General features: G+C 42.6%; 5 protein-coding genes across 6 annotated transcripts; 3 read left to right on the forward strand and 2 right to left on the reverse strand.

Moving 5' to 3' along the window:
• Positions 1-24,216: 24,216 nt before the first annotated feature.
• SERINC2 (serine incorporator 2) lies at positions 24,217-60,910 on the reverse strand. The gene is made up of 10 exons (XM_070949294.1): positions 60,774-60,910; positions 50,328-50,489; positions 47,671-47,852; positions 44,095-44,174; positions 42,338-42,475; positions 39,550-39,719; positions 38,075-38,165; positions 37,048-37,192; positions 32,099-32,311; positions 24,217-25,363 (listed from the first exon to the last, which is right to left on the reverse strand). Exons 1-10 carry the CDS (start codon positions 60,810-60,812, stop codon positions 25,225-25,227), a joined length of 1,359 nt encoding a protein of 452 aa, XP_070805395.1. The 5' UTR covers positions 60,813-60,910; the 3' UTR covers positions 24,217-25,224.
• A 14,323-nt stretch (positions 60,911-75,233) lies between these two features.
• On the forward strand, positions 75,234-77,510 carry LOC139321261 (cAMP-dependent protein kinase inhibitor beta-like). The gene is made up of 2 exons (XM_070949924.1): positions 75,234-75,378; positions 77,428-77,510. Exons 1-2 carry the CDS (start codon positions 75,234-75,236, stop codon positions 77,508-77,510), a joined length of 228 nt encoding a protein of 75 aa, XP_070806025.1.
• Positions 77,511-88,897: 11,387 nt separating this feature from the next.
• FABP3 (fatty acid binding protein 3) lies at positions 88,898-100,220 on the forward strand. The gene is made up of 4 exons (XM_070949731.1): positions 88,898-89,088; positions 96,091-96,263; positions 98,675-98,776; positions 99,924-100,220. The coding sequence occupies exons 1-4, from the start codon at positions 89,016-89,018 to the stop codon at positions 99,975-99,977; spliced, it is 402 nt and encodes a 133-aa protein (XP_070805832.1). The 5' UTR covers positions 88,898-89,015; the 3' UTR covers positions 99,978-100,220.
• A 4,429-nt stretch (positions 100,221-104,649) lies between these two features.
• Positions 104,650-111,168, reverse strand: ZCCHC17 (zinc finger CCHC-type containing 17). Of its 2 annotated transcripts, XM_070949563.1 has the most exons (8): positions 111,095-111,168; positions 110,599-110,724; positions 109,664-109,721; positions 108,935-109,035; positions 108,168-108,259; positions 107,012-107,112; positions 106,597-106,721; positions 104,650-105,446 (listed from the first exon to the last, which is right to left on the reverse strand). In XM_070949563.1, exons 2-8 carry the CDS (start codon positions 110,638-110,640, stop codon positions 105,279-105,281), a joined length of 687 nt encoding a protein of 228 aa, XP_070805664.1. In that variant the 5' UTR covers positions 110,641-110,724; positions 111,095-111,168; the 3' UTR covers positions 104,650-105,278. The 2 variants fall into 2 exon arrangements, with proteins under 2 accessions (XP_070805664.1, XP_070805665.1); XM_070949564.1 differs by lacking the exon at positions 109,664-109,721.
• A 234-nt stretch (positions 111,169-111,402) lies between these two features.
• On the forward strand, positions 111,403-126,489 carry SNRNP40 (small nuclear ribonucleoprotein U5 subunit 40). The gene is made up of 10 exons (XM_070949505.1): positions 111,403-111,580; positions 113,935-114,064; positions 115,313-115,406; positions 117,600-117,765; positions 119,598-119,720; positions 121,235-121,355; positions 123,668-123,750; positions 124,187-124,248; positions 125,179-125,282; positions 125,797-126,489. The coding sequence occupies exons 1-10, from the start codon at positions 111,434-111,436 to the stop codon at positions 125,844-125,846; spliced, it is 1,080 nt and encodes a 359-aa protein (XP_070805606.1). The 5' UTR covers positions 111,403-111,433; the 3' UTR covers positions 125,847-126,489.
• Positions 126,490-144,179: the final 17,690 nt, after the last annotated feature.

Consider the following 144,179-nt stretch of genomic DNA (forward strand, 5'->3'; position numbering starts at 1 on the left):
GCCTCCGGGCGTGTGCAGAGTGCCACCCCTTGCAGGGCTCGAACTCCCACAGCGCTGCAGGGCGAAAGCCCCGCCCCTTTGGAACGCCGAGCCAAGCCCAGCTGCTCAAGGGCTGCGCCGCGCTCGCTTTGGCTGGGGCTGCCAAGCCGGGCGAGGGGAGGGGAGGGGAGGGGGGGGAATGGAGCGGCTCCGGCTCAGTCCTGGCTCTCCCGCCTCCTACAAGGGAAGAGAAAGCGGTGGGGGGGGGGGGGGAAGAGAGAGAGAGAGAGATTATCCTATTTTGCGTCTCGTTGCTCCGGCGAGCCCGGCTGCGAGCACCAATTGGCTGGCCGCTTGCAAACCGGAAATGTCACCAGCTCTGGGCTCGGCTGCTGCCCAGAGCGCCCTGAGCTCAGCAAAATTTTGGCACCGGCGCTCCGCCTCTGGCTCTCACACGGCACCCCCCCCCCTCCTCCTCTTCTCCATACACACTGGGTGGCGATGGGAGAGAGAGAGAGAGAGAGAGAATGAGAGAGAGAGAGGGAGAGAGGGAGGGAGTTTCACTTGTCTTTCGCTCAGGGTCAGCTTGGCTGGCTGGCTGGCTGGCTTAGTCCAAACAAGGAAGAAGCTTATCCAAGCGGAGAGGTGGCCACAGCTGCGGGGGAGACAAGGGGGGAGGCTTTGAAAGAGGAGAGGGGGGGGGCAATCGAGACCCTTCCAACAGCAGCACCCCCTCCCTCCTTTGCAAGGACTGTGTTTGGGCTTTGGCCCTGATCCAGGAATCGCCAGTGAATAAAGGACTACCATCCTGAGGGGCAAAACTTGGGAAGTTGGATTTGTTCCCGGTTTAGGTGAATGCTGCTTTTACTTTTAGTTTAGTTTAGTTGTTTAGTTTAGTTTAGTTTAGTTTAGTTTAGTTTAGTTTAGTTTAGGGAATAGGAATTAATAGAATAGAATAGAATAGAATAGAATAGAATAGAATAGAATAGAATAGAATAGAATAGAATAGAATAGAATAGAATAGAATAGGAGAAGGGATAGAATAGAACAGAACAGAACAGAACAGAACAGAACAGAACAGAACAGAACAGAATAGAATAGAATAGAATAGAATTCTTTATTGGCCAAGTGTGATTGGACATACAAGGAACTCTGCTTTAGTTTAGATAAGACCACACCTGGAATACTGCATCCAGTTTAGGTCACCACATTACAAAAAAGATGTTGAGACTCTGGAAGAAGTACAGAGAAGTGCGACTAAGATGATTAAAGGCCTGGAGGCTAAAACATATGAAGAACGATTGCAGGAATTGGGTTTGGCTAGTCTAGAGAAAAGAAGGACTAGGGGGTGTGACATGATCGCAGTATGCCAGTATTTGGGGGGAGGGGGTTGCCACAAAGAAAAGGGGGTCAACTTATTTTCCAAAGCACCCAAGGGCAGAACAGGAAAAAAACGGATGAAAACTAATCAAGGAGAGAAGCAACCTGGAATTGAGGAGAAACTTCCTAACAGTGAGGACAATTAACCAATGGAACAGGTTGCCTTCAGACATTGTGGGTGCTTCATCACTGGAGGTTTTTAAGAAGAGACTGGACAGTCACTTGTCTGAAATGATATAGGATCTCCTGCTTGAACAGGGGGCTGGACTAGAAGATCTCCAAGGTCCCTTCCAGCCTGATTTTGATTCTGATTCTGCATTCACTAAGCCAAGGGTGTCCAGCCTTGTAAAGACCTGTGAACTTCAACTCCCAGCATTCCCCAGGCAGGCAGCCAGCCATAAAGTTGCCAAAGTTGGATACCCCTGGCTTAAACCATGATATGAGTTGGGTTGGGCTGAATGTGTTGAGAAACCCCCTCCCCACACACCAAAGTGAGCACACTAAAGCTTAGCTTCAGAGATAAGAGGTAGTATTAATAGGGGGGAGAACTTAACTGATCTCAAAAGTCTGAGGAGTGTGAAGCCCAGTTGGTACTTGAACTGGAGAATAATGATTGATGGTGCAATCAAACTTCCACCTGTTTTCAGTTGCATTATTGTGGGTGCTAGTTTGACTTTTTTTTTCTTTTAATACACCTGGTAGACACCTCAGAATGTTTGAAAGATCCTGCAGTTTGCACCTTGGACCATGATTGGAGGAAAACATTTCAGGTCTTTTGCTAAAAACACCCATTAACTAAGTAACTTCCTTACAGGCTTCTGAAACTGGGAAAGGCAGCTCTATTAAGGTATGAGATCTTAGAGGGAAATGAGGATGTTATAACTGGTAAAAGAAGAGAGACGCAAAAGAGAGACACAACTGGCAACAGAATGAATGCAGCCAGTGGTGAAATCCAATTTTTTTTTTTACTACCGGTTCTGTGGGTGTGGCTTGGTGGGCATGGTGTGGCTTGGTGGGCATGGCAGGGGAAGGATATTGCAAAATCTCCATTCCCACCCCACTCCAGGGGAAGGATACTGCACAATCCCCATTCCCTCCCCACTCCTGGGGGAAGGACATTGCATAATCTCCATTCCCACCCCACTCGGGGGCCAGCCAGAGGTGGTATTTGCCAGTTCTCCGAACTACTCAAAATTTCCGCTACCGGTTTTCCAGAACCTGTCAGAACCTGCTGGATTTCACCCCTGAATGCAGCCTTCCAAATTCTCACCCAAGTTGAGGCAAAAAAAAAAATTGAAATAAAACAATTAACTTGAAGAAAGTCTAATAAATCCCAAGGGAAAACCATGCACAAAAGCATCTTGCTTAATGAACACATTCCATAGGTCAGTCAGATTTAATTTTGGAGTCTTTGGTGAAATCTACCCTATTATTAACATTGGTTTGTGAAACGTTGAGCAAGTTCCTGAAATGGACATGAAGCAATCTGTGAACCTAATCCTAATTTGCACCATAGGTTTGGATTCTCATTTCTGAGTCCATCCTGGGTTTCACAACCAGCCTTTCCCACTGCTTCATTTCCCTAAGTCCGTGATGGTGAACCTATGGCACACGGGCCACAGGTGGCATGCGGAGCCATATCTACGGGCACACGAGCAATTGCCCTAGCTCAACTCCAGCGTGCATGCGTGCGCCAGCCAACTGATTTTTGGCTGGCCCCACCCACGGCACCCCTCCCCTCCCAGGAGTCTCAACATGGCCCGTTTTGGATGCCAGGTAAGTACAGGGCTCGCACAGAGGCCCTGGGAGGGCGTTTTTGACCTCTGGGGAGGTGGGGGGGCATTTTCGCCCTCCCCAGGCACCAAGACAGCCTCTGGAACCATGGGGAGGGCCTAAAATGGGGTGCAGCGGGGGGTCGCGCACGCATGCACAGGGGATGGGGCATTGAATTATGGTGTGGGCACACATGCACATGACCCCCCCCACGTTCCCCCCCACACACTTTTGGCATGTGACAGCAAAAAGGTTAGCCTTCACTGCCCTAAGTCATTTTACAAAAACCAAATGCCTGATTCTTGGCAGACCTGAGAGTAACAAGAAAGAGAATCTGGGGCAGAAGACTCCAAACAGTGATACTGTTGAAGAGGGACCTTCCAGCCTACAACAGCCTGGATACACACCACACAGAAAACCAAAACACAGGTTGGGACTTATGGAGCAGCCTGCTATGTGAACTCAACAATTGTGGATTTCACAGCCTACTTATGGCCAACTGCTGTAAATCCAGCCAGTTGTGATTTAATGCATATATCAAGGACATGTGATCAGGGGTGGGCTGCTGGGGGTTCGCAAGGGTTCGGGAGAACCTCTAGCTAAGATTCTGTACAGTTCAGAGAAACCCCAAATCCCACTCCTGGCTGGCCCGCCCACTCTGTCACTGCGTTTTTTTGTATTTGCCAGCTGTGCTTGAACTCTAAGACTTACCGTAGCTGATCAGAGCTCTTATCTCTAAGCTAACTGCACATGTCCACATTCTTTCACTTTCTTTCTAACTTTCTTTGTTCGCCTGCCAAGAGGTACGGCAGGAACGCTGCCAAGATGTAATTAATTAGCTAGTAAAATGTTTTTACTTCTTTATAATAAAATGTGTTTATTAGAATATATCTCGGTTTTATTTTCTTAAAGTATACTTCAAGGAAAGGCCACGATCCATTCTCTAATCAAGGTGCAATTACCCAAAAGCAGAATGGGATTAATTGCCACTCTGACACACCCCACCCCTCCCTATCAAAGCCTTCCAGAAGCTTGAAAAAACTTGGTTTTCCAGAAGACTTTGTGGTCTAAATCTTGCAATGCTGCCGGTGCCAAGAATGGAACTCCCATTATATGTTACTTTTTTTTTTTCATATCATAGATATTTTTATTTACTATTTATTTTACTGTGTTGCACTGGTTTGTTTATACCACTTTGTGCTAAACTAGAATTTTGGGTTGCTTTTAACAATGCCTAATTGACTTCAGGCCCCGTACAGATGGATTCATACATGCTACTAAGACATGAGCCAGATTTAGAAACAATTTGGATAAAACTTATCCAGATGAGCAGTAATTCCAGGAGCTGATAGCTAATTCCAGATAGTTTCTGGAAGAAAAGATATGACTCCATCAGAGTTTTATTGTTCTGAAAGGTTACCTATGAAATAGTCCTTGGACAATTCCACTGTTTTGGGTGGACACAATCCAACATCGTACATGGAAATACACTCCCTAAAGTCTGTGTGCCTGCACAGATACACTCCCATTTCCTGAGTTTTTGGATGCTTGATTAACAAAGCACAAACACTTGAGAGATGATATGTAAGGCAGTGGTGGGATTCAAAAAATTTTATTACCGGTTCTGTGGGTGTGGCTTGGTGGGCGTGGCAGGGGAAGGATACTGTAAAATCTCCATTTCCACCCCACTCCAGGGGAAGGATACTGTAAAATCCCCATTTCCTCCCGATCAGATGGGACTCAGGAGGCAGAGAATAGATGGGGGCAAGGCCAGTCAGAGGTGGTATATACCAGTTTTCCGAACTACTCATAATTTCCTCTACCGGTTCTCTAGAACTGGTCAGAACCTGCTGAAACCCACCTCTGATGTAAGGCCAGGGCAGTGAGCAGCTTCTCCAGGAGTTTCAGCTATTTAGAGCAGAGGTCAAAAAGAGCTTGAATATTCTCTGCCTTGCCAGTCCAGTAGACGTTATCAGATTCCACAATACAAGAAGCTGCTTGATAAATGTCAGTGCATTTAGCTTATTGGTCTCAGCTATGAGAATTCTCTTCCAAATCGACAAAGCAGCTGCCAGAGATCTTTTACCTGGAAGTACCAAGGTTTGTGCTTGGGAGTGTTTGCATCTGCAAACAAATCTGCCTTCCTGGGAAGTTGGCGCCTTCTGCAAACAGCTGCTGATCATCTGATCCCTTTAACTGCTTTTGTTCACATGATCCACTGTTTGAAATTCTCCACCCCCTCCCCCCAAGCCAAAAAGAAGGTACAGGTTTCGGGTCTGTCTCTTCTAGGAAGATCAGGCATGCCTTGGCCAGGAACCTGTGGCTCTTGGCCAAGTGTGATTCTGTTTTGATTTATGAATAGAATAGAATAGAATAGAATAGAATAGAATAGAATAGAATAGAATAGAATAGAACAGAACAGAACAGAACAGAACAGAACAGAACAGAACAGAATTCTTTATTGGCCAAACAAATTGGACATACAAGGAATTTGTCTTTGGTCTCAGTGTACATAAAATGACAAGATACATTCATCAAGAATCATAAGGTACAACACAGTGATAGTCAAGATTACTAAAAAGCTATCAAATACTACTAGGAAACATAAAAACAATATAAATTGAAAGATACAAGCAACATGGTTATAGTAGTAAATGGGAAGAAATAGATACTAGTAAGGAAGAGAAGAATAATAGTAATACAGTCTTAGTAAGTTATTTGACAGTGTTGTGAGAATTAGTTGTTTAGCAGAATGATGATGTTCGGGGGAAAACTGTCCTTGTGTCTAGTTGTTCTGGTGTGCAGTGCTCTATAGCGTCGTTTTGAGGGTAGGAGTTGAAACAGTTTATGTCCAGGATGCGAGGGGTCTGTAAATATTTTCACAGCCCTCTTTTTGACTCGTGCAGTCTACAGGTCCTCAATGGAAGGCAGGTTGGTAGCAATTTGTTTTTTTCTGCAGTTCTAATTATCCATTGATAATAGTAGAAATTAATAAAACTTTATTTAAAAAAGAAAGAAAGTTGACACTGAAGCTTCTTTCAGTTTGAACTTGGTCTGACAAGTGCCAACGCTCAGCAGACCTGGGTAGGTGTAAATGGTCTAATTCTTTTTTGATTCTTCTAAAATTGCCAAAAGTAGGTAATTACTGAGATTAAATTAACAAAGAGTTGCCACTTTCCTCCCCTGGGTACCCACTAAAGAAAGTTTGTTCAACATAACGGTAGGGATCTTTTCAAACTCCTCTCTGAAGTCTGCAAAATCTCAAGCCGCTAGGATGCAATTTAACCACCATAATTCACCATGGAACTCCGTCCCCCTGACACACTCTGAGGTTCGTGTTTGCAACTGAGCTATAACAAGCAAAATGCTTCAAGGCCTGTAATCAGTTACAAGAAAAACAACACTAAAAATTAAAAGCAAAACTACTTTAGCATCCAGGGAGGCAATAAGGCATTGTGATTAAATAGTACAGGGCACAAGCCAGATCAAGCTAGAAATAAAATGTTATTACAGAATATAGAAACCGTTTTTTTTTCCACTAGGAGGTCTGAGCGACCGCATTCTCATTTTCTTAGGGCAATTCTTGAGAAGCCTCAAGGAGAAAATTTCAGCCTTAAGAAGTTTGTCAATTGATCTTTATTTATTGATTAGCCCTTGGGCCATATCAAAGTACGGCGCTCCAGAAACAATTATTACAAAAGTTTGGTAGAAACAATTGAAATTGGAATTGGAATAGGAACGCAACACGATTTAAAATGAAACTAGAGTAAAATACGATCTAGAATAAAATCAGAATAAAACACAATAATTTGAGATATAAATTAAATATAATTAAAATTATATTACAATGTCACCCCTGCATCTACCCAATCAGTCTTAAAACCACTATTAGAATTACATTATTAAGTCAAATGATCTTTCCTGCAATCTACCACATTCTGCTGCAAAGAAGTTTGTCAGATGTGTCAAATCAGGTAACAATGTTGCTAAGGGTAGAAAGTTTCAAAAATTATAAACTTTCTTTCCAAAAGAAATTCAAATGAATTTAGGGGGAAAAAAATACTTCAATATAATGAAGGAAGAATGTTACCCTTCCTTCCCTGTAATATAAAGATTGTAAAATATATTTGGGACTAAAATGGTTTTCCTAGAACTATACTGATTTCTGAATAATTGTGCAATATTCTGGTGTGCCTTCAGTCTATTTTTTAAAGATTACAATACTTACATACTGTAGAGATTCTCAGTCATCCAGGTCATGGTTGAATCAAAGGTGCTTTTTCAGGCAGCAATTGGACTTTCTTGTTTTTTTCTTTTGAAGATGTTCCACTTCTCATTCAAGAAGCTTCTTCAGCTCTGACAGATAGTGGGGAATGGAAGGATTTATATTCCTTGCAGATAGCTGGTACAGTATTTTTCGGAGTATAAGATGCACCTTTTTCCCCAAAAAAAGAGGGTGAAAATCTGGGTGCGTCTTATACTCCGAATGTAGCCCCATCCAGCTTCTCAAATGGAGATTTAAGAGGCTGAAAAAAGCATCAGAAACAAAGCTTCAGAAAAAAAAAAAACCCTCCAAACAGAGCTTCAGAGGCTTTTTTTTCTGAAACACTGTTTCGGAGGCTTTCAGAGGCAGGAAAAAAAGTTTTCCCTGAAATGGAGTTTCAGAAGTTTCAGAGGCAGGAAAAGAAGCAAGGCACAGAGCTCACAACCAACGAACCTGTTGCTAAAATTCATCTCTGGAAACAGCTGATTGGGGATATTCCAGGAGGCCGATCCACCCGCCAATCAACCTTTTTCTTATTTTCCTCTCCAAAAACTAAGGTGCATCTTATACTCGGAAAAATACTGTAATTTCTTTGAGAGGGTTGTTGAAGCACTTGAAGGTTTATCTGTGTCCTCAGGGTCACCTGAGTAGTGCTCCTGATTCCTGTAGTGTGCAATTTTTCTTTCCTCTGGAAATCCATTCCTACTCCCACACCATTCAAGGTGTTCACCCCAAATTGTATAGCTAAGAGTCTGTAGAGATTCTCAGCCATCCAGGTCATCTTTGGGACAACCATGAATATAAATCCTTCCATTCCCCACTATTTTGTTAGAGTTGAAGAAGCTTCTTGGATGAGATGCGAAACGTCTTCAAAACAAAAAACAAGTCTGGTTGCCTCCTGAATAAGCACCTTTGGTGTTAGGAAATGGTTATTGCCTAATTGGTTGGCCAGGAAATATATAAGCCAACATTGTATGTTTGTATTATGTGAATGTATTTTGTAGCTTTAAGAACTGTGCTGAGTCATTCTACATCCTGATTGGCTGAGCTCTGTAGCCAACGTATTTAAGGAGAGCTAAATTATGGTTAGTGTGGACACTACACCATTTTTACCTGCTGCTACTCTGTAACTCTTTTTGATCTCTCTATATGGTCACTTGTTTGATCATGATTATTTATTTACTGCTTTCTGATATTTATTGAACTGTTTTTATATTGTTCCTTGTATTTTTCTGCAAACTGGTAAGCAGATTTTATATCCCTGGATTGATCTTATATTGCACTTTATATGGCTAAGACTTGGATTGTTAAAGGACTATGATTTTGCTTTTCCCTAAAAGTAAAATACTATAAAACCCAGTTTGTCTGTATGTTATTCACAATTACTCTCAAAACATTTCTGTGCGTAAAACTCTAACGGTACTCTGCTTTATAAACCACAACTTCGGGTGTAACTCAACAATATCCTTAACATTTGGGATACATACATACATATAAGCGCACACACATGTATGCACACACGCACACAAACACACATATATACATATCATTTTAGCCATCGTCTATCCACTGCAGGCTAAAGGCCTCGTCCGCATGTTTCCAACCCATACGGTCCTGAGTTTTCTTTTGCCAATTGGGCCCACAAAATTTGCTGATGTTATCAATCCATCTTGTTTTAGGTCTCTTTCATGGACCCTTTTTATCAAGTGGGATCCATTCTACGACTGCCTTGGTCCACCTGCCACCAGTTCTTGCTATGTGACCAGCCCATTTCCATTTCAATTATTTTCTTCTCTTGATGGTATCATATATTTTTGTTTGTTCTCTAATCTATGTGGAGGTCTTTCTAGATTGTCTTTTAAGGCCGAGCATGTATCTTTCCACATATATACATATATAACACACAAACAAAAATTCAACTTCCAGTCATTCCATATAAACATATATTTCTGATTATTATTATTATTATTATTATTATTATTATTATTATTATTATTTTATTTATATACCGCCCATTCTCCCGAAGGACTCAGGGCGGTGTACAGCCAGAATTAAAATACAAATATACAAATATACAATATCTAATTAAAATTAATTAAAATCATTAAATAGTTTGGCCGAATTTTAAAACCCAAAATTAAAACCCAATTTAAAATCATTCAATTTGACAGCCCCGCCTGTCGGAACAGTAGGGTCTTGAGGGCACAGCGAAAGACCAGGAGGTCAGAGATGTTACGAATATCCGGGGGCAATTCATTCCAGAGGGCAGGAGCTCCCACAGAGAAGGCTCTCCTCCTGGGTGTCGCCAGCCGACATAACTTGGCTGACAGCACTCTGAGGAGTCCCTCTCTGTGGGAGCGAACTGGTCGGTGGGAGGCTGTTGGTGGCAGAAGGCGGTCCCGTAGATATCCTGGTCCTATGTCATGGAGCGCTTTAAAGGTGGTGACCAACACCTTGAATTGCACTCGGCTGTTGCCATCAGCCTTCTTCAATTCAGCAGTATAACTTGGGGTAGAGGTGGCTGGTGCTGAAGGGATAAAATACTTGAGATCATATCTTGCATTAAGCTGTAACTTTTCACATTGACCACAGCTGATGGGGGTTTCACCATAAAACAAACCATTAAAGTTGGTTTGATGTATAGATTCATGCCCTACATGGAGCCAAAACCCATTTAGCCATGTTAGTGGCCCAAAGCTAAGATCAAACTAAAGAAGCTAAATTATAAATTAGTGCAAGATAAATAGCAAGCTGCAGTTTAGTGAATGGGGATTTTATTTTTATTCATCTAAGGCAGGAGTGGGCTTCAAAAATTTTAGCAAGGGATTGTCTGCCTGGTTGCTGATGGGTGTGACCATGGTGGGTGTGGCCTAGTTGGCCTCTTGCACCATGGCAGGGGAGGGATTTGCCCTCCCTGGGCTTCGGAGGCTTTCTTCGAGCATCTGGGAGGGCAAAAAACGGCCTCCCCAGGCTCCAGGGAGCATCCTGGGAGCAAAAATGGGCTGTACTGCCCTCCCCACTGCACCCTGTTTTGGGCCTAGGAGGCCTCCCTGCACTTACCTGGGAACCAAAATGGAGCATGTTGGGACTCCTGGAAGGGGCAGGGAGGGGAGGGGCCAGGCAGCAATTTAACTACTGGTTCGCCCGAACCGACTGAATCCCACCATTGCACGTGAGGTTTCATTGCCCCTCTTTTATTCAAAAATTTTTTACACAAGCAGAATGCAATATTGCAACTGTAATCTTCTCCCTGCTTCTTGCTTTCTCCTTCTCCTCCTCTTCCTCCTCTTCTTCTCCTCCTCCTCCTCCTTTTTCTCCTCCTCCTCCTCCTTCTTCTCCTTTTCCAGGAAAAGACAGTGACTGGAAAGGGAACGCCAAAACCTTTGCACATATTTGGATTGGAAGACCCTGGAGACCCCAATCTGGAAACACCTCCAGAAAAGCTGGCCCAAGTTCTTCTCAGGCATATTTCAAAGAGGGCTCGTGTTCCTTTCCTTTTGTCTCCCTCACCCACCCGCACCACAGGGCAGGACTCCAGCACAGAGCAAAGAAAGACCAAAACATGTCTTGGCGTGGGAATCCCGTTTTCCCTTCCTGCATTTGAAACAGCCTTGTGGGATTTTCCCGCAGGAACCCCTGAATGGGGTGCTTTGCTTGTAGAATGCAAAATAAGCCTTTGGCATCTGCATTCGACATTCCTGCTTTCTAAAGTCGTATTATTTGGCTTTATCTCTGGGCCATACTTGCAAAGAGAGAAAGAAGAGAGAAGTGAGGCGGGGGAGAGGGAGTGTGTGAGAGAGAGAGAGGGAGGGAGGGAGAGAGAGAGAGAGAGAGAGAGAGAGAGAGAGAGAGAGAGAGAGAGAGAGAGAGAGAGAGAGAGAGAGAGAGAGAGAGCAACCAAAGCTGGAAGTAGTAGAAGTACATATATTTTCCTCTTTTACCATTTCCTCTTTTTTTCTCTTCTTTTTTTTAAAATCAAAACCTCACTCCTATTCCACCCTCGTGCAATCTTTTGGCTGGATCAGGAGCTGCAGATGTGAGTTCCACATATATCCAAATAAGAAAGAAGACACAAGAAGAGGAACCCAGCTGAGTCAGACCAAAGACTTCTTCTCTCCAGCATCCTGTTTCACACAGTGGCCAGAGAAAACCCAAAAGCAGGATGTGAAAGTCATCATCTACTTGGGAGTATTTGCTCTCCAGCAACTGGTATTTAAAAAACATCCTGCACCGTGCAGCCTCCTCTTGACCCTGGAAATTCCTTTACTAAACAGTAGCTCACTATCCTAGGTAAGTATCCTGCTTGAGCTAGGTTTGTTAACTATACCACATGCAATTAGGTAAGGTCACACATGAATGGCTAGTCTTAAACCAGATGTGTTCGGTTTTCCTTTCAGGCAGGAAAGACACTGGATGATGGTTCGAAAAGGGATGATAGGAAAAGATAAATCAGTTTCCGCTGACAGTTTGTATTGAATTAAAATGAAATGTAATTAATTGAATGCAACTGATATGTTCATTTCCTCTCTGGATGACGTGAAGAGTTGCACTTCGATAGTGATTATGGAAGTGACTCTGAGGGGTTGTATCCAAGGTTTTTGAGGGCCACATGCCTTAAATTAAGGGTCTGAACCGCAAACCTGAAGATACAGGGAGCCTGGATAGCTCTGCAGACTAAAGCACTGTAATTTAACACCAGCTGTCTGCAATTAAAGTAAGTTCGAATCTTGCCAGGCTCAAGGTTGACTCAACTTTCCATCCTTTCTAAGGTAGGTAAATTGAGGACCCAGTTTGTGGGGGCAATAAGCTGACTTTGTATAAAATATACAAAAGTATGAAGGCTATTGCTTAACGCACTGTAAGCCGCCCTGAGTCTTCGGAGAAGGGCGGCATATAAATCAAATTAAAAAACAAAAAACCATGATTTCCAAATAATTGCCTACTACATCCAATATGCTAAATAGGAAAGTCACATTATGAACCTAGTGGTCTCTTCCTTGTTTAAAGGTGTAATTTTAAGTAACAAAAAATGGGATTCAATTTTTTTATTGTTCCCTTTTCAAACAATTTTTTTTTACTACCAGTTCTGTGGGCGTGGTGTGGCTTGGTGGGCATGGCAGGGGAAGGACATTACAAAATCTCCATTTCCACCCCACTCTAGGGGAAGGATACTACAAAATCCCCATTCCCTCTCCACTCCTGGGGAAAAGATATTGCAAAATCTCCATTCCCACTCCACTCTGGAACCAGCCAGAGGTGGCATTTGCCGGTTCTCTGAACTACTCAAAATTTCCACTACCAGTTCTCCAGAACCTGTCAGAACCTGCTGTATTTCACCCCTGCTATGGCTTCATTATGTGCTGCTGAAACAATAAAGCAGGGATGGGCAACCTACTGTACACACCTGTTCTTGGCCCTTTAAGCTATCTCTGACTGTTCCCAAAAATTGGTAGAAGAGTTTCCTGCCACTTTGAGATACAGAGCACATGAGAATGATAAGGTAAACCTTAAAATAGGCTTAGCATGGTTTTTTAAAAAAATACTCAGCCTCATGGACCATTTCAAGACTTTTGTGCTCCACGTGTCCACTACTGTATCTGAATATGTGTCATTAATCACCATCTCTTGCTAGTCTGAAGATCCCAAATATATTTATCTTGGCTCTGATTTGATGAGGCTTTCAAAACCACACCAGCCATGTTTCACTTCTCCCTCGTGATATTAATGCCATACAATTCTTCCTATGTTGCTCTCTTTTTGACTAGCAAGTTATTAAAGTCATGCTCTTATTTATTGACATCGAAGATAGAGGCGCTCTACTTGCCATGACTCACCCAGATTTCCTCCAGTCAATCAACGGATTTTTATATACCATCAAAGGCTGTGGGATAGGGCGACAGAAAGATTGCAATGACTATGGAAAAGCTATGCCAAGAGTGATTCTGTTTTTGTGGGGCCTTTTGTGGGGTCTTCTTGATCAGCAATGGGCAGTTGGCAGAGTTTGTTTAGTTTCAAGAAGAGTCAGATCTATTTGAGGCAACGTCTACGTCTATCTCTTTGAGGTTAACCAACTTGCTCAATTAATTCAGTGGGGAACTAGAATGGTATGCTAAATCCTTGGAATTGGTTTAAACAGCTCATGGAATCAGCACCCAGGCAGAAATCAGAAAAGACAGGGATTTGGGGGCCCTGAAGAGGAAGAAGGTGTTAGCTAGCGAAGAGTGATATTGTAGTTGGTTGATGATAACTACCAATTTGGAGTGTTTTATAAGCTGTTTTGACAAGTTCATGAAGGAGAAGATTAATATATGGCTAGATTATATATAGCTACTCACTCGGTTTAGAAGCAGAGACCTGATTTGTACAAGATGCATGACTGAGTCAAGGATAATCCTAGGACATCCTGCAAACCAGACACTCCGGCATTACCCCTCCAAATCCCCTGAGTACCAAGATTAATTATGGGATAATTCACCTTACCTAGGCTTCCTGGTATTATCTGCAGTCAGGGGGGAAAAAAGAAAGTTAACTCTAGGTTAATACTCCCAGCCTCTAAATAATTGCAGCCTTAAAACAAAATCTGTGATAAACGAAGAAGAGGAAGAAATCCAAAACTTAGCTTCCAAATTTGATGCTGCTGGGATGGGAGAACCAACAGATCCGGGAGGATGCTGGTGGAAAGCCCAAAGAGGCAAAGACAAGTCAAGAGTTCCACAGTTTCTGTCTTCTCATAAATATGACAATCTTAACATAATCTGTCAAACAACAATATGTTACATGAAGGACTGAAAAATGATAAGACGCGATAACCCTTAATGGATTTTGCTGATTAAAATGGAGTGATAAAGCCTTAAAGATTTGATTAGAGAGAATGAGGTGAGATATTGGATGAAGAGGTGATGGGTTTTTTTTTTAAGAGAGCTGTTAATTAAACTGTTAGTGTTGATTATATTTTCTGGAGAAGAATGGAAGTTTCTTTGTTCTTTTGCACTTGTTTGTTTGTTTTTAAATCATATTTTTACCTTATATAGCATGTATTACAGTAGTGGGTTTCACTTACCTTCGCTACCGGTTCGGAACTGTGAGCATGTGCAAATCCTCCCACGGCCGCCACTACCAATTCACCCAAACCAGGGTAAACCAGTAGAAATCCACCACTGCTGTATTACTTTTATTTGTGTAACAATCTTTAACAAAATTATTACCCCCAAAAAATTGATAAGGACAAAATCCATCTATGCATGGCTGAGCAATATTTTGGTGGCTAAGGATCGTGCAGCATTTTCCAGCTGAACTTCTGCCTGTCCCACTTGATAGACATAGAGATAAACTACATTCATGCTTCTCCAGCTCAAAACAGAAGAAAATCATGCTTTTCATTTTCAGCAATTATTCCTAAAGGGTGCTCTCCCGGGTACAAAAATGGGTAAAGATAATCCATGGCCCTTTAGCTTCAGCTTCTCCTTCTCTCCTTCATTCAGTCACCATCCACACAATTGCAGTTTGTTTGTTTTTTTTGTTTTTTTTTTTGCATACAAGCAACTAAAGGGAAAGGAGCACAGAGAAAATGGTGTCCTCACACCTGATTTCCACCACCAAATCACCACCATTTAAATACACATTAAGCCACAATCAGCTTTAGCACACTAAGGTCCATTTCATTCCTCCTCTAAATTTCAGAAAACCTTGTGACACAGGAACAGCATTTCAGTTGCAAAGGCAGAACCATTTTTAGCAATAGCAACAGCATTTAAGACTTATATGCCGCTTCACATTGCTTTACAGCCCTCTCTAAGCGGTTTACAGAGGCAGCATATTTCCCTCAACAATCTGGCTCCTCGTTTTACCAACCTCGGAAGGATGGAAGGCTGAGTCAACCTTGAGCCGGTCAGGATCGAACTCCTGGCGATCAGCAGAATTAGCCTGCAATACTGCATTCTAACCACTGTGCTACCACGGTTCAGAGAATTTAGAGGCAGAGGATGCCATAAATCAGTGAATTCAGCCAAAACATCATCATCATCATCATCATCATAGCCTTTATTGTCATTGTACATAATCTATACGATGAAATTGGTTTAGCCTGTACTGGTACAATCCATAACAGAAAATACAAGACAACGTGAATAGTATAGAGAGTTATCCTTATACAAGTAATTGGGAGGAAAAAACTAGTCATATGTTTTCATATGTACGTGGAATGATTGTGATTGTTAGGAGCCCATGGGTAGAAGCTGTTTTTACACCTGTTTGTCCAGCTGGCTATACTTCGGTGTATTCTGCCCGATGGTAAATGTGAAAAAAGACACTGGCCGGAGCATGAATCATTCCTAATTAATTAAAATAAACTAAAATTAAACTATCATCAACAGTATAGCACCAGTTGTTATTGGCATATGATCCAAAAGGGATCGGTCCTGGATGGGATTCCCAAGTGTGGAAATGAGTTCCAAGTACTATTCTCGCTGTCTCATGTTGCTTCTTTAAACAAAGCAAAACTAAGAGATAAAATTATGCTGCAAACAAAGGAACACCAAGTTCACTTTCTAACAGTATACAAATATTACCTAGCTATTTTGAATTAGTAATCTGATCAACAGCCCAGCTATGAAATAGCATAGAATGACAATTTCAATCAGAGACAAAACACCTCCACAAAACATGAATAAATAATTCATTTTGGCTACACAACTGATAAACCCAAGAGTCAAATTGACCTTGGGAATAAAACAAAAAAAGTTAAAAAAAAAAAGTAACATCCACCTCCTTCATTTATCATCACGTTAACATTAGTCTCTCATCATTTCACCAATTATAGTATGATCTGATTAGTTTCCAGCGTAATCTGATTGAAGTCTAGTCTATACTGTAGGTGAAATTAAAAACACAAATCAGGAGAGCAAGAGTATTACCAGCAAGGCTAGATTTTTCAGGCCAAAAGCTGCATGGATTCATGCAACGCACTAAGCCATTCTTAGCTGACCAAAGGTTACTGAAGGAACTGCAAGTGGCTAGCTTCACACACAGTAGATATTAAACCATGATCTGAGTAAGAACAAACAAAAACTCTCCCAATCTAGACCCATCTCATTTACTTGACCAATATTTGGAGCTGCCATCCACCATATATTTCTGTCTCCAGTGAAGAGTAACTCAACTGTAGGATTATGCCTGTAGGGTAAATAGGATGTTATGAACCTGCTACCCTCCTGCAACATGATCCTGTCACTCATTTAACTCTGTCTAAATGTTGTAATTCCTTCAGTGTCACTGGACTGAATTCTTGTGCTTCTCAGTCTTAGCAACTTTAATACAGTAGTGGCCAAAATTGTGGAAACCTTTTGGGAAAAGAGTATTTTCTAAAACTAGCTAATAACACCACTTTTTTTTTGGAGTAGTACCATAAAATTATATCTCAAAGGAAAGATAATTTAATCAAGAACGTAATGCAATAACTTTTATGAAGGATTTGTTATTAGAATAGCAATTACAGTATAAAGAAGAAAAGTAAAACACGTACAAAAAAATGAGATATACAAAAATGATCACCATAGAAAAAACGAGATATACAAAAATTATCACGTCAGTTAATACTTAGTTGGGTAACCTTTAGCATGAATTATGGCCTTACAACGTCTTCCCATGGAGTGAACCAAGTCTTTTAGTTCTGCAGCTGTTATAATGTGAAACCAAGATTGAATGATGGCTTCTACTAACTGGGTTTTATTGCTGGGTCGCTTTTGACTAACAAGTTTCTTTAGTCGGCTCCAGTGGTGGGTTGCCTCCGGTTCAGACCGGTTCGCATGAACCGGTAGTAAAACTGGCAGGAGGCCCCGCCCACCACTCCAGATGTCATCATCAGCATTCTGTGTATGCGCAGAAGCTTCTGTGTATGCGCAGAAGGCGCGTGCACGCACGATCCTGTTGCGAACTGGTAGTAAACATAAATAGAACCCACCCCTGGTTGGCTCCATAGATTTTCCATTGGGTGAAGGTCTGGGCTATTCCCAGGCCATTCCAGCAGTGGAATATGATTATCTTGAAACTCCAAAAAAAAAAAAAAAAGTGATGTTATTAGCCATCAAACCTCAAAAATACACTTTTCCGAAAAGATTTCCACAATTTTGGCCACTACTGTATGTGTGGACTTCAACTCCCAGAATTCATTAAACCAAGCACCGGAAAAACATACTGACTAAACTGTAGTGTCTCTTTGGTTTAATCAATTAAAAGTGTCTATGATCCAAAGTATCTTTCAGGATCTATAATAACAATTACTGCAGCAATAGGGGGGAAAAAAAGAGTGGCTGTCATTTTTGTGGGTTACTTTTTCTCAATGCTTTTTTTCCCCTTGTAAGTCAATAGGTATTGATGTATCTTCGGTGCTACAAATTAGTACCTTGTTGAAGGTAGTAAGTAAATCTCTCCAGCACTTTTTTCTGACAATACTTAACTCAATTTGACCAAAAAAAAGAGGTCCTTTTGAAATGTCTTTCAATGGAGAAGACAATTTCAGTGTACTGGAAAAAAAAAAAGAAAGAAATGTTTCCGTTTAATATTACTGCAAATACAAAAGCACCTGGGAGAGCTGCAACCTGGAAAATGGTCAGGATAAAAGGATTCAGACAACCCATTCCAAGCTCTGATCAAATCAGAGTTATCATACTAGCAGCTGCAAATCGAGAGCCAGTTTGGTCTAGTCTAGTAGTTTAATACCTCAAGCTAGAAACCAGGAGACTGTGAGTTCTAGTACCGCCTCAGGCATGAAAGCCAGCTGGGTGTATTTGGGCCAGTTGGTCAATTCCTGTTGCAACCAATTGATCGACACTCACTTGGGGGTCGGGGTGGGGGTGGGAAAGGCACCAGAGGTAGGTTTCAGCAGGTTCTGACCAGTTCTGGAGAACCGGTAGCAGAAATTTTGAGTAGTTCAGAGAACCGGTAGTAAAAATTCTGACTGGCCCCACCCCCATCTATTCTCTGCCTCCCCGAGTCCCAGCTGATTGGGAGGAAATGGGGATTTTGCAGTAACCTTCCCCTGGATTGGGGAGGGAATGGAGATTTTATAGTATCCTCCCCCTGCCACACCCACCAAGCCACGCCCACCAAGCCACACCCACAGAACTGGTAGTAAAAAAAAATTGAAACACACCACTGAAAGGCATACCTTGAAATTGTAGAAAAACACTAGGAAGAAAATTCTAGCAGCTGCAAAAAAGAAAACCAACAATCAACACTGTCTTGTATCTTTGACCAGTTTGACTTTGAAACCTATTTGTTGAGGAGTTAAAGAGTTTCATGGCAGAAAAAGAACATTCTAACTTGGGTAACATTTCGAAGTATTTTATTTTAATGGCAGTTGTGGGCTGGGTGACTGCCAAGACTTGGCAAGCAAAGTTAAAATAACAAAAATTACAGATCAAGTGTATCAAAATTACAGATCAAAACACCTAGCCAGTACTCCAAACACTGGCATCAAGTTTTGCAAACAAATGCCAAGGGGAAAAAAATTATACCCCCCTGGTACTTAATATTAGTTGGCTGTCAGAAGACCAACTGGTAACAACGCACAGATCTTCCGCGTCTAACATCTTAAATGCTCAATGCAGGCCCCCATTACTATGGAAGAGACAGGCAGGAAATGGTATATCGTCCTCCTTTGGGCTCTACCAGCCAAGATACCTATTTTGAATGTTTCTCCCATTATCAAAACAAGCAAGCAAAAAGTCCACAACACAAAAAGACATCAGGGAGACAGCTAGGACAAACATTAGATGCTCCCATTCTTCCTGATACATTATGTATCCTTGGACAAACAATATTTTACTTGTCAAATTTGCAAAGAGACGGCAACAATAGAGAATTTAGTTATATCACAACTTCCCCATCAAATTAGTTATATATGTGTGTGTGTGCCAGTGGTGAAATTCAAATCTTTTTACTACCAGTTCTGTAGGCGTGGCTTGGTGGGCGTGGGGTGGCGTGGTAGGCATGGCTTGGTGGGTGTGGCAGGAGGAGGATACCGCAAAATCTCCATTCCTACCCAACTCCAGGGGGAAAGATACTGCAAAATCTCCACTCCAAGCCCACTCCAGGAGGAAGAATACTGCAAAATCTCCATTCCCACCCCACTCCAGGGGGAAGGATATTGCAAAATCTCCATTCCCTCCCCACTATGGGACCAGCCAGAGGTGGTATTTGCCGAACTATTCAAAATTTCCGCTACCGGTTCTCCAGAACCTGTCAGAACCTGCTGAGTAGCACCCCTGATGTGTCTGTGTACACGTATCTAATGTTATATGTACCTACCCAGACATACCTTCCCCTTACTTTAATGGGATTTTCCCCAAACAAACTCTTTCTGCCTGGCCTTTCACTCAGGTGGAGGCAGATGTGAGGTCCAGCTGTTTGGCAGAAGACATTCTAAAATAAGCCTGGAGCACGAAATCCAAGCTCCCAATTTGTTTACTGAAATTGGCAAACAAACCATTGAGTGCGGGGGGGGGCGGGGGGGTCAGAATCGGTTTGGTGATGTCATATCGTCACCGCTACCAGCTCAGGAGAACCGGGCCGAACCGGGAGGAACCCCCCACTGCTCTGAATGCACAAGTGAGAATATGATGGCCAGAGAAACCAAGAATCAGACTTGGGGATTAGAGAATAATAAGTAAGATTGATCTCGCCTGCACATTTTGATGAGAAAGTCAGTTAGAGAATGGAGAGAGAGAGAAGTTTTTGAAATCCAAAGTTACTGTGGTTGTCTGCATTTTGGATCGATGCCCATGCAAGCAATGGGATTTGTCCAAAGCTCCAAAAACAGGAGGAAAAAAAATATTGGCAGCAGAGTTTGTTTCTTCTCTTTCAACCAAGAGCTTGCACTGCGGGAAAAAAAGTGGCAAGACTTTCTATTTAAGTCTATATTTTAAAGTATCCATTGTCAACAGTACCTTTAAACCCCCCCTTTTTAAAAAAACACCTCTGGTGCTTGTTACTAAATATAATAATTTACTCAAATCCTTATCTTCATTCCTTTTACAAAGCATTTACACATTTTGTAAAAAAAAAAACAAAAAAAAAAACAACCCTGGGAATACACAAAAGCGCACTTTTGCACTTGCCAAGCGACCACATGAATGTAAAGACTTTAATTTGCAAAGGGACACGTTTCGATTTTCCAACTTTCTTGATGCCAAAAGTTTCAAATGACTTCTCTGCCTCTTTGCTTCCTGGGTTGATAATGGCTGTTGGGCCTCTTCAAAAACATGTTCTCGTTTAAGCCAGAGGTCTCCAATCGTGGCAACTTTATGACTTGTGGACTTCAACTCCCAGAATTCCTCAGCCAGCTTCGCTGGGAGTTGAAGTCCACAAGTCTTAAAGTTGCCAAGGTTGGAGACCCCTGCAATAGAAGGTACAAGGCAGGCAGGAAGGCAGGCAGGCAGATAGAGCTGCTCACCTATGAGCTTGATTGCAGGCAGGGAGATTCAGTTGCTTGCTGATGCAATGGATTGCAGGTATTACAGCAAGCAAAGCAAGGCAGGCATTGCGACCAGCAGCTAAGGTAAGGAAGCTGGAGACTGGGGGGGCGGGGGGAGAGATTTTTGCTACCGGTTAGCGGGCAACTCAGCTGGGATCGTCAGAGCTTGGATTGTCAGAGCCATTTAAAAGAAAAAAAAAGGCTCTGATGATCACGCAGCTCAGCTGGGCATGGGGGGGCGGGGGCAGGGATTTTTGCTACCGGTTCTCCGAACTGCCCGCCACCATCGCTACCTACTTGCCCGAGCCGATCCGAACCGGGAGCATTTCACCCCTGGGATACCCTATATTATTCCAGACAAATGGCTGTCCAGCCTCTTCTTAAAAGCCTCCAGTGATGGAGCACCCACGACGTCTGAAGGCAAGCTGTTCCTCTTGTTGTTCCTTGAGAACAATTAACCATCTCAAGCAATTAAGTCATCTCGAGCAAGCAGAGGGTCCTTTTCCAAATCTAAAGAGTAGCAAGTGACCAAGCAACTGGGCCCCCCTCCACTCTAGAATGTCTTTCCCATGGTGTCTTCTTCAGTATCTTTACATAGCTAGACAATGACACTGGTTTCCTCCTAAGCATTTTAATCAATCAATGAGTTAATGTTGATTTGATTTTAATTATCTGAGCTGCTGTATTTGTTCGTTGACTGGAAATGTGCTTTTATTATTGAGTGTGGTTTTTTTTTTTTAAATAAGCAGTTTAATGGACTAGGGATCATACTGCTTGGGTCTGCAGAACAGCTACACATTTTTAAAAGTTAAACATGAAACAAAACAAGGAACAAGGGAAAAAAAATAAGTCATCCTATAAGGTGTGAACAGTTAACACTGCAACCACACATTACACTAAGGCCCAATGGGCCACAGTTTGTTGCATAAACCACTCTTAGCTATTTCAGTGTGTTAAGCCATAAACTACATTTATAATAGCAATAATAGATGGGTTCACCATAGGGTTACAAGAAGTGGGCTGCACAAATCCAGAGGTTTTCGGCAGCTCTTCAATTGCCCTCTGGTGGGCATCTGGGATTCTTGCAGCACAGATCAACAGCCCTAATTCACACATTATTCTATCTAAGCCATTGCCAAATGCATTGTGGCTTAGATTGATGGGTGAACACAGCAATTGCAGCAAAGTCAATATGAATGCAATTAAATCCTGACAGTCTTGTTTCAAAATAGCTGTGAAGGAGTCAAACAGCCTTAACTCAGCAAAGGCTAGAGAAGCAGAGGTTAACCTGGCCTTCTATATCATTTTCAAGAGTACCACGCATTTATTTTATTTCCCAAATTTCCCCATGTTTTCTTCCAATTAAAAAAAGAAAAAGCACTTATTTCTCTACCTTATTCTTAAACTGTTTGATTTATTTAGCTCCCAGTCTCTCAGAGGGGCAATTTAAAGGTAGATCTCAGGTCGTAACTCTGAAATACGTTCAGAATAATAATCAAAGCACTAGACGTTAGCAGACAATGCTTCTGCAAACTTCTTCCTTTTCAGATATGGAGAACTGTCTTCTGCTCCAGCTAAAAGGAGATTTATAGTAAGGCACTCACCCCCGCAATTACAGATACTTGTCAACTTATAACCACAATTGAGCCCAACATTTCTGTTGCTAAGCAAGACAGTTGGGCTATTCTGCACCCTTCCCTCAAACGTTCTTTAAAATACAGAGTTTCCCAGCATTCCTTTAGGAACCTCCAACATGCAAATTGTGGTTACTCATCCTAAAATGAATCCTCTTTACCTGGAGCTTTAAAATTTGCTGTTTGCTGGGGAGGCGTGTAGCTAAACGTCAGTCTACATTTAGTGTACATCTGACTTTGGGGATATATTTCATTCTTCTAGGAGAGGGGTGGGTTCTGACCAGTTCTGGAGAACCGGTAGCAGAAATTTTAAGTAGTTCGGAGAACCGGTATAAGTATAAGTATAATTTTATTTCTATACCGCCCTTCTCCCGAAGGACTCAGGGCGATGTACAGCCTATTTAAAAACACAAGACAAACATCAATAAAAAATTTAAAATTATTAAATAAATTCGGCTCAATTTAAAATGTTGATTGCCTGGCCTGGTGGAACAACAGGGTCTTCAGTGCACAGCGAAATACCCGGAGGTTGGAGATCTTACGTATTTCCGGGGGCAGTTCATTCCACAGGGCTGGGGCTCCCACAGAGAAGGCCCTCCCCCTGGGTGTCGCCAGCCGACATAACTTGGCTGATGGCACCCTGAGGAGACCCTCTCTGTGGGAGCGAACTGGCCGGTGGGAGGCTATTGGTGGCAGAAGTCGGTCTCGAACCGGTAGTAAAAATTCTGACTGGCCCCACCCCCATCTATTCTCTTCCTCCCAAATCCCAGCTGATGGGGAGGAAATGGGGATTTTGCAGTAACCTTCCCCTGGAGTGGGGTGGGAATGGAGATTTTACAGTATCCTTCCCCTGCCATGTCCACCAAGCCACGCCCACCAAGCCACACCCACAGAACCGGTAGTAAAAAAATGTGAAACCCACCACTGGTAGTCACCCATTCTATCAAAGCCCTCTTTTACACACACACACAAAAGAGATGGGCCCTTTGATCCCATGAATGGGAGTTATCATTTTGACTTTTATGAGCCCCACGTGATGGCTGCTGGGATGAGAGACCTTTCACTGGCTGACTCAAGGCAATGCACTGTCGAATTGTGGCTTGCTTGATTTTAGCACAATCTATGAATCCAGCCATGGTGGGATTAAGCTCCAATGAATTATCTTGCTGCAATTGCAATTATCAGTGAATTAGCAAATGCTCTCACTGTCTATTTCTATGTTGCTACTTCTGAATCTCCTCAGTTTTCTTGAGAAGGAAAAAGATGGGTTTTTTTTTTCCCTCCTTTGGAGCTTAATTCCATGTACCATCCCAAAGTATCTTACCAAAATGTTCTTCTTCCGAGGAGGAGGAGGAGGAGGAGGAGGAGGAGGAGGAGGAAGAAGAAGAAGAGGAGGAGACCCATTGCTTGTCCGTAGAATTGGAAAAGGGAACAAAATGCAGGACAAATTTCAGAACAGCAACAATCTTAGCAAACAGGGTAAATACAAAATTCTATTTCTCCTACTGTATTGTTAAACAAGAGGCCAAAAGTGCTGCCCTCTGTTGGATGCTACAAAAAAAGAAAGCTTTCGTTAGACATGCCTTAGCAGAGCTCCACGCTACTTCTTCATCACAACTGCAAACTTTGTGAAGAAGAACAGTGTTAATCGATGGTAGCAAAAATTCAGAAGTATCCAGTAGCATCTTTTGTAATGTACACCTTTTATTCAAAGATACAAGCTCAGTTCATGAAAACGTATGCTTCTTAATAAAATTTGTTAGTCGGAAAGTTTTGAATAAAATTTGTTAGTCAGAAAATTTTGCATAACATTTGTTAGCTGGAAAATGACACTTTTTGTCATTTTGGTCAATCACAACTGGGGTCTCACAAAAAGAGACATAGCCTAAACTATTCTAGGTTATTGATGTTATTTTTCTAGTGCATTCAATCCACCCTACCATTTATGGAATGTTTTCCCACAAGCCACAATCATTTCCTATGCGTCTCTAAATGCCAGAATAAGACACGTTTCCTAGAATGTGCTACACCATGATATAACCATGGTTTACTAAGTAAACCATAATCGACTGGGTTGGTACAGAACACTACATTAAAATCAAGACTTTCAGAAGGCTGCCCTAAACCAAGCTTACCCAGGCACTGTTATGATGATAGTCTGTTTCTATGCTCAACATTCATCTACCTAATACAAGGATTTTTATTTTATTACCATCAAGTTCCATATCAAAAATAACTGAGAGTTTATTTAAAAGGCTTCATGTAACAAGGCAAAGTGGTGAAAAATTCCTTTAAACCATAATTTAAAAAGGAACACACAGTTATTCCTATGCCAAATATCTTTTAAAAAAAAAAAAAATATGAGCAGCACCATGTAAGTTACTCAGGTATTTTACAATATACTTGGAAGGCCATTAGCGTAAGTGGGGGGGAGGGGAGTTGTGCAGACATCCTCCACCAGAAATGTGTGTTGAGCCTTGCACACATAAGTGGATTAAGCCAGTTTAACTGGTTTTTAAAGAATTTTCAAGAAGTAAAGTCACAAAACGTAGTAGATTTGTCTGAATGTAAAACAGAGGAAAGGGGAGAATTGGTCACTTCTGCCTTCATAAGCTTGAGAGCCCATACCTAACATTCAAGCCATAAGTATTGACCTTGCTTGCTCACTTCTCATGGCACTGTGTAACTTTTTCCCTTGGGAAGTTGGCACTCTTTGAAAGTTTTCAGCTGAAGTCACGGTCTGGAAGTACAAGTGGGGCAATCAAAGTCCAAAGATACAGGAGAAGCCCAACCCAGCTGGATGAAATCTTCACCCAGACAGCAGTCCATGGGCTGGTCAGCTCTTGGCGGATTTCATTAGGCCTGGAGGAAAGAAATACAGAGGAACATCAAACATTCAGTTTAAAAGATTCCTGCCCATCATATCCAACCTTTTGTAAATTATAAATATTCCTCAGGGTGACATATATGATTCTTCTAGTGTTTAATCACAGTCATCCTATGAAGTTGGAGAATGTCTGGCTCTAGGACAGCTGATGGGGTTAAAACCATCTCTGAGAAATGACACATTTATCCATTCTAAGAAACCATCATTCCTACATGTTCAAGCTCACTCTGAAGCTGAATAGCCGTGCACTGGTACACCAACCAAAGAATTTTCAAAGTTCCTAAGGAAAAGAACTCTATGCACAGAACAAAGCATATTCAAAGGTGTTGTTTCATGCACCAAGCACAAATGAAGTCATCTTCAGCAGGCTACAACTAAGTCTGCTACAGGAAACCACATTGTTCACGTCAGATTATCTGTTGTGTTTTTCTAGGGTACAATGAAAACAGAAACATATTTGTTCCAGCCTGTAACACCTATTTGTTTCGGCATCTGAACACAGCTGGATAGCAACTGCAACACAAGAGTTGACGCACTATTGCTAATCAGATTCTCAGGCCTACCAAATGCAATGGAAACTTGTAATGGAGACAACACATGCATCAGCTGTAACCTTCATGTTCAGCTCAGACCTTCTTCTTCTACGTCATTCTCTAATGCCTTCACTAACACGATTATACGGAGTACCATTTGGAATAGTGTTTCTCATTTGGTAACTTGAAGTCATGAGGTCTTCAAGTTCCAGAAGTTCCAGTATAGAAATAAAATTATTCTATTCTATTCTATTCTATTCCCCTGTCAGCATCGGGTGACCAAGTTTGAGAAACACCAGTTTAGAAACTTCAGAAATTTCACCATTCCAAATACAGTACAACAAATTAATCAACTGAAATTCTATTTTTCAGTCACTGTAGACCAGTGTTTCTCAACCTTAGTGACTTTATGCAGAGGTGGGATTCACTTACCTTCCCTACCGGTTTGCAAATATGAGCCTCTTCCGCGCATGCGCACGACTTTCCATGCATGCGCAAGGGCTCAAAAACGTGGCTAAATAGGAGGGCATTATGTCCGTGCGGGTGGGCAGAGCCTCCCACAATCACCACTACTGGTTCGCACGAACCGGACAGAACCGGCTGAATCCCACCTCTGATTTATGTCTATGGAGATTCTCCATAGAAGCTTCTTGGATGAGAAGTGAAACGTCTTTGAAAAAAAACCCAAGAAAGTCCAGTTGAAAAAGCACCTTTGGGATTTAACAACTTTAGCTGTTTGGAAGTCCACATATCTTAAAGGTTGAAAAACACTGCATTGGACTAATACCACACTAGTTCTAATCCCATTTCAGATCCGTCAAAAGCTATACTACCAAGTATTTTCAGCAGGATGCTCTTTTCGGTTTGCTGATTTATTAAACTGGGCCTTCACAGTAGCAACTGCATAACTGCCATCGAAAACAGACCTGAGATATAACCGGGTGGAGTTGCATCCCAAACCCAACTAGGGCCAATTCCAATTCATTTTTTGGGTTGGGTTGTTTTTGAGAGATCATTTTAGGTCAACTCGAATGTTATCTAAGAGAAATTTATCAAAAAAAAAAAAAACCCACCTCTACTCAAATCCACGAGATATTTTACAATTCCCTTCCTCCCACTGCTCGCCCCCACACCCCTATTTTAACAGAGGCATTCCTAAGGTTAAAAAACAAGTTCTACTCCTAGCTGTTTTTACCTTGAAGTTGTATGGAAGTTGTATGGAACTGATGCTTATGAATGGGGCTGCCCATTAGTAAAATGGGTGAACAAGGATTCCTTCCTGAAGCTGACGAAATGCAGAAGCCACATAATGTTTTTATGAGCTGCTGAAGCCGCTTGTTTTTTAATATACAGTCTCTTTTTGACAGTTCATGAAAACATTGTGGAGCTTCCGGGTTCCTAAGTGTGGATTGTCAGTAAATCAGACTTTCTTCCCACAGGACTATCTGTACATCCCATTTCATTCCGTCAGGATAGATGCACATAAGTTTGACACATTCAGCATTTATTAATCCTAAAAATAATTCCAAAATCCCCGAGCATGTCACTCCAAATGAGGCTGGCTTCTAGCTCCGTTAGAAGAGAAAGAAAAGACCATTCAAGGGAAACTATGAGGCCTGGAATTGCTACACGCCTCCAAACTCACAGTTCCAAATCAAACATCCAGGCAAACTCCAACTGATGGAACACAGCCTGTGTCCTCAAAGGCCTTGTGAAAGTCCAACAAACGGGAAATGAGTGCAAGAGAAGAACTGTTGCTCAGACTGTAAGAACACCAGTTTATGTGGACAAAATCTCCTGATAGTTTTAAAGGGCAAAGGTCGACTGTCAAAACCTTGCGGCATTTTTTGCAAACCTGTATTAGTAAGACTAGTCTAGATGGAGCACACCAGGGGTGAAATCCAGCAGATTCTCACAGGTTCTGGAGAACCGGTAGCAGAAATTTTGAGCAGTTCGGAGAACCGGTAGTGGAAATGTTGAGTAGTTTCTCAAAGTAGAACCGGCAAATACCACCTCTGGCTGGCCCCAGAGTAGAGTGGGAATCGAGATTTTGCAATATCTTTCCCTTGGAGTGGGGTGGGAATGGAGATTTTGCAGTATCCTTCCCCTGCCATGCCCACCAAGCGACGGCCACAGAACCAGTAGGGAAAAATTTTAGATTTCATCCCTGGAGCACACCATGCTAAACCTGGAAGCTAAAACATATGAAGAACGGTTGCAGGATCTGGGCATGGCTAGCCTAGTGAAGAGAAGGATCAGGGCCGACATGATAGCAATATTTGAGGGGCTGTCACAGAGAAGGAGGGGAGATAACCTATTTTCTAAACCACCCGAAAGCCAGACAAGGAACAATGGATGGAAACTGTTGAAGGAGAGATTCAACCTAGAAATAAGGAGAAATTTTCTGACAGTGAGAACAATCAACCAGTGGAACATCTTGCCTTCAAAAGTTGTGGTGCTTCATCACTGGAGTCTTTCAAGAAGCTACACATCCATTTGTCAGAAATAGTACAGGGTCTCCTGCAAGAACAGGGGGTTGGACTAGATGACCTACAAGGACCCTTCTAACTCTGTTATTTCTTATTATTAAAATAGCGTTACCCAAACTTTTTCCTTCATTACCCAAAACCACTTATCAGAAAGTTTTAATAAATCTCGAGAACTGATTATAAGCCCCTTCCTTTAGCATCGTCGTAACGTTGGTCACTGAACAAATGGCCCTAACTTGAGGACTACCTCTATTACAAAAACAGTATCACTGAAATGATCTTTATGTCATTTGAACAAGTCACCATGGATAATTGATGCCATTATTCAAATTTTTGCCTTGGGAACATTTCAAGTCTATTTTAGTAAACTTTAAACATCCATGTTGTGATGGGTAATGGGTTCATGTGTTGTTACCCAAAGAAAAACCACTTTTACCCAGGTTTGGGTGATTTATTTAGACTTGAGAAGCCACCGGGCTAAACCATACTGTGGTTTGTTTGGTTCTGATTGAGCTTCTGCTGCAAACTCAGCCACCGTGGCTTGCAGACCAGGGTCTGGCACGTAAACCCAGCCGAGCGTAACTGATTCAATAAACTTCAGTTAAGCATGCCGCAGTTTAGGGCAAGGTGGGGAAACCTGCCAAAGCCTTTGTAAATGAGTAACAGCCTCCCAGATGACTTTTTCCTGCCTTCTTCTTCTTTTTTTTTTTTTTGCTTTAATTTATACGCCGCCCTTCTCCGGAGACTCAGGGCGGCTTACAATGCGTTAAGCAATAGCCTTCATACTTTTGTATATTTATACAAAGTCAGCTTATTGCCCCCACAATCTGGGTCCTCATTTCACCTACCTTTGAAAGGATGGAAGGCTGAGTCAACCTTGAGCCTGGTGAGATTTGAACTTGCAGTAATTGCAAGCAGCAGTTGTTAATAACCATGCTTTAGTCCACTGTACTACAGGCTCTTCTCAAAGAAGAGAAAGAAACTCCCAAAGAAACTCCAACCCATTGGGGGGTGGGGGGGAAGCAAAAAGACCTCCAGACAACCAGTAGGACACCGTTCCTCAACCACGGCAGCTTTAAATTGCGTGGACTTCACAATTCATGCTGGCTGGGAATTTCTGGAGTTGACGTCCTCGCATCTTAAAAGCTGCCAAGATTGAGCAATACTACTGTAAGGCCTTGTTGACACCCACACCCACACCACTAATGTGTGGGGCAGGGCTGGATTCTCCCAGTCCCATCTATGCGGTAGCAAAACCAGCCAGCCTGTCTGTCTGCTTGGGGGAGAAGAAGAATAGGATTTATTTGCTGCATTATAGGTCCTCCTTTCCTGGCCCTTTCCTTGTTTTTTTTTTTTTTTTTCAGCCTGGCTCTTGCAGTTACGCACTCAGCCTGACCTTGGATGTCCTCTTCTCCAAGGGAAAAGCAAGATCGAGAACCCAACCCCAATTTAGCATGCAAACCCTTCTCTGGTTTGTTTTCATTCGGAAAGGGGCAGCGGCAGCAGCCAAGAATTTGGCAGGGCAGCCTGGATTTTTGGTCAGAGCAGTGTCACGGACCGGACCATCTTCCATTCTACACACACACACACAAACACACACACACACACACTCCACGCCAATCCTGCTGAGGCAATATATGGCCAGTGCCAGCCCACTGCAGCTCGACTTGGCACCGTTTGCAGGTCTGGGGGGACGTGACAGAAAGTCATGCGCTAAAAATAACCGAAGGACTCGGCGATAATGTTCTGGGCAAATGAATATATAGTGGTTTTCGGGATGAGGCAATGCTGTTTGCAACCACCGTCTCACCTCCCCTGCATTCTCTCCCCACCTCCACCCCCCCACCCCCGGTCCCTCACCCCAAATGCTCCACTCTAGGCACGGCTTGCCAGCTTGTAAGCAGCACCTGCTTCTTCTCCCCCAGCCAACGTCGAGTTCATCTGAGGCGAAGGCATTTTTTTTTCCCTCTTCCCAAAGCTTGACTTGCGCCAAGCTGACAAATCATGCTGGTTTCCTAGGCAACGGGAAGAGGGTAAAGCAGGAACGCTAGAAACCTGAAGAAGCATAGCGCATCCTGAGAAGCTGGGATTTTTTTTTTGTAAGAAAAAAAAAACCTGTGATTTGAGTAAGCCATAGCAGGTTGCTTCAGCCAGCACGCTAAATTATGTTGTGAGGATTGTTTACACCTCACATGAAGCCCAACCCAAGCAGATTTTTTTTTTTTAATTTGATTTATATGCCACCCTTCTCCGGAGACTCAGGGCGGCTTACAATGCGTTAAGCAATAGCCTTCATCCTTTTGTATATTTATACAAAGTCAGCTTATTGCCCCCACAACTGGGTCCTCAATTTACCTACCTTAGAAAGGATGGAAGGCTGAGTCAACCTTGAGCCTGGCGAGATTCAAACCTGCAGTAATTGCAGGCAGCTGGTCTTAATAAAGGGTGCTTTAGACCACTGTACTACCAAGGCTCTACCACGATTATGGTTTAATATCTTCTTGGTACCATTCTTTGCTATACACCTTTCTTCCTAAGCTTAAGAAACCCCATTCAATTTGGGTTCTGTTTATTGGATTTGTTTATTGTAAATAGGAACCATTTCAGTCAGGCCCAACTCTAGAAACGGTTGCCTCTAGAAGGTGCTAGATGCAGGAAGGCAAAGAGCTAGAAGAGTGAGGATATACACCAGGGACGGGTTCCAAATCCCATCGCTACCGGTTCGCTTGCGTGCGCATGGCACTTCTCCGCATGCACAGAAGCGTCTGGGCGGGTGGGTGGAGCCTCCCACCACGACTACCAGTTCACCTGATGTGGTGTGAACCAGTAGCAACTCTCCACTGATATACACCATGCCACCTGCTCTGCATCTTCTACGTTATTCTGCTGTCTATAGAAAATGTCCAAATATCAGTCTTGAAAGAGTTTGCACCCTAGTTTGCACTTGAAAAAGGAAGGAACACCATCTCAAACAATGTCAAACTATTTACTAAGTCTGCACTATTAACCTTCTCATCGTTCCCATCACCCATCTCCTTCCACTTACGACTGTATGACTGTAACTTTGTTGCTTGGATCCTTACGATTTATATTATTGTTTCCCGATTGCTAATTTGTACCCTATGACTATCATTAAGTGTTGTACCTTATGATTCTTGATTAACGTATCTTTTCTTTTATGTACACTGAGAGCCTATGCACCAAGACAAATTCCTTGTGTGTCCAATCACACTTGGCCAATAAAAAATTCTATTCTATTCTATTCTATTCTATTCTATTCTATTCTATTCTATTCTATTCTATTCTATTCTATTCTATTCTATTCTATTCTATTCCATTCCATTCCATTCCATTCCATTCCTTTCCATTCCATTCTAGGAGGCAGCATCTGTCTGCCTGTCTTTACCTTAAAAACAGACAAGCTCATACAGGAAAGTAAAACATGGATACCCACCATTGAGGACTCATCCAAAACCACATTAGAAGTCCATGAAGAGAGCACTAGCTAATAAATGCTCAAAAGGTTAAAATCCCAGGAGCATAAAGTTCTGGACCAGTTGATGTTTTCAAACAGCCTTCAGATAGCCACCCCATTCTTTAAACACAACTCAAGTTAATGAAACTTGAAAATTATTTGAAACAGATGGAACTGGAGCAGGGGAAGAAGGGCAGTGCCAGTTGTACACACCTGTACCAGTTGGTAAGTGTCATCATGATGTAGAGGGAGGCCAGGAAGAGGCAGATATGGAAAAAGGTGTAGTTGTAAGACACTCCATCCTCTTCGTTGTCATAAGCCCGGTGTACCCCATCTTCCAGGTTAGTGTTTCCACCCCCTAGCATCGCTGGGCTTTCTTCTGTGAGCATCATCTTGTTCACTTGTGTATGGTCCGAGGAACGGATGCTAGAATCAAAACAAATGAGGCTGAGTAGGTTTATCTGCAATCAGTATCACTCTCCCTCCTGCTCATCCTCCATACTCACAATCCATTATTCACTTATCGATGGAGAAACTCTTTGGATCCATCGTTTTAAAGCTTATTAAAAAATTTAAAAGCATCGTTTAAATCTAGTTTTATCAAGAGGGTGTCATAGGGTAAATGAAGAATTGGGGGTGGAAATCACCTCCAACTTCTATGGCCTGTTTTAGAAGCAAGTCCTTTGGGACTGGTAGAGATATTCGACATTTTTTTAAAAAAATTTGATTTATATGCCGCCCTTCTCCGGAGACTCAGGGTGGCTTACAATGCGCTAAGCAATAGCCTTCATCCTTTTTGTATATTTATACAAAGTCAGCTTATTGCCCCCACAACTGGGTCCTCAATTTACCTACCTTAGAAAGGATGGAAGGCTGAGTCAACCTTGAGCCTTGGCGAGATTCGAACCTGCAGTAATTGCAGACAGCTGGTCTTAATAACCAGCTTAATAACAGGGTGCCTTAGACCACTGTACTACCAAGGCTCTTGATACCAAGGATCTATTTTGAAAATAGATTGTGGCAATTCTTTTAAAATTGCTGCCAAGGTCGATCCAACCAGGGACCAAACCTCCATTTACCATAAAGCAAACATACATGAATAAGGATGTGGAAAGCCTCTCAGAATTGAGATCAGAACATTCTGGAGATCTTGGGGCTGTTCCATTTCCTTTCCAGACCCTGCCCCTCCAAGAGTGATTGGGTGGTTTCTGGAAGTTAATCCTCCAAACCAGAAGCTATTTGTGATGTACTAGGGCAGTGAGGGAGAACCTTTTTGGTGCCGAGTGCCCAAAGTGCATGTGCGTGCATGTGAATGTGTGCTCATGTGCGCGCAAACCCCCAAACTGCAATACGAGCACCCCTGCACATGTGCTCTGTCCCCCCTCCATTGCCCATTTTTGGCTTCCAGGTTGGTGCAGGAGGCCTTCCAGGCCCAAAATGGGGCGTGAGGAGCCATGCGCGGTGCTCCTGTGCCCCGTTTTGCCTTCCAGGTTGGTGAAAGAGGCCTTCGAGGCCCAAAATGGGGTGCGGGGGACGGGGCACGTGCATGCGCGCGAACCCCCAAAATGCAATGCGAGTGCCCCCCACACATGCACCCTGCTCCCCATGCATGGGCGGCAGGGACCCAAAGACCAGCTGGCCAGCGGGAGGCACGCACGCATACGCGGTGGAGCTGGGCTGGGGCGACAGCTGGCGTGCCCGCAGAGAAGGCTCTGTGTGCCACCTGTGGCATGCATGCCATAGGTTCGCCATCACGGTACTAGGGATAATCAACCCCAAAACAGGACTCTAGATCACCTCTAATAGTGTGTAGGATTTACTTAAGACAACCATTCCTGGAATGGCTAGGACTGGAGGAGATTCTTGGTAGCGGGAAGGAGAATCAGAGCATTCCAAGCTTCTGTAGGATATTCTGTTTCAGGCAGTGGTAGGTTGCCCCTGGTCCAGACCGGTTCACAAGAACCAGTAGTAAAACTGGTGGGAGGCCCCACCCACCGCCCCAGATATCATCATCAGTGATCTGCGCATGTGCAGAAGCAAGGCACGTGTGCGAGCTAAGTGAGTGCGCCCACGCGATCCTGTCGCCAACCGGTAGTAAAGGTAAGTAGAAGTCACCCCTGGTTTCAGGGTCTGTGAATATTGTATATCCCTACAAATAAGACTAATCATCACTATAATCCTCAAGTCCTGCTCCTGATAATTCCATATCATAATCACCTCAAATTTAATTTGCCTTTGTTTCTCCTTGACAGGTTGACATTTATAGCCCACCTTTGCTATTTCCAAAGAATGCCTATAGGGACCATGTAAGGTCCACCGGCATTCTTGTCAGCAAAGACAACGGAAAGGGTTGACCTTATCTTCCAAAGCACCCGAGGGCAAGACAAGAAGGAATGGATGGAAACTTATCAAGGAGAGAAGCAACCTAGAACTAAGGAGAAATTTCCTGGCAGGGAGAACAATTAATCAGTGGAATGGCTTATGTCCAGAAGTTGTGGGTGCTCCATCACTGGAGGTTTTCAAGAAGAGATTGGACAGCTATTTGTCCAGCATGGTATAAGGTCTCCTGCTTGAGCATGGGGTTAGATTAGAAGACCTCCAAGGTTCCTTCCAACTCTGTTATTCTGTATTCTGAATGTGCGGCATGCCAACTTCCCATTTCATTATGTCTCATTAAGTGTATCTAATAACACATGGCAAGCAGATGGGTCATGGAATCTGGCACACTCCTGATATGACAATGTGACTGTAAGTGTGGTATCTGCATATCTGGCACACCCCAGAGAAGGGAAGATGATCCTTCTACCCTGAGTACAGGAACCATATGGGGAAAGAGCACAAATCCTACCGTGTTACTCTGAAAATAAGCCCTCCTCCAAAAATAAGCCCTCCTTGACAATATTTAACCGCATGGGCAGCTGGTTCCCGCCATTTCCTCTGGTTAGAGTTAGGGAGACAGAGCTGGAAATCAGGTAAGATGGCAAAAGGAGCCCCGTCTTGCTCCACGTGCTCCAAAATAATAAGCTCTCCCTGAAAATAAGTCCAAGTGCTTATTTCCGGGTTCAAAAAAAATATAAGACACGGTCTTATTTTCGGGAAACATGGTATATAGTCTGGTTTTGCTCCCTTATCAATAAACACTTCATGTGATACAGGTTTTTCCTTGGCTGTTATTTTTTTTTTTTAATTTGATTTATATGCCGCCCTTCTCCGGAGACTCAGGGCGGCTTACAATGCGCTAAGCAATAGCCTTCATCCTTTTGTATATTTATACAAAGTCAGCTTATTGCCCCCACAAACTGGGTCCTCAATTTACCTACCTTAGAAAAGATGGAAGGCTGAGTCAACCTTGAGCCTTGGCTGGATTCGAACCTGCAGTAATTGCAGGCAGCTGGTCTTAATAACCAGCTTAATAACAGGGTGCCTTAGACCACTGTACTACCAAGGCTCTTTTTATTGAAATATGATCAGATGCATGGGGAGAATGGTCTTTATAAGCCAGCCTATAAAAAGTATAAATATTCACCAGGTTGGTTAAAGCTGTACTTTCTAGGAAGAGACTGCAAGGAGATAGTTTTAACCATTTTAAACCCTTCCAAGTCCCTACTCTTCTAAATAATCTGCACTAAAGACTTTCAAGAATACCATGGATAGCCAAGAAAACAAACCATTGGATCATAGAACAAAAAAAAAAAAATCCAGAATTTTCACTCAAGGCACAAACAACCAGGGTCAAATTTTGGACACATAATGCAAAAGACCCAACTCCCTTGAGAAATCCATAATTCTGGGAAAAGGGGAAGGAAAGAGAAGAGGAGCAGCAAGTTGATGGACTTCATTACAATAGTGATAGGTGCAACAACACTGTAAAGCCAGAAGGGGCAGTACTGGGGCCAGATCATTCTGGAAAACGTCAACATCTCCATGGTGGCTCAGAATCAACACCAAACTAATGGCATATATTCAATTTCTCAGCATGTGCATGTATACATCCGAAACTAGACTGTGTTGTTTCTCTGTGTCATATAATATATGTGGGTATGTGCGTAATATTTTATTTATTTATTTATTTATATTTTTGTCATGTTTATATAGTGTACATTGGAGGTGGTGACCCTTCGAGAGCTGTACGCAACAAAATTTCATTTTAATGTACGCCAATTAGTGTACATTTAAAGTGGCAATAAAGTTATGCTAAGACTAATCAATCAAGAAAAAACAATTGCTACCAACCTGCCTTCCATTGAGGACCTATATACTGTATAACCTGTATAAAAAGAGGGCTGTGAAAATATTTACAGACCCCTCGCATCCTGGACATAAATTTGTTTCAACTGCTACCCTCAAAATGATGCTATAGAGGACTGCACACCAGAACAAATAGACACAAGAACAGTTTTTTCTCAAACGCCATCACTCTGCTAAACAAATAATTCCCTCAACACTGTCAAACTATTCACTAAGTCTGCAATACTATTAATCTTCTCATCGTTCCTATCACCCATCTCCTCCCACTTATGCCAGTATGACTGTAACTTTGTTGCTTGTATCCTTACAATTTATATTGACTGTTTCCTAATATGATTTGATTGCTTATTTGAACCCTATGACTATCATTAAGTGTTGTACCTTAGGATTCTTGACGAATGTATCTTGTCTTTTTATGTACACTGAGAGCATATGCACCAAAGACAAATTCATTGCGTGTCCAATCACACTTGGCCAATAAAGAATTGAATTCTATTCTATTCTATTCTATTCTATTCTATTCTATTCTATTCTATTCTATTCTATTCTATTCTATTCTATTCTATTCTATTCTATTATTCTATTCTATTCTATTCTATTCACATTTTATTTATAAATAAAAAGAGCAATTTGAATCTCATAACCAGCAGAGGGAGTCCTGCAGCTGAAACGGAGATACTCATTGTACAGAAAACATCTTAGCAAAGCATTGTTGGGCCCCGGAACAATATCTCACTGAGCCACAATGTGATTTGTTTGGTTTTGCCTTAGGATGCAGACATGCTGATCTGCAAACAGTTGATGGATTAGCACGTTTCTGTAACCCTAATCCATTTTGTCCATTCATTATAATACGAATGCTTAAGCAAACCAGGGCTTAAATTCGTGCAGGTCATTGGTTTCAGGAATCTCACCTTATGAAGAGGGTGCAGAAGACAAATATGATTAGGCCTACAATGCTTGGGGCATCCCACCATTGAGTTGCTTGGACATTCTCAGGCAGAGCTGTTGTGCTGTTCCCTGCCGTTCTTACCAGGAGAGTTGGATTGCAGTGTTTATCTAGGAAAAAAGAAAAGAGAAAATTCTACGCACAATTTCATTTCAAGTTTGACCATTGCCTGCTCCTCAAACTCTCCCAGCCTTGCTGATTGGTCAGGTCCTCCTAGGGAGCGAGGTAGAAATGTTCACCCGCCCACAGCACCAGGAAGAGGCTTAGCCCATTTTTTATTTTTATTTTTTAATTTGATTTATATGCCGCCCTTCTCCGGAGACTCAGGGCGGCTTACAATGCGTTAAGCAATAGCCTTCATTCTTTTGTATATTTTATACAAAGTCAGCTTATTGCCCCCACAAACTGGGTCCTCAATTTACCTACCTTAGAAAGGATGGAAGGCTGAGTAAACCTTGAGCCTGGTAAGATTCGAACCTGCAGAAATTGCAGGCAGCTGTGTTAATAACAGGGTGCATTAAACCACTGTACTACCAAGGCTCTCCGTCCAGCATGAATCATGAAAGGTGGGGTTCTTTTCCCCAGAAGAGGGCACTGTGCCTGAATTTGTAGAGAAAACTGGCAAAAAAGTAATGGAAGATGTTTAAAAGTCCAAGAATCCAGGCATGTCTGTTAGAACAAGGGTGTCAACTTTGCAAAGCTTTCAACTTGCCATCTTTCGGAAACTTGACAAAGGGTGTCAGACTCAAGGCCCGGTGGCCGGATCTGGCCCTTGGGGTGCTTAGATCTGGCCTACGGAGCCGCCCTAGAAACAACAAAGAACCGGCCTGCGGTGCCTTCTCCCAGCGAAAATGGAGCTCGAGAGAGAATTTCTCTTGGCTTGGTCGGGTACCATGTTGGACATTTCTTTTTAAGAAGCAGGTTCCATCTTTTTAAAAAAAAAAAAAAAAGGCACAAAGCCTTCAAAAAATCAACAGAGTAACACGGCTTACCTGGTACGTTGGCCAAAGCTGACCAGGTGACATACATGGTGTAGAGGGTAATGATGGAGGCTTGGAGAAGGCCAGAATGAGGCTGAGCATCCTGTAGAGAAACATAAGGAGCAAAAAAAACCCAAACAGATTCAGGGCAAACCAGGTACAATAATGGGGGTTCCTTCGCACTATGCTACCATGATCATATTCATTGATTGCTCTAGATCAAGGGTGTCAAACTCACGGCCCGTGGGCTGGATGCGTCGCAACCTGGCCCTGCCCCCACCCAGTCTAGCAAAGGGGGGGAAAGTCCCAATACGTCACGTGATCCTGGCGTGACAATGCCGGTTTGACACCCCTGCTCTAGATATTATTGCTCTAGTTCAGGGGTGTCAAACTCAAGTTCATTGAGGGCTGCATCAGGATTGTGTTTGACCTTGGGAGGGCCAGGGGGTGTGGCCAGGGTGGGCGTGGCCATCTTGACATCACTCGTGTCAGCAGGGGCACCTGTGGTGCCCCAAACGCTCTGCCAGCGAAAATGGACTCCCAAGCTCCGTTTTTGGCTGCGACAGCCTCCTGCAACTCTCTGCCAGCGAAAAAGGAGCTTGGGAGGGCCATGGGTGGCCCTCCTGAGCTCTGTTTTCACTGGCAGAAGCACCACGGACCGGTCCTTTGCTGTTTCCAGGGCAGCCCCGCAGGCCAGATCTAAGCACCCCGTGAGCCGGATCCGGCCTCTGGGCCTTGAGTTTGACACCCCTGCCATAGATGCTAGCAGATAACAGTCAGAAGGATCCCCAGCTATGTGGAAAGAAGCTCATGGTAGTGATGGAACAGCCTGCTCCCTGTTGCAAGAATGGCATTCCATTCTCAGGTTTTTCCCTAGGCTGGCAAAATTGGTTTTTAGAAGGCACTTGGCGACTACGAAGGATCCCCCAGGTCCTAAATCTGCCATATTACTTTTAATGATAAAATAATGACAATAAATAATACATATTACATTGTAAATGTCTACCCTCACTCTATCTAAGATGAAGGCGATGGGGAAAGATATACATAAATGGTTCACAATACACTCTGAGCACAATTACTTCAGGGGCGGGCTTCAAAAATTTTAGCAAGGGGTTCTCTGCCCAGTTGCTGGGTGGGTGTGGCTATGGTGGGCTATTCGGCCTCCTGCACCACAGCAGGTGGGGGGCATTTTTGCCCTCCCCAGGCTCCGGAGGCCCTCTGGAGGCCAGAAACGGGCCCATTTCCGACCTTCCCGGACTTCCAGTAGGCCCATTTTTCACCCTCCCCAAGTCTCCGTGTGCACCCTGCACTTACCTGCATCCAAAACTGGCCATGTGGGGACTACTGGGAGGGGTGGGGTGGGTAGGGCAGGGCAGGGCCAGCCAGGAGTGGGATTTGGGGGTTCTCCGAACTGCACAGAATCTTAGCTAGAGGGTCTCCCGAAGCCCTGCGAACCCCCAGCAGCCCATCCCTGAAGTATTTACCTGGACCTTGGGCAGTACAGAGACCACAGAGACCACAATGCAGAAGATGAGATTGAGGCTGATTAAGATCTTGCTTTCAGTACAGCCATCTGATTTGGTGTAATAGACGTAGAGTAGCACAATGGCAGCAATGGAGACAGCGTAGAACAGAAAGGTGAAGAAAAACAGAGCTGCGGAAGAGGAGGAGGGAAAGGCCCATCAGATCCGACAATGTAGAATTTATGAGGCATTTGCTTCAACATGCTGAAGATTTGCCTGATACACCCCTTAGCTCAACAATGGTGGGTTACGCCATCATATTAGTTGTTTATTTGCTTTGAGTTAGTTTACTTTAGTTAACTTTATGCTTTTAGATTCATGGATTACATGAATGCCACCATCATGGTTTGTACATCTGAATTCAGGCTTAGTAAGAGGTTTACAACCAAAGCCCCAGCTCCAGGTGGCCCATTCAAACTTTGGGTGCGGAGGCCCTAGAAAAAATGCCTTTGAACTGTGATATTTAATGAGGTAGAAGGGATACGGTGACTGAATGCAAGGAAAGTACCTAGATTAATAGCATTAGATTAAATGAGCCATGGTGGCGCAGTGGTTAGAATGCAGTACTGCAAGCTGCTTCTGCTGATTGCCGGCTGCCAGCAATTTGGCAGTTCGAATCTCACCGGCTGAAGGCTGACTCAGCCTTCCATCCTTCTGAGGACAGTAAAATGAGGACCCAGATTGTTGGAGGCAATAGGCTGACTCTGTAAACCGCTTAGAGAGGGTTGTAAAAGCACTGTGAAGCGGTATATACATCTAAGTGCTATTGCTATTATTTTTTTTATTTTTTATTTTTTTTTATTTTTATTTATTTTTATATGCCGCCCTTCTCCGGAGACTCAGGGCGGCTTACAATGCGTTAAGCAATAGCCTTCATACTTTTGTAAATTTTATACAAAGTCAGCTTATTGCCCCCACAAACCGGGTCCTCATTTTACCCACCTTAGAAAGGATGGAAGGCTGAGTCGACCTTGAGCCTGGTGAGAATTGAACTCGCAGTAATTGCAGGCAGCTGGATGTTAAATGCTGCCTTAATAGGAGGCATTAGCCTCCTACGCCACTCAGGCTCCTGAGTGCTTTTAATTAAATCAGTGCTTTTACACAATATTGTTTAGTAATATGGAAAGATGTAGAGTTTGTTCTAGTCTTAGCCGCATCTACAGTATTTCCCTGAAAATAAAACCCAACCAGAAAATAAGTCCTAGCATGATTTTTCAGGATGCTCGTAATATAAGCCCTACCCCCAAAATAAGCCCGAGTTAAGATTGTCAGCCAGATGGGTGCATTTAGTACATTTCCTCAAAAATAAGATCTAACTGGAAAATAAGCCCTAATGCGTCTTTTGGAACAAAAATTAATATAAGACCTGGTCTTATTTTCAGGGAAACACAGTAGTTCACATGTAGCATTTCATGCTAACAGCAAGGATAGTATCTTTCAGTTATGGGGCACTTGGGGTAAAATGACACAAGTGCAATAATATCCTATGACCCTAGTTTTACCTTAAACATGACCCTGCTATTCTACGCCAGCTAGGTTCTCTAGTCTACAGATTACAGTGCTAACCAGCATTCTGTTGCTTTCATTCCAACAGTTTGGAGATGTTAGACACAAATTTAAAAGTTAAGTTCAAGCTATGTTTCCTTCTCCCCTCTCCCCGTATCTCATAGCAATAGCACCTAGACTTATATACTGCTTCACAGTGCTTTTACAGCCCTCTCTAAGCAGTTTACAGAGTCAGCCTCTTGCCCCCAACAATCTGGGTCCTCATTTTATCCACCACAGAAAGACAGAAGGCTGAGTCCAACCTTGAGCCTGGTGAGATTCGATCTGCCAAACTGCTGGCAGCCAGTGATCAGCAGAAGTAGCCTGCAGTACTGCAGTCTAACCACTGCGCCACCACGGCTCATGCCTTTACTTTCTTTGGCTTACTAGTTCTTATTCTTTCTCCATGCTCTGCACAGAATTACTTACGCAAAAGGGAATAACATGAAGGACATGTATGTGTTAAGGATGCAGCAAAATCCAACTGAGTCCAGTTTTTCTCCTAACCTCACCCACTCTGACCTCGTCCCTCCTTCAATTCAACTCAAATGTAGCCCGTTACTGAATTCAAACAGCGCCTGTAACCCTTTGCTTGAAAGGCTTTCCATCCCATTTTCATTCCCCCCCCCCCGCCCCGGCATCTTGGCCTTCCAGATATGCTGAACCAGAGTCACTTCTCCCAACACATCTGGCTTTTTTCTGTACAGGTAGTCCTCAACTTTCAACGGTTCATTTAGTGACCGTTTAAAGTTACGATGGCACTGAAAAAAGTGACTTATGACCATTCTTCACAATTATAACCACTGCAACATCCCCTTGGTCACGTGATTAAAATTCAGGATGTTTGGCAACTGGCTCATATTTATGATGGTTGCAGTATCCCGGGGTCAAAGTTAATGGGGAAGTCAGATTCACTTAATTTAGATAGATTAACTTAACTACAGGGATGTGTTTAACAATTGTGGCAAGAAAGGTCATAAAATGGGACAAAACTCAACAAACGTCTCACTTAGGAACAGAAATGTTGGGCTTGATTGTGGTCATAAGTCGAGGACTATGTGTATTAGGTGAGTATTTGAGGAACACCAGTCCCATCAGATCTGGAGCATCATGATGGGGAAAGAGATTCGTTCTTTCATCCATCCATCCACACTTGGGAGCACCAAATTTCAATCCCAAATGAACAGGTGAGTTTCGTACAGACCTGCATACCAGGACTTGCTGTTGCCTTCATCCGCATTGCGCAGCCAAATTTGACTCCAGGAGTGGGCAAAATCAATCAAGAGGATGAGCTGGATGAGGACAAAGAAGAAGGAACCGACCACGCCAAAGTAGAACCAGACTTCATTGGGGAGAAAACACACAAGAGACACAAGATAGTCAACTCTCAACTTTTTCTCATGCTACCATCCATGAATGAGACAACAAACTACCCAGGAGGAAGTTTAAATATATCACAGACAGAGGTGGGATTCAAGAATTTTAGCAACCGGTTCTCTGCCCAGTTGCTGGGTGGGTGTGGCCATGGTGGGTGTGGCCTAATTGGCCCTCCTGCACCACAGTGGTGCGGGGTGTGTTTTCACCCTCCCCAATCTCCGGAGGCTTTCCTCGAGCCTCTGAGAGGGTGAAAACAGCCTCCCTGGGCTCCAGCGGCACTCCAGAGGCCAGAAACGGGGCCATTTCCAGACTTCTGGAACTTCCGGGAGGCCCATTTTTCACCCTCCCAGAGCCTCCGCGCGGGCCCTGTACTTACCTGGCATCCAAAACAAGCCGCGGGGAGACTCCTGGGAGGGGAGGGCCAGGGTGGGCGGGGCCAGCTAGTCCTTGCAACTACTGGTTCAGCAAACCAGATGTAAAATTAGCATCTGGTTCTCTCGAACCGGTCCGAACTGGCTGAATCCCACCCCTGATCACAGAGGCCTGCAGGATGGGTAAGCTTTAAAAACAGTTTGGAAGCAATGTCAGCTTTAAATGGATTATAATTTTTCTCAGCCTTAATTTCTCCCTGTTCCGAAATTTGGCATACATTAGGCCTGCACAACACATGGGCCATCAAGTAGCCCATTATCTTAATATTTGTCTCAGAGGTTCTATATTTTTGAAGGCAGACTATCTAAGAATTAGTCCTCAGATTAGCCCACCTCCCTGGATGTGGCTGCTAGATTGATGGCAGACTTCACCTCTCTCCGCCTTGCTCTCTGCTCTCTACCCATCCATCTTTCGGTTATCAAATTGATGTATTATTCTCACAGGTTCCTTTGTCATTGTTTATTTCATTGTTCTATTATTTCACTTCTGTTCTGTTTGCATTTCTTTCCTTTTCTTCCCTTTTTATTATTGTTAAGCTGCCTAGAATGGCCCCACAATGAGAAAGGCATTAAATAAATTTAACAAATAAAATAAAAATAAATAAAAACGCTGATAACTGAGTCCCTTTTCTTAAAATCCAAAGTTAATCTTAAGCACCATCACTAAGTGTTGTATCTTATGATTCTTGATGAATGTATTTTTTTTAATGTACACTGAGAGCATATGCACCAAAGACAAATTCTTTGTGTGTCCAATTACACTTGGCTATTATTGTATTGTATTGTATTTTGTATTATATTATATTTTGTATTGTGTATTCTATTCTATTGTGTATTGTGTATTATATTGTGTATTGTATTGTGTAGTGTATTGTGTAGTGTATTGTGTATTGTGTACTGTATTATAGTGTGCAGTGTGTATTGTGTGTTGTGTATTGTATTGTATTGTATTGTATGGTATGGTATTGTCTATTCTATTCTATTCTATTCTATTCTATTCTATTCTATTCTATTCTATTCTATTCTATTCTATTCTATTCTATTCTTTCTTCAGCCCTGAGACAGTCCCTTTAATTAAGGCAATGCCTGCATCCATATGAACAGAATTTTGCATCACAGATTCATTTTAATACATGGAAAAGGCTTCTTTTACCAGATGTGAATGTTCCATCGGGAATATAGAAGGCACCCACGGTTATTCCAATCAGCATCAGGAGCTTGAAGAACCAAAACCTGAAGTTGGCAGCAAGAAAATTTCTCTTTAGAGTTGTAGAAGAGGTCAGTCAACTAAGGTATCCCTCACCAGCAAACATGTTCTGTAGGACACAAAGCTATCGGCTGGCTTTGTGATTTGATCAGGTTCTCAGCATCCTTTGTCCTCACTAATATTCCCTATTTATTTTTCACGTTCCAGCAATGAACAACATCTACCCCTCCAACCCAAATAGATATTATTAGATTTTTTTTTTTTGAGCAATTGCATGTGAGGTGGGCAAAGACTAATCTTTTCTTCAGCATTTTTATAGCTGCCCTTTCATTCTGCCAAACTGTGAAAAAAAAAATAAACCAGGAAGTGCCAGAAATGACCATAAAAAGCAGTCCTTGTTTTGCAGATATTCTAACGGCATCATTTTCCTGAAGGACTAATTATGATTTTGTGATAAGTTAAGCATTACTCCAGGTTCAGACCATATGGCTGAACTCAAGTCAAGCTAACCTACAACAACCTTCATTACAAACAGTCCTTGACTTATGACCACCACTGAGCCCAACATTTCTGTTGCTGAGTGAGACATTTGTTAAGGGAGTTTTCCCCAATGTGTGACCTTTCTTGCCACAGTTGTTAAGTGAATCACAGCAGTTGTTAAGTCAGTGAACATGATTGTTAAGTGAATCTGACTTCCCCGTTGATTTTGCTTTTCAGAAGATCACAAAAGGTGATCTACTGCAACCGTCATAAATATCAGCCAGTTGACAAGGATCCGAATATTGATTATGTGATCATGGGGATGCTGCAATGGTCACAAGGGTGAAAAATGGTTACAAGTAACACTTTTCAGTGCCTTTGTAACTTCAAAGGGTCATTAAACGAATGGTTGTGAACAGTGGTGGGTTTCAACATTTTTTTACTACCGGTTCTGTGGGCGTGGCTTGGTAGGCGTGGCAGGGGAAGGATATTGTAAAACCTCCATTCCCTCCCCACTCCAGGGGAAGTATACTGCAAAATCCCCATTTCCTCCCCACTCCTGGGGGAAGGATATTGCAAAATCCCCATTCCCTCCCCACTCCAGGGGAAGGTTACTGCAAAATCCCCATTTCCTCCCGATCATCTGGGACTTGGGAGGCAGAGAATAGATGGGGGCGGGGCCAGTCAGAATTTTTACTACTGGTTCTCCGAACTACTCAAAATTTCCACTACCAGTTCTCCAGAACTGGTCAGAACCTGCTGAAACCCACCTCTGGTTGTAAATCAAGGATTACCTGTAGTTCGGATTCCATGACATACCTGACTATTTTTAAGATGAGCTGTAACAAAACATTGTTAAAGACCTTGCCAAGGAACAGGTTCAATTCAGAAACTAAGATGAACTATAGCAGTGATGGCTAACCTTTTTGCCATCGCGTGCCAAAAGCTGGGGGAGTGCGGGGTAGTCATGCGTGTGTGTGCCCACACCCATAATTCTAGGTGCCGTGCCCCCCCCATGCATGCGCGCACGATCCCATGCTCCCCCCCACTTTTATTTATTTATTTATTTATTTATTTATTTATTTATTTATTTATTTATTCAATTTATATACCGCCCTTCTCCTAGTGGACTCAGGGCGATGCACAGCCAAAACTAAAATACATAACAATACAAAATTTAAAATTAATTAAAAGAATTATATACTTTGGCCCGAATTAAAACAGTGTGAATTAAAACCCATTAACAAATTAAAACTAAACAATTAATAACCATTTAAAAACTAAAAAAGGGGGGCGGGGTTCACGCCAGCCCTGCTTGTTGGAAAAAAAGAGTTTTGGCATGTGACAGCATGGTGGGCATGGTAGGCCCGTTGTTTTGCCCTCCCCAGGCTCCAGAGGCTTTCTAGGAGCCTGGGGAGGACGAAAACAGCCTTCCCCACCCCACCGGAAGCCTTCCAGAGGCCGGAAATAGCCCATTTGCCAACTTCCAGTGGGTCCAGAAGGCCCAAAAATCAGCTGGCCAGCACGCACATGCATGCTGGAGCTGAGCTTGGGCAACGCTCGCGTGCCCAACAATATGGCTCCACGTGCCACCTGTGGCACGCGTGCCATAGGCTCGCCATCACGGAACTATAGTATGGGTTAGTATACTAACTATAGCATTCTAAACTAGTATTCTAAACCAGGTCACTGATGGAACAAGGTTACTTTTATTTTAAGAGAGGATTTATTTATAAAGCTCGCACGGTCCTGTTTCAGGGAAGGCATGAAGACATTTAATACCCCCTTCCTACAAGCCTTGGACTTTAGATTCACCTCAGAGCCTTTACATCAACAGACAGAGCTGTAAAATATGGGAACTAATGGGGAGAAACTGGATTTCAACAAGTCATTGGAACACTTAAAAAATACAAGGAGAAATAAACTGAACAGCCTTTCAATCCTGAATTCCAATGTGGGGGGGGGTGTTGAAGGCTTTAAAATAAATCCATAAGTCCATTGATTCTTTTGTTTTTCATGGGCAGTTTGTTTTGCCCTGCTTAAGAGTTTTTAATTGAATTTGACAATACACAATAAAAATTGACCCAACTGTCTGCACAGGCAAGGTCGGTTTCAATGTTTTCATCTATTCCTTAGATCTCTTGTTCTTTTTTGACTGGAATTCTGCCAGAGATGATCTTGGCAACTTCTAGAAGAGAACTATACTTCATAAAAGTTTAATATATATATATATATATATATATATATATATATATATATATATATATATATATATATATATTAGAAGCTTGGAAGGAACAGATCAATGGAGAAAGAGGGGGTGCAAGAAAGAAGCCAGAAATTTTAAAAAAACAACAACAACCAATGTTTTAGATCCTGAGGTAAAATATGTTTGTGTTTCACCTCAGGATCTAAATGTGAAACATGATGATCCTATCAAGTTCAGCTTAATGTCCTGAGATGACAGCTATGGAAAAACTAGCTTTGAAATGATGCCGGAGGAAGAAGAAAAAAAAAGGAAGGGAAAAAGCCCTTAAATCAGTCAAAATCAATATTGGTTCTGCCGCTTCATTTGCCTTTAGTCACAGATACACAAACACACCAAGCGAAACAGCAAGTTGAATCAAAGGAAGGCTCCCAGAATTAACTCCGGGGTGAAATCCAGCAGGTTCTGGAGAACCGGTAGCGGAAATTTTGAGCAGTTCGGACAACCGGTAGCGGAAATTTTGAGTAGTTTGGAGGACTGGCAAATACCACCTCTGGCTGGCCCCTGAGTGGGGTGGGAATGGAGATTTTGCAGTATCCTTTCCCCAGGAGTGGGGAGGGAATGGAGATTTTGCAGTATCCTTCCCCTGCCACGCCCACCAAACCACGCCCACCAAGCCAAACCACGCCCACCAAGCCATGCCCATAAAACCGGTAGTAAAATAATTTGGATTTCACCACTGATTAACTCCCAGATTTCCCTGATCTGGTTTTTTGCTGCTCTGGGACAGGATAAAACACGAGCATGAATAGCATCAGCTGAATGAAGGGCCTCACCCGTTCTGTATTGAAGCTCGGGGATCCTTGCTGCTCCTGACACAGAGCATCAGCAAGGCGAAGAAGAAGAAGAATGAAGCTGTGGCAAAACACATGCGGTACACTGATTTGAGTCCCAGGAAGGCCTTACAGTCAACCTTGATGCCCACAGGCGAACTGCTTCCTTCGCAGAATCCAGGAAGCTAGTCAAAGGAAAAAAGACAGCTTTAGAAAAGCCCTAACCTTTAATGCAACAATTACTGATTATTTCCCTGCCTGTTTCTCAGCATTATTTTTCAATTTAACAAAACAAAACAAAAAACCCTATTGATACAATAATTTCCAAATGAGAATATTATAATGTTGGTGAAATTCCCCATGTTGTGTATGGACCATATAATGGCATGTTTGCAAAGAGATTCACATGCTAAACAGCCACTCACTCCTCAAATTAAGAGAAAATTAATCAAATTAAGAGAAGAACCTCTTTACCCAGTCACATGAGCCAGAGATTGATAAAAGTCTCCATCTTATGAATCCATGAACTAAACTGAATCCCAAAGAGGGGAAACAATCCCAGTTGCTGGGATTTTTGTAACCTCATCCTCCTCTCCCTTTCATTTATCTTTTTTATGAAGAAAAAGATAAAGATTTTTTTTCTTTTACTGTAACCCCTTTTAACGGGATGGAGTTGGGGCAACTAAATGGAACTGAGCATTTACTGGCTAGATGCCCTTCCTGATGCCTATGCGGAGTTCACAACAGATAAAGTTGTTCACAACTCTTTGCGCCCTGATAAAGAAACATCGGTCCCAGCCTAGGATTGAATTCTCAACCTTCTGAGTGTGAGACAAGCGTTTCCATCTCTAGGCCACCACACCACTCATCCTCTCCCCTTTCAATAAACCTTGTTAAAGAAACTTGGGGAAACTGTTCCTTTTGGTGGAGGTGAGGAGGCCAAATGACCCCATTATCTTTCCATCTTCCACTGGCATTTTATTTTTCTGTTCAATTCCAAACTCGGGATGACACACACTTCCCTTGGGGTTTTTCCCAACCTGGGAATCTGAGCAACCAGGAAAGCTATGGGGTGATGGAGAAACATACAACCCAAACCAATCAGGAGTAGCACCCTCCACCCATTGATTTGACAATAGAGGTAGCACAAAAAGACCACCAGATAAAGCTCTTTAAACACAGCAAGTGTGAGATGTGGAAGGAAGACATTATGCAAACAATTTAAAGAGCAAACAGACCACAAATTGGCTTCTTTGCCAATTTTCACTCTTGTCTGTTATGAAGCTAAGAGCTCAGGAAATTACGGCAGTTAATTGGAAGGTTAAAGGACCAAAAGGCAGTTTGGGTATTTATTGGGAGCTTTCTAAAGCCCCAAAATATTTATTAATGGCATAAGGAGAAAGCCATATGAATTAGTTTAATAAATAACATGTATACATGTATGAGGGTAGGGAGAAAAATCATTATGGTCAATTCTGGAAGTATCCCAATCAGTAGTGGGCTCCTCTTACCTTCGCTACCAGTTCGAAACCAGGAGTGCACATGTGCGCACACTTTGCTTGCGCGTGGTGCTTCCGCGCATGCAAAGAGCGTCCATGATGACATCCGGGCGGGTGGGCAGAGCCTCCCACCACCACCACTACTGGTTCACCTGAACTGGGCTGAACCAGTAGCAACCCACCACTGATCCAGTGGTGGTGGATCACAGTGATGGAATTCAGCCAGTTCAGGCCGGTTCAAGCGAACCGGTTTGTTAAATTGCTGTCTGACCCCACCCCACCCCGCCCCTTCCAGGAATCCCCACATGCCCCATTTTGGCTCCCAGGTAAGTGCAAGGAGGCCTACTAGGCCCAAAACCAGGTGCGGGGGGTGGTGTTGTGACCCAGGCCCACGTAGTTAATATTAAATGCAAAAACAAACAGATTTTATTAAAACGGCTGAAAATTAACTCATTCTCATCTTATTCCAAATTAAATGAAAGCAAAGTCCTCAAAACACCATTCTTCAGTTTATCTCTGACCTTGGGATAATTAGGCAAACTGCCAAAGGCATTTCTTGGCAACAGTTCAGGAACAGAAGACGCTGACAAGAAAGAAATACATCCAAACACGAAGCAAATCTCTCAACGGTTGTTTTCCAGCAAAGAGGCCAAGAGCCGTTGCTGGCCTTTTAAGCCTTATGAGAGGGGCCAATCATCTCTTGGCCCTACTCCCAAGTCGTCCTCTCTGCTTTATCTGCTCTTGCCTTCTGGCAGCTCTTCTCATACGTGCACTAGGAACAGGCTCTTCCTGTTCCTCTGCCTCTCTACTATCAGCCTCTGGAGGCTCCGGGGTCCACACATGTCTCCACGATGGCCCTGGCCCCATCTCTGCCTCCGACACAGAGCCCTCATCTGGGCCTTCCCCAGCCTCCAGGACTGGCCCATGTTCTTCCTCAGCCTCATCGCTGTCCAACTCCGCTGTCAGCTCCACAGGCTGCTGGCGGACAACAGGGGGAGACACCTCCCCTGCAGCCCGTTTTTGCTCCCAGGGGGGTGCAGGAGGCCAAGTGCTGCCTGTTGCACCCCATGGCTACGCCCACCATGGCCATGCCCACCCAACCAATCATTAGGGCAGAAAACCGGTTGTTAAATTATTTGAATCCCACCACTGATTACTTACCTTGTGCAGCTTTTCTTCAACTCCTGGAATTATCATTATGATGGACACTAATGTCCCCAAGAAGAGAAACAAGGTGAAGCTGAGACGTGTTACGGTTGAATTCTTGGTAGAAGGACAGCAGCCACACAACAAACAAGAAGCTGAACCACAGAGACATGATGCCTGTCGAAAGAGAAAAGCAGCAGCCGTGTGAGAAGACAAAGAATATTTTTTCTTATAAGATCACATGCATTTATTTTAGGAATCACGATGAACAGGGGTGATATCAATATTCCTATTAATGTTTAGAGCTTCGTTGCGATTTTCAATTATTTCTTAAAACGATACCATGTTGCATATATTCACTGTTTCATCAACGAAAATGAATTTTAAACTTTATGACAACCGTAAATTTTCTTTACCAGATCTTTTCACTTTCACTATATACTTTTTCTTTTCCTTGTACGTGGTCATTTATTTTGTTTATTTATTATGTTTTAAAGTAAAATTTAAAATGTTCCAAATTAAAAAACAGATATGTGGTCGTGAAAAATAAATAATTTTGAAAAGGGACTCCACACGGAAATTGTCACAGTTACTTAAGTTTTTGTTTCTAGGATAGTTTGTTATCCTAGAAACAAAAACTAAGTTAACTGTGATAATGTCTGTGTGGAATCCTTTTCAAAATTATTTATTTTTCATGACCACATATTCTTTTTTTTTTTAAAAAAATAACAAACTACCCAAAACTACCATTAAGGAATAAATGTTATTTTAAATAAAAATGTCTAGAATATGATTTGGAAACAAAAATCTATTCTCTTTCCCAGTTGGTGATAATGTCCCCATGGAGATAAGAGAAAAATTAAGGGAAAAGTCCTGCTAAGCAAGTTTCTGGAATGGATTTTGCATGACTCATCCTTCAACATCTTGATGCATCTTGATCCTATCTGCTCTTTGTGAGATTATGAGCGCGTAGACTTGTTTCGCATACCATTTTAAGCCACACAAATAATCCTTGGCTTACTTCCACAGCTAGGCCCAGAACTTCTGTTGCTAAGCGATGTGTTTATTTATCTAACTTTTCCTCTGTGGTCATTAAACAAATCCAGCTTCGCTCCTCGATTTTGCTTGTTGGGATCCCCCTGGGAAGGTCACAAATGATTATCATATGACCTCAGGGCTCCACAATAGTCACAAATACAAGCCGCTTGCCAGGTGCCCAAATTATGATCATGTGATCACGGGGATGCTGGGATGATAACAAGTGCAAGGATTGGTCGTAAACCAATTTTTTTTTCCAATACCATCATAATTTTAGTCATTAAGTGAATTGTCAGACACAACTCAAACCACCAAAAATCATTCAGTGAATAGAGTATTCACTGAATGAAGTATTATTGCTTTATTGCTGGTCACCTGTATTACAAGAATCTCACCAGATGGCCTCTCTTCCCTTGGGAAATAGCAGTTGGACACCTAAGGGTTTGACCTCAGACATTTCCTCCCCCAAACCGGATCTGAGCTGGAATGTCTTTTTATTCCCCTTAGAAAGCCCCCCCCCTCTCCTTCAGCCCGTTATTCCAACACACAAATGGTCATTAAATTGATGACTACCTGTACTTTAACTTACGTTGGAGAGAGACTGGCTGAGTCAAGGTGAGGAGTCAAGCGGGGGATTAGTCTGGAATCTTTACGTAAGCATAAAAAGGCAAAATCCAACCCCCCCTTGAATGGACCTTATCTAGTCTGGCCCGGGTGCAAACCATCTGTCTATGAAACATCCAGTGAAATAGGCAGGAGCAATAAAGTAGCTAATTGAACTTTTCATGTGTGGAAGTGGTTGTTCGTGCCTGACAACTATGGCTTACTCAATAAACCACTGAATGGGTTCACAATAATTCTAAGAACAGCCTATGGTTCGTAACCTGCAATGGTTGGCCTGTAGAGTAAAGGTTCCCCTCGCACATATGTGCTAATCATTCCCGACTCTAGGGGGTGGTGCTCATTTCCATTTCAAAGCCAAAGAGCCAGCGCTATCCAAAGACATCTCCGTGGTCATGTGGCCGGCATGAGTCAACGCGAAAGGCGCATGGAACGCTGTTACCTTCCCACCAAAGGTGGTCCCTATTTTTCTACTTGCATTTTTTACCTGCTTTCGAACTGCTAGGTTGGCAGAAGCTGGGACAAGTAACGGGAGCTCACTCCATTACGCGGCACTAGGGATTTGAACCACTGAACTGCCGACCTTTCGATTGGCAGGCTCAACGTCTTAGCCACTGAGCCACCACGTCCCTTCGTAATACACTAAGTCAGGCCACCACATCAGGTTGGCCTGACTTAGTATATTACGCTAAAACCAAAGCAACCTACATTGCTTTGCTCAGCTTGCTTTCCTAGGCAAGAGTCTGCAATGGCCACTTCCTCTCTACATACTTTCAGATGTATTTCCTGAGTACTCATTACTCATTTCCCCCACCTGAATGCTCATTAGATGGGCTAAACTACATTTTATATAAAAGCTCTCTAGAGCAAGACATTACTGGAACTCAGCACGTGGGGTAGGTCCCGGGCTAAAGAAGGCAGATACAATAACTGCACATCGAGTTCATTGGGAGGGAGTGGCCGTGGCCGTTTTGCCAGGGCGAAAGACTGGTGGAGGGCCAGCGGAGGAGAAAAGTTTGTGGCTAATAACCCAGAGGCAAAAACCTTGAGGCGAAACAGGCAAGGAGAAGGGTTCAAGCCGAAAAGTCCCATTCCGGTCTGGGGAGCCCCCCTTGGCTCTTTTGCATACATTCAATGCAGGTATTGTTTCACTGGCATCAAAAGTACATGGAGTGCCATAGAATGCATACGTAGCCATGCTCTCTAGATAAATCAGGTTAAACAGTAACTCCACAGGATAAGTCACATAACATGCCAGTAGCTAAATAAATAAAGCACAGCTTTTATTTTTATTGGTAAAAATATAGAAAGAAAGGAAGAATTGAAGATTAATTTCTTTTGGGGAGGATCTTAATAATAAATTTGAAAAAAGAACTTAATGAAGTACTAAAATGGTTAATTTAAAATTGAATGGATGCAAAATATTTTTTTTTCTTTTTCTTAAAAATATATGCTTTAAAGAAAGTTTTAAAATGTTTAAATTAGAATTTTAAAAGGGGAGGCTGATGAACAATTTTTAAAAGAGGAGTTAAAGAGGGTGAGGAAGTTTTGAATCTTGTAGCAAGTTAGTATATTTTAGCTTATGTTTAGTTTAATGCTATACCCTGTTTTTGCTCTGGGAAGTCGGGGGTGGGGGTGGGGAGGGGGGGTTGAAGGTTATGTGGGGATAAAATGGTTGTCTAATTTTTAATATAATTAAAAGATAGATTAAGGTATTAATAGAGAAGTAAGAAAAATGGGGGAAATGTTATAATAAAGGGAATGACAATATTAAGATATGATACATATTGGAAGAGTAAAAAGAAGATTTAAAAGATGTATTCAGAAGATATATTGAATGATTGATTATGCATTGTTTGTTTGTTTGTTTACAATATTAAGATACGATAAATATTGGAGGAGCAAAAAGAAGACTTAAAAGATGTATTCAGAAGATATATTGAATGATTGATTATGTATTGTTTGTTTGTTTGTTTTTAAATAAAAAAAACTTTTTTATGAAAATAAATAAATAAATAAATAAAGCACAGCAAAACAACCCTATTTTTATTTAGATTTTCTGCCTGGTATGTTCTTAGATGGGATGAAAAGAACAGTATATACATGTACAATGGTTCCCCAATTCCAGATGGGGGCACAGGTCTTTAGAAACAGTCTAAAGGCAAACTTTTCGCTTTAGTCTGGAATGGTAAAGGCAAACAAGACACAAACATCTTGTTAATGTCCCTAAAAGTTAAAGTTTCCTCATCGTACTCATTCTGCCTTGCATATTCCCAAGAGAAAATACTCCCACACCACTTAAACATTTGTACAAATGTTTCTAAGCGTGTGAAAAAGTCTATATTAGCTAGTTCAAACACAGAGTACACATGCTGAAGGCTAGCAATTTTGTACCGTACTGACTTTAAAAAACAAACGTTTGCATACAAAAGTGAGAATCATTCAACACAGTATTCCCATCATGGCATGGGTCTGCAAAAAGAACAACTGGAAATGGATGAAACAGTATCTGCTGTGAATGAGCTTCATGTGTCATTCAAACTAGGACTGTGGTCACAAAACTGAAGTTAGAATAAATAGTAAATAACACAAATAAAGCCAGGAAACCATTCATGCAAAAGAAATGACAAGCCACAGCCAACTTATTGAGCTATTCTTAAATATCTTTATACCAGCCATCCAGATTTCACTCTAGTATGTTATATGATTTATTTATTTATTGGTTCAATTTATATGCCACCCTTCTCCGGAGACTCAGGGCGGCTTACAATGTGTTAAGCAATAGCCTTCATACTTTTGTATATACCTGCTTAGTAGGGCTTTCAGCCCCCCCCCCCCCCCCCAAGCGGTGTTCTTTTTTATACAAAGTCAGCTTATTGCCCCCACAATCCGGGGTCCTCATTTTACCTACCTCGGAAGGATGGAAGGCTGAGTCAACCTTGAGCCTGGTGAGATTTGAACTCTCAATAATTGCAGGCAGCTGGCAGCTAAGTGCTATTTAACAGTACTTTAGTCCGCTGTGCCACCAAGATGATCCCATTTTGTAGGACTCAGTGGCCCATGCAATCTTGGGAAAACTATATTTCAGTTATCCCAGATAAACCTATCATATGAACATGGCCATGACATGTGAAGAAGATATTGAGCATGAAGGAAACTTTAATAATTGAATTTAAAATTTTATATATTTCACCCCTTTTAGGAGTTTTATTTCTCTCACCTTCCGTTCAATGTACTTTTTAAAACTGCTATACTCTTTTACTGTGTTTTATACTTGTCATTGCTGCTTTCATTCTGATCCAAATGAATTCATTTGCTTTGCAGAGAAAAGGCACAAAAGTTTGTTTGTTTTTTTACTGAAATAAAATAAGGCCAGGTGAGAAACGGGTGGCCTAAAATGCCACTTGGCCCTAGTTCCATCCTGGGATTTTTCTTTTTTGTTTCTTTGTATGCTTGACCTAGGCACGCTTCTCTAAAGCATCCAGAGTGACATTCTTGAAAAACAAACCAAGACTTAACTGACTCAGGATTACGTGGCTAAAAGCCTTGTAATGCCACTTGTAAGGGGTGAATGCAGAGTTCAATGGGTCCGAATCCTTTTCAGGAGCTTTTCTAGGAGAACAGGTATTAAAGGGAGCACGGCTTGTACTCTGCCATTTTCCTGTTTTGACACTTTTGAGAGCTTGGATGCAGTACAAATCCAGAGTCAATAAATACTTGGCAAATACTAATTGGTGTATACAGTCCTTTCAGCACTTACATTTCCCTCTGAGATATTCCAACTTGGACCATACAACATGACCACAGAATGGGGACAATTCACTGTGGCTAACTCACCCTGGTTGTCTTCCTGGGGCCAACTCACTGAAGAACAACTCACCGTGGACAACTTTCCACAATATAACTCGCAGCGGGAAAATTCAACCCGAGATAACTCAAGAGACGGACAAGTAGAATTGCAGCTCACCCCAGTCTCAAGAACTTCCAACTTGAGAAGGTTCAAATCTGATGCAAGACAAGGCCCGCTGCAATTCACTTATCCCACTTGAGTGAATTGTCCAATGGTGAGTTGGCCAGGGTGAGAGGGCTATGACAAGTCAGCCATGGCGAGGTGTCCTAGACCCACAGCCTTGTGTTGTTGTATTCCTAAACAGCCAGAATTCAGATGCTTTTAATTTGCTTTTTCCCCCCAATTTTTTTTCTACTTCTGTTTAAACCAGTGGCCCCCAATCTATTACCATGTTTTCCCAAAAATAAGACCTGGTCTTATATTAATTTTTACTCCAAAAGATGCATTAAGGCTTATTTTCTGGTTAAAGGTAAAGGTTCCTCTCGCACATATGTGCTAGTCGTTCCCGACTCTAGGAGGTGGTGCTCATCTCTGTTTCAAAGCCAGAGAGCCAGCGCTGTCCGAAGATGTCTCCATGGTCATGTGGCCGGCATGACTAAATGCCAAAGGCGCACGGAACGCTGTTCCCTTCCCACCAAAGGTGGTCCCTATTTTTCTACTTGCATTTTTTACGTGCTTTCGAACTGCTAGGTTGGCAGAAGCTGGGACAGGTAACGGGAGCTCACTAGTGGCACTAGGGATTCAAACTGCTGAACTGCCGACCTTTCGATCGACCAGCTCAGCATCTTAGCCACTGAGCCACCGCCTCCCTTATTTTCTGGTTAGGTCTTATTTTGGGGGAAATACGGTACTAAATGCACCCATCTGGCTGACAATCTTAACTGGGTCTTATTTTGGGGGGTAGGGCTTATATTACAAGCATCCTGAAAAAAAAATCACGCTAGGACTTATTTTCCAGTTGGGTCTTATTTTTGGGAAAACAGGGTAGGCACCAGGGACCGGTTCCGTGAAGAGAGGTTTTTCCATGGACTGGAAGGAGTGTGGCTTTATGTGCTGCTTGTATCCCACAGATGGGGCTTCACTTTTATTTTTATTTTTATTAGTTTTATTTCGTATTTTTGTATAGTTTTGTTTTTCCAAAGTTTAAAGTTTTTTTTTAACATTGTCTAGAGTGTGGATAAAAATGCTTTAGTTGACTCTCAAAAGTTCTCCAGGTTGTGGCATTCCACTTCATTGCTACTTAACAGCAAATTGTTTTTGTCTTGGTGTTCCAAGAATTAGGAACAATGTGTTTCTTTTCCTGAAGTTTCCATACAGTAGGTCCAGAAAATAGTAATAGGATCGCAACAATATCCTTTTCTTGCCTTTCCTTTTACAAACTCTTTCAATGCAACTGCCTGATTCATAATTTAGTGTATTTCTTAACCCGGGGAAACATACAACATCCTGATTTGTTCAAGCAACAACCCTGTCCAGAGTTACCGTTTATAGAAACTTTACAGTTTCCTACATTTCCTAACTAACCGCATTACACATCACAATTTTTATGCAACACACCAGACTTTCAAATCGCCCAATACATTTCTGTCTCTTGAATTGTCCAATGCTAACAGATATTCTGAGCGAGTTTGGTGTAGCGGTTAAGGCATCAGGCTAGAAACCAGGAGAAGATGAATTATAGTCCTGCTTTAGGCGCAACATCCATCTTGGTCTAGCAGCCTTTCTCTCAGCCCTAGGAAGGAGACAATGGCAAACTACTGCTGAAAATCTTGCCAAGAAAACAAGGGTTTTTGTCCAGGCAGTTGCCAGGAATCAACATTGTCTCAAAGGCAGGCACAATATATATATATATATATATATATATATATATATATATATATATATATTCCTAAGAACTTTTCACAAACTTTACCCTCCATTGATTTTAATAGGAGGACATAAAATAGTTTCCTCCTACTTCATTGCTTCGTTCTGGATCCATAGAATGAAAGATTTGAATTTCTTCGCTTCCCACAGGATTCAAGGAAAGGTTCCACTCTCAACTACTGAAACTTTCTATCAACCCAGCCTACCTCACAAGATTATTATGGAGAAAAGATTTGGAAGAACAAGTGTGATTAAAAAAAACTATCTGCTCTTATTGTTTTTTTAAAAAAGTGCAGTGTATAAATTTAAAAACTAAATGGACACAAGCTCAATACTGTTTTACAATCTACAAACATGAATCTTGCTAATAAGCAATTGAAACTATCACTGTAATAATAAATCAACCACCAACAGGCTCACATATGTATATACATATAATGCCACTCAGAGAGATTCTCTCTCATTAAAGTTTTAATAGTCAGATTCTTGGCAACAGCTGTGTTTTCTTTAAAAGGGCTTCTGCTGAAAGCTTTGGAACACCCGCCAATTAAATCTTTTTAAAGTTTAATGCCAACAGCACATTTATTCAGAGGTCCATCCCACTGACTGCAATTTGGTTCACTCCCAGATGACTTTCTGTGAAGTCATACCCTACGTGTGACCAGCCACCTCCTTGTAACATGGTGTTGCCTCATACCCGCCTTCCCAATTCCATTCTCAGTTATGACTTCCAGGGCACAGAAAACACCCTGCAAAAAAAAAATCTTCTAGCAACATCACTGCAAAGATTACTGTTGACATAAACTTCATTTCCCAGTTATTAGGGCTTTTTTTTTTTAAAGCATTCTTGTACCATACATTGGTGGGGGTGGAGGTGTTTCAGAAGGATGTGAAAAGTGGCAGCTTTCCTGTGTCTGTTGGTCCCAATTTTAGAGAAGTAAAACACAAAACATCTGTGAAAGACTCACTGCATAAAAATAGAACGCTCACAGGCATCTCTTATTGACCCGAAGGAAAAAGATTACTGTGTAACTTCCTTGTACACCAACTTTCTCAAAGATTCATTGAATATTTTCAGCTTCCTTGGAATTTATAACACTGTAGTGGCAAGGTAGCCCATCGTAACATCTTCCCTGAAGCTCATTAAATTTAAAACTCAACCACTGCAAGAGGACTGAGAAAACGGGACATCCAAAGGCATCTTTGGGTTCAAAAGAGACGGTCCAAAACAGTGAAATATTAATATTAGAATAGAATAGAATAGAATTCTTTATTGGCCAAGAGTGACTGGACACACAAGGAATTTGTCTTTGGTGTATATGCTCTCAGTGTACATAAGGAGAATAAAATACATTCATCAAGAATAAAAAGATACAACACTTAGTGGTAGTCAAACTTACTAATAAGCTATCAAATCATACTAGGAAACAAATTAAAAACAATATAATTGAAAGATACAAGCAACATGGTTATAGAAATAAGTGGGAAGAGATAGTAAGGAAGAGAATAATAATAGTAATACAGTTTTAGTAAATTATTTAACACTGTTGTGGGAATTAGTTAAGCAGTTATTAAATTGTTATTTAATTGTTATCACAACCAGAGCTAAATAGACACAAGCTCAATACTTGTTATTTACAACCAGAGCTAAAGGAACAGATTTCCTTCCCATCTGACCACCTGAGTTCTAAAATGTTTGGTGAGAGTTGAACAGGATTGTATGTGTAAACCTACAACTGTGGTTCGGTTCAATAAACTACAATTAAGCCAACTCTGGTTGAGACCAATTTGAGAACCTACCTAGCCTTTCGTCCATCCTTCCCCCCATCCAAAAGAAGAAGAAGAAGAAGAAGAAGAAGAAGAAGAAGAAGAAGAAGAAGAAGAAGAAGAAGAAGAAGAAGAAGAAGAAGAAGAAGAAGAAGAAGAAGAAGAAGAAGAAGAAGAAGAAGAAGAAGAAGAAGAAGAAGAAGAAGAAGAAGAAGAAGAAGAAACAACAACTAAGGAGCTGTCCACCAGCCTTGGGGAGACTGGGAACTCTCGGCTGAACCGCGAGGGAACAACCTGCGAGTTTCCCCAACCCGAGACTCAAGGAAGGAACCAGGAAGTATCGCTCAGCTCCCAAGTCTTTTTCTTACCACCCACGGAACCCAGACAAGCGGTGCTGGGAGGCGGGGGAATGACTGTTTGTATAAGAGCCACACCTGTTGAACTTCCTCCTTTGGGTTACCCGAATATTTTATTTTATTATTTTATTATTTTTATCATATTTTATTATTTTATCATATTTTATTATATTTTATTATTTTATTTTATTTATTTGTCAAACACCTATAAGATTATAGATATAAACATAATTTGAATACATGAAAAGAGTAAGTAAAAAGGAATATTAGGACAGGAACGGGAGGCACGCTGGCGCCCTTATGCACGCCCCTTACATAGACCTCTTAGGAATGGGGCGAGGTCAACAGTAGCCAGTCTAAGGTTAAAGTTTGGAGAGTTTGGGGAAGAAACCCCCAAAGTCAGGTAGTGCATTCCAGGCATTGACCACTCTGGTTACTGAAGTCCTATTTGCTGCAACCGAGTTTGGAGCGGTTTACCTTGAGTTCGTACCTATTGTGCGCTCTTGGCGTTGTTGCGGTTGAAGCTGAAGTAGTCATGGACAATACTTAAAAGTAGCCCGCAAGCTTTCTCAGTAGGGCGTGAACGAAAGAGTGCGTGGGGAGTGGGGGGGGGGAGAGTAGGAAACATTGGGGGCCAAAGAGCGATTTTCCCACGGGGGAAACCAAGCAAGCAAAAAAGTCAACTTTTCGCCTGCTTCCCAGTAAACCCGGGCAGGATCGGAGCGGATTCCCAAAGAAGCGGGTTCCTCAATAACGGGGGTGGGGGGTGGGGGGAAGGCAGGGGGCGAGAATGGCGTCGGTCTCAAGTCCCGGATTCCCCCCCTTCCCCTTCCCCTTCCCTCCCCCCCCCACCCCCCGGGCCAATCCCCCACGACAAGTCGGGGAAACAAACAAAAAAAAAAGCCTCGGGAAAGTCAGGCTTCCCACCCACCCACCCACCCACGCGGGAAACGAGACACTCACGCAGCTCAGCAAAGAGCAGATCCCCAGGCACGCTCCCATGTCGCCTCCGGAGCCCCCTGCCTGCCAAACTCAAACTCAAACTCAAACAGTTCCCAAAAAGCGATCGACTCCTCGGCTCGGCTCGGCTCGGCTCCCCAAGAGCGACCTGCCGAAACCACTCGGCAATCTTCGGCTGCTTTCGTCTCCCCCCTCCCCTCCCCTCCCCTCTCTCTCTCTCTCTCTCTCTCTCTCTCTTTTTTTTTTTTTTTTTTTTTTCCTCCCGAGGCTGCTTTCCTCAGACTCTCTGGCCACGCCCCGCTCGGCTCTTGCTGGCGGGGAGGGAGGGGCGGCTGGGCGAGGAGTCCGGCGCACCTGGTTTCCAGGAGGCGGGGCTCGTGATGAAGCGAGTTTGGGGGTCACGTGACGAACCTGAGGTGGAAGGCGGGGTGGGAAGGATTCGGCTGCTTTGGGAGGCTTTTTGAGGTGGACCTGTCAGTCCGAGAGACGTGGGAGGCGTGACGTCACTTGACTCGCCTTATTTGTAGGGGAGGGGGAGTGGCGATTGGTATAGACCAGGGGTCTTCAAAGTTGGCAACTTTAAGACTTGTGGACTTCAACTCCCAGAATTCTCCAGCCAGCCTGGCTGGAGAATTCTGGGAGTTGAAGTCCACAAGTCTTAAAGTTGCCAACTTTGAAGATCCCTGGTATAGACCCCTGGCTTAGAGAGCCATAACCAGGATTGATGCTCTTCGCCAGCGCGTCAGGGATTTATTTCCCCCCTCCGTCTTTAGCACCATGGGTCTTGAAGTCGTGCTTTTTAAAAGACTGGACTATCCGTTGCATGAAGGAGTGGTGTAGAATAGGATACCCGCAGATAACAAACACAGATCCTGGGATGATTTGAGGCTCCTGGATGTCTCCCTGTCCTGTTTTACTGTAGATCGAAATAAGGAAGGATGCAAGTGCTATTTTATCCTGGAGAAATAGGACAAATGTTCTATAAAAATAATGGAATCACAATAATATTTGGGAAGTAGAAAAGTGGGTTTGACTCTGCCCAAACTTCTGTTGCAGATTGGCAGGGTTCACACATCATGCTGCATGATATTACATTTCAGGATACAGGAAAAAAAACCCACATATGACAGTAACAGTTGGAAGGGATCTTGGAGGTCATCTAGTCCAACCCCCTGCTTACGCAGATACACTGTATTTCATATATACATACATACATACCAGGGGTAGGTTCAGTGGTGGAACTCAAGTAATTTAACAACCGGTTCTCTGCCCTAATGATTTCTTCCAACAACCAGTTTGCCAAACTGCTCAGCAAATTAACAACCGGTTCTCCCGAAGTGATGCGAACTGGCTGAATCCCACCACTGGGTGGGTTCTACTTACCTTTACTACCGGTTTGCAACAGGGCCGCGCATGCTCTCTTCTGCGCATGCACAGAAGCATTCTGATGATGTTGGGATTGGTGGGTGGAGCCTCCCACCAGTTTTACTACCGGTTCTATAGAACCGGTGCGAACCGGGGGCAACCCACCACTGATACATACATATATCCTGTTTCCCTGAAAATAAGACCTCCCCAGATAATAAGCCCAATCGGGCTTTTGAGCACATGCACTAAAATAACCCCCCCCCCAAACTAAGCCCTGCCTGAAAATATGCCCTCCCCGAAAATATTTAACCACATGTGCGGCCGGTCCCCGCCATTTCCTCTGGTTAGGGTTAGGGAGACAGAGCTAGAAATCAGGTAAGATGGCAAGAGAGCCCCATCTTGCTCCACATGCCCCAAAATGATAAGACCTCCCCGAAAATAAGGCCAAGCACTTATTTTGGGGTTCAAAAAAATATAAGACGGTCTTATTTTCGGGAAAATATGGTATGTATGTGTGTATACACACACACACACACACACACACACACACACACACACACATATATATATATATATATGTCTTCCACTTGTAATTAGCTGTGGTGTTTTTGCTGTCATGCTGGATGATGGAGGTTTAATTCCTACTGTTTCCTCCCTCCCAGCTTGCTTATGGAGGAAACAGTAGGAATTAAGCCTCCATCATCCAGCATGACGACAGCAAAAAACAACACAGCTAATTATAAGTGGGAGACGGCTGGAAGGGCCTATTACACGTACAATGGCCAAATTGATTAATGGCATATAAAGGCAGAGATGGTAGTCTAAAACTCTGACGATGCAGATAGCTGACAAAAGCTTAATAAAATAACATTTTAATTATTTTAAAATTTTAAGTTCCGGAGCTCGCAGGATGTCTGCTTCTTTCTTTACTAATATACCTGGAACTCGTATTTTTAGAATAGTTTGTAATACATACATATATATATGTGTGTGTGTGTGTGTGTGTGTGTGTGTGTGTGTGTGTGTGTGTGTGTGTATACGAGCCGAAGTGGCGCAGTGGTTAGAGTGCAGTACAGCAGCTACTTCAGCTGACTGCTAGCTCAGCAGATCAGCAGATCAAATCTCAGCGGCTCAAGGTTGACTCAGCCTTCCATCCTTCCGAGGTGGGTAAAATGAGGACCCAGATTGTTGGGGGCAATATGCTATTTAGTATACTGTCTATTGGTGTAAGCTGCCCAGAGTCCTCGGAGACTGGACGGCATAGAAATATGATTAATAAAAATAAAATAAAAATAATATATACACACACACATATCTATACACACACATATATACATATATATGTACTATATAATATATATATACTAACATATAAATAAACATACATACACATACATACATACACACACACACACACTATATAGTATGAAATAAGTGCATGTATGTTATCTCTTTCTAAAGTTACATCCTGACTCTCTTCTTTCTATAATCTATCCTTTCTAATCATCAGAACCATAAGTCAAAAGTTCATTCTTTATTTTTACACACACACAAAATCACAAAAGGCTTCCAGTCACTACTAAATTCTCTAATCCAAGAAGTCAATGTATTCATTTCAGTAAAATCTGTCAACTTCATCAACCATCCCTCCGGAGTGGATAGTCTCAAATCTTTCTGGGCATACAGTAATCTCACTGCTGTGATCATATATTGAATTAATCTCCTGTTGCTTTTTCCCCTCTAACCGTTTATCCATTCATCCTAAAAGGAAAAGTTCGCTACATAATTTGTTGGACGAGTCCCGAATGCACACAGATGGTTCGACCCAGTTGGCAAAACAAAGGAGCTCCGTTTGTATACAGCACAGAGCCAAAACCAAACAAACCCCATAATAGTATATAGCATTAAAAAAAAAAGGCTACATCGTTTATGGTTCAAAGGCATAATGCAGGCGGGATTTGTACAGTTCGCGAAACAAGCCATTGTATGGATTTGCAGAGCAAGGATTATTCTTAGCATATTGGGTGAACTTAATTGCAAGCTGTTTGCTGTTAAACCCAACAAAGAAGTATGCAAAATCAGTTGCAGTCAGAATGAGCAACTGAAGACTCAAGCAGGAAGAGCAAAATTCATACAAGAAGAAGAAGAAATGCCAGGCTGGGGGGAAAAGCGGGGGGGGGGGAGGCAGGGAGCAAGCGTGGATTTCATGAGCAACCTGAGTTGCTGAAACTGAAATCAGTCTGCACTAGAAATAAACTTGGAATAGAGCTGGTACAGAGGGAAGGTGGGGGTTGAGCAACCTCAAAGGCAAGTTATTTTCTCTCTCTTGCAAACTGCCCCCAAGATCTGTTCCAGAGCTGCTGGTACACAGCCACCCATACGCCAGGCTGCTAAGTGAATTCTGCTTAGCTGCTGGGACTATATTTAGAGTCCTACGAAAGGGGTTAGTGAGTTGCCTGGAGCCAGCACAGTATCTAAAGAGGATGTCAATATAACAGCAGTCAGGGATGAAAAATAACCGAGAGCTTTAAATAAATCCTTCGGAATGAGCTGGGTTTGTGAAGGAGGACGTTGTGCCTGGCAAAACTGCAACCGGGATTAGAAAACTGGGCAGTGGGGTTGACTTCTCCAAAATGAGGGTGGATGGGTCATGGAGAAGATGAGGTAGTCCTCGACTTATGGTCATTCATTTAACAACCATTTAGAGCAGTGGTGAAATGTAAAATTTGTTACTACCGGTTCTGTGGGTGTGGCTTGTTGGGGGGGGTGTTAGTATGACTGAGTGGGCGTGGCCAACTTTTTTTTTTTAACTTTTAAAACCATTTTTTCTACAACCTCTTCGGCTGAAGAGGTTGTAAAAAAAATGCTTTTAAAAGCCTCTGATGATCCCAGCTGACTTGCCTGATCAGCAGAGGCTTTTCTTTTTTTAAAAAAGCCTCTGACGATCCCAGCTGACTTGCCTGATCGGCAGAGGCTTTGTTTTTATTTTTAAAAACATTTTTTCGGCCGAAGAGGTTGTAGAAAAAATGCTTTTAAAAATAAAATAAAAAGCCTCTGATGATTGCGCAGCTCAGCTGGGCATGGAGGTGGGGAGGGATTTTTGCTACCGGTTCTCCGAATCACCCACCGCCATCGCTACCGGATTGGGCGATCCGGTCTGAACCGGGAGCATTTCACCCCGATTCAGAGTTATAATAGAGCTGAAAAAAGAACTTAAGTCTGGTCTTCACACTTACAACCATCAGTGTCCCCAAGGTCATAATTGTGATTTGGGTGCTTGGCCACTGGCATGTATTTATAATGGTTGCAGCTTCCCAGGGTCACCTGATTTCCATTTGTGACCTTCCCAAGGGACTTCCCACGAGCAAAGTCAATGGGGGAGACCAGATTTGCTTAATGATTCTGTGATTTGCTTAATAACCGTGGCCAAAAAAGTCATAAAATTGGTCACAACTCACTTAACTGCATTGCTTAGTGACAAAAGACCCATTCCTATCAGTGGTGGGTTTCAAAAATTTTTACTACCGGTTCTGTGGGCGTGGCTTGGTGGGTGTGGCTTGGTGGGCGTGGCAGAGGAAGGATAGTGTAAAATCGCCATTCCCACCCTACTCCAGGGGAAGGTTACTGCAAAATCCCCATTTCCTCCTGATCAGCTGGGACTCGGGAGGCAGAGAATAGATGGGGGCTGGGCCAGTCAGAATTTTTACTACCAGTTCTCCGAATTACTCAAAATTTCTGCTACCGGTTCTTCAGAACTGGTCAGAACCTGCTGAAACCCACCTCTGATTCCTATCTATGGTGATAAATTGAAGATTACTTGCAGAATGCATGGCTAATCGGAAAAACAGATTTGGACCAATGTAGATTTGGTGAGGGGGGGAAGAACTGCTGACTTTAAGAAAACCACTTTTTAAACTGTCACTTTTTCTTAAACCCTACAAGGAGTTTTTTAAAATATTGCTGGAGGAGAGTTGTGTAAGACTATAGTAGCCAAAAAAAAAATCATGAGTCTGGAAGCTTCTTTTCAGATTAACAAATTCCATTAAAAGTCACAGTCCCCAAAGCTTATCCCTCTTAATAAAATGTCTGGAAAGATGCTATCAGGCTCCTTTTGAAGTTAGGGTTTTAAAAAAGATTTTTAAACAGGTTTAAACATTTAATGCTCACATTTTTGGAAATAATAACAGGATAGCCTTTCTCACTGGGAGAACTATTTATAAATAGTGTGAATCCATGGGTAAAAATACCCAGAAAGGCCAAGAACAAAAAAGTAGCTTTTACATTTTACTAAAAACTACCAGGATTTTAAGAAGCCAATAGCTGAAAAGTGTGATAACCTTCAATATTACTCAATACTTGTGCACTGATACTTTTGTGTCTTGAATATGGTATACATCAGACTTCTTCAGCGGTATCTGGGTATCTTTGAGTAGTTCAGAGAACCAGTAGTAAAAATTCTGACTGACCCCACCCCCATCTATTCTCTGCCTCCCAAGTCCCAGCTGATCAGGAGGAAATGAGGATTTTGCAGTAACCTTCCCTTGGATTGGGGACGGAATGGAGATTTTACAGTATCCTTCCCCTGTCACACCCACCATGCCACACCCACCATGCCATGCCATGCCCACCAAGCCACACCCACCGAACCAGTAGTAAAAAAAATTGGAATCCAACACTGCTACAGACCCCTCACATCCTGGACATAAACTGTTTCAACTTCTTCCCTCAAGACAACACTATAGGGCATTGCACACTAAAAGAACTAGACACAAGGACATTTTTTCCGCATGCCATCACTCTGCTGAACAACTAATTCCCACAACACTGTCAAACTACCTAGAACAGCTGTATTACTATTATTCTTCTCATCTTTCCTATTACCTATTTCCTTATCTTATGACTATAACTTTGTTGCTTGTATCTTACGATATATATTGTTTTATTTAATATCCTAGAATGATTTATGCTGATTGCTTATTTAGTATCCTATGACTACCACTAAGTGTTGTATCTTATGATTTATGATGAATGTATTTTTATGATTATGATTTATTACTTGTTCCTAATATGTACACTGAGAGCTTAAGCACTGAAAACAAATTCCTTGTGTGTCCAATTACACTTGACCAATAATTCATTCTCTCTCTCCTCTTTCCCCCTCTCTCTCCCCTCTCTCCCCCTCCCTCTCTCTCCCTCTCTTCCTCTATCTATCTATCTATCTATCTATCTATCTATCTATCTATCTATCTATCTAAACATTCATCCAGATGTTTCTGCTGGCTGCAAATTTTGCATATTACAGTCTCCCTTCCCCCCCAATATCAGGAAGAGACCACACCTGGGAAATTTTGTTAGATTTGCACATACTGCTTGTCTATAGCTGAGTTTAGTCTTCATTTGTTGAATAAACTATTGTGATCTATAAACCACACTTTACAAATCACAAAGCTGGATTCACACAAGTTGCTACGCCAAAACCAAGCAAACGATGTGACAATATAGCATCATGTGTGAACTGAGAAATGCAGATATTTCAGCTCTCATCAGCCACAGCTAGAAGGGCCAAAGGCAAAGAATTGTGGGAAGCTGTCATCCAGAAAATTTTGAGACTGCCTGCCCTTCTTCTCAAGGTTAAAGTTTTCCTTCAGGACCTTGGACAGTCCCATCATAGCAATAGCTAGCTTTACCAAATGGTCAGTGTGATTGTATCACCAGGGCCTTTTTCCTTTCATGCAATGTAGATACCGTACTTTTTGGAGTATAAGACGCACTTTTTTGCCCCCTAAAAGAGGGTGGAAATGTTGGTGCGACTTATACACCAAATACAGCCATTTTTGGCCTTCCGAAACCCCACCCCGCGCGCCCAGTTTTTGCCAAAAACAAGCCCATTTTTCGCAAACATGGGATGCGCAGAGGGTTTGGGAGGCCTGCAGAGTTGTTGTGGATTAGGTCAGAAACCAGTGGTTTTTAAAAACTACATTTAATGCGATAAACAACCCAGCCTTAACATATTGTGCAAACCCAGGCATTCCATACAGTATCAAGAGCAGCTTTCCATTTCCTGTCTCTCTAAATGTACTTTCGCTTCATTCCTGAAGACCAGATTACCAAGAAGGTGTAAGAAGCAAATCCTTCCCTTAAAGAGAACTATCAGGAATGCCATTTTATTGAATATATACTGCTTGGGATTCCCTCACTTTACAGCCAAAACCTCCTTGTAAAAATAAATAAATAAATCCAGGTGGCTTTTTTCTTGGATTGGATTGTCACCCATTCCTCTAACTCTGAAGAATGAAGTTAGACTGGTAGCCAGCCTATCTGTCCTTTTGATTTAGCGTCTAATTTAAGAGCCCAGTCAGACTGCCTCTCTTAGAATCCATTCACTTCAAGGCCAATCCATGTTCCTTTTCATTCCCCACTTCTCGTTATGTGTTTTCCTTTGTTTAAAGCTTAGCAAGGACAGTTCTCGAAACCGGAATGCAAAGATTAAACCTTGGAACCTGGAAAGCCCACTGGTATCCTTCCAGGAAATTGATTGCCTTTCTCCCTTAAGAAATATTTCTTTCTGCTCCACCCTAGAGCAATTCTGGAGAGGCCATGGGGCCATCCTACAGCTGCGGTGGGGTGCCTGTGTAAAAAGAACAGGGATGTGCAAAAAAATTTTTTTTTAAATCAATAACCTGTTGCTCAGAAATGACAGTGGGGGGAAAGCAGGGCGTGGGAATGCTGGGGAGAGAAGCGAACTAAACACAGCCTTGCTCAGCAGGGAGGCGAATCTATCAAACCCCCTCCCCTCCCCAGCAGCTGAAAACAACCATGTGTAGCAGAGGCAGACTCCCAGAGTTGTGCCAACTGAGAGGCAGGGCAGGAGGAAGCCAAGAGAGGAGAAATGGGGGGGGAGATTTATGCAAGGCTGATGGGAAACAAGGAATTTAAGCTTTCTTCCTTTGAATTAGGAGAGACGGAAAAAGCAGAGGGGGCTACGCCAGCTTACCTGGCCAAGGAGAGCCACCCAATGCATGCGAGTCTACCTCCTGCACCCCCTTCGAAGCAATTGGTAGATCCGGCAGGCGTTCCAGGCAAGCGACTCACGGTCTGCTGATACCCAAAAGCATCTTGCAAATTGAGGAAGAGGGATGCTCCAGGAGACCATGGAGACGGATTAGGAACAGCGGGTGCAACATGCTTCGAGGCAGATTCCATGACTGAACGGTTTTGTTTCTTCTGCTCCCCGACCTTGCCTGACAGTCCTCCTTGGAGATCAGCCCTTCTATTTTTCCACAACTCCCTTGGTAAGTATGTCAGCTTGCTTGCTCCTTCCTTTCGTTGGAGTAAAAGGAGGAGGGGTTGCAGTTTCCAGATAGGAAGGGAGGGAGGGAGGGAGGGTGGACTAGGGCAGGAGGGTAGGTTACAGGTAACCGGTCAACATGATTCCTCTGGTTGGCTGGATGCACAGAGGAACCAATCTGTTGATAAGCCCCTTGGTTAGGATGCTCGCTTCCTTAAGGTTTGAAGAACAAAAGGAGATGATGAGGCAAGGTGGGGAAGAATAGGGAAGGCTCCTCTGGAAGAGCATGGGTGTGTTGTAAGCACAAGGTGATGAAACTTTCCACAACGCAGCATTTGACTCTCCAGCTGTTCCCATTCTCTGGGTGCATTAGGTTTAATGAGCATTCTGCAAAGATTCCAAGCAAGCATGTTGCAATTCCCAACGGGAAGCAGGGAAAGCCTTGAAACCTCTTCTCAAGGATGAGAAGGTGGGGTTGGAGGGTTTGGGCGTGGTGGGGAGTTTGGATTAGCAATGCTCATCTGTTGCTGCTACAGAAGGGTTCTTGCGACACCCACCTCCCCTTTAAAGGCTAACCATTTCTAGCGCCATGAGGATGGATTAAGAGCATCAGCCTAAGCAAGGCTGAGATTTGCTTGGCTGACCATTGCAGGTACCTTGGATGGGTTGATGTGAAAAATGTGCCCCTGCCTGCAGATGCTTTGGTTTCACTTCAGTGGGCTTTTATGCATTTGGGTGCTTGAAGTTAACCAGAGGTTGGGAAGTCAGAGCATATGGAGAAAGAGAAGACCATTGTGCAAGCACCAAAAATTAGTCAGGTAGCAGAATTTGACTATATTAAGTCCAGGATACTTTGTGACAATATGTAAAAAAGATAATGCAGCCAACCCACAAAAAACTTCTCCTTTAAATCCCAATTGTTTCACATGCATACACCATGCAGGGTGGATTTACACATTGGAGTAAGCTCATTAATTCTTGGCTAAGGGTGTTGTGTGATCTCAACCATAGTCTCTTGTTCTTTTACCAACAACCAGCCTCTTACAGGGCTCAAATGATCCGACAGCCAGCTCCTTTCTTACTATAAATGTGGATGTCAGAAATCCACCTTCCACCCACTCGTGCCCTATTTAAGCACTTCCAATTTCTTCCTCTCATTTTTCCAGCTTTTCTGCTCTGGATCTGGAGGGAAGCTTCAATTGCAATCCTTAGAATGGTGCTGACATATCCAAGTCTCACCTTCTGCAAAGGAATTTGCTCGTTCTCCTGCTCCTAAACTTCCTGGTATTAAAGCCTGCCAACTGAATTGCATAATCCCAAAATATGAAGGTGCTGCCCAGGTCATAGGTAATAGGTTTCACCTCTGGCAGATTAGTTTTTAATATGCAGGTGAGGTATGATTTTTTTTTAAAGTCTGTTCGCATGAACTGTAAGCATTTTGCTGCCCCCCACTCCCACCCCAAGGACCTTATATCAATATACAACTTTAAAATCAATCAGTTGAGGGCTGGTTCAGACAGCAGACTCAAACAATAGCTAATAAAAATGAAATATCCTGCTTTGTTCACAGAAGTTTACAAGCGTGCCAGATGATGTCGCCTTTCCCTTTGTGCCCTTTTGCATTTCCCATCACTTCTCCTCCCTTTTTTTTTTATTTTGTTGTCCTTGTTAGAAAAGTCAAATTAAAAAGAGAAAGATGGAAACAGCATCCCAACCCAATTTTGATTGCTGGCACTAAAGTAGGAAAACGCCACCAATTTTTGCAGCCCTCTTAAACCTTAAACCAAAAATGAGCTAAAATGACATCTTCCAAGGTAATTTTCTTCCAGGACTGAGGTCCATAACCAGGGTGCTGACTGACATAGAAAGGGGTGTGATCTGTCTGTTCCTCTACCAGCTTTGGCTAAAAGGGCCTATACAGCATAGGAAGATAGCAATACCTAATTGACTTTGGCTTTTTTAGAAAACAGAATGGATTGGACCTGGTTAATATTTGTCTGGGGAAATATTTGAAGAAGAGACCACTAGGAAATCCCTCAAGTGTAGATTAGATTGGATAGTTGGGGGCGAGGGAAGAATATCCTGAAAGAAGAGACTGACAAGCCACTTTTGTAACGTTGCTAAGAAAGCTGCACAATGTACCCAAGTAAATCAACAAGGTAAGGTAAAGGTAAAGGTTCCCTTCGCACATATGTGCTAGTCGTTCCAGACTCTAGGGGGCGGTGCTCATCTCCATTTCAAAGCTGAAGAGCCAGTGCTGTCTGAAGACGTCTCTGAGGTCATGTGACCAGCATGATTAAACACCAAAGGCGCACAGAACGCTGCTACCTTCCCACCAAAGGCGGTCCCTATTTTTCTACTTGCATTTTTTACGTGCTTTCGAACTGCTAGGTTGGTAGAAGCTGGGACAAGTAATGGGAGCTCTCCCCGTTATGCGGCACTAGGGATTCGAACCTCTGAACTGCCGACCTTTTGATTGACAAGCTCAGCATCTTAACCACTGAGCCACCATGTCCCTGTTAAAAATCAACAAGAGTTAAGCTCAATTTGAAGACACTTTTTCCTGTATGGAAAGAAGTGATTTCTCACTCCTCTTGCTGACAAAGGATGTACAGTTTCATAAAGAAGAATTGGCACATTGAATAGTGCTCTGAAAGAACTTGTAAATGCAAAAGCTACTTGGCTCAGCTCCTTGCTGATATAAGAAATCGGGTGGCTACAGCATCTGGGATAACAAGGGATCACCTGGCCCCTAAGCTTTCAAGAAGGAAAACACACAAAACAGTGATTGAGTTGACAGATTGCATGTAGCCTTATGTGACTCTGAGTTTTCTTTTATCTTTGTCTTAGCTTGTTGGGTTAAGCCAGCTATAGTGGCTTGGGACCATAGATTATATTTTAGGGCAGGGGTGTCAAACTCAGGGCCCGGGAGCTGGATTTGGCTCACAGGTTGCTTAAATCTGGCCTGCAGGGCCACCCTGGAAACAGCAAAGGATTGGTCCATGATACCTTTGCCAACGAAAACAGACTTTGGCAACCCGTTTTTACTGGCAGAGCGCTAGGGGTACAACAGGTGCGCCTGACACGAGTGACGTGGAGCTGGCCACGCCCACCTTGGCCACACCTACCCTCCCCCCCATTGATGTGGCCCTCAAAGAAATTGAGTTTGATACCCTTGTTTTAGGAGTTTGAGGGAGGGGGTAGGGAGGGGGTGGAGGTTGTGCCTTCAAGTCAGTTTTTAATTCCCGGTGACTGTCTGGACTAGTCCATGCAGTTTTCTTGGCAAGATTTTTCAGAAATAATTTGCCGCTGCTTCCTTCTTAGGGCTGAGAGAAAGTGACTGGCTCAAGGTCATCCAGCTGGCTTTCATATCTAAGGTGGAACTAGAACTCATGGTCTCCTAATCTGGTGTCTCAACCGCTACTCCAAATAGGCTTTCATGCTTTAGTATTACATGCAAATCAAGTTCCTTTTTCAGCAAAACAAGGTTAAAAGCAAACATTATTGCTTAATATAAAATGTGATGCCAGCCATTTATTCCCCTACTTATGTCCTGGGAGTCCCTTCCCTTATGTTTGGTCTATATATCATGTTTCTTGCTGTTTGACTCTTCTGAAGTGAAGAAGACCTATAGGGCTTGTGATTAGTCAACATTTCACAACATTTCACCAAAAGTGTGACTTCTTTCCATTGACACCATGTCATGTGAAAGGTCTATCAATACATCTTCATCTCAGCTGTCTTCTTCACTCACTGTAAAGGATGTAGAGAAATCAGAATAAGTTCAGAAAAAGCCAATTAGGGTGATCTGAAGTATGGGGAGAAAACCCTATGGCCTGGAAGAGAGGAAAAAACCTGACAACATTCTTATGTTGTATTCATGTAACTGTTCTTCATATGTTTTAGTCTCCAGTCCACTAATCATTTTTGTTGCTCTTCTCTGCACTTTTTCTAGAGTTTCAACATCTTTTTTACAGTGTGGTGAGCAAAACGTTACTCTAGATGTATTCAATCCTGAGCTACAAACATTCACTTCTATTTCTCTCAGTGCTCAGATTGTTGGATGAAGTCAGGAGTATTTTCTTAACTGGTAACTTCTATAAGTGCAAGGATCTGAAAGAAACCCCAGCAGAAGCAGGCCCTGTTCAAATATGAGAACTTAAGAGCTACCTGGGTAAACCAAAATGCTGATGTGAGCTTTGGCTGGGATCTCAAATAGTTTTGATTTTAAAAAAAGATTTATTAAAAATAACTATATATTGAGAAAGTGAATATTAACTTTTGACATGGACGCCGGGCTGGAAAATCTCAGAAAAGTCAAAGTCACCAGTAGCCATTAATCTATCAGTTTTGCCCTCCTGTGACACAGTCACATTTCATGCACATGTTACAGGTACACTTCCTTCATCAAGGGAAAAAGGCAACTTCCCTTAGAACATGAGTTTGGAGACTACAGCTGCTAGCAGGGCTTTAACAGCATGTCAAAAGCAGATGGTGAAGTGCCTAGAGAAGAGAGGTGGGGGGCGAGCATCTGTAAGACTGTCTGGGGAAAGAACAGCTGAGCAGGATCTTCTTTGAAGTGGTGGGTGGCAGCAGCTGGCAAGAGCGATCCTTCAAGGTTTTCCCTTCAGCTGACTACCCCAATTATCTAGTCTGGGAATAGCAATAAGGATGCCAGCATGCATCCACACAGATGCGTGCGCACACCAAGAGACATAGTTAATACGACTGTATCACAAAAAGCTCCCATTCTGTATCATTGTCTGGGTCTATCTATGCCTTCATCATCTAGATCAGTGTTTCTCAACCTTGGAAGCTTGAAGATGGGTGGACTTCAACTCCCAGAATCCCCCAGCCAGCAGCGCTGGCTGGGGGATTCTGGGAGTTGAAGTCCACCCATCTTCAAGCTTCCAAGGTTGAGAAACACTGATCTAGATCAAAGTTCCCCCAACCTGGCCCACTCTGTGATGTGTGGATTTCAACTCCTAGAATCCCCCCCAGCCAGCATGGCCATTGTCAAGAATTTTAGAAATTGAAGCCACACCTCAAAGTTTTCTAGGTTGGATAACCTGATCTACATAAAGGTTGAGAAACTCTTGGGTCTCCAGATATTATTGACTCCTAGTTTCACCACATCAAGTGGATTCAGAAGACTGGGTGTTTTTCAATTGTATTCAGGGATGTTGCTGCCATTAGAAGAAAAGAAAGAGGTTAGTTAGATCATGGATGGATAGGTTCCAGAATAGAAAGATCTTGTTTTCATTAAAATCCAGAGTTGCCCAGAACTAAGGGCAAGGAGAAACATGGGGAGGCAAGCATATATTATAAGAAGTCACAGTTTGCTTATCAAGTTTCACTACAGGGATGCCGAAGCCGGGTCCAATCCAAATAAAATAGCCAGCTTCATTCATAAAATTAATTCAGTTCCTATCAACCCTCTTCATAAGTCTTTTTTTTTATTATTAAATAAACCAAATCATCAATCGATATCAGAATGTTGATTCAATCTGATCAAATACCTTTCCCAATAAATGTCAATAAATGAAGAAAAGCTTTCTACTGTCCTGGCTTTTGAACTAAATTAACGTCGGCTGACTTAATAAAACATGCTAAGCCAAAACTGAACAAACTACAAATTAATTTAGGAGAAACTGTACCTTTCACAAAAGCTGACCAACTCTAATGGGCACATTCCGGACGTGTATGATTTGGCTGAACGGAAGCTTGTTTGAAGGGGAAAAATTTCCATCTACTTTAGTTGAGATGGTTGGCCAATCTAGCGTTTCTGGTGTCATTTCAGGGGAAGTATGACTGAGGTGGAGCCCGTGCTGGATTTTGCATCATCAGGGCGCACTGGCCGAAGAAACGCCTTGCCGGATATCCTGGGTTCACCAGCTGGTGTCAGCCCCACCGACTTGCCCCTGAAACTGGCAGAAATGTCTATTACCTCAGGTAGACATCCTCCTTATTTGCCTCATTTCTTGTATGGTTGGAGCTCTTTGCCAATGGAATAGTTCCTTCTTTCTTCATGTACCTTTGTCCTGGATCAGAAGGGTTTGCTCATGGCCATTCATGCCTTGATCACTTCCTGTTTGGATAATTGCTATGCGCTCTGCATGGGGATGTCCCAGTGGTGAAATCTGAACTGGTTTGCTACCAGTTCGCTGGCCACGCATGAGTGCTGAGAGCGCCCCAAACACACGTTGCATACCAAATGCACGCTGTGCATTTAAAAAGCTACCGGTTCAGTCAAACCAGTAGTTTAAAAAAGCTACAATCTGACCATCACCTCGCTCCAGTTCAGACGAACTGGTAGTGATCAAAATTACTGGTTTGGGCGAACTGGTAGTAAAAAATAAAAGCTACTGATTCGATCAAACCGGTAGTTAGCTACCAGTTCAGTCAAACCAGTAGTTAAAAAAAGCTATGATCAGACGATCACCTGTATTGCGTGTTTGGCTTTGCTAGAAAGCAGGATTTCCTGCTTTCTAGCAAAGCTACTGTAAACTGCATGCCGCAGCTGATCCCCCCCTCGCTGTTCTACTTACCTTCCCAAGCCTCCTTTTGGTGCATACTGCATATATGAACACGCACAGCACACACCAAAAGGAGGCTTGGGAAGATAAGTAGAACAGTGAGATAGGGAATCAGCTGTGGTGCGCGGTTTAGCTTCACTAGAAAGCAGGAAAAGCTAAACCGCGTGGTACAGGTGATTGTCGGATCGTAGCTTTTTTTAACTACTGGTTTGACTGAACTGGTAGCTAACTACCGGTTTGACCAAATCGGTAGATTTTATTTTTTACTACCAGTTCGTGCAAACCAGTAGTTTTTATCACTACCAGTTCGCCTGAACCAGAGCGAACCGGTAGCATTTCACCCCTAGGATGCCCCCTTCTAACCACCCAGAAGCTACAACTAGTGCAGAATGCAGTGATCCATACAATGTTGGCTTCTCTAGGTTTGCTCACTGTGCTCCCCTGTTCCGAAACCAGCATTGAACTCTAGTTGCTGTCAGTGCAGGGATACATCCCCATACAAGGGTCTCCAGCTCATTACCAGCATGTTGCTGAGGCAGGCTAAAGCAGGCTAAAGTATTCTGGCTTGAAAGTAATTATTTGAGAAAAGAATACTTCCCAACTAGAGTTGTGGGTCACATGGAAGAGTCATCTCTGAACATCAATGGCTTGCTGGCTTTAGCTGGCTTGCTACAAAACCACTCTCTGCCTCCCATGGCTGGCAATGACAGCTGAACATTTATCCAGCTGTATGTCAGGGTTCCAAGTAATACATCCATAACAAGCAAAACTCCAAGGCCAGCAGATTCCTCAAAGAACAGCTTTTTTGGAAATATCATATTGGCAGAGATCTGGTGAAAAACGACTCTGGAAACTCCCACGGTTTTCACCTAATTAAAAGTAAATGCTTTTCTACCTTCTCAAAACAAACAGTCACATGGTCCAATCACGGTGCGGTCTGGTGACCGGATAGCATCACTCCGCCTTCCTCTGACCAACTGTGAGAATGTCCTTGGTTCCCAAGAGAAAATATTTTGTTTTGGCTACAGAATCACCTCTATCTCAAATCCCCCCTCCCTATCCCTCAGCTCCAGTGTGACAACACTAAAGTGGTCAGGTCAGCTTCAGGATTGACACTTTAACTTATTTGTGGCTGTGAAACTTAGTAAAGAGATGGTTATGAAGAACTTTATGAAGGACTGAATATGGTCTTCTGTGGGTATGGATTCCCTTTTGTAAGGAGAAAGCAGTAGCTGATTTGCCCTGTGCCATCCCATATTTAGGACTAACAAAGCTGAGATTTATGGCCAAGGGCTCCATGGCAGAGTGCTTTGTGAGAACTTCACAACTTCACAATTTATTTGTCAATAAATCACAATTAAACAAGACATGGCTTAGCACAATGCGTGGATCTCATCGGTTGTCTCATTTTCTAGTCACCACTGACAAATACTTTCTTTATATTTCTCTGCTTTCCTTTCCCCAGACAGATCACAAGAAATGCAGTCACCAGCCACAGAGGTGCCTCCACCAGCACCCCAAAGTCCAGAGTTGAAAGATACCTCTTAACCCTTCCTCCTGGAAGTCAACTGAAGAAGGAGAAGCTTCCTAACATCCAAAGACATTTGCCTGGAGTTTGCTGGGGCTACCTGGCGAAACTTGTCTTAACATCCCGTGGCATGAAGGAGAGACACAGGAGGATGGGAAAAACAAGCAACCACACATTTTATAAACACCTGAGTGGGACCTTTAGGGACTCCTTCTTCAGAGGGCACTTGAAGAACTGCAAGACAGAATGGAAGGGGTTGTTACAGAGTTAAGTTTGTTTCCACAGCTCTGGTGCAGAGAGCAGCCATGAACAGAAAAGACCCGTCAAGTTACTTTGGAGTCATCCAATTCAGGATTGTCTTGGTTGAAAGCTGCAGGTTCCCAGAGCTTCAGCCAAGGGCCTTGTTGAAGCTCATCTGAAGATGCCCAGAACTTGGCATGGGAACCAGCTACATGCAAAACAAAGGCTGTTCCACTGAATATCATCCTTAACTGTGCATCTGCCATATATTTGTGGGTCCAAAATGTTATTCAAAGATCCATGAGGTGTTGTTATTTTTTTTTAACAATGTGTATTTTTCACAGTATGCATCTGTTGCTGTGATGTTTGGAAGCAAAGCCTTCCTTTTTTTTGGGAGATTGTGTGTTGGTTTCACCGCCAGGTCTACCATCCTCTCTACAAAATATTTTAGAGGCAACGTTTCAGGTGAGAGGTCAGCTCCTTCTCTTCTGCCCTGGTTGAATTCCTCTCAAGGCGGAAGCTCTTTCCAAAGTAATCTGCCTATTTTGGAAAGTGTCCTGGCTTGTGGAATAAGATGAAAAGCATCTCACGTACAAGAAATCAATATGGCTGTTTCAGTGGTGAAATCCAAATTTGTTTACTACCGGTTCTGTGGGCGTGGCTTGGTGGGCATGGCAGGGGAAGGATACTGCAAAATCTCCATTCCCACCCCTCTCCAGGGGAAGGATACTGCAAAATCCCCATTCCCTCCCCACTCCTGGGGGAAGGATATTGCAAATTCTCCATTCCCACCCTACTCTGGGGCCAGCCAGAGGTGGTATTTGCCGGTTTTCCGAACTACTCAAAATTTCCGCTACCAGTTCTCCAGAACCTGTCAGAACCTGCTGGATTTCACCCCTGGGCTGTTTATTACCAAAGGTGGTTGGCCTTACCTATGAGATTTTCAGGTCAGTACATAACGATTGGACAAACCATTTATAGTCGTTTTAGAGATCCCTTAGTTCTCACTAGAAGTAGAAGATTGACTTTCATACTTTGGATGAAGTGCCCTTGAAGTGGAATTCCAAATGGTCCTTCTTGAAGAACAAAGTTTTCGGTTAATAGATGGAGAAGAAAGATCTTCTGTCTTGCTTTTTGTGGCCCTGTTCTGGGTTTCTATTTTTTAGAAATCAGTAAGGAAGGACACATGTGGATAAAATAGCTTTTGCTAAAAACCAAGCACCATCGGAAGACCTGAAAGACCACGTTAGGGATAGACCAACATGGAAGGAAGCTATCCATGTGGTCGCTCAGATTCAAAAATCAATCAATCAAAAAAGACACATAATGAAACCCAACCCTTGCTATTTATTTTTTATATTTATTTATTGAGGCTTCAATTGGACACGGTGGCTCAGTGGATAAGACACTGAGCTTGTCAATCGAAAGATCGGCAGTTCAGCAGTTCGAATCCCTAGTGCCGCGTAATGGGGTGAGCTCCCATTACTTGTCCCAGCTTCTGCCAACCTAGCAGTTCGAAAGCAGGTAAAAAATGCCAGTAGAAAAATAGGGACCACCTTTGGTGGGAAGGGAACAGCATTTCGTGCGCCTTTGGCGTTTAGTCATGCCGGCCACATGACCACGGAGATGTCTTTGGACAGCGCTGGCTCTTCGGCTTTTAAAGGGAGATGATCACTGCCTCCTAGAGTCTGGAACAACTAGCACATATGTGCAAGGGGAACCTTTACCTTTATCTATTGAGGCTTCTAGTCCCAAATGACTGAATGGCTTCCTCTCCAATAAGCAGAAGCAGGATTAAAAATGGTCTGTAATATCCAGTAATGCTCCCAAACAAATTAATACCCCTTCTCCAAAAAATTAGAGGTGCGCTATTGAAAGATCTGAAGAAGCCAGTTGGGGACAGATCATAAAGGAGAAAATCTACCTAAAGTTACAACCAGTCCTTGCACTTACAACTCTCACAGCATCAACACAGTCCTAGGATCAAAATTTGGGTGCTTAGCAACCAGAAATTCTGGTCCCAATTGTGGTTACTAAAAGTTGACACCAACTTGATGGCACATAAGCAAGCAAGCAAGCAATTATCCCAGAAGGACCTCAAATAATATTGATCGTTTGTGTGTGAACATAGGTTTAAAAAAAAAATCATTCAGAAACAATTGAACTGATGAGCGGGTGCAAAACGTTTTCAGAAGTTGAAGATAAACGAAGCACATAGATTGTATAGTCCCAATTTATTTTATAGCTGTTGTCTCTAAAGAAAGTGGCATTTATAATAATCACATTAAGGCAGGATATATTTAATAGGTTCCATTCATAACAGAAAATAAACGCAGGGGGGAAAAAATCCTGAAAAAGTCAACTCTGTTCAAAAATTCAACGTAACTTTTTGGGGAGGAGGGGAAATGCATATTTGCCCATTTTTCTCGAGTGAAAAACTATGTCTAGTGAGGATCTGTTTGTGCAAAACTCATTAAATTTTTACCATTGAGACACCATTTGCTTTTCCTGTCTCAGTTCCAATATGAATCTTTCGTATAAGTCAAGATCTCGTGTTTTTGCATAGCTTTTCATCGTTGGAAGTACCTGAAGTTGCCCGACTAGGTGGCTCAGTGGCTAAGACACTGAGCTTGTCAATCAGAAAGGTCAGCAGTTTGAATCCCTAGTCTCCTGCATGAGCAGGGGGTTGGACTAGATGACCTTCAAGGTCCCATCCAACTCTGTTACTGTTACATTTACTGCAAATTCAGGGTGAAGTGTTGCTTGGCTCAATCTGAGCAATTTTCTGCAGCAACTGTTTCCTGAGGGATTTTCTGCAGCAATTTTTTTTTCTTTTGGATTTATTCGTTTGTTTGTTATTTATTTATTTATTTATTTATTTATTTATTTATTTATTTATTTATTTATTTATTAGTTTGATTTATATGCCGCCCTTCTCCAGAGACTCAGGGCGGCTTACAATGCATTAAGCAATAGCCTTCATACTTTTGTATATACCTGCTTAGTAGGGTTTTTTGGCCCCCCCTGAGTGGTGTTCTTTTTTATACAAAGTCATTTTATTGCCCCCATAATCCGGGTCCTCATTTTAACTACTTCGAAAGCATGGAAGGCTGAGTCAACCTTGAGCCTGGTGAGAATTGAACTCGCAATAATTGCAGGCAGCTGGCAGCTAAGTGCTACTTTAACAGCAGTAGTTTAGTCTGCTGCGCCACCAAGGCTCCTTATATATTTAACTTGGAGGGAGGTGTCTTAAAATATGTTATGTAATATGTATCTGCCCCTGTTCAGATATATTGGATTTTTAAAAAAACCTCCAGGAATCCCCAGCTGGGGAAGTCATGTTGGAAAAGCAGAACCTAGTGTAGTAAATGGCCAACCTTTTGGCCTGAGCATGCCAAACCTTTGAAAAATGCCTTATCGGACTCTGCAGGTGTGTCATAGATCCAATTTGGTCCAGTGGTGAAGGCCCCAAAATAGAAAGTGAGGGACCATGAGTTCAAGTCCTGCCTTTGCCACAAAAGCCAGATGGGTAACTTTGGGCCAGTCACTCTCTCTCTCTCTCTCTCAGATCAACCCACCTCACAAGTTGTTGTCAGAAAAAAAGGAGAAGGAAGTTGTGTTGGATAGGTTCGCTGCCTTGAGTTATAGTAAAAATAATAACGGCTGGATACAAATACATATTTATCTTATAAATATTAAAAATATCTTCTGCCAACCTAGCAGTTCGAAAGCACGTACAAAGTGTAAATAGAAAAATAGGGACCACCTTTGGTGGGAAGGTAACAGCGTTCCGTGCGCTTTTGGCGTTGAGTCATGTCGGCCACATGACCACGGAGATGTCTTCAGACACCGCTGGCTCTTTGACTTTGAAGATGAGCACCGCCCCCTAGAGTCGGGAACGACTAGCACACATGTGCGAGGAGAACCTTTACCTTTACCTTTTACAAATAAATATAATAAAATTAATAGTGGCCCTGAAAAAAGAGAAACAATTCTCTATCTTCTCCCCTCACCCCACCCAAATAGGTCACCTTGAACAGTGGCACTTAGTGGCAGTGCCAATCCTGGGCCTGAGGTAAAAGCTAGGCCTCAATTTCAGCCTTAACGCCACAGCTGCCATTCAAAGAGGCCACTCCATGCCGTTTCCCAAGTGTGCGAGCTTTGGGAAATGGGGCAATTGCCCCCAGCGCTCCCCAGGATTTGCCATGTGCCACTTCCCTTCAGGCAGTTTCTCCTTCTGTTGATGGGCCTCAGCAGCTTATCTGAGGTGGCTCTGGGTCGCACAAGGCCTTCATTCTTGAAGGGGCTTCAGCGAATGCTCTTCCAGGCAACTGCAGCCTCAGAAAATCACCCCAAAGTACGTCCCCATTTCCTCATGATTTTTGGAGGCGCTGCAGGCTGCACGATTTCTGGAGGCCACAAGAAAGAACATCCAATTTTTGTGGCGCCTCTGAAAAAGCGTCATTGACCGAGATGGGCAGTCATGGAGAATGAATGAATGAATGAATGAATGAATGAATGAAACACACGAGAACAGGGTGTGCTTTCAGGAACAGTTGCTGTAAGTTGTTGGTGAATGCTGACACGCGCTCAAAATATTGTGGCATGTCACCTTTGACACGCATGTCATAGATTCTCCATCCCTGATCTAAGAGTTTAATTTTTTTTTTCCTTCCAAACAGCTGAGTACAGAAATATGATAACGCAACCTAACCAATAGGTGGTGCTGCTCCTCAAATACTTTCCGATGACTTTGACATTAAAAATCTTGCTTTACTTTTCTTGACAGAAAAAGAAAATGTTTAGATTTTTACTATTTTGGATGCTGTATTTAATATTGACTTTACTCTGTGCCATCACTTAAGACTGTTAATTTTCAGACATGGGTGAACTGCCAATTCCCCTAATTTCTGGTTAACGTACGCTTGTATCCTGTTTAATAAAATTTCATTCCATTAGATCAGGGATGTCAAACTCGATTTCATTGAGGGCCGTATCAGGGTTGTGTTTGACCTCGGTGGGGGGGTGGGGGGTGAACCGGGTGTGTGTGGCCAGTTTGACGTCACTCATGTTGGAGGCGCCTGTGGTGGCTGAAGCGCTCTGCCAGTTAAATGGGCTCCCGAGCTCCATTTTTGGCTGCAATTGCCTCCTGCAACCCTCTGCCAGAGAAAACGGAGCTGGGGAGGACTGTGTGTGGCCCTCCCCAGCTCCATTTTCAGTGGCAGAGGCACCATGGGCCAGTCCTTTGCTTTTTCCAGGGTAGCCCCGTGGGCCAGATCTAAGCACCCCATGGGCCGGATCTGGCCCCCGGGTCTTGAGTTTGACACACCTGCATTAGATAAAGGGGACTGGGTTCAGGTCACACACTAAACCATATTCTTATGTTTTGTATGCAGCATAATCTAGGTTTACCCAACATACTAAGCCAAGACTGTAATTAATAATGAAGGATATTATGTGAATACCAGGTCAATATGGCCTAGTGCAAAGTATGAGCTCATTTGCTGACTGTAACTGCACAACAAATTAAGCCAAAATGTCTAGCACACGTTTTCCTCTCCCTCCAACCTCTTTAAGCAAATCTCTTAGAGGTTTTTCCCCTCCATTGAGCTTCAGTGCTCTCTATTTATCCTTGAACCAGCAGAAAATTAGACCAGCATAACCATTTCTTGTTGTTTATTCTGTCTCCATGGCTACTGTTTTGAGTCAAGACAATCACCTGAGTTCCCTTTCAGGTAAAAGGGTAACCAAGCCTAATTGGTTTTTGACCCACATTTGTGGCTGCCCTTGGAATAAGGGTCGTTAGGATGTGGGAGGAGCTACTGTGACATCGATATAGCTAAGGGTGACTTATTTATTTATATCCTGCCTGTATTATTTTTATGAATAGCAGAAGGCAGCAAATATACCTAATACTCCTTCCTCTTTTTATTTCCCTCCCCCCATGACAACCTACCCTGTGAGGAGGTCTGGGCTGAGAGCAGGGGTGGGCTTCAAAAATTTCAACAATGGGTTCTCTGTCCAGTTGCTGGGTGGGCGTGGCCATGGTGGATTTGGCCCAGTCGGCCTCCTGCACCACGGCGGTGGGGGGGTGCTTTTCCCCTTCCCCAGGCTCTGGAGGCTTTCCTCGAGCCTCTGGGAGGGTGAAAACTGCCTCCCCCAGGCTCCGGAGGCTTTTCCAGAACTTCTGGGAGGCCCATTTTTCCCCCTCCCTGAGCCTCCACATGGGCCCTGCACTTACCTCGCATCCAAAATGGGCCGCAGGGAGACTCCTGGGAGGGGTGGGAAGAGCAAGGCGGGGTGGGTGGGAGGGGCCAGCCAGGAGTGGGATTTGGAGGTTCTCTGAACCGGCCATAATGTTAACTATGGGTTCTCCCAAACCTGGCCGAACCCGTAGCATCCCACCCCTGGCTGAGAGTGACTACCCCAAAGTCACCCATCTGACTTTTATGCCTAAAACAGGACTAGAACTCACCGTTTCCTGGTTTTTCGACTGATACCTTGAGTGACTTAAGTGTATCAAATTCCTAGGCTGGGGATAAGGTGAAGGCCATGACACAAGGATGTAGCAGGAAAAAGCTGTCATTCTAGTTAAGTGCAAATGGTAAGGTGGCCTTAAACTTTCTGGACTATTGTTACTGAAGTGGCCAGTGGATAGCAATTGTAACCAAAGCTTCTATAATCCCATTTTGGGGAAGAGGAATTTGAGTGACACAGCTTTGGTGGCTTTACAGTAGCAGCATTGCTGAGGGTTGCTTGCACACAAATTTTTTTGTTTTGGTCGCCATGATGTAAAAAATATGTGGAGACTCTAGAAAGAGTGCAGAGAAGATCAACAAAGAGGATTAGGGGACTGGAGGCTAAAACATATGAAGAACGGTTGCAGGAACTGGGTATGTCTAGTTTAATGAAAAGAAGGACTAGGGGTGACATGAAAGCAGTGTTCCAATATCTCAGGGGCTGCCACAAAGAAGAAGGAGTCAAGCTATTCTCCAAAGCACCTGAGGTCAGGACAAGAAGCAATGGGTGGAAACTAATCAAGGAGAGAAGCAACCTAGAATGAAGGAGAAATTTCCTGACAGTTAGAACAATTAATCAGTGGAACAACTTGCCTCCAGAAGTTGTGAATGCTTCAACACTGGAAGTTTTTAAGAAGATGTTGGATAACCATTTGTCTGAAGTGGTGTAGGATTTCCTGCCTAAGCAGGGGGTTGGACTAGAAGACCTCCAAGGTCCCTTCCAACTCTGTTGTTCTATTCTAAAAATTACCTTTTTTTTTTTTTGCTTGACTTTAAGTCTAGAAACCCGGTCTATGAATCTGCAGAGATAACAGCTGCAATCTCTTTGCTAGTAAATGTGCCTGCCTGGGAAACAGCATACGGTTTGTTAAAGAGCAATAGGTGAGGTGGAATGTAAGATATTGCCTTATGTGTGCTTATTAACTCATTACAGAGGCTTAACATTTAAACAGACATCAAGGAACATTAAACCACAAACCGGCTTTTTAAATGAGGTGTTGTGACCCAAAGGCTTTTTGAGTCTTCTCCCCCCCCTCTCCAATTACCATGTTAGCTGCTGCTCAAATTAATGTTCGGGCGGCAACATTGTGTAATCAGCTTGTTCAGTTGCTGTGTGTTAAAAAGTAACTATGCTGGAAGAAGCCGAAGTAGTTAAGGAGCCGGTGGGGAGGAAATTAAAAAAAACTGGACTTGCGAACTCACTCCAGCCATTACAGAAACCTTTCTCAAGGTGATGTCCTCCAAATACATTTCTCTCAATGTTTCCTGCAACATCGCTGGGCTATTTGTGACAGCAGAGATTCTAGGGCACACATGTCTTTCCCAGCAAGGTCACTTTGTACCACTGACGTCTCCTTCGGCTGCTTTCCCAGCCTGGGCTCCAGGCCAGAGATGGCATGAGAAGTCAGATGGCCTCTTCTAATTCCTTCCCCGGCAATGGCCTTTTAACTGTTCCACACTAACCAGCTGCAGAAAGATTTATTTATTTTTTTGTTCTTGGGGCCCATATTCATCTGACTCAGCATGCTGGTTTGCATTTAAAACTATATTTCTGCCTTTGGAGTGTAAGTCTTAGCTGTGCAGGATCAAGGTTTTATGGAGTCTCTTTTTATGCAATGAGGATGCCCTGAATTTTTTGACTGCACGAGTAAAAAAGAAGGCTGGGGAAATATTTACAGACCTCTCACATCCTGGACATGCTGTATTTTTCAGAGTATAAGACACACCTTAGTTTTTGGGCAGGAAAATAAGAAAAAAAGCTGATTGGCGGGTGGATTGGCCTCCTGGAATACCCCCAATCAGCTGTTCCCAGAGGTGAATTTTAGCAACAGGTTCCTTGGTTGTGAGCTCTGTGTCTTGCTTTTTTTGTTTGCTTTTTTTTTGCTGCTTCTGAAAGCCTCCGAAACAGAGCTTCAGAAAAAAAGCCTCTGAAGCTCTGTTGGAGGGCTTCTTTTCTGAAGCTTCATTTCAGAGGCTTCTTTCAGCCTCTGAAACCTTCCTTTGAGAAGCTGGGCGGGGCTACATTCGGAGTATAAGACGCATCCAGATTTTCACCCTCTTTTTTGGGGGGAAAAGGTACATCTTATACTCTGAAAAATACAGGTAAATTGTTTCAACTCCTACCCTCAAAACGATGCTATAGAGCACTGTATACCAAGACAACTAGACACAAAGACAAGTTTTTCTCTGAACACCATCACTCTGCTAAACAAATAATTTCCTCAACACTGTCGAACTATTCATTAAGTCCACATGACTATTACTATTCTCAGTGTTCCTATCACCCATCTCCTCCCACTTATGACTATATGAGTGTAGCTTGTTGCTGTATCCTTACAATTTATATTGATTGGTTGGTTCCTAGTATGATTTGATTGGTTATTTGTACCCTATGACTATCACTAAGTGTTGTACCTTAGGATTCTTGACGAATGTATCTTGTCTTTTTATGTACACTGAGAGCCTATGCACCAAAGACAAATTCCTTGTGTGTCCAATCACCCTTGGCCAATAAAGAATTCTATTCAAATTCTATTTTCATGAAGCTGGAGTAGCTCCAACTAATAGGGGTTTTTTTCTGCATTGTACAAGAAAGCAAGAAATTTTGAACCAGTGTCCTTTTCGTGAGCCCAGTAAGTGTCTCAATCCAAAAAGTTAGCTCCAGTTTTTCAAAGTAGAGAGTTCAATTAAACCAGATTGTCCCACCTGATGAGGCGATATTCCATAACAGGCAAAGTAAGAATTCCTTATAAAGAAAAACTTCTAGAACAGTGTTTCTCAACCTTGGAAGCTTGAAGATGGGTGGACTTCAACTCCCAGAATCCCCCAGCCAGTGCTGCTGGGATTCTGGGAGTTGAAGTCCACCCATCTTCAAGCTTCCAAGGTTGAGAAACACTGTTCTAGAAGTTGGTTGGAATGTAAACTGACTTCCTCTGTGGTCTGTCAAGGAGAAAAAGGTAGAATTTTGATGGTACCATGGTGGTGGCCACCATTTGACTTTTCTGACCACATCCGGTCAACTCAACTAAATGTTTAGAGTCAACCTCATATTCTAAGCATTAAGCCACCTGAAGTGCATCGAAGATGTTTTGCGGGGAGAATATAATTTTTATTGAAACAAAATAAAAACAAATATAAAGCAAAAAAGTGCCAGAAAAATAGAAAAAAGATACAAAGCGGCTTTTTTTAATTATTATTATTTGATTTATATGCCACCCTTCTCCGGAGACTCAGGGCGGCTTACAATGCGTTAAGCCAGTGGTCCCCAACCCCCGGTCCGCGGACCGGTGCCGGGCCGTGGAGTACCTGGCACCGGGCCGCGCAGTGGCCGGGGGACATGAACGCTGCAGCGCAAAGGCTCCTGGGCCGTGCGCAAAAGCTCCTGGGCCGTGCGCAAAGGCTCCAGGGAAGAGAGCCCCGCGCAGGTACGCACGTGTGGCCCAAAGCCCCCACCCCTGCGCGCGCTCAGCAGGCCACGGTAAAATTATCAAAGGCTGATTGGTCCGCGGCGATAAAAAGGTTGGGGACCACTGCGTTAAGCAATAGCCTTCATACTTTTGTATATTTTTTACAAAGTCAGCTTATTGCCCCCACAAACTGGGTCCTCAATTTATCTACCTTAGAAAGGATGGAAGGCTGAGTCAACATTGAGGCTTTCCAAGAGTCTTCACAGCAGTTTTAAAATACGAATGCATTTTTAACCAAATATGTTTTAATCTCTCTCTCCCTCCCTCCCTCTCTTAAATTACATCGTATTACTTTTCTTCCTATATTATCTCTCCTGTGGAAACCCTAAATCCCAAATTCATTTATTTTTAACGCAAAACCTCTTAAGAGGCTTCCAAGTTCCCAATAAACAAAAAAAAACAAAACAAAACAAACGTAAAACCGCAGCGGGCGCCTCTGGAGGTTACCATGAGGCGTGGGCATTCTGCCAGCAGATCCCACCTCCGTTGCTGTTCAAAGTAAACCTGGATAAAGATCAAAGCCAGTATACCTGGGAAGTTGAAGCTTAACCCTCCGCAGAGCGCCGCGCTTCGTACAATGCCAGTTGATTCGGCGGCGGCAGTTAATATCGCGCCATGGGAAGGGAACCTGGGAGGGGGCCCTCCAGATTTCACCAGCAGCCCAAAGCAGCATAGCCATCAGCTCTGAAATTGCTCCGCATGCCTTCACCCCTGATCCTCCCCCCTTTCTCTCTCCCCCCCCCAAAAAAACACCCTCCCGCTGCAGCCAGTCCCCGGGCCTCCCCCCTCTCCTCTCCTCTCCTCCCCCGCGGAATCCTAGCCTGTCTTGCAGCCGGGAAAGAGGCAGGATTGCGCTGGCGACTTTCTGAAACAAAGACCAAAAAAGACACGAGTTAAGAGAGGCCCGGCCGCGGCTTTGGCGAGGGCAGGGCAGGGCAGGGCAGCAAAGATCCTCGCAAAGGCGCCGCCGGGCTTGGCAAAAGAAGGGCGCTCGCATCCCGGGAGCTAGGCGAAGCAATGCGGCAAGATTCCCACAACCTTCTATTTAAAGAGACCGGCCGCGCCTGGAGAAGAAGAGGAGGAGGAGGAGGAGGAGGCGGAGGCGGAGGCCGCCGGCCGGTGGGAGGGGTGGAGGAGTGGAGGAGGAGGAGAGGAGGAGGAGGAGGAGGAGGAAGAAATAAAAGGCGAGCCCCGTCGGAAAGCGCGCGCGAGCCAGAGACGGAGAGAGCGCGTGTTTGCTGACCCAGCCGCGGTTGCATTTCGGAGAAAAGGGGGGAAAAAAGCAATTTTCAAGCTCGCCATGGCGGAGGTGTTTGCCGGCGTCTGGAAACTGATCGAGAGCGTCAATTTCGACGACTACATGAAAGCTCTCGGTACCGTAAGGCGGGCAGAGATTTTGGGGGGCGGGGAGGAGGCGCTCGCCTCGGAGAATAAAGGTTGAATTCGTGGACCGGCTGGGGCGCGAACGCCTCGTCCGCGGCGGGCTGGAGAGGTTTTTGCTCCTAGCGTGGGTTGTGGTTAGGTTTCCACGGGGATGCGGTCTCCGTCCATCGTGGCTTTTTTTTAAAAAAAAAAGAGGGTTTGGAAATAGGGGGTCTGGGTCTCCCACTTCGGGTTCCCCACCTTCCCCCCCCCCCAAAGCCCATGAGTAAGGTTGGTCATTATTGCATTATTTGGGGGGGGGGATAATGGTCTCGAGCCACCGTCTGCCAGGGGAGGTGCAGGTTCCAATGGTAGAAGAAATTCTTGCTGACCCAATGAATTGGGATGACTGCGATTCGTACGCACGATGCACGCGGGTGCGCTCCTGGCGTTGGTGGCAACAGAAATTCAACCCCCGCAAAGGGCAGCCTGCAAAAGCTGGGGTTCTGAGGAGCCGTGAGAATGGGGAGGCCACCTAGTAGGGGGAGCAGAATGAGTGACCCAGAGAAGGAGAGCCCCCACCAGCAGCGAGTTTCCTTCCAGTCACCTTTCAAAATGGGAGAGAGAGAGAGAGAGAGAGACCTTAGGTAGGTGCTGCCTATAATTATCCAGCACCTTGAGTAGTAGCACTTACCACAATGCAATGGCTTGTGGTGTAACATGGTAGTAATGAACCTGACCAGTTGGTCCCTAGTCAGCTGTCTGTTGCCCCCCCTCCTCCCCTCCCCCAATTATTCCAGTGTGGTCTTCAAGGCAGTCCCGGTACATGAGAATAAACTCTGTCATATGACAAAGGCATGAGTGACTGGCCTTGGTGCCATTTGAGGCATGTGGCTACAATGCCAAGTGACACCTTGAGATTTATTTTTTTTTCCATTGCTCAGAGAGAAAGCAGCAAAGAGACGTGTTTGCAGGGGTGGATTTTAGGACTTGGTGTTAACCTGAGCTACTCCTTGTGTAAACTCTGTGGTAGATTTAATTGGAACTCTCTTTTGGCCGGCCATGTGCTTGGGGATCCCTGGCTTCTCCTCCCCACCCAACTCGACATCTGGTAGCAATTTCTGCAAAGAGGAGCTGAGCGAGAGCAAAAGCGTGTATTTGGCTGAGTGAGAGGGTGTGTAGAGATGGGGTGATTGTTCATGTGATGTGTCCTTTTCTGCCAGAAGCTGCTCTGATAGGGCAAGGCTACGCTGCCGCCAGCCGCTTCTCCTGAGTAAGTCTGGAACCCTGGAAGGCTTTCCTGCAACTTAAGGGCTTTAAGGAACGGATGCACACTCAATATGTGTTTGTAAGGGAAGAAGGTGTGGGAGCCATAGGGGTATTTACACATTCAGCTGGCTGGTACAAACTGGGCTGTTTGTACAAACTCTTCCCCCCCCCCCACACACACACTTTCTGGGCCTGATTCTGCCAGAAGCGAGACTTCTCTGACCTCTTAACTCCTGTGTAAGCTTGGCTTTAAGCCAGCTTTGCACAGCTCTTGCCTAGCTTCATTGGGTGCGGTTTTTAATTACTTTTGCAGATAGGAAGGATTAAACATTCTGGCATCACCCACCTTTCTTGTGTGCTGAGTAAGGGTCATTAATCAGGTGATTCCCACTGTGGTTAGCAGACCCTGTTCCTACCCAAAACAAAGCTAGGATGGTGGCAGAGGAAACATTTGCGTTCATCTCCAATTCTCTATATTGCATATGTATCCTGTCTTTTGTTCAGCAGCCCCAGAGAGGAAGCCGAGCGTTTCTTAATTTTAATTTTCCCTGATGAAACTCCTGTGGAAGTGGGTGGGGCAGGGAGAGTGATTGGTCAAAAGACCCTCAGGGACCTTCTGTTGCTGAAGGTGGAGTAGAAAACACAACCTTGACCACTCAATTTTTTTATACAGACGGTTCTTGACTTTTAACGCATAGTGACTGTTTGAAGTTATGACAGACTTCCCCTGGGCTATCTCTGAAGTTTTGATAGCCAGACCCAGAGGTGATATTCAGGCAGTTCATACCAATTCGGCCGAACTGGTAGCAGAAATTGCAAATGGTCCCACCCACCTGCCCCGCCTCTATGCCATCCTATTTAGGTATGTTTTCAAGACTGGGCCAGGGGTGAAATGCTCCCGGTTCAGACCGGATCGCCCGATCCAGTAGCGATGACAGCAGGTGGTTCGAAGAACTGGTAGCAAAAATCCCTCTCCCCCCGCCATGCCCAGCTGAGCTGCACAATCATCAGAGGCTTTTTTTTTTTTACTTTTAAAAGCATTTTTTCTACAACCTCTTCGGCCAAAAAAAATGCTTTTAAAAGAAAACAATAAAATAAAAAGTTGGCTGTGCCCACCCAGTCACATTACCCCCCCCACCAAGCCACGCCCACAGAACCGGTAGTAACAAATTTTACATTTCACCACTGGGCTGGGCGCATGTGCGGAAGGCACGCAAGCAAGCAAAGCACATGCGCGGAAGGCCGGGTGTATGCTGGGAAGGTACGTGAAGCATCCTTGCGTGCGGTGAACCAGTGGTAAGAATATTGGAAACCCACCGCTGGCTAGATCCCTCCTTGGGGGTTATGAGATTGCATTTTAGGTGCTCTACAACTGACTGCGTTTATGGCCAATGGCAGTATCTTGTGGTCATAACTTATTGTCCTAAGTCGAGGACCACCTATAATTGAAACATAAATCTTACTACTCTACTTTGGGTAGCTCCATTAGCCCCCAGCCGATACAGTTAACTCGTTTAAGATTCTGCATTTACACGGAGAGGGGAGAAGCTTTTAGCTGATGGTGCGTATTTTTTAAAATAAATTAAAAAAAATAGGAAAGCAAACCTACTGCCGTAATATAACAGGATTTTTCCATTAAATTCTGCTGAGTGGAACCCTAGACATTTGCCAGAAATTGCCAGGGTTAGAGTAGAGTTCATGAATGCAGCAATGAGAATGATTTATGATGGGGAGGTATTTGCAACCTATCTGCAAAGAAAATGCTGGCAACTCATCAGGATTTTTATGGCAGTTTTCATTCCTTTGACTCTTTTCAAACCGCTCTGAAGCTAAAGCTTTAAAGGGAACGTTTACTTAGTGGCTATACCATTATATGGGTAGCACAATTGTTTTTAAAAGAATTCTTAGGTGCAATGACAAGGAAGCATATGCGCTCTCTTTTTTTTTAATGAACCATAATAACCTTGATAAACTGTAGTTTAAACTGGGCTTGCTTGAATCAGAGACTTTCTAGTTCTTGATTTCCAAGCAATTCCAGTACCAATGTATGTGTCAAGCCCAAAGACGACACAGCAAAATCCAGTGGAGTCCAATCCTTTATTTCAGGGGTGTCAAACTCATGGCATCACGTTATGTGACGTATGGCAACTCCCCCCCCTTTTTGCTAAACCAGGGGTGGGGGTGGCCAGTGCGTGATGCAAACAGCCCTTGGGCCGTGAGTTCGACCCCCCTGCTTTATTTGCTTACAACTATTAGAATCTTGCCAGACTAAAGGTGTAACCCTCTACTCAGATATATCCTAAGACCGTGATGGCGAACCTATGGCATGGGTGCCACAGGTGGCACGCGGAGCAATATTGGTGGGCACGCGAGTGTTGCCCTAACTCAGCTCCAGCGCGCACGCGTGCACTGGCCAACTGATTTTCAGGCCTTCCGGTCCCACCGGAAGTCAGGAAACTGGCTGTTTCCGGCCTCCGGAAGGATGGGGAAGGCTGTTTTTGCCCTCCCCAGACTCCTAGAAAGCCTCTGGAGCCTGGGGAGGTGGAAAAACAGGACTACCGGGCCCACCGTGCCATTGCGTGCCAAAAGCAGGGGGAAGTGTGTGTGTGGGGGGGTCACGTGCACGTGCACGGGAGGGCAGGCAGATTGAATTATGGATGTGGGCACACGCACCCACGACCCCCCACGCGAACCCCACTTTTGGCACGCGACAGCAAAAAGGTTAGCCATCACTGTCCTAAGAGATGCTAGTGTGTGACTACCTTGAATCTCTTCTCCCATCCAACTTGGGTCTGCTCAGTCTCTTAACCTGTCCATTCTCTGGGAAAGATCTGGGTGGCCAGCGCTATATCCACTGCTTCTCCAGAGGCCCATTCTGTCACCGTATGCACCCAAACATTGAGAAATGTGCTCACAATTGATCTCATTGCTGATGGCCAGCAGACCTCTTGAGTGAGTTAAGTGCTACTGCCCAGTGCTGGGAAAAGAAGAAAAATTGGCATTTCAATCAGCGTGCCTTTCTCCCTACATTTGCAACCATGGAGATGGGAGTCTCTGCTGATAGTGCTTCAAAAGAAATGCCACGGTTTTGTCTTTCTAGTGTTTCCTTGCTATCGGCAATGAAGCCAGAAGTCCATATTTACATAGGCATATTTTCAACTCTCTTGAATGTGAAACCCCTTAAATAAAGCTAGGCAGTCAAAGAAGGATGGGTGGGAAATCTGATGACTGTTTAATATTTGGAGGCCAGATATAGTGATCCTGAATTAGCCAGAACCTGAAAGAGGAGATAAGCCATCCTCCTCGGTGAACAATTTGTGTAGACTTTATATGCATACTTCCTTATCTCCAATAAGTAAGAGGTAGCCTGGGCTTCCCTATCTGGTGCCTTCTCCAGATTGTTGGAACTCATTGCTCAAGAGCAGCTTTGGGAAGGGATATTGCTCAATAGCAGAGCATGCCAAAGATTCCAGGTTCAGTCCTCAGGATCGCCAGGTACAGCTGTGAAAAATCCTGCCCAAAACCATGGAAAGCTAGCGTTATTAAGTCAGCGGTGCCAAAAATCAGACCGCAGGGAGCAGCAGGGTGAGACAATTTATAATCTTTGGATAAGGGGGGTACAATTTGAGAACTGAAAATCGTAAGAGCCCCAGTTGGAGAAAACTGGATTAAACCTAAAACTTTTTTCTCGTGAGAAAGTCAGGGGAAGGGCAAGCTGCTACAAGCTGTACCAAATTATGTTTCTGGGCTGCTTCTGTTCCCTCATTCACTCAGAAGCATTTGGATGTTCTTTTTGGCTTGAAGGGCAAAAAAAGAAGACATGTTGGGACCTTCAGTGTATCTCACCTTCAGTCACATAGCCCTCCTCCCATTTCATTGTTGATTAACCTCAATCAGCCAAACTGATTTAATTCTGTTTTAATTTATTTTAATTTTTATACTGTATGTATTTTAATTTTGGCTGTTCACCGCCCTGAGTCCTTCGGGAGAAGGGCGGTATACAAATTTAATAATAAACCTCAATCAAAGGACCCCTTCCCTTCCCGAATTATTTTAAGTAGAGATGCAAGGGAATGACTCTGGGGCTTTGGGCCTGTAAAGCAAGAGTCCTTCTCCTTAGCTTCACTCCTTCATTTAGTTCTCCAATTCTGTTGCCTAAGGAAACTCCAATTTTAATAACAAGGCTGACATGTGAAGGAAAAAAAAAAAACCCAAGCAAGTTTCTCCCTCTGATGAATGGAGAGGTCAGTCCTCCACATGCTCACAGCTGGTTTCTTTCCCTAATTTGCCTCATTTGTTCCCTTACTTTTCCTTTGAAGTGGCATCAAGCGGTGCTTCTGTGCTCACAATAAGCACAGGTCAAGGTAGCTTTCTTGTGGGGGGGAGACACAACAGTGGGAATTTGAACTTGGATCTCCCCAGTCTAGTCAGGCTCTTGAACTACTTGCCCCTTGCTACTTAATGGCCCAGAGAAGTTGGTGTATAAATGCAAACTCTTATGGCGGTTGGAATACAGAGCATTTACTTGGTCTGTTGTGTGGATGTTTGGGTGGTTTAGGGGTGGGGAATTTGTGATGGGTGGGGGTGTGTTTGGGGATTGTTATATGTGTTGGACCTGATCTTTGGGTGTTATGTGAATTTCGTTGTATGGGTATACTGTGTAAACAAGTACAATGACAAGTTATTATTTATTTATTATCTGTGATAGGTAGGGTTACGTACATGAGATGGGCTGCTTTATAAATTGGACAGGGGCACAAAAGGACAGCAAATAATTTAATAAATAAATAAAAGGAGCACGAAAGAACAGCTGTTTCCTGCTGAATAAGTCCATTAGATCAGGCAGCAAAATGCAAAAGGGCAAGTCCACACCAGAGGAATGCTAAGTACTATAAAAGAGCCTTTACATTCATTCAAGAGGCTCTCTAGAGTGTAGATCACACATCTTGTTCAAAGAGCATATATCTGGCAATTATATGCACAGACAGACGGTTCTTTGAAGTCCTTTCCATTAAATGGTTCTGTGCCAGGCCAAAAAAATCAAAATTAAAAAAAAATGGCTTGGCAGCTGAAAGGCAGTTCATGTTCTTTGAGTGAACCCCTTTCTTTTGCCTGACAAAACCTCCATCTTCAGTTCAGCTCTGCTTGGATTCTGGTAAACAAAGACTTTTTGCTTTTGAGAGTGGGAAATGTGTCCTGTCCCCGCCCCACTCCTTTCCCCAGCTTTTCAGGATCTTTCAATGTTACTTCAAGAATCTGCCTTTGACTTTATAGTTCCCTTACTGAAAAGTTAAGATTGGTATTGGCTGTTTTGTACATGCTAAGAGGCGGCTTCTTTTTAAATACAGTTGGATAATCTAAAATTGCAAATTTACCTGCCAAACCCAAACAAACCATACTAGAATTTAACACATAAGTCTAATAATTATGGCTTAGTGCAATATAAGACTCCAACTTCTATGTTCTGCAATTATTATTTATACTTTAGTCAAATTATAGTTAACAAAATCATAGCTGGGTGTGATACATGAAGCCTACCAGTTACAGAAAGATCTTCTAGGGCTAGGCAGACCAGTTTGATTCCTCTTTTAAAAAAAAAATCAACATTATAGAATAGGAAGGGACACTTTAAAGTAGAATTGAGCAATCTGATTAATTTGCAGCAGCTAACAATGTTTTCCATGTTTTTAGACTGCAAAAATATTTGGTTTTTAGTTTCGGCCTCTTTTTTTCCTTTCTTGTAGATGTGAACTTTGCCACAAGACAAATTGCTAATTTGACCAAACCTACCACCATTATTGAGGTGAACGGTAATGCAATTACCATCAAAACCCAAAGCACTTTCAAGAACACGGAGATCAATTGCAAAGTGGGAGAAGAATTTGATGAGACAACAGCAGATGGCAGGACTGTGAAGGTAAAGAGCTGATCACTACGGTTTGAGCGGAGATCCTGGCCATTCCCTTTAGGATCTACTCGCCAATAGAAGGCTTTTTTGGTCCATCTAAATTAGCACTGACTGCTCCGATTAGTGATGTTCATATCTATTGTCGCCTTATTTGGCTCTTCAAAAAAACAAAAAGTGATAATTACAAACAAGTGAATTGATTAATTTCTTAATTTCCCCTGTGGAATATTGCCACACCTACATGAGAAGTGTAGATCTATATACTGAATTAATTCCCTCTCCCACAGCACCTCAAGACAGTTCACAAATAAATTAGAACACTATGCAGTATATGGTGTGTATATATATATATATATATATATATATATATATATATATATATGTGTGTGTGTGTGTGTGTGTGTGTGTGTGTGTGTGTGTATCATATTGTCATTATGTGCCTAAAATGCATAATACAATTTTGGGGCAAAACAAGATCCTTACTGATAGATGAAAATTGTCATTGGGCAAATCTCCCTGGGTATGAGCTTTCCCTAGCTGGAGTACAGCTGAGAAGATTCTCCTTGGTTGTCCTTTGTCCATTTATTATCCAGGGCCATTTTGGATACTATATTTCAGGTGTCCTGTCTTCTAGAATAAGACAGGGCACCTGGAATGTAGTATCCAAAATGACTTTGATAATAGTTGGAAGATTGAACACAGGCAATTTGTCCTTCTCTCTTTTAAAAGAAGGAGGCTAGCCAAATTCATGGAGGAACAATGCTTCTCCATGGTAGTCTCTTTTTTTAAATAGAAGTAACCAGTGGTGGGTTGCCCCCGGCTTGGACTGGTTCACAAGAACCGGTCGTAAAACGAGCGGGAGGCTCCGCCCACTGACCCGGACGTCATCATAGGTGATTTGCACATGCACAGAAGAGCGCACATGGGCACGATGCGAACCGGTAGTAAAGATAAGTAGAACCCACCTGTGGAAGTAACACATAGTAAAATCTCATCCTTCACTATTTTCTTATGGCCCTCAGGTTGGCTGGTGCTAAAAATCGAAAGTTTAGATAAACTTCTAGCCTGTTCAGAGTTCTATTCAGCCTTTTTGAAATCTGACATGGATAGTTGTGAAAGTTTGTATTGTGTTGTCAAGGTTTGCACATAGGGCTTCTTTCCATTGATCTGTAGCTTGCAAGAACATTCAAAGCATACAATGTCTGGTGACAAAGTCTGAAGTTGAAGCCTTTCGTGTTATTTTATGTGAATGTCCCAGAGTATCGCACCCACACTCCCTTCTTTGATTGGGACTTTATTCCTAAATAAACACTGAAGCCGATCTTTAACTTGGATACTTATTCATGAAACTGAGCCCTTATCAGAACTTAGATAAAATAAGCCCATTCATATGGCTTTCATCTTCCTGGTCCTTAAAAGGAACTTGTGCTACTGGTTTTATAAAAGTAGTTGTGACAGCCTGACAGAACAAAACCTTGTGATTATTTTTACTAGCTTAAAAGTATAAGCCCAGAATTACCCTGTGGGTAATTGAAAAAAGCATCAGAAACGAAGCGTCAGAAAAGAAACCCCCAAACAGAGCTTCAGAGGCTTTTTTTCTGAAGCTCTGTTTCGGAGGCTTTTTTTCTGCAGCTCTGTTTGGAGGCTTTTTTTCTGAAGCTCTGTTTGGAGGCTTTTTTCCTGAAGCTCTGTTTCTGAAGCTTTCAGAGGCAGGAATTTTTTTTTTCTGAAACAGAATTTCAGAAGTTTCAGAGGCAGAAAAAAAGGCTAAAAAAAGCAAGGCACAGAGCTCACAACCAAGGAACCTGTTGCTAAAATTCACCACTGGAAACAGCTGATTGGGGGTATTCCAGGAGGCAGATCCACCCACCAATCAGCTTTTTTCTTATTTTCCTCTCCAAAAACTAAGGTGCATCTTATACTCTGAAAAATACGGTACTCATGGAAAATCTTACTTAGCTAATCCTTTCTCTTGTGTATTGCTCAAGGATCTTCAGCAATCCTTTTTATGGCAATTGCCCCATTTTCCATTGATGAAAGGAGGAAAGATTAGGGAGCTATTGAGGTTGGGAAAGGTTTTTGAGGTTTATCCATGGTAGAAGAAAAAAAAAATTTACCATCCTTTCCAGAGACATAATTGTGATTCCAATCAGGAGGCTCTGTGGCTGTTTGTTTTTTTTTAAAAGAACAAACTAGTTACATACCATTTCACATGACATGAAGTTATCTAATCTAGGTTTCTGGGCTTCTGCTTCGAAAGACTATTGCTATACATGACTAATGCAAACACAAGCAGTAAAAAGGGGCAGGTCACAACTGTAGACTCAACTGTCTTTTTAAAATCTTGCATAATCCCTTTTTCCATTCATAATCCCCAAGCAGTCTGGCTATGAAATGAGCATGATTATTTCTTTCTACAGTCTATTGTGACACTAGATGGAGGGAAGCTTGTTCACATTCAAAAATGGAATGGAAAGGAGACCTCACTCGTTCGAGAAATAAAAGATGACAAGCTGATTTTGGTAAGAGAACCAACACATATTTTTTTCCCCTTGGCAATTGGTGACTTCTATTGTAGGGAGAAATTCACTTGGAAATTGTTGAGATTGGGTGATGCCAAAGCACTTCTGGACAATGAAAATTAACTAGTATTAATTGGGAAGTCTGAATTATTTCTTCTTTCAAATGAATAAGCCATCAAAGGGAGCATAAAACCAAATAATTTGCAGCATCCCTGGCTTAGTTACCTGGAAATATTATTTTAGAAACTCATAGTGTGCAAAATGCTTTAAGTTCAAAACACATGGTTTAGAGCAGTGGTGAAATCCAATTTTTTTTACTACCGGTTCTGTGGGCGCGGCTTGGTGGGCGTAGAATGGCTTGGTGGGCATGGCAGGGGAAGGATACTGCAACATCCCCACCCCATTCCAGAGGAAGGATACTGCAAAATCTCCATTCTCAACCCACTCTGGGGCCAGCCAGAGGTGGTATTTGCTAGTTCTCCAAACTACTCAAAATTTCCACTACAGGTTCGCCAGAACCTGTCAAAATCTGCTGGATTTCACCCCGGTTTAGAATGAGAAGTGGATTATTTGGTCCGTTTTAGAAAGTGTGTTGGCACCCTTTCAAAGTAGTCTGGTAATTGAATCTGGGACTTTTGTGCTCAGAAAGTGTGTTTCAGATTTGAAAACATTTTCAAAATCCTGCCAGAAATACCTTCAGCCTCAAGGAACACTTTTGAGCACAGAATTGATCAACTGCTGATTAACAGAATTGATCAACTCAACCCTTAGTTCTTTCCTCTGGGGAGAATATAGACTTCTTGGACAAAAACTAGAGTAAATAATCTTCCATGTTTTAGGCTAAGACAGTCTTTATTCTATTACAAAAAGGTAGGGAACAATCGTTTATTCATAGAGAAATATAGCCACAGGGCTGACCCAACTCACGGTATCATAATTTGGTTTATTTTGATTCAATTTAATATGCAAGGCAAGTCTGGCTCATTTTTGGTTAGCAAAATTATGGTTAATGTCTTTGTAAATTGAGCAAACCAAGCCTGTAATAATTTAGTGCCGTAAAAGTGATAATTTTCTTTCCCATAGGCAGATTGTCCTTCAGCATTCCAGAATAAATGATAATTGTCTTTTGTATCATCTTCTCTTTCAGACTCTGAAAATGGGTGATGTGGTCTGCACTCGTACCTACCAGAAAGATAACTAGAAAGTTTCTACCTCCTTCCTACCGTAATACTATTTTTCACTGCCAAATTGCTGATGTTTTTTTTCTTTCTTTCTTTGTGTTTTGTACACTGACTGAAATTTTGGAGACCTTTCAGTATCCAACTTGAGCTCTCTTCCTAAGTGCCAGTCACCCTGACCTTTATGGAGTTTTGGGTGTGCCCACACATTTTTACTATCGAAGAGATCTTTAAAAAAACAGTAATAAAGTGAAACAATTGTTACCAAAAAAAAAAAAAATGCCTACTTGAGTTTTCATCTACATGTTCTGCTTTTATCAGGATTATGACTATGCCTCGTTTAAAACCCCACATTTCCATCAAAACTGAAAATTAGTTTCTATTTATCTACCTGAAAGAGGCAGTTGCTATGTTCATGCTGTTGCATGTCTGAAGCGCTTCTTAGGAAACTGAATACACAAGTCTGCATTAGATCTCACTCTTGCCTGCTAGTAATTGGCAACTGAGCGACAAAATCTGCTATACAGAGGTATGCTTGCCTTCTACAAAATTACCATATTCTATCATTTTGCAAGACAAAATACGTTACAAAATGTTGTTTGTATATAAATTGGCCATAGAAACATGAATATGGCTTATTTATCAAATCAGTTTCAGGAAGACACAGCACATAACCAGAATGGATCATATAGGCAGCATCAAGCAAACTGGAATCATTCAGACACAAACCTCTGGGTGGAGGAACAAATTTAAAGTACATAGACAGGTTTGGAAATATGTGCCACATCAGTTTTATTGTCTCCTGCTGGCAGCAATAGTATTTCCAAAGAACTGCATCATTCCTGGGATGGTTATTTCATCTTTGAACAAAATTTCCTGCTCCAATTGCTTACTCAGTTTCTAGTGATTCCCCAGTGTTTCTATTTAGGGAGGAGCACATATTTCTCCTATCAGTGACTTTAAATGAAGCACACTGAAACAATAGCTGTTTTTGCAGAACACACCATCTCCTAAACCGGTATTTCTCAACCTCGGCAAATTTTAAGATGTGCGGACTTCAACTCCCAGAATTCCCCAAGCAGCATTCAGTTCTGGGAGTTGGAAGTCCACACATCTTAAAGTTGCCAAGGTTAAGAAACATGCTCCTAGAGCATTTTATCTGAGTGACTGCATGTTAACATGGTTATCTGCATGTATTTCCAATGAGTTTCTTATAGAGACAAAATTTTATATAACAGAAAACCCTATTAGTTTCTGGTTGTGTCAATCTAAATTGCACTGGATGCTTAAACGTTTTAAACTTGCTTTCTGAAGTATCAGTGCGTGAGTCAAAAGTAACAGCAATGTACTTGAGCCCTGCTTATATTAGCACTACTGACATCAATATTGTACCCTCCAGGAAGACATGAATGCCAGTTACGTATTTTGAATTTATGTCACCAGCTAAGTGTTCTTAAGCATTACATTAGTGTTGTATTTCTACATCTGACAACATTAGCTACAGCTCAACAACTGATGCCTTTTAATAAAAATGTCAGTCCTTACTTTGGGCTGCCATGGACTAATGCAACTCTCCTGCTACAGTTTCTACACTGGATAAACAAGAGGCTTGTTCCAACTGTTAGGATAACTTACACGGAAGATACCCAGTTGACAATTCATGGGAAGGTCTACCTGACTCATCAGCCCCTCCCTCTTATTTTTGCAAATAAAAAATAAAAATAACTGGCACATACTGGAGAGAGGAACAGTCCTGGGTATTACTTTATGCCTTTATTCATCCAATACTTCGGGTCAATAATTATTTTGCACACTGCTCTTGGGGGGAACAGATGACTGACTTAGGTATACATCTGGACTCATGACTTCTGCTGGAAAAGTAAGGCTGTGGCTTTGGCTGGCATGCCAGTTGCGGTCCTACCCTATCTTAACTGTAGTGACTCGTGCCCTTGTCACCATCTACTTAGATTACCGCAACACACACTACATTTGAGGATCATTTAGTTTTCCGTTGGATCAAATTACAGGTGTGTTGACTGGTCTTTGCTGGTGGGATCGTATTATACCAGTAATGCAAGTCTTGCACTAATTGCCAATGGCCTTCCAGATGCAATTGAAAATGCTAACTTATATAACTCTATGAGACTTGCCCTTAATTGCAGGACTGCATTTTCCCATTGGAATAAGTTTGGGATGTTTGATATACACAGGAAAAAATATTAGCTGCACCCTTTGGAATGTGGGTGGGGATAAAATTCTATGACACTGCGTGGCTGGATGGCCGGACCAGTTCTTTGGAACAGCTTCCAAGTGCACATCTGAAAGGCTCCAACCCTGATTACATATTATAATTGCTCAAAGCAGATAGCACTTGGGTCTTAATCTTAGTTGGGTTACAATTTGGCTATTTTGTTACTCTATGTCTTCATTCACTGGTGGACCTTTTAGTGGTATATTTTTGTTATTGTGTATCATTTCTTGTGCATCTTGTAATCTTTAGCCCTTAGGCATGCACCACACAGAGGCACTTTGCTCCATCCTATATTCAGCAAAGTGGTCCTTCAAAAAAATTAGCAGCTTTATTACAGATTCCGGTTTAAAAACTTTTATAAACCAAGCTGAAAACTTTTAAGCATGCAACCGGTTTTCCTTATAACACAAAGAGCAGATAAAACTACACTGTGCAGAGGCTTATGTCATCAGTGTGCATTGTGCCAATCAGAGTAGGAAAATTCAACAATACACAAGCAGTGGTTTGCTTTGAAGAACTTCTGAAGGTAATATAGGCACGAACAAGTTGGGTTGTTTTTTTTTTTTTTTTGGCAATTATGGTTCTTGGAGTGATTGAGAGTTACATTTCTGAGAAATAGTACTACGCTAGAGGCATGAACTGGAAGACAAGCTACTTTACCTAATCTCTGATCAAAGAAAATTTAGTTACACACCTTATGTAAATTGCCTTAATTTCCCAAAGGCAGAAATACAGGATATAACTAAGACATAAGCTTCAAAGTTGCCAGGATAATACAGAAAACCTGGCACTCCAACGGTTACATCACTGACTGCACTCTTAATAGCTGAAATAATATAATGGGGGGAAAAGTTATTTCAAGTTGGATTTGGCTCCTGGTATTTCTTGGACTTGTGCTGTAGTTTTTTTTTTTTTTTTTTTTTTTGGTAACGATAAGAAGTCACTATGTTGTCACTGATTTCTGCCAGGCTGTTCTTCAACTTCCCAATTTAGACTAGAGCCTGGAACTGACCAACAGTTTCCTGTCCAAATAACAATGCCTTAAAGCATGCCCTCAACTTTTTGGGCACCAGGGACCAGTTCCATGGAAAGAGTTTTTTCCTCAGATCGGAGGGTGTGTGTGCTGTGGCCTGCCAGCGTAGCTGGTAGCAGATTCAGGCAGTGAGGAGGTTGGGGAGGAACATGGGCCAGCCCTGGAGTCTGGGGAAGGCTCTGATGAGGGCTCTGCATCGAGGGCAGAGTGGGGGCCAGGGCCGGATGCCAGTTATCAGTTGCCTTCAGAGTCAGACATCAGTGAGGCAGACGAACAGCTGGAGACTGTTCCCAGTGTGCGCATGCAGAGAGTTGCCAGGCGAAGGGAACAGCTAAAGAACAAGGGTGGACTTGGGAGTAAGGCCACAGGGGGATGATGAATGGCCCTCCCAGAGGGAATAAAAGAGTGAAAGGGGAGTGGAGTTTGCAGGGGACAATTAGTTTGCTTAATCAAGAGCCTTGGTACTACAGTGGTTTAAAGCACCCTGTTATTAACACAGCTGCCTGCAATTTACTGCTGGTTCGAATCTCTCCAAGGCTCAAGGTTGACTCAGCCTTCCATCCTTTCTAAGGTAGGTGAAATGAGGACCCAGTTTGTGGGGGCAATAAGCTGACTTTGTATAAAAATACAAAAGTATGAAGGCTATTGCTTAACGCACTGTAAGCCGCCCTGAGTCTCCGGAGAAGGGCGGCATATAAATCAAATTAAAAAAAAAAAAAAAAATTGGTTTGTGACTCTCCGAGACTCTTTGCCAAGTTTTGAAGATATCGGCCTGGCAGCTCTCCAAGCCAAATAAGGTCTGTGACTGTAAATTCTCCCTTGAAAGACTTTGCTGAAGGTGAATGAGAGGAACTCACTGTTTGTTTAATAAAAGGGGTTTTGTTGGGACCAGGATTCTGCTTCGTGCTTTTTGGGGAAGCCTAGGTCAGAACAGTGTGGTTTTGCATGCTGCTTGCATCCCACGGATGGGGATTCACTTGTTTGTGCAGCCTGGTTGCTGGCATGCCATACCCGATGTTGGTCCATGGACTGGGGACTGGGAATCCCTGCCTTAAATATAATGGTCAGTGTAAGACCAGCACATACCCTCAGTTTCATTTATATGAGCCCCACTCAGGCAATTCTCTTCGGGCGAGGGGAAAAAATAGCTCTATGAAGGCTCACTGAGGTCTGGAGTTTTCATTTCACCTCTTAAAGCCAGTCTGGGAAAAATAAACTCCAAAATGCAGCATCATCCACTGCAAGTCACTGACTGCAACCCTGCAGCCTCCAAAACTAACAAAGTATAATATAAGTGAGCTTCCAGACACAAAAATCCTAGTTTTTAGCATCCCACAATAGGAAAGTGAGACAACTAGAAGGGTTCTTATTTCTGTCCCTTCTCCAAATCCAAATCTACAGTAAAAAGAACTCCACGAACCAAAACTTTATTCATGGTTCAAAGGTGAACACTTGGCTCATTTCTCAGTTTTTAAGACAACTGGTCCTGTACCCGATTTCTTCCTCCTATAATATTACAGGACAAATGGGATAACAGGAATGCAGTGGCATGATCTATTCTTCAACCAATGTTTCCCTGTCAGGCGAGAGGGTACATTCACAGTTCCTTCTGCTGGTAGGCAGACAATAACTGGCGGATGCTGAGTCAACCCACAGTTGTTCCCATGAGAGGAAATGCGCCGACTGCCAGCTCCATACAAGTTTCTGCAAGATGGCTCTGGGTTGATCCAAAGAGGCTGGCTAAAATCCAAGCATGAAGAAATGAAAGAAGGGAGTTAAGATTTCACAAGAATGGAGTCAACATCTGGGACAAGGTACCACCCAGTGGCAGGCTGCTCCTTCCTTTCCACTTTATGGGAGGAGAATAGCCATCCTTGTGATAATCCTTGAAAAACAAAGGTGATTTTCAAAGAAGGAAAAACCATTTTATCCTAATGCATCCTGCTGGTTTAGTTGTTCTTTTTCCAACTGATGACCAGAGGGAATGGAAGCCACAATTTGCACTGAGAACACATGCAGCCCAGAGTCAGATTCTCATTCTCATTCCTTGTGCTTTTTCTTATGATGCTTCTTTTTTCTTTTCCGAGATGGACTGTTTTTTTCCTTACGTTTTGCCTTCTTCCGAGCTGGCTGATTTCCATTGTCAGAATTGGTGCTGTCAGAAGCCTCCAAGTCTGTGTTCTTACGTTTCCTTTTTTTCTTTTTATCCTGGTCAGGAGAAAAAAAAATGTCTTGATGAATTTTGTATGACAGAGCAAATATATCACTACATACAGGTAGTCCTTGACTTACGACTACAATTGAGCCCAAAATTTCTGTTGCTGAGACTGTTGTTGAGTTTCCCCCCATTTTATGATCCTTCTTGTCACTGTTGTTAAGTGAATCATTGCAGTTAAGTTAGTAACACAGTTCTTAAATGAATCTGGCTTCCCCATTGACTTTGCTTGTCAGAAGGTTGCAAAAGGTGATCACATGACCCTGACATACGGCAACTATCATAAATATGAACCAGTTCCCAAGAATCCAATTTTTTTATCATGTGGGGATGCTGCAATGGTCATAAGTGTGAAAAACGGTCATGAGTCTCTTTTTTCAGTGACGTTGTAACTTTGAACAGTCACTAAATGAACTGTTGTAAGCCAAGGAGTACTTGTATAATGGAGCTATTTCTCTGCAGTAATAAGGTCCGCTCACCCAAAAAATGCAGACTAGAAATAGAAGCCATTGTTTGTTACATAGAACACAGACTAAACTACATATGCAAACTGGCATCTAATTATAAATTAAGCATGCTCAATTTGTGCAGGGAAGTTTCAGTAGATACTTTGAATCTTTTAATGTCAGAGCTCTGTGAACTGCTATGAGTTCTTATCTATTTAACAGCTCTGTCCAGCAACATTTGACTGCAATGAAAGACAAAGGCAACTCTTTCGAAGACAGCAAAGTCCACATTCTGGACAGAGAGGACCGCTGGTTTGAAAGAGGGGTCAAAGAGACCATCTACATTAAAACTGAACAGCCCCTCTCTCCAGAGGGATACGACACCACCTGTCTCGTTTACAACAAAGCCCTTTCAGCAGTTCCAAGAAGGTTACGCACACATTTGCACTATTTAGGTGACCCTGACGGCACAGATAAACCTCCAAGTAGCCTCAACAACTTTCAGAGGGAGTGCTAAAGACCGGATGATTGCAAGGAATATAAATCCTTCCATTCTCCACCATTCAATCAGAATTGAAGAAGCTTCCTGGATGAGAAGCAAAACGTCTTCAAGGAAAAACAAAGAAAGTCCAGTTGCCTCTTGGAAAAGCATCTTTGGGCAATCATGACCTGGATGACAGAGAATGTCCATAGATACCTTTTTCCTTTTCTTCATAGAGTGGTGACCTTTCTTTTCATCTTCTGCAGGGACAGGTTCATCCTCTGGTATAAGGGTGTATTTTGTCCCTCCTGGCTGCATGAAGCAATCTTTGGCGAAATGACCTACAACAAATGAATTATATAGAAACATAAAATAAGGCAACCTTTATAGATTACTCTTCTCTATTTCCTCAAGATTTATACAGAACTTCTAGATGCTATTTATGCCTAAGTGCTTAAGTCTCATTACATTTATGTTCTCCAATTTTGAGGAAAAGGGCATATATTGTCACCATACAGAATAAAAATACTGTAGGCCCACAAATAAAGTTATATTTCCTTCATTTCTCAACTTCTTTCAGACCCCTATCTTCTCTGAAAATGAACAATGAACATAATTATTAATCACATACCTGGACAACCACACTTCTTACACACAGTGTTCAAAACAGCTTCTAAAGTGATCTTTTGACTGGTATAATCTTTAAAGGAGCATTTTTTCCGTGCCTCTTGACTGCATAAAAACACAAGAATTTTCAAAAACAGAAACACCATTAATATGGGAAAAACCTGGTTCTACTCGGAACAATGAACACATTCTAAGTTATGTCAAGAAAATTAATATTAAAAAACAGCTTTCTGAATTGTCACTATGATTTTTTTTAACTTATTGTCCATAATCAGAAATCTATGCAATCACAAAATTATTTTAGTAATCTTTTTATATCATTGAACCTGTCACAGCTCAAGACAGTTTAGATTCTACAAAAATATATTTTATAAAAACATGCTAAAAGTTACAAATGCAGCCCTGTCTAAACAGGCTAAAAGTTACAAATGCAGCTCTGTCTACACAAGTATGGATTTCAATTCCCAGAATTCCATAGCCACATTTTAAAGTTGCCAAGAAACACAGGTCTACCCCAAACAAGATGGTTTTCACTGCTTTGAAAATACACATTTGTGTATAAATAAAGAACAACAGAAATAGTGAAACTCATTTGCCAACACAGAGCTGAGATGGGCAGTTAAAAAGTGTGGGACATAAGTGTGGGAAGAATCCAACACCTTGGAATAGTACAATCACACTTCTTAAACATAAAATGTTGACTGGCTATTCTATGGGCAGGAAGAAAATCAACAGAAAGAATGGAATGAAGTGGTTTACAAGAAGACTGGATGAAATACTTAACAGGAATCCTCCACACTACATTTTGTGGCAGGGTCTCTTGGTTCATCGGTCCCCAACATTTTTGGCACCAGGTTTCATGGAAGACATTTTTTCCATAGACCAGAGGTGGGGGAGGGAGAAGGAGCACATAATTTAGATCCCTCACATGTGCGGTTTACAGTAGGGTTCACTTGGCCACCTCCAGCTGTGTGGCCCGGTTCCTAACAGGCCACAGATCGGCACTGGTCCACAGCCTGGGGGTTGGGGACCCGTCTTGGTGGTCTCTTCTACTGAGCTCAAAAAAACTGTTGGATTTTTACACTTTCTCCATGAGAAGTCATACTAGAAAGACCTTTGGTATAGAGAAGAAAGATTAAAGGAATGGAGATTTCACTTACTCAAGGACAACATTATTGAGGTCTAAGTCCTTTCCAGTTCCTTGGTTAACAACTTTCATGGAAAGAGATAGTTTCAGTTTGTCATCCGTCTTCTGAAAACACAAAGCAATACATTTTCATTTTTGTTTCATTCCCAGATACCCAAGGCAAAAACTGATGTTGAGATTATAACAATCACTTTAAGGTATTATACTTCAATCATTGAAATGTATTAATGTAAAATACATTAGCTATTCATAATGAGCTTTCAGATAGTATCAATCTACCGTGTTTCCCCAAAAATAAGACCCTGTCTTTTTTGAACCCTGAAATAAGTGCTTGGCTTTATTGCCATGCGCTCAAAAGCCCGATTGGGCTTATTATCAGGGGATGTCTTATTTTGGGGGAAACAGGGTAGCTATGTTTTTAAGGCAGAATTGGACTGGACATTTCATACTGGGTACTTTGTGAAATATGTAAAAAACTTTGAGTTGCATACTGTTACAATATATTTACAGAATGGATAATTTTTGAACTCATTTGAGATGTCTTGTAAGCACATCATTCATAAAACTCAATCTCATTCAATTCCATGTTTATTTAAAATTCCAATGAAATTAATGTTTTCTATGAGAATTTAGATTTTCAGATTGCATACTTTTTCAGTAGTTTTCAGAGTAAATGTTAAGACTGTGATATCATTCTTCTTTAATAAAAGTATTTGTACAGTAATTGCTAACGATGAAATCTTTATTGGTAGAAATCATAAAATGGAGCCACAAATTTACCTCTTTTCCTATAAGTTTCACCCACACTTTTTCTCCAACGTCCACCATCTCTGAAGGTTTGTCCACTCTACAGTTTGACATTTGGCTTTTGTGAACAAGGCCTACAGCAATAACGAGAGAGAAAATATTTTATTTTCTGCTAGAAATCAATAACATAATTTTCTAAAACAACCCACATTTTACAAAAAACTACTTATTTTTGTTTTATATCCATTTACCCATAATACAGGTAATCCTCAAGTTACAACAGTTAATTTAGTGACCTTTCAAAGTAACAACAGTTCTGAAAAAAGTGACTTATGTTTTGCAACTGTTGCAGCATCCCCATAGTCACATGATCAAAATTCGGATGCTTAGCAATTGGTTCATATTTATGACGGCTGCAATGCCCCAGGCATTTTGTGACGTTCTAACAATCAAAATCAATGCGGAAGCCAGATTCACTTAACAACTATGATACTAACTTAACAACTGCAGTAATTCACTCAACAACTGTGACAAGAAAGATCATAAAATGGGCAAAATTCACTTAACAATTCTCTCACTTAGCAACATAAATTTTGGGCTCAATAGTGATCATAAGTCAATGACTAGCAATGTAAGCTTTGTGTAAGCCACCAAGGTTACTTGGGAATGGATACGCTCAACACTTGTAAGTGGAAAAGTAATACCATTCACTATACTAACAAAAGAATGTCAACCAAAGAGTCACCATATAATTAATCAAACCTTGTTTTTGGGTTCCTGGAATTTTTATAAATGCTCCATATTCTGTCACAGAAGCAACCTGTAAAAAATATATATACCACCACTCACAAACAAAGCAACATTTATTAACCTACTGTCTCCTTATCCTGCTCCCAGTAACAACAGATGCTAGCACAATATACTTAGTTCTGTCTATTTGATGCCAAAGATCAGGTAGCCTCTTGAGATCTAACTGTTTGGAAATATCAGAGGGAATACTTACATAAATATGGGTCTACTGGTGTGCTATTTCTTTCACTGAATCTTATCCATCTTAAAAATTGAGACTAATATAGATCTATTTCAATCTATTTAGCTCTCATCAGCTAGCCATACCCTTACTTGGATTCGAACTTGGGCTGCCTGCATGTTAGGCAACTGTATTAACCTCTGAGCCACAAGTTCTCCTCCCTTCATCAGCTTGAGCCAGGGGAGAGATTAAGTGTTTTTCTATATATTCTTATATATTTCTATAAATAAGAAATTCAGCACCAAACCATCAACTGCTATAGCACAATTCCATACTATTTCTAAGATGTTATTCAAAAAGCTTTACCACAGCCGGTTAGTTTGTTCCTAAATCTATTGATTAACGACATCCTAGTCACTTATACGAAGGATATTTTTTAAAAAATGTGTTAATTGAACTTTAAAAAATATATATACATATTATCTATTTCAGGGGTCTCCAATCTTAGCAACTTTAAGCCTGGTGGACTTCACCTCCCAGAATTCCCCAGCCAGCTGCTGGCTGGGGAATTCTGGGAGGTGAAGTCCACCAGGCTTAAAGTTGCCAAGGTTGGTGACCCCTGATCTATTTAACCTATCTGAACTTCAAAAACTTGTTAACTGTGAAAACACATTTCTGTGATGTATTCAATCTCATCTCTCTGAAAATTAACTCTTTGGGACCATACCTCTCCTTGGAAAACAGCATAGAGTTCTGGAAGCTGATCCATTGCTTTCGAATACCACAAAAGGAGTTTATAACCAATCTTCTGATCAAGTTTCCTTTTCTATATTCTATATTATCCCCTGGGCAGCTAAAAAAAAAAAAAAAAGCTCTTGCACTGAAAAAGAGACAAAGTTAAGGGAGACATATTACAAATAACACAAGTCAGTAAAAAAACAGTAAGGCGAGTCCAAGCTCCCCCCCTCCCCTCATTCCGGTCAGCGTGTACACCTTGCTCCCCGCACCCCCTTCATCCGGCAGTGGATGATGGGAGCCGTCCTTCACTTCAATTTCACGTCCAGTATTGGACTACAACTATTGATTTACCTCACAGGAAAAAAAACCCTGTGAGGAGAAAATGACTGGCCTTGTCATCCTTGAGAAGGAGCAGCCAAACTGAAGGGAATTTAAAACTCGAAACCGCCTTCGCCGGTCCTTCTTGACCCCGACTCGCATCTTACCGCCGTCAGGATACAGACGCTCCAAATGCCGCCTTCGTTATCCGCTGCCCTCAAGAGCGCAGGCTGTCTTCATTCTCTCTCCCCCCACACCACCACCCCCCACTTCCAGCCAATGGGAAGACAGAATAAACGCAGGGTCGAGCGAGAGTCTCGACCATTCGGCGTTCTCCGTGTTAAGCGTGGTGACGTCGACGCTTACGTCTTGGTCCTCCCTCCTCTTCGCCAGCGTCTTGAGCCAACCGGCGTCGGGAAGGGCCGTGTCAAAACGCCAATGAGGAGGAGAGGGCGTGGCCTTCCCACTCTTGGACCAGCACGGCGGCGTTGAGGGTCAATAACGCGATGATCGACCCGCAGAAACGGAAGGCTCCCGGGCCGGATATGGCTCTGGTGGCGGCGGCGGCTGCTGCTAAGAAACCCCGCCATGAGCTCATCTTGGGGCCGGGTCCCGGAGCTGGGCAACCGCCTCCGGGCGCCTTGTTGCAGGCGGTGAGTTTCTTCCTGGGAGGGAAGCCGCTGTGTTTTTCCTTGAAATGGATGTTGGTGTGTGAGCCAAGGGAGAGATTAAGTGTTTTTCTAGACATATTCTTATATATTTCTATATATAAGAAATTGAGCACCAAACGGCTTTGCCCCCCAGAATCGTTTCATTAAAACGTCATTTCCTAATTCTTACCTCTTTCTACTAACCCGATTCGGAATTTTATTTTGCATTAGGTTTATCCGCTTGCTATGTTTTTGGGTGATTGCAAATTTATAATAATAATAATGTTTTTGGGTGATTGTAAATTAATAATAATGTTTTTGGGTGATTGTAAATTAATAATGTTTTTGGGTGATTGTAAATTAATAATAATGTTTTTGGGTGATTGTAAATTAATAATAATAATGTTTTTGGGTGATTGCAAATTAATAATAATAGTGATGATGATGATACCCAGTGATACCCATTGTCATCGGGGCACTTGGTACCATGTCCAAGAATTTTACAAAAGACATCAAGAAATTGCAGCTTCCTGCAATAACACCAGCGGAACTGCAAAAAATTACACTATTCGGAACATCATATATTTTAAGAAGATACTTGGTTAATACCTAGGACGCTGGCAGCAACCCGTATCAACCATTAGCACCAGTCAATCGTATTTGTGACACATTTTTAAATGTTCAGTTGACTGAGTTTCATGTTTAATGAATAAAATAATAATTAATAATAATAATAATAATAATAATAATAATAATAATAATAATAATAATAAATATCACTTGGAACACAACACGCCAGATATCACAGTTGTCGAAAACCTAAACGTACAATTTATTCACATCGCGGTACCAGGAGATGCCAGAGTCAAAGAAAAAGAACTGGAAAAAATCATGAAATATCGCGACCTGGCCATCGAAACTACACAGCTATGGATGAAACATGTAATGATGATACATTTTTAAATGTTCAGTTGACTGAGTTTCATGTTTAATGAATAAAAGTATAATAATAACAACAACACCGTCAAACATCCGGATTCGCCTATCAAGGTCCTTGGTAAGGACTCGATAGGTAGACAAAAATGCGAAACCCAGTCTGAACATCTGGCTCACTGTGCAATGATCACTAATAATAATAATAACAACACAATCCCTAACCCTACCTTAACCCATCAAACAACAATATCTGCCTATGGGGTCGTTGTTGCCCTTTAAGCTTCGAAGGGTGTGGGAGTATGAACAGATTTCCAGAGAATTGCAGGAACCATTTGCACTATTCAGGTGACCCTGAAGACACAGATAAACCTCCAAGTGATTCAAGGACCCTCTAAAAGGATGCAAATGACCAGCTGTTTGCAAGGAATATAAATCCTTCAATTTCCCCACCCTCCAGTCAGAGCTGAAGAAGCTTCTTGGATGAGAAGCAAAACATCTTCAAGGAAAAACAAAGAAAGTCCAGTTGCCTCTTGAAAAAAGCACTTTTGGGACAGCCATGACTTGGATGACTGAGAATCTCCATAAACTCTCTGAGGTTGGCTGTTTTCCAGCACATGTCTCATTACCCAACTAGGTAACATCATCAGTTTTAGAAGGGAATGGGGTTTGCTCTCTGATGTTACACTAGTTGGGAAATGAAACATTTGCAAGTAAACAACCAAACTCACAGAACATCAAGGATCCCTCGTTTTAACCCTGAGCTACAAATATTATCGTTTCTGAGAACATCTGCCTATCAAGCTCTTGGGAAGGACCTCGTGATGGATAAAATTCTAAATCTAGTCTAAACTTCTGGCTGAATGTGCAACACATGATAATCATAACCATTAAACTTCCTTGCTGCTTGACACTGAAAAATGATTATCCTCTCTTTGTTTATTAAATTATTAAACTTTCTATTAAACATGTTGACTGGTTTATACATGTATTTGCTGCATTTTATGTGATAAGTATTTGTTTGTTCAATTTATTAGGATGTTAATGCCCACATTATAAAAGCGCTATGGATACTATAAGCAAACATATAAAAATGCAGAAGAAATAATAACAATAAACGTATTAATCTCTTTTTGTGTGAATTCTGGTATTAATAGAATAAATGTTTATAGACTTTTAATGCAATCTTTCCTAATTCGTTGTCTGCAGTTGGACCTACAGTTTCTGCTATTTTAGCCATAGCTGTATGTTTGCATTTTCCACTGATTACAATATTTATCCTGTTTTCATAGCATTAAGTAAGAGGTGTCTGAGCCTTTCAAAATATATAGATCAATTTTCTTTCTGACTTAATTTTTTTTTCTACCAACGGTTTGTGCTTATTTATATCTTCTTGAATATGTTGCGTTTCCTTTCTATTTTAGGGCCCCCCAAGATGTTCCTCATTGCAAGCACCCATAATGTTACTTTCTGGTCATGAAGGAGAGGTTTATTGTTGCAAGTTTCATCCTAATGGATCCACCTTAGCCTCAGCTGGGTTTGACAGGTTGATACGTAAGTCAATTCTGTGATCTTTCTTTTGAGCGTGATAGGCTTGTTAAAGCTGCAGATTAGGTATTCTCAGAAGAGCCATTCCATTCTGATGAGAGTAAATAGAGACATACCTCTAATGCAGGGGTCTACAACCCCAGGTTCATGGACCGGCACCCGGCCATGGCATGCCAGAAACTGGGCCATGCAAACAAGCGAAGCGGGATGCAGGCAGTATATGAAACATCCCACCCCTCTCCACAGAAAAACTTCTCTCCATAGAACAGTCCCTGGTGCCCAAAAGGTTGGGGGGCCACTGCTTTAATGATGTGCACTGTTCAATAGTTTTTAGCAGAACTTTATTGTCATTTAAAAAACCTGCCTTCCATTGAGGACCTGTATACTGCACGAGTCAAAAAGAGGGCTGTGAAAATATCTACAGACCTCTCACATCCTGGACATAAACTGTTTCAACTCCTACCCTCAAAACGACGCTATAGAGCACTGCACACCAGAACAACTAGACACAAGAACAGTTTTTTCCCAAACGCCATCACTCTGCTAAACAAATAATTCCCTCAACACTGTCAAATAATTTACTAAGACTGCATTACTATTACTCTTCTCTTCTTTACTAGTCTCTATCTCTTCCCATTTATTAGTATAACCATGTCGCTTGTATCTTTCAATTTATATTGTTTTTATTTGTTTCCTAGTACGATTTGATAACTTATTAATAAGCTTGACTACCACTTGTATCTTTTTATTCTTGATGAATGTATTTTATTCTCCTTATGTACACTGAGAGCATAGACACCTAAGACAAATTCCTTGTATGTCCAATCACACTTGGCCAATAAAGAATTCTATTCTATTCTATTCTATTCTATTCTATTCTATTCTATTCTATTCTATTCTATTCTATTCTATTCTATTCTATTCTATTCTATTCTATCCCATCCCATCCCATCCCATCCCATCCCATCCCATCCCATCCCATCCCATCCCATCCCATCCCATTCTTTACAAAAGAATGCTTTACTTTTTCATCCTTTAGAGTAAGCAGAATTTTACTTTTTCTGTGCTTCAGTCTGCTGCTAAATATGTCAATTTTAGATCAAATATTAACAGCACTTTGATTACTTGTAATCTTACATGCAATAACACCTGCCTAATTGCAGACTGTGTATTAAGACACCTTTGATTTGAAATGATTGTTTGGTATATTCAGGAAAACACTATACTTAGGCTCGATCCTCCCTCTCATTTCAGTCCTATGGCATGTGTATGGTGACTGTGATAATTATGCCACTTTGAAGGGCCACAGTGGCGCAGTTATGGAACTACATTACAACACTGATGGCAGGTTGGTGGTTTTTTTTTATATATATTTTGTACAATATACCAAAATATTTCTCCGCTTTTGAAAACAAATAGTGATCTGTGATTTGACCAAAAAAAACCTCAATAGGAATGCAGAAAACTAGCTTCATATCATATACATATGTTGTGTTTTATTGTTTCTATGGTTTGCTGTTTTCTTTGAAAAGGACACTTGAATTTATTTTTTAAAAAATTACTTTGTTATTATAATCCTCAAATGAGTAAAAAAGTATGTGTATGTATGTTTATTGGGGACGCTGATCTTGTCGATCGAAAGGTCAGCAGTTCAAATCCCTAGTACCGTGTAACGGAGTGGGCTCCCGTTACTTGTCCCAGCTTCTGCCAACCTAGCAGTTCGAAAGCACGTAAAAAATGCAAGTAGAAAAATAGGGACCACCTTTGGTGGGAAGGTAACAGCGTTCCATGTGCCTTGGCATTTAGTCATGCTGGCCACATGACCACAGAGACGTCTTTGGACAGCACTGGCTCTTCGGCTTTGAAACGGAGATGAGCACCACCCCCTAGAGTCAGGAACAACTAGCACATATGTGCGAGGGGAACCTTTACCTTTATGTATGTATATATAAAAGGTAAAGGTTTCCCTGTCCAGTCGTGTTCGATTCTAGGACACGGTGCTCACCTCTGTTTCTTGGCTGAGGGAGCCAGCGTTGTCCAAAGACAATTTCTGTAGTCATGTAGCTAGCATGGCTATATGTCAAAGGCGCACAGAACATTGTTATCTTTCCACCAAAGTGGTATTTATCTAGTCGCATTTTCATGTGTTTGAATTGTGAGGTGGGCAGGTGTGTGTGTGTGTGTGTGTGTGTGTGTGTGTGTGTGTGTGTGTGTATATATATATATATATATATATATATATATATATATATATATATGCATATTCTTTCTAGCCAGGTTTTACCTACGTAAGCTAAGTTGTTCTACAGCCCTGGTTCTGTGAAATCTCATGAGAACCAGGGCTGTAGAACAACTTAGTTTACGTAGGTAAAACCTGGCTAGAAAGAATAAGCACATAAAATCCTGCGAAAAAGAAAAAGACATATATATCTCAAAAAGCACTTACATGTACATTACAAAAAAAAAAACGCTATATGTTTTGAAATAAGTGACTCCATTTTTAAACACGAAATAAACCATGCTCATAGCAAATCATATTCTTCACTGTTTTCATTGGATCGATGAACAGCCAGTTCAAAGGCTGGAAAGGATGTACATATTTTTTTCAATACAGGATTTTAAGATGGACTACAGATTCAAAGTTGTTCATAGAACAATAAATTATTATTATTATTATTATTATTATTATTATTATTATTATTATTATTTATTGGATTTATATGCCGCCCTCTCTCCAAAGGACTCAGGGTGGCTCACATCAAACGAAACAATCCCAATAAATACAAATTAAAACATTCTAAAACAGACTAAAAACCAATTTAAAACAGTAGACTAGGACTGGCTAGGACTGATGTCAAGTTTTAATTCAAAATCTTTAAATCTTATTTCTGCTCTCAAGACTATATTAATGCTTTAAATATCAGCTTAACACACAAGCCAGCCGAAAGTATATGAGGCAAAATTTCCTCAAAGATACTGCATCTTTAGCATGAAAAACTCAAAATGCACTCTTTTAGAAACTCCTACAGTAAAAGAGTACTGCATAATAGATTATATTCCCAAAGCTTTCAGTTGCTAGCAAGAGTAATAGCACTTAGACTTATATACTGCTTCGCAGTGCTTTTATACCCCTCTCTAAGCGGTTTACAGAGTCAGCATATGGCCCCCAACAATCTGGGTCCTCAGAAGGATGGAAGGCTGAGTCAACCTTGAGCCTGGTGAGATTTGAACTGCCAAATTGCAGGCAGTCAGCAGAAGTAGCCTTCAGTACTGCACTCTAACCACTGTGCCTCAGTGCTAGGCTTTATTTTACCCATCATGTATTGCTTGTTGCATAGTTATCTAATAGTTTAATTGTAGCAAAACAAACAAGATGGCCTTTTCCTTTAATGCTACAAGCAATATTAAAGTGAGCCCCCAAAGAATTGCTTGTCTAGTATCTTTCTCTTATCTGATGGACCATTTTTAATGTGATAAGTAACTTTTAAGTGTCGAGAAGTACCAGCTTTACAAGATTCATAGCCATTGCCTTTTTTCACAGCATGCTGTTCTCGGCCTCCACGGATAAAACAGTAGCAGTATGGGATAGTGAGACAGGAGAGAGAGTGAAAAGACTTAAAGGACACACTTCGTTTGTCAACTCCTGCTATCCAGCAAGACGTGGACCTCAGTTGGTTTGCACAGGCAGCGATGATGGGACAGTGAAGGTCAGCATTTGTACTATAACTCTTGCAGGATAACAGCGAGGGCTGGTTTGGTGTAGTTTTAATTACAGACCAAGAAACCTGGTCTGTCCTGCCTTCGGCTTAAAAGCCAACAGGATGGTTTTAGGCTAGCCTTTCTAATTGCCAGTCTTCCTGGTTGTCTGTTAGAAGCCAATGACTTTCAGCCTCTTTTGAATAGGCAGTGCCATTTTTTTCTCCTTTTTTTAATACTTGGTATTGTGATACTGTTTATATATAACCTTGTGGCAGCATTAAATGAATGTTTAAAGGTTTTGGGCCCCCTTTATTTTTTTTTTAAGTTTTTTATTTTTATTTCTCATAAACACATTTACACGTACAGTCATTTATCTGTCATTTTTCATTCACCTTATCTTTTAACTTTCATTTTTACTTTTTCGGGGCTACTCTTTTACCATTTACCTTTACTCCAACCTTTCTTCTTCTCCTCCCCTTCTTTTCCTTCCTCTTTCTCCTCCTACTTTCTTCCTTTCCTTCTCTTTCCTACTTCTGCTTCTCTTCCCCCACTCCTCTCTTCTTTCCCCCTTCTAACCTTCTCTTCTACTCCTCTTTCCCCTCCCTTTTCTTCCTCTCCTTTTCCCTTTCTTCTTTCTCCTCTCCTCTCCTCTCCTCTCCTCTCCTCTCCTCTCCTCTCCTCTCCTCTCCTCTCCTCTCCTCTCCTCTCCTCTCCTCTCTCTCTACTCCTTCCCCTGTCCTGTTGTTTCCCTTTTCAGTTCAATCTAAAGTGGTATTCAAGCAGCCCCGATTTTCTAATTATCTTTATTCTCATTTCAATTTTTGAAATGGGTTTTGGGCCTCCTGAGGGGGATGTTTGCTATCCCCCCAATCGATGCACACATAGATTGGTCATCTATGCCAAAACAAGCCTACAAGCTAGAGAAATACTTGGAATTTTAGGAGAACCTCTGTAGGCCAGAGGTGTCCAACCTTGGCAACTTGTAAGACTTGTGGACTTCAACTTCCAGAATTCCCCAGCCAGCATGTGCTTGTGGTTTTACCACCAAAATATGTACAGATGGGTTCTTTATCCTGTTCGTCATCCTTATAATGCATATGAAAAAGGGGGTTGCTTTTTGGGATTTTTTTTCCCTCTGGAAGTATATCTCTTCTTAACCATATATGCTCAATCTGTAAATTTTGGGGAGTGGCACACAGTAGCTGTATCTTCATTGCTTCTTCCCTACATTTCTGTTCATAATTAATAGGTTTAAGAGAAGATAGATAGATAGATGATAGATAGATAGATAGATAGATAGATAGATAGATAGATAGATAGATAGATAGATAGATTAGAGTAGAGTAGAGTAGAGTAGAGTAGAGTAGAGTAGAGTAGAGTAGAGTAGAGTAGATCAGGGGTCAGCAACCTGTGGCTCTGGAACCACATGTGGCTCTTTCACCCCTCTGCTGCGGCTCCCTGTCACTCAAAATATGTGTCACAACCACCAATGTGCAACACCCACTGGCACGCGATTTATTGAGCTTTTCAACCCCCAATAGGCCAACCATGGATAAATCCAAGAAAAGAAAAGTTTCTGAAGAAAAGAAAATGTTTAATTCAACTACATAGGCTAGTTTTGTGGCTGCTCAAGAAATAGTCAGGCACGGGAAGGGTTTTGTGGCTCCCGATGTTTTCTTTTCTGTGGGAAACGGGTCCAAATGGCTCTTTGAGAGTTTAAGGTTGCAGACCCCTGCAGTAGGTAGATAGGTAGGTAGGTAGATGGAGGGAGGGAGAGAGGGAGGGAGGGAGGGAGATACATAGATATATAAAAAAATAAAACACTTTTTTTTCTTCTCAGCTCTGGGACATCAGGAAGAAAGCAGCTGTTCAGACCTTCCAGAACACCTATCAAGTATTAGCTGTGACCTTCAATGATACCAGTGATCAAATAATATCTGGCGGTATCGACAATGATATCAAGGTCAGTTGACTTGGTCTAGGAAGTCAGGCTTCATATTTATTTTAAAACTGGTTTGTTTTTTCCTCTTTCATTTAGCGCTGTAAAATAAAACGGGCAGCCCCAGATAAAAATGGGTTAAAAAGCATGGCTGGTATGGAGGTTGTCTAATTTTCCTGTGGCATTTGAAATGTAAATTCTTTTGTGAGGGCGAGTAGGCAGTGCGCTCTGATATTTCAGGTTTTTCTAAGGACAAGAATAGAAAATGGATTTGGCCAGGTGCCCCGTATGTAGGCCATGAATGATGTGGGGCTGTGGGTAGGCATCTCTTTCCACACCTCTAAAATTCTTTTGGATTTTACTCCTAAAACGTCATTGTTTTTAATACAGGTAGTCCTCAGCTTACGACCATAATTATCCAAAATTTCTATAGCTAAGGAAGATAGTTGTTAAGTGAATGATAACCCATTTTACGACCTTTCTTGCCACAGCTAAGTGAATCCCTGCAGTTGTTAAGTTAGTAACTTGGTTTGTTAATGAATCTGGCCTCCCCATTGACTTTGCTTGTCAGAAGGTCAGAAAAGCTGATCATACAACCCTGGGACACTGCAGCCATCATATATAGGAGACAGTTGCCAAGCGCCTGTATTTTAATCACATGGCTATGGGGGATGCTGCAACGGTCATAAGTCACTTTTTTCAGGGTCATTGTAACTTTGAACGGTCACTAAATGAATCATCAAGGACTACCTATAGAATCAATTGCTGGAAAGAAATCCCTGTGTCTGGAACATTGGTGTAGGCTAGAAGTCTAACTTTTACTACAACTTAAATATGACCCCAGGGGGAGGGCCTTCTCTGTGGGGGCACCCACTATCTGGAATGAGCTCCCCCCGGAGATACGGAGGATCCCGGATCTGCGCACTTTCCGCCGTGCTCTTAAGACCCTCCTATTCCAGCAAGCCGGCGTGGCCTAATTTTCTCCCCTTTTAAATTTTTAAACTGAAATTTTAATTTGTTTTAAATTATTGGGATTTTTAATTGTCTTGGGCTAAATTATTTAATTTGGTTTTAAATTGTTTCTAGCTTTTGTATTTCTGTATTTTATCCTGTGCCTGTTCACCGCCCTGAGTCCTTCGGGAGTAGGGCAGTATACAAGTTTAATAAAACATAAAATAAACATAAAACATGACACTTTCAGGGCCTCATTTTATTTATGGTAATTACTTCTTAGTTTCTAGTGGAATGGTGCGGTGGCCTAGAGGTGGAGCTCTCGCCTCATAATCAGGAGGCTGTGAGCTCGATCCTAGGTAGAGGCAGATATTTCACTCTCTCCGGGAACACTGAGAATATATCTGCTGAACAAAACTCCACATTGGTGACAGGAAGGGCATCCAACCATTAAATACTCTGCAAACATTCAGTTGGCCAGATGCTATCCCACAAGAGATTATGGGGTCGAAGATGATGATGACTTCTTAAGTTTCTGGTACGTCTTTCAAGTGTAAAATGCCAGACCTGTGTTAAATCTCTTAAAGGTATGGGACCTTCGTCAGAACAAGCTAACTTACACAATGAGAGGACATGCGGACTCTGTCACCGGTCTCAGCCTAAGTGCAGAGGGCTCTTACTTGCTTTCCAATGCAATGGACAATGCAGGTAATCACTTTCTCCTTACTCTATTTCCATACCTCCAGGTGTGGTATCCTCATCAGTTGCTCATTAGTGGCAAGCAAATCAGAATAGCAATAGCACTTACACTTGTATACCGCTTCATAGTGCTTTACAGCTCTCTCTAAGCAGTTTACAGAGTCAGCCTATTTCCCCCAACAATCTGGGTCCTCATTTTACCCACCTCGGAAGGATGGAAGGCTGAGTCAACCTTGTGCTGATCAGAATTGAGCTCCTGGAGTAAGCTTGCAATACTGCCTTACAACCACGGCTCTTGTTGCACACCTACCATATTTTTCGGAGTATAAGATGCACCAGACTATAAGATGCACCTACCTTTTTTGGTGAGGAAAAGAAGAAAAAGAAATCTCCCTCTGCCTCCCAGCAATTTTGCCTCATTGCAGCAAATACCAAACAGCCTGCTTTATTTTCATTTTAGTTTTCAGCATAGCTTGATTAGCACAAGGAAAAAAAAATCTGCTCCAGCAATTTACCTCCTTGCAGCAAGCAGCAGAGGCCCAGGCAAAACAGCTGAGAGCAAAACAGCTGAGAGTTGAGAGGCCAATCCAATCAACTTGTGCTAATTAGGTTGTGCTGAAGCTGAAAGAACTGTTTCTTCTTGCTGTTTGCTGCAAGGAGGTAACTGCTGGGAGGCAGAGGCCAAAGGGTGGGGGCCAGTGGGAGGGAGGGGCTACATTCGGTGTATAAGACGCACCCAAATTTTCACCCCCTTTTAGGGAAGAAAAAGGTGCGTCTTATACACCGAATGTAGCCCCTCCCTCCCACTGGCCCCCCTTTGGCCTCTGCCTCCCAGCAGTTACCTGGTATTTATTTAAAAGATTTATAAGGTCATTGTAAAACACAACAGTGGGCAGCTCATTACATGACTCCAGCATGCTGCAGCCACCTAAATACATGCGAGTTGTCAAGTACCTGGATTTTGACCACGTGGCTGTGGGATGCCACGGCAAGGAGCGGTCATAAATCACTTGTTGTGATGCAGTTGTAACTTCAATCGCTAAACAGATGGTTGTAAGTCAAGGACTCCTTGTAATAATTATGGCCATGGTAAATAATTTACTAACAGCACTCATAGTTTTAGAGCAACAGTGGTGTACAGACGAAAATTAAGAATGGGAGATAGTGTTCTGACCTAGACTTCCTTAATAGAATAGAATAGAATAGAATTTTTTTATTGGCCAAGTGTGATTGGACACACAAGGAATTTGTCTTGGTGCATAGGCTCTCAGTGCACATAAAAGAAAAGATACATTCGTCAAGAATCATAAGGGACAACACTTAATGATAGTTATAGGGTAAAAAGCATGAAGCAGAGTCTTGATCCCGGCAAAACCCTTTTTATTTACACAACTGTGAATTCCTTTCATTCACAGGCAGCAAGGCTTGGCAAACAGTCTTTCAGAGGAATATTTATCAACACAAACCTTATCTCACGTGGAACGCTGCCAGATAACTAGTTTCCAAGTGTAAGACAAAAGTTGGCACAGAGTCTCTTAGAGTCACAAACAGAACTTTCCACTCTTGAAATGACTGACCGAATGAATTGTTTCCTGCAAAAGCCCCCTCCCCATTCGCTCCTCTTTTATTTCCTATGGGAGGGGCCAATCACCTCCAAGGTGTGGCTTTACTCCCAAGTCGACCCTACTTTCTTAGTTCTTCTTGTCTTCTGGCAGCTCTGCACATGCACACACTGGGAACAGGCTCCAGCTGTTCCTCTGCCTCACTGCTGTTTAGCTCCCTCTCTGCCTCCGACGCAGAGCCCTCATCCGAGCTTTCCCCAGCCCCCAGGACTAGCCCAAGTTTCTTCCCAACCTCCTCACCGTCCGACTCTGTTGCCAGTTCCGCTGGCCACCAGTGGGCCACAACAGATAGGCTTAAGTGACAATTTTCTGGTGGAATCCAAGACGTGAAACAAAAAGATAAAGGAACAATTAAGAGAGAATCCTACATTGGTTGTTATGTCGCTTCCTCGTTCAAAGTGAGAAATAATTTTAAATTGCCCTCTTTTGATTCGAACAATAACGGATGAAATTCAGCAACTAGTGTTGGGTTTTGAGTATTTGGCTTTCAGCTGTCCTCCCAGGGATCTTTAATCTTGGCTGTCAGGGAGAGCTGAGATGATAATCACTCTACATGTTGCAACTTTATTTGATGTTATTGTTGTTATTATTGCATTAAAATTACATTTTAGCAGCTGGCTGGCAATTAAACCTGCATTACGAGCCAATATCGAAATAATTAGCTCTGGATGCGACATGCTGGTTTTGATTTTGTTCTAGTTCGTATCTGGGATGTGCGGCCCTTTGCTCCCAAAGAAAGATGTGTGAAGATACTCCAAGGGAACGTGCATAATTTTGAGAAGGTAAGTGAAGTGTTGGCTGAAACATTGCTTGTTTATGGCTGCTAGTTGAAAGTTAATTGATGAATAAATGGCTTTTAAAATTGGGAATTGCTGCAAACCCTTTAACAAGGCCTATGTTGGAAATTAACGGGCGGGATAAAATTCCAATTAGAGCTGCTGCAAAAGAGCTCCCTTCCCCCCCCCCCCCCCCCAATGCAGTTGTCGTCATCTATAAATTAACCATCTTTGACATTTCACAACCTATTTCATAGTAAGAAAACAAGATGCTTTTAGTTCTGGCAATAAAATCTGGTACAGAACTGCAGACTAAGGTTTCAGAGGAAAGCCATTCCTGAAGTATTGTTAATATCGCGCAAGCCCTGGTAGATTTCCTTTCAGATAAAAATAAAGAGCATGAAAAATGCCTGGAATCGGACTGTGTTTTCTTGTTTGTTAGAACCTTTTGCGATGTTCCTGGTCCCCAGATGGAAGTAAAATAGCTGCTGGATCTGCAGACAGGTAAAAAATCTGCGGGTTTAACTTTTAAACATTTAAAAGCCCCGCGTTTTATTTTAGCAATAAATAAATTGACGATGATGATGTTGATACTTAAAACCAAGCTGATCCAGAGAGGGTCTTGGTTAGTCTCAGTTGCAGTGGCCACCTTTATTTTATTTTTTTTACTGTATTTTATTTAGTCACTTGTCTTGTACGTTCCTTTTAATTATAATACACAGAATTTTGTTTTGATCTGCAGGGTCTAAAATGCATAACAAACCATATACCTGCCACAGTTTTGCAGCGGTACATTCAGATTCATTGATTCTAACTCTAATTATACAGAGTTGTGTTAACTAGCTGCAATTCACCGTTCTGAAGCTGGTGTCAAGTTTCTGAAAGATGCCCTAATTAATTCATGAGCCATGATCCAAACTTCAAAGGAAATATAGTCATTTATTAGGAGCAACATTCTGGCAATACTCGGATGCAGTTAGGACTGATCCCACGTAGATTTACGTTCCCCTACCACCCTGTCTCTCCCCTCCTCTCTGGCCATGTCATAAATCACATTCTCCAATTAACCACTTTGGCTGGCTGTGAAACCTAACACCCTCCTTCTGATTGCGGTCAGAAAGAATGTATGGAATTCACTTCAGTTCTCCCTCCCTCCTGCTCATGGCAACTTGAAAGCTTTGCAAGTTGACAGCTGGCTTCTGAGGTTGGCAGATTAGAACCATGCTGGAAACTCTTTAAGTTTCTACTAACACGACAAATGAATACTAAAATGCAAATCTAAGCACTTAAAAAAAATTCTCTAGTGGTATTTAACGTGGATAAAACATTATATGCTCATCAGCTTCTGTGTTTATATATTGTTTGAGAGTCAGAAGGCAACTGTGGTCTCTTATGTGCAGGGAGGCTTTTATGTGTGTTTGTCATCATACACAGGTTTGTTTATGTGTGGGATACAACCTCTAGAAGAATCCTCTACAAACTTCCAGGCCATGCGGGTTCGATAAATGAAGTGGCATTTCACCCAGAAGAACCAATAGGTAAGTCCTTCCTATGCATGGCCAGCAACCTTGAACATAAGTGCTAATCAGAGGTGGGTTTCAGCAGGTTCCAACCAGTTCTGGAGAACTGGTAGCAGAAATTTTGAGTAGTTCAGAGAACCAGTGGTAAAAATTCTGACTGGCCTCGCCCCCATTTATTCCCTGCCTCCTGAGTCCCAGTTGATTGGGAGGAAATGGAGATTTTGCAGTATCCTTCCCCTGCCACGTCCACTTAGCCACACCCACCAAGCCACACCTACAGAACCGGTAGTAAAAAAATTTGAAACCCACCATTGGTGCCAATGTGTGAAATTATCCTTTTAAATAATCTTGTTAACATACCCTGAAGGAGGAGTCCTCCTTCCTTGCTGGTTCATTGCTCTGTTAGGTTTGCCTTGACGCTTAGGGTTACATATATTTAAATATTTAAGCTGGTAAAATAAAACAAGTCTCAGAATGGTTCAAATGGGGCCTTTCACTTACCTTTAACCAATTCTGCATTCCTTTCCATCAGTACTTTCTGCGTCTAGCGACAAAAGACTGTATATGGGAGAGATCCAGTGAGGAGGAGGAGGAGAAGAGAACCATGGATTAATTTGGAAGATTTGCAGAACTCGATTGCTTCCAACCAATTTGAAAAGAAGAAGAAGAAGGAAGAAGAAGATGGTCCATGAAGAGACTACAACTGTCATGTTTCCTAGGCAGCGTTAAATCGTCACCTGTCTCCTAAAAGATCTCTTCTTGAATTCTTTAACCACATTTACAGAAGCCTAAGACACACGGCAGTCCTGTTCCATCATTTGGATGGATGCACAACTGCTTTATTTTACCTTTAAAATGTGTGCTCTCTTTTATTTTTTTTGAAAATGTTTTGACCATGGTAAAGTGGGGAAGTAGCATTTAATATTGCATGCTTCCCTAAGATTCGTATGTCATTTTTATATTAAAAAAAATGAAATGCCATATAAAAATTGCAGGTGGAATTTATTGACATATATGTCTTTTGCCGATATATGACAGCCCAGGGGCAGAAGACTGGGCTAGATACAGCAAAGTTACCATATTAAATAATCCTTACAGTGGGTAGCAGCGTGCTAGTGTAATATTTCATATAGATTAATTAGGATTCTTTTTATTGGATTTTTTTTTAACTCAAAAGGATAGCCTAAACTGAATTGCAGAATCACTTGTCTGCTCAACAGTGAATATCACCCAAAATAACCCATTCAGAAAACGATTAATTGATAACGATATACCGTATGGGATTGTGGCTGTCTTCATTCACATACTGTAAGTGGTCTGGTTTTTTTCCCTGTAAATTGTAAATTTACAAAATTTAGTAAATTGCATCTGTTCTTTCCATTACAGTACTGTAAGTGTAGGAAATTTCTTTGAGAATATATTGAAATATATATCTTTTTTTAGAAAAGGAAAAGCTTACTTGAGAGAACACATACCCAAAATCTGTATGGGGTGTATGTACAGTATATTCTCAGTACACCAACTTTGGAAGTTGCGCTTCCGTTGAGACTGTAAAGATACATCTTTCTGTTTTCTGAATAGCAAATAATTTTCAAACTATTAGACGCACCTGAGTATAAGACGCACCATGATTTCAAAGAGGTATGCAAGAAAAAAAAAGTTTTTGCCCTCCCCGGCACCCAGGAGCACTCTGCAGGCCTCCCAAACCCTCTGCGCGTCTCATTTTTGCGAAAAACGGACCTGCTTTTGGCAAAAATGGGATGCGTGAGGCTGGGTTTCAGGAGGTCAAAAATGGCTGTATTTGTTGTATAAGATGCATCAACATTTCCACCCTCTTTTGGGAGGGAGTACGTCTTATACTCCAAAAAGTACGGTAACTGATCTGTCCTATTAAAATATGGGCAGTATTGCAAATGGAACTGTGCGTGGGCTTGCCAGCCGCTCACGCTGAACCATTCCCCTCTCTTCCCCCACCCCCCCGCCTCCGCCCGCCTATCCGTAAAGCCGGAGGTTGGGGAACTCTGCCCTAAATTTACCAAGAGTCCTCTGTACTTTATAGGAGTCGTTTTCCAGGAGGCCTCATTGCCTGTTTAAAAGCCTGTCTAAATCTGTGTGAAACCTCTGTCCCGAATCAAAACACGGCATTGAAAATGAGGTTTGACCAATGAAGGTTATAGAAGAGAATTATTGTCTAGGTATGGAAGCTGGATCTATTAAAAGCCGGGTAAATGGATGATGATGATAATTGCTGTTTGTATTGATTGCTGAAGAGCAAGAGCGGGTCTCCTGGGGTGTGTGACTAGAGCAGAAGTGGGTTTGTGGGTTCTTAAATTATGGATAAGCCTTTTTTTGAATCCAGTACATGCTGCGGGCTTCGCCCCCTTCCCCCCCCACACACACACTGGCAATGCTCCTTGCAAAGAACAGATGTTAGTTTCTTAAGGAAGAAATGCATCATATCCTTTCAATTACATGGCACCCACTGATGTTTCCCTTACCTTTTTTCTCGATAAAGAAAGCATCCTAAGGGAGGTAAGGAGGTAGAGAAAGGAGCCTCTTTGTGAATCATTCAGTAGGTGGGGGGTGGAATGTCCTTTGCCGCTCCAGACAAATGAGTGAAAAAGACAGGGGATTTGCTTTGACGGTGATCAGAAATGACAGTGCCACCTAGACGGGCTAAAGTATTGCAGCTTCCTGGAAGCTTTTTCATGTAAGCAATGAAGTTCCGTGTTAGTACAGGAAACATAATCGGTTTTGGAGCCCGCTGCATAATTCTAACGGGAGCAGTAAAAGTGCATCTCTTCAGACTGCTGATGGCCTTGGGAAACCCAGAGATTTGATCACTTAAAAGAAGCCTTCCAGACGTTCGTTCGGAGCACTAAGGAGCGAGTCTGTGCCTGCTACAAAACACTGACTACACCCGCGAATGGTTCAACTCATAACTTCCAGCCATCCAATCTACTATATTTCCCCCCCAGCAACCCTTATTTTCAATTTTCCCATCCGCAACACAGTTTTCCAAGGCTTTAAATATTCTAATCTTGGAATGATCACTTCCTTCCCCCCCCTCCCCACCTTACAGGATTCTTCTCTCTCTCTCTCTCTCTCTCTCTCTTTTTTTTTTTTTTTTTTTTTTTTTTTGGCATTTTGCAAATCTCAGGAGTCCCCAAGTTTTCTTTTGAGGATGGATGATGAGTCCATAAGGAACCATGCTCGGAAAACGAGAGCCATTATTAGCTCAGGGTTTCTTTCTTCCATAGCCCAAGTCATATACTGAATATGTGCCTCTCAATTAGTAACAAGACCGCTATTAATCAAATGAATGCAGTGAACAACACATGAAGTGGAGTTCAACTGCAAAAGCTTTGTGTTAGCATACCCAAAGTGCTGGAAATGTTATTTTAAAGAGTATAGAATAGTATAACAGAGTTGGAAGGGATCTTGGAGGTCTTCTAGTCTAACCCTCTACTTAGGCAGGAAGCCCTACACCGCTTCAGAGAAATGGTTATCCAACATCTTAAAAACTTCGTGTTGGAGCATTCACAACTTCTGGAGGCAAGTTGTTCCACTGATTAATGGTTCTAACTGTCAGGAAATTTCTCCTTAGTTCTAAGTTGCTTCTCTCTCTTGATTAGTTTCCACCCATTGCTTCTTCTCCTGCCCTCAGGTGCTTTGGAGAATAGCTTGACTCCCTCTTCTTTGTGGCAGCCCCTGAGATATTGGAAGACTGCTCTCATGTCTCCCCTAGTCCTTCTTTTCATTAAACTAGTCCAGGGGTCAGCAACCTGCAGCTCTGGAGCCGCATGTGGCTCTTTCACCCCTCTGTTGCGGCTCCCTGTCACTCAAAACATGCATCACAACTGCCAATGTGCGACACCCACCGGCACACGATGTATTGAGCTTTTCAACCCCCGGTAGGCCAACCATGGATAAATCCAAGAAAAGAAAAGTTTCAGAAGAAAACAGAACATTTAATTCAACGACATATGCTAGTTTTGTGGCCGCTCAAGAAATAGGCAGGCACGGGAAGGGTTTTGTGGCTCCCGGTGTTTTCTTTTCTGTGGGAAACGGGTCCAAATGGCTCTTTGAATATTTAAGGTTGCAGACCCCTGAACTAGACATATCCAGTTCCTGCAACCATTCTTCATAAAGTTTTAGCCTCCAGTGAGTCCCCTAATCATCTTCGTTGCTCTTCTTTGTATGTTAGCATATTTAATTATGATTGCATTAATATCCAACTTTTATTTTGTAGAACTCAAGGCAAGCATACATAATGTTCCCACCTCATTTTACCCACACACAAACACACACACCAAAAAGCCCCACTGAGGTGCAGGGCCGGATTTTCCTATAGGCTAACTAGGCTTCAGCCTAGGGCCTCAAGATCAAGAGGGGCCTACATTCAAATTGTTAGCAAAATTAAAATTACACTTTCACTATAGATGAAAGGGCCTCATAAGTGGAATAGCCTAGGGCCTCTTTTCATCTAAATCCGGCCCTGCTGAGGTGGGTTGGGCTGAGAGCAAGGGACTGGCCAAAGTCACCCATCCCGCTTTTCTGCCTAAGGAAGAACTAGAACTCATGATCTGATAACATATCCAGCGTCTTATCCACCCCAGCTGCATTGTTTTAGCATTTGCTCCCTTAAAAGGAGAGAAAACTAAGCCTTTAGGTTTGTTTGTTTGTTTGTTTTTTGCAACTGAGGAGATGTGGCTTTCAGAAGTAAAAAAAATAAATAAAAATCAGCTGTGTATGATAATACAGTAAAACGATGATCATGGTTAAATTTTGACCGCGCTTAGAAAATCATTAACAACATTTCCATCTGTCAGTTACAAAAAGTCATCCTTGATCCACATATATGCTATGCTGATCAGTTACGACATCCTAGATTGCCAGTTTTTGGGTGGAATGAAGAACTGGCAGCTGTGATTTTGCGGTTTTTTTGCATATTTATATTTAAGTTTCTAATCTTTGATCAAAGAATACCTTCTCTCTAGATCCCTGAAGTGTGCCTTCTCTGTATCAGCACCTGCCCTCTGGAATGAGGTGTCCCCCCCCACCCTTTAGATCCAAAAGGTTGCCACCCTATGTATCAGTGGTGGGTTTCAAAATTTTTTACTACTGGTTCTCCGAACTATTCAAAATTCCCGCTACCGGTTCTCCAGAACTGGTCAGAACCTGCTGAAATCCACCTCTGCTATGTATGCTTTTTCAAGAGGCAACTGGACTTTCTGGTTTTTCTTTGAAGACATTTTGCTTCCCATCCAAGAAGCTTCTTCAGGCTCAATTGGAGAATCTCCAAAGACAACCGTACGTATATTTCAAAGAGCCCTGAAGATGTGGCTCTTTTGCCCAGCCCTTTGGTAAGGATGATTGACACCCCTTTTCTTCTTTCTCTTTATTCCCATCTGGGTTTTTTTAATTCTGCCATCTTTGTTCTTTTGGGGGTTGTTTTCTTGCTTTTAAAAAAACCAAGTTTGCCCCTGCTGTTAAGGTGACATATAAAGTAAAGGTAAAGGTTCCCCTCGCACACATGTGCTAGTTGTTCCCGACTCTAGGGGGCGGTGCTCATCTCTGTTTCAAAGCCGAAGAGCCAGCACTGTCCGAAGATGTCTCCGTGGTCATGTGGCCGGCATGACTAAATGCCAAAGGCACATGGAACACTGTTACCTTCCCATCAAAGGTGGTCCCTATTTTTCTACTTGCATTTTTTACGTGCTTTCGAACTGTTAGGTTGGCAGAAGCTGGGACATATACATTTGCTAAATAAATAAGCCTCCAAAAGCCTCAAGTTTCTTGCCCTGGGATGAGCCAGATTAAATGGGATGTGCAATGGAAATGAATGAATTGTCCCATCTTTGTTTACGAGGAAGATGTTGCTTACTAACCCCCTCTTTTTTATCCTCAGGAAAATGATTCGGATGGACTGTCCTTGCTAGTCCTTTTACCCACAGCAAAATGGGAGCCTGATCGGCTCCGAAAGACCAACTCAGCCTGCAGCTTTATTCAGTTTCATTAGCCTTGCTGCCCGAGCGAAACCCTCCGAGGCCAGCTCCTCCTTTTGCTCGGGTGCCCTGGCAAGGTAACTGCCTTTCCACGTAATTAACCAATATAAAAACATAACAGCCAAACAATCAAATGCAGGCAGTGTGCATCTTATTAATTAAATCACCAGGACAGGGACTGCTGGAGTAATTAACTGCTAAACAGCAGAAGGAGCTTCTGCTTAAGCAATTTGCATTTAAGCAGGAGAGTTGGAGGATGCTCAGCATGGCCCAGCCCCATGGCAAGATGATGTCAGGCCTTGCCAAGCCTGCATTGGGCCACAGTGGTCATGCAGGGTGAGGAGGATGGGAATTGTAATCCAACACAATGTGGATGTGACAGATAGATGTATTTTAAAGTAGAAAACATCCTTTGTGTGAGAACTAATTTTCCTCCTGCTGTTGGTGTAATCAGATAATGCTATATTGCACCGAGTTGCCCTTCTTACAAAGGAGATGAATATTGTATAAAAGTGACCTGCAATAAAATCTACAACATACAGTAACTCCGTTTTTTTCAACCTTGATAATTTTAAGATGTTGTTTGCTGGCTGGGGAATTCTGGGAGTTTTAGTCCACTCTTCTTAAAGTTGTCAAGCTTGAGAAATACTGTAGGAACTGATAATAAGAGCCTAGCAATTTCCCCCTTCCCCAAGTGACTCCAACCCCATATCCCTTACTTAGTAGCTGCATTCAGGCTTTATTTTAAATGCCATTTAAAATAATTTGTTAAAGGAACTAGGAACAAGAAAGTGCCAATCTTGCAAAAACAAGCAAAGTAATTGGGACCATGAAAAAATAACAATCCTGCTTTATTTATTTTTTTCAAACCACAACCAGAAATCGTGTATTTTGAATATTATTTTGAATTTGATTACTGTATTAGTTCCATATTTTAAGTCAATGGTGGAATTCTTTTTTTTTTTTACTACCAATTCTGTGGGCGTGGCTTGGTGGGCGTGGCAGGGGAAGGATACTGCAAAATCTCCATTCCCACCCCACTCCAGGGGAAGGATACTGCAAAATCTCCATTCCCACTCTGAGGCCAGCCAGAGGTGGTATTTGCCGGTTCTCCGAACTACTCAAAATTTCCGCTACCGGTTCTCCAGAACCTGTCAGAACCTGCTGAATTTCACCCCTGTTTAAAGTCCCTTTGTAATGTGTATGTCATATCAGGAAGGAAGGAAGGATCAGATAAGACTCTTGAGGATTTTGTCATCCAACCAGGGAGCCCCGTTTCGATACTGTTGTGAAAAAAAAGAAAAGGTTTGCCTCTAAGGCTAAACCAAAAACATACTAATACATTAGGGATTCCCTTTAGATTCTAAAACATTTCTGTGTCCAAAGCACCCATGGATTTGAATGCCAATAAAGTCTAATTCCACTATCCTTGATGGAACAAAAGATGTTTAGAAATACAATGCTCTATTTCAGTTTCCAAGGTGAGCTACAGTTTTCACAAGATGTCCATGAACCCGTGCGCTTGTCATGAACGATTCTAGTTTGGGGCAATTGTGGGGAACAGAACGAGGCCTGGAGAAATGCAACCCTGGACACTTTGGCTGATCACTGCAATTTTGGTTGGGTTTCTTAGCTATATGTCTTTTATCAAGCCCTCCTGGGACCTCAAGTTCCTTAGAAGATGGAGTAACCTTTCCTTTCTTTTCAGTCCTATTTTTTTTTTCTATTTCTCTTATTCCCCTATTCAAACTTAGAAGCGAGAAACAATATAAGCAGCCTGGGAGTAAGGAGACTATCTTGGCTGTCATCAAAGAAAGAAAGAAAAAAAAAAAAAACAGCCCAGGAAATCTCCAAGGATTTACATCAACATGCAATTCTGGCACAGAGAAAATTGTTTTCTTAAGCAGCTGCGTGGTTTGGAAGGAATAATTTGCTTAAAGACATGCTCCACTCTAAATTAAATCTACCCAGGGATCTACCTAAACTCTCCATATTATGTTGAGAAATTTGTGTGTGTGTGAAATGGCAGCTTCAGAAGGAACCTTAAAGTAGGGACAAAAAAAGCCAAAATAGTAGCAGTGATGGTGCCATCAAAGTGCCCAAAAGTTTTGCGTGTATGTGTGTTGCTCTTTGATGGCATCATGATGGCCACTGTCTTGATTTTTTTTTTTAAACCTTAACCTGCAGACACGCTTGTCATTCGCTTGCCATTTTAGAAAGGGAAAGACCTGAAAATTTTGATTGATGGATTGATTGATATCCCACCCTTATTATTTTTTTTACAAATAACTCAAGGTGGTGAGTATATCCAACACAGTGACTGGTCCAAAGTCACCCAGATGGTTTTCGTGGCTAAAGCGGTACTTGAACTCATGGTCTCTTGCTTTCTAGCCTGGTGCCTTAACCACTAGACCAGTGTTTCTCAACCTTGGTAGCTTGAAGATGGGTGAGCTTCAACTCCCAGAATCCCCCAGCCTGCACCACAAGAGCTATTTATAAGATTAAAAGGAGGCAAAAGAGGGAGAGGAGGAGGAGGAAGAGGAGGGAGGAAGAGCAATAGCACTTATATACTGCTTAGTATATAAGCTATACAGTATATAGCTATACAGCAATAGACTTATATACTGCTTCACAGTGCTTTACAGCCCTCTCTAAGCGGTTTACAGAGTCAGCCTATTGCCCCCAACAATCTGGACCCTCATGTTACCCACCTCGGAAGGATGGGAGGCTGAGTTCAAGCTTGAGCCGGTGAGGATTGAACCCCTGGCACTCGGCAGAATTAGCCTGCAGTACTGCATTCTAACCACTGCGCCACTATGACTCTTTCCTAAGCACATCTATTCATCCTACCATGTCAGATAGGATGATCACACTCCTTGTCCCTTCCTTTAAATATTGCCATCTGATGGGAGCTAGGAAGCACACCTTTTCTGTAGCAGCCCCTGCCCTATGGCACAACCTCTCCCCTAAAGTTTGACAAACCTCCACTCCAATTGTGGGAGTTATTTTACTACTGGTTCTGGTGGGCGTGGCTTGGTGGGCGTGGCAGGGGAAGGATACTGCAAAATCTTCATTTCCTCCTGATCAGCTGGGACTTGGGAGGCAGAGAATAGATGGGAGCGGAGCCAGTCAGAGGTGGCATTTACCGGTTCTCTGAACTACTCAAAATTTCCGCTACCGGTTCTCCAGAACCGGCCAGAACCTGCTGAATACCACCTCTGCTCCACTCCCTTAGCCTTAGCTTCGCCCCCACCCACCCCAAGCACTGGGATTAGATGAGGTGACAATCTATTGGAAAACTTGACTTGGTACCAGGTTTTTGTTTTTAATGTGTTGGGTTTTTATAGTTAGTTTTAATAGTTAGTTTTAATCAAAGAGAGAAGCGACCTGGAATTAAGGAGAAACTTCTCAACAGTGAGGACAATTAAACCTGTGCTTGCCTCCAGAAACTGTGGGCACTCCGTCACTGGATGTTTTTAAGAAGAATGTAGGACTAGGCACTCACTTATCTGAAATAATATAGGTCAGTGATGGCAAACCTTTTCGGCACCAAGTGCAAAAAAGGTAGCACCGAAACATCACGTGTGTGTGCTCATCGGGGCTACCTTCTGGAAAAGCCCAACTTCCAGATTCTAGCGTGCATGCACGCCCGACGATCAGTTGGCCAGTGTGCACACACAGGCCGGTTTTCAGCACTGCCGCGTGCACAAAGGGATCGTGCTCCAGAAAAGCCGAACTTCTAGATTCTAGTGCGCATGCGTGCCCAATGATCAGCTGGCTGGTGCACATGTGCAGGCTGGTTTTCAGCACTGCTGTGCACACGAAGGACAGCTAATTGTCGCGCACGCATGCGCACCAGAAACCTGGAAGACAAACAGGCAAGGCTGCACGTGCCGGGCGACATGGCTTTGCGTGCCACTTTGGGCATGCGTGCCATAGGTTCGCATCACGGGTATAGGTTGTCCTCCTTGAGCACGGGGCTGGACTAGAAGACCTCCAGGGTCCCTTTCGGCTCATTCATTCTAATTCTAATATGGTTTTTATGTTGTTTTAATTCCTGACGGGGAGCTGACCAGGGAGCTTGCTATAAGATACCTAAATAAAACGAGCTGAATTAAGTTTGAGAACACTCCCCAAAAAATATCCGGTGCTTTTTGCTGGCAGGCAAGGAACGAGATGTGTGGCATCTGAAGCATGTGAAGTGAAGTTGCTAGGGAGGCCCTGCCTTATAGCTGGGTCATCAGTGGTGGGTTTCCAAATTTTTTACTACCGGTTCTGTGGGCGTAGCTTGGTGGGCGTGTGTTAAGGATATTGTTGTTGTGTTACCAACCAGCAGAGTAAATGCACAAGGAAACGTTGCTGAGAGCAATGAATAAGAGATATGCAAACTGGTTTATCAAAAGCTTACTTTATAGTAGAAAAACAGTCTCATAGTCTTTAAACAAATTCCAAGTCTTTGCCAGTTAAATCAGTCCAGTAGTTACAGAATCTTCTTACCAAACAAACATTAGTTGGTTAGAATAACAAACTCACTCTGGTTCACAAACCACGATGGTTACAGATCCATCCAACGATGATTACAGATAGCCACTCCTCACTATGGTAGCTTATCATAGCAGCTTCATCATCAATGAATATGTTACAGTACCTTGCTTAAATACTCTCACAACCAGTCATTACCTGATTACAGCATGACTCAGCATTACAATGAATACCTTTAAAGTAACATAATACATTTACAGATTAAAGTTACAGTACACTTATATTACCTGGACAACTAGTTAGGCTCAAACCATATCCTAACAGTGTGGCTTGGCTTGGTGGGCATGGCAGGGAAAGGATACTGTAAAATCTCCATTCCCATCTCACTCCAGGAGAAGGTTACTGCAAAATCCCCATTTCCTCCCCATCAGCTGGGACTCGGGAGGCAGAGAATAGATGAGGGCAAGGCCAGTCAGAGGTGGTATTTACCGGTTCTCCGAACTATTCAAAATTTCCACTACCGATTCTCCAGAACTGGTCAGAACCTGCTAAAAACCCACCTCTGTGGGTCATGACCTGGATGCAAAAGAGGGTCTCGTGCAGGTACATTGTTGTGTGCAGGCTTGTCATATCTTGTCCCATTTGTTTGCTCCCAGACTGTAAATAAATGTTGATGGATCGATCGATTGATTGTCCTATTTTGCAGCAGACAACCCTGCCTTCGCTAGCCTCCAAGGCTTCTACCAGCCTGCTTATGTCGAATGTTACTCTATCTGAATGGGTAACTGCATTTAACATACTTTTTAAAAAAAAGTATCATTGTGTCATTGAGCTGTTGTCCAACCACCACAGACAGGAATGGAGAAAGCACATCAGGACCGGGACTAAAAATTTCACTTTGCTACAGTGGTGAAATCCAAATATTTTTACTACCGTTTCTGTGGGCATGGCCTGGTGGGCGTGGCCTGGTGGGCGTGGCAGGGGACGGGTACTGCAAAATCCCCATTCCCTCCCCACTCCTGGGGGAAGGATATTGCAAAATCTCCATTCCCACCCAACTCTGGGGCCAGCCAGAGGTGGTATTTACCAGTTCTCTGAACTACACAAAATTTCCGCTACCGGTTCTGCGAACTGCTCAAAATTTCCACTATCAGTTCTCCAGAACCTGTCAGAACCTACTGGATTTCACCCCTGCTTTGCTATTACAAAGAAATAATCTGAAACTACTATGTGCTGTAAAAGAAAACATGCTATGCCAGAAATTGCAGCTTTGTGGCAGCTTTTGTGTCATCTTTGGCAGCGATGCACTGATGCAAAATAAATGAGTTTTGGTCAAATACGTTTGGATTTGATTTTCTGTTTTTTTTTCTTTTAGGGGAGGGGCTTACATTTTGAAATAGTAATTTATTTTTTAACATTCAGCAATAAGCAAGAAATGGATAACAGGACCCCAAACTCTAAGGGAATAGAACCGTCAGGAAAACTGACCCTCTATTTAAAGCTTACCGCCCGTTCAAATTAAAACCCCACTACCTTTTAAATATTTCTTGCTTCTGTTGGCTGAAATGCAACATTTGGGTATTGTGGATAATAGGTTACCATCTTGATTAAAAGGAAAAAAAAATGGATTTGAAATTAATTGGTACAGCAAGCTTTGCAACAGGATAAAAAGAGGTCGCTGTTATGGCATTTATTGCAATAGAGGGAAAACATGAGCGGCCCCAGAACCAAAGGGACATTAAAAAAAATAATCTTAAACACAGTATGCTTGTGAGTGTTAAGCAATTGTCTTCATCAGTTCCCACCATAGAAAAATGGGAAACTGTGCTGCTGAGTTTCAGTAATGTGTGGAACTACTGAAATTTGGCAAAATCATCTGGAGGGTTGGGGGGTGGGCGGGGAAGGAAGCCGGATGAGCTTCTGATTGTACGTGAATATCGAATGATGCTGATCTTTCACAACAAAGAAATTTGGGAGAGAATTAGTTTCCCCTTTCTGCTCCTTCCATGCAGCTGCAGATCAAAGAGGGGCGAAAGAGAAGAAGAAAAATGACCTATAGACAGGTTAGAACAGTGATGGCTAACCTTTACCGGACCGAGTGCCCAAAGCGCATGTCCGAACCCACAAAATGCAATGCGCATACAGCCCTGCTCATGTACCCTGCGCATGTGCACACGGCCCCACATGCACCACCATGCATGCACACATGGTCCCCACATGCTCCCTGATCTGTCCCCGTCTACACACACACACAAACACAGCCAGCCGAGGGTTAAGAAAGTACTTGGCACGCACACAGGTCGTTATCTCAAACTTGGCAACAATATAATCACCGTCTGCCAAGAGCTTTTACTGCAACAGATAACATAAAATTACATACGCATTGCAAATAGTCCAGCAAAACAATATCCCTTCGGCAGCTTCAGACGTTGTTCAAGTGACTAGCCAGAGTTCGTTTTTGTTCGTCATGGAGTTTTACCAGCCACCACCCTCTCTTATATAGTCTCTGGGGTGTGGTCCAGTGACTCAGTTCTAATCCCTAGCATGCCTCCTTAACTGCTGCAACCGTTTATCACGCCTTCGTTGGCGTGCATCCAGGAATGACGGCTCTCCTTCTTCGCTCTCATCAGAGACACCTGGTTCCTGGCTAATCTCCTCTCCCTCGGCCAGCACCTGAGACAGTGCCAGAGGGGAGGGGCCTGGAGAGGGAGGCCTGGCTGACTCCTCTCCCTCATGTTCGGAGCCTTCTTCCTCCAATGAGATAGGCTCAGAGGGCGGGGCCACAACACTCCCCGTGCATACGGGTGCAGCCCCTGCATGCACCCCACCCCCCATGCATGCGTGCATGTCCCCTGCGTGTGCCCCACTCCCCACTCATGCACCCCCCATGCATGCCCACGCACCTCCCACATGCACAGCAGAGACCCAAAGACCACCTGGCCGGCGGGAGGTGCGTGAGCATGCACGGCGGAGCTGAACTGGGGTGATGGCTTGCGTGCCCACAGGGGGGGCTCTGCATGCCACCTCTGGCACCCGTGCCATAGGTTTGCCATCACAGGGTTAGAAGAACATACATTTAACCCGGTTCAGGTAGTAGATCATTCATTCATTCATTCATTCATTCATTCATTCATTCATTCATTCGTTTATTTATTCATTGAATTTCTGTGGCCGCCCAACTCAACCAACTCCTGTCTAAAATATTTAAAACAAAACAATTTAGGAGGCATCCAAATAATAATTTTTAAAAAATAATCCACAAAACAATGACTTGTCTGGAGTATTTCAGAGACCTGCTGTGGATGCAAAAATGCAGATTTAAAAATTAACGATTATCTAACATCCAAGACGGAACAAAAGAAACGGGGTGAGAGGCATCCAGACAGAAGGCACCACTCCCTGCCACGCATACATGCCCCCTTCCAAGTCATCCTTGTGACTACTCGTGAGTAATATGGAAATGACTGTCTGGCGAAAAGCGGTTTTCTTCAACAACCCAATGAACAAATCCGCACCGAGGAGCCCTCTGAAGAGCCAGAGCGGACATGGGCTGTCCATCAACGGTGCTCCCCGAGGAATCCGCGCAAGGAGTAGGCAATGCACAAAGCTAGTCAGGTCCGCTTCTATTGTCTGACAGTTTGCAAAATGAAGCCTACGTCTAAAGAAAGGAGCTTCCTTCCCCGCACCGTGGGGGTGGGGGTGGATGGAGAGATGGGGAAAGGGGACAAACCGTAGGACACCCCTGTGCTGAAGACATTTGACAGATGGTAGACTTGGAGATGTCCTTGGCCAGAGACCTGCTAATGGACAAATACAATGCAAACATTAGTGCACGGCAAACATCAAGGATGCTCCAGGGACGGTCGGGAGACGATGTCTTGAAGCCCCTGTGAAATCAGGTTGGCAGCTTATGAAAGATGCAACTCCATTTGCACATGGGCCTCACATGCATGCACACACACGCACACACACACACACAAAAGCCAATCAATTCAGCATCCTATAGATGCAGTAGGAATACTCTTCATTTCTTTCTTTGCTTGCAAGCCTGATGTCCTTGCTTGTCTCTCTCTAGTCTAGCAGAATTCAGAAGACAGCATAGCTATAAAGTACACAAAAATACACAGAGAGACACACCGTATGCAGGAATGTTGTCTAAATTAAGCAATTGCTGGTTCCAACAGTAGTTTTAAGCCCCAATGGTCTCCTTAGAAGAGTGTCGTGAGATGCCTTAGGATTTACTCCCAGGAAATACAAGTGGGGCTAGCAAAGGGAGCTTCTCATCCATTCCCAAGGGCAGAGGGTGGCCAGGACTTCTCTCCTAGGTTTGCTTGTCATTCAGTCTCCCCTTCCCCATTTTTTTTCTGATGTAGGTGTCCTCTGAGTCTGAAGTTGCATCTGCAATTTTATTGCAAGAGGGCATTTCTGATTTGTGTTTGCACTACTGTACAGGGCACAATCATAGGACAAGAAAGCAGTAAGCAGCCTACACTTCAGGTTTCCATATAAATACCAGCCAGAGCCCCAGCCTTGAGTGGAAAGAAGCTCATTTCCCCACTGATTCTCCAAAGGGTCACAGCATCGAGCACTTGCCATGGTGTTGATGGCCAGATGAGAACTTGAAATGTTTTTCTCCTTTCCTGAAGTCATTGTGCACCAGGCCTGCCCTAGAGCAAAGCCAGGGGTGGGTTTTGAAAGAAGGTGCAATAGCTTTCCCCCCCAGACTAATAAAGATTCAGGAGATTGTTGTATGTAAACAGTCGGTTGCAAGCTTATTATCAGCAAAATACCAGTTCTCCAGTTAGAAAACAGCTATTGAATGAATGAATGAATGAATGAATGAACGAAGATAGATAGATAGATAGATAGATAGATAGATAGATAGATAGATAGATAGATAGTCTAAATTTGGAAGAGTTGTTGTAACCTCATCCTACGCATCTCAATAAATCTTGTTAAAGAGAACTTGGGGAGAATTGTGCTTGGAAAGAATTATAAAGGAATCCTCACTGAACCACAGTAATTGGGACCAGAATTTCCATTGCTTAACGATGCACAATGTCACATGATTGTGTGACTTAGCAATGGCAGTTCTGGCAGTCTGTGGTTACCATGGTTAAATAAATCACCATAGGTTGTTAAGCGAGGACCTCACACAGAGTCGTATGAGGTCCTCGCTTAACAACCTATGGTGATTTATTTAACCATGGTAACCACAGACTTCTGACTTCTTGCTAGCTTCCCCAGTAACTTTGCATGAGAGAAGTCAGCAACAGGGAAGATCGCAAATCACAATCGTGTAACTGTGGGGTGCCGTGATGGTGGGAAATGTGGATCAGTTGCTGAGCACCCTGGTGTCAACGTTCCAAGTAATGTACCCGTAGAAAACAGAACTCCGAGGCAGGCAGGTTCCTCAAGGAATAATTTATTGAATACTTGATATTGGCACAGCTGGTGAAAGCCAACTCTGAAAGTTCCCGTGGCTTTCACCTAATTAAAAGTAAAAGCTTTCCCCTTCCCCAGTCACTAATCACACTGTCCAATCCAGGTGCTGGCCGGTTGCTTGGTTACTTGCTTCTTCTCTGGCCAGTCACCTGTGAAGATGTCCTTGGTTCCCACAGGAACACTTTATTGTTTTGGCTACACAACCCCATCTAACTATTTCCCCCCTCCCACTGTTGCGTGGCAACCCTGAAGCTTCCAAGATGGCCTCAGCCCAGTTCACTTCAGGAGTGACACCTGGATTGTGATCACATGAGTGGAGGGAAATCGTGATGGTTGGAACTCCAAGGTCTGGTCATAAGTACCACTCATTCAGCTGCCAAAGACCCAGATAAATGAATAAACCTGCAGTTAATTCCTCTCAGCCAACGCTTCTGGTAGCCAACTGTTTATGATGTTACTTTCTCCACGTTCTTTTGCAATTATATTTGTATTTTGGTCTGTGACTGTAAATAAAAGTTATTATTATACATATGAATAAACCTGCAGTGATCTGAATTGTTTCTTACTGATTCATAATTTCTGCTAGGGCATGTAGCATTATATTCAAATTTTTTGTACTACCGGTTCGGTGGGCGTGGCTTGGTGGGCGTGGCAGGGGAAGGATATTGTAAAATCTCCATTCCCATCCCACTCCAGGGGAAGGATACTGCAAAATCCCCATTTCTTCCTGATCAGCTGGGGAGACAGAGAATAGATGCGGGCAGGGCCAGTCAGAGTGTTGTGACCCAGGCCCAAATAGGTAGTTTTAGACGCAAACAGTTCCAAAACAAACAGACTTTATTAGAACAGCTGAGAATTAACTCATTCTCAGCGTAGTCCAAACTAAATTAAAACAAATTCTTCTTAACACAAATTCTTCAGTCTAATCACCAACCTTGGTATAATTAGGCAAACTGCCAAAGGCTTCTCTTGGCAAAAGTTCAAAAGCAGAAGACGCCGACAAAAGATAAGTGCAGCAAGACAAGAACAAGTCTATCAACGTTGTTTTCCGACAAAGAGCCCAAGAGCCATTGCTGGTCTTTTAAGCTTTATGGGAGGGGCCAATCATCTCTTGGCCCTACTCCCCGAGTTGTCTTCTTTGCTTTAGCTGCTCTTGCCTTCTGGCAGTTCTTCTCATACATGCACTAGGAACAGGCTCCTCCTGTTCCTCTGCCTCTCTACTGTCAGCCTCTGGAGGCTCCAGAGTCTGCACATCACGCCCTGATGGCCCTGGCCCCATCTCTGCCTCCGACGCAGAGCCTTCATCTGGGCCTTCCCCAGCCTCCTCGCTGTCCGACTCTGCTGCCAGCTCTGCAGGCTCCTGGCAGACCACAACACAGAGGTGGTATTTACCAGTTCTCCAAACTACTCAAAATTTCTGCTACCGGTTCTCTAGGACAGGTCAGAATCTGCTGAAACCCACCTCTGATTATATCTATAGTTTGGGGAAATACGGTACTGAAGTTACCCAGTCCAGTGGTAGCTTGTAAAAGTACTTGTAAAAGTAGTCCCAATTCAAGATCCTCCACCCAGCTTTATTTCTACCCAACTCTTATCTCCATATAATAATAGGTTTCATTGCTTGTAATCATAACCAGTGATTCATAAATGATTCATGTATCTGGATAAGTCATGATAGCATCATGTTTGAGAAGCTTCTTGCTAAGCCATAACATGATTGCTTAGTTTCAATTTGGCATGTTATATTAACTTAACTGTTGTGATTAATTCAATTGATCATAGTTTACAGCCATTCGTGAACCCAGCCAGAGAATTAGGCAGTTGTGTTCATCTCTCCGTGGCATTCGTGTTACTCAAAATGTGACTCTTCCCATTGATTTTCATTGGGATCTGCTACATTGGCCCAAACTCATAACGACAGAGAACAACTCATAGGTTATTTTGCACATTGCTCTAAATCAGACTTCAATATGGCTGGCTAATTGGTTCAGGGCATTTTAGGAAGGTCACCGTATGTGAGCCAGACTATCACACAAGTTGCTATGTGATTGCTGGGGGCATAATACAGTACAGTACATGAAATGAGTACAGAAATACAGTTTAAACACAGTTTAGTTGCTTTGGGAGTTCTGGGAACCAAGTCTTGACCAATAATTTTCCCAAACTGATGGAGATGGCAGGTTTTTTTTAAAGCTTTTAAACCATCAATAAGATAAGTTTTTCAGTGAAAGGGAGTTCCAACCCTATCATTTATAATCCTTTTCTTTCTCTCAAGAGACTCAGTATAGTCCTCCTGAAATATTATAACAATAAGAATCCTGTGAAATAGATTGGCCTGAGAGAGACAAGAGAAATGGAGGAGAGGAGAGGAGAGGAGAGGGAGGGAGAGGGAGAGGGAGAGGGAGAGGGAGAGGGAGAGGGAGGGAGAGAGAGAGAGAGAGAGAGAGAGAGAGAGAGGGAGGGAGGGAGAGGGAGAGAGAGAGAGAGAGAGCGCCAGTGAGGGCTATTGTATCTCAGCTGCAAAAAATATGAGTTGACCACAAATATGTCAGCAAAGAGTTCAGAGTTTTCTGACCACTAGGCTTCACAACCTAGTGGAGATTTGAATCTGGACCTTCTAGACAATCCAGTTCTAGCACTCAGAATCAGAAATCTTCCCCAGGGAAATTCAAGGAAATTGAAACGAGACCAGTTCACAAGGCAGCCGTCAGAAAATCAGAATGTCAGTGGAAACACTTTAGTTCTAAATTTGAAATAGTTCAGTTGCTGCAATTTTTGTAGCCTCATTTCCCCCCTTAATAAATCATTTTTTTTATTATTATTATGTCAAGTTCTCTGGCTTGCCTGCAAGATCTTGGAATTGTACCACCAAAGATCTGCCTATGCGATCTTACGGCGGTAGAATCTGATTAATTCTGTTCTGATGGAATCCACGACTCCCTAAATGGGCGCCATTGTTGCCATTGGCTACTTATGTCCA

Source organism: Pituophis catenifer, unplaced genomic scaffold (assembly GCF_029215685.1).
Source record: "Pituophis catenifer annectens isolate HBS135680 unplaced genomic scaffold, rPitCat1.0.hap2 SCAF_9, whole genome shotgun sequence".
In the NCBI taxonomy this organism is placed as follows: Eukaryota; Metazoa; Chordata; class Lepidosauria; order Squamata; family Colubridae; genus Pituophis; species Pituophis catenifer.

Bases quoted from the DNA above. Each gene is read 5' to 3' on its own strand.
- SERINC2 (XM_070949294.1), bottom strand. From the start codon at position 60,812: ATGGGAGCGTGCCTGGGGATCTGCTCTTTGCTGAGCTGC. The intron at 50,490-60,773 runs GTGAGTGTCTCG...CTCTTTCGACAG, and splicing joins TCTGCTCTTTGCTGAGCTGC to GCATCATGTCTCTGTGGTTC. The intron at 32,312-37,047 runs GTGAGATTCCTG...TTTTGATTCTAG, and splicing joins TTCTGCACCCTCTTCATAAG to CATCCGTTCCTCGGACCATA.
- FABP3 (XM_070949731.1), top strand. From the start codon at position 89,016: ATGGCGGAGGTGTTTGCCGGCGTCTGGAAACTGATCGAGAGCGTCAAT. The intron at 89,089-96,090 runs GTACCGTAAGGC...CCTTTCTTGTAG, and splicing joins CGACTACATGAAAGCTCTCG to ATGTGAACTTTGCCACAAGA. The intron at 96,264-98,674 runs GTAAAGAGCTGA...TTCTTTCTACAG, and splicing joins CAGATGGCAGGACTGTGAAG to TCTATTGTGACACTAGATGG.
- SNRNP40 (XM_070949505.1), top strand. From the start codon at position 111,434: ATGATCGACCCGCAGAAACGGAAGGCTCCCGGGCCGGATATGGCTCTG. The intron at 114,065-115,312 runs GTAAGTCAATTC...CTCTCATTTCAG, and splicing joins TGGGTTTGACAGGTTGATAC to TCCTATGGCATGTGTATGGT. The intron at 125,283-125,796 runs GTAAGTCCTTCC...CCTTTCCATCAG, and splicing joins TCACCCAGAAGAACCAATAG to TACTTTCTGCGTCTAGCGAC.
- LOC139321261 (XM_070949924.1), top strand. From the start codon at position 75,234: ATGACTGAGGTGGAGCCCGTGCTGGATTTTGCATCATCAGGGCGCACT. The intron at 75,379-77,427 runs GTAGACATCCTC...TCCTTTCCCCAG, and splicing joins AGAAATGTCTATTACCTCAG to ACAGATCACAAGAAATGCAG.
- ZCCHC17 (XM_070949563.1), bottom strand. From the start codon at position 110,640: ATGGATCAGCTTCCAGAACTCTATGCTGTTTTCCAAGGAGAG. The intron at 108,260-108,934 runs GTAAATTTGTGG...TTGTGTTTTCAG, and splicing joins TGAAACTTATAGGAAAAGAG to AAGACGGATGACAAACTGAA. The intron at 106,722-107,011 runs GTATGTGATTAA...CATTTGTTGTAG, and splicing joins TAAGAAGTGTGGTTGTCCAG to GTCATTTCGCCAAAGATTGC.